The sequence below is a fragment of the Microplitis demolitor genome, chromosome 7 (assembly GCF_026212275.2).
Source record: "Microplitis demolitor isolate Queensland-Clemson2020A chromosome 7, iyMicDemo2.1a, whole genome shotgun sequence".
NCBI classification, from domain to species: domain Eukaryota; kingdom Metazoa; phylum Arthropoda; class Insecta; order Hymenoptera; family Braconidae; genus Microplitis; species Microplitis demolitor.
In genome coordinates this window covers 16,226,096-16,370,274 of record NC_068551.1, presented here as the reverse complement: position 1 = coordinate 16,370,274, position 144,179 = coordinate 16,226,096, and the positions used below count along the sequence as shown (strand labels likewise).

Below are 144,179 nucleotides of genomic sequence, written 5' to 3'. Positions count from 1 at the left end.
TTTTTTAACGTCGGTAAAAAAATATTTATATCAATAGCGGTGTTATTTTAAGACCGCATTCGATGTTGAAATTTGACACCGAAAATTTTAACACCTATACTTCGCCTGGATTTACCCCGCTTTTTTACAGTATATAAAAAGTAATTCATTCTAATATGAAGGAGGATGATTACAAGGTGTTAAAAATATAAAATATCAAATATCTACTCATACCAGATCTATCCACAAAAATTGTCTAGCTGACGATGACACTCAATAATTTAGTGAGAATAAGTTGACTTTCCCATTTCCCTCAACAAATATTGTCCACTACTACTAGTTATGCCTCAGGATGAAGAAGAAATTTCAAGTGGTAGCTTGTTGTCGTTTATAACAATAGTTGCCCGTGCTACTTAATGTGTCACAATAGCCACCACTTAAAAAGACCGGAAGTCAAAGCTAATGTGTTTGATCAGGGGCACAAGGTAGACATGAGATCATCATCATAATCATCATATCAACGACTTTTAGATCTCGACAACTCAATATCCGTTTCAAGCAATGACTTTCATTTTATTCCCACTCAATATCCGTGACGAATTGCCTCTAAAATATAAAATTTTTCTTTACAGTGATAAAATCAATATAAAATTATTATTATAACCATAACGAATAATAAATAATTTTATCGATTTATTTTATGCAAATAATAATGAAGAACAATTCTCTAGTGCTTTAAATCTTATCGGCCTATTTTCTATACTATATCTTAGTCATCATAAAAGTACATATGTATGAGAGAAGTCGGTATATAAAAGTTAAACTAAAAGAGAGAAGAAAAGAAAGAGATAAAGGATAAAGAGTGAGTGAAGCCGCATGAGATGCCGAGAATTACGAGGAAATAAATGGATGGTATTACCAGAGCTGCATGCCGGCACTTTGGAAGGTGTTCAAAACGTCTGTGGCACTCGCGAGACTAGTCGTTGGTATGAGTTTAAAGAAAGAGCAAGACATCACACAGGCACGAGGAAACGCCAGAGAAGAAAAAAATTTAACAATAAAAACAAATAAACAAAAAAAATGTCTACCATTTCTCTCTTTACATTATCCGACCTTACATAACATCCTCCTTATCTTGCTCGTGGGAAAGTTGAGTACATGTTTCTCATGGAATTCTTACGATACACCGCGAAAACTCATGTCCTCCAACCCTCTCATCTCCAGTACACGATTACATCTCACATAAGCACGTGTACATACATACATACATGTGTATGAACACATCTATAAAAATATACGTATGTGTATATATATATAAATATACATGTACGTATACAATCTTAGCTGGATGGAGAGTTCACATTCAATGTCCTAGTCATATCTCAACCTTGGAAGACACTTTAATGAAAAATCATGCCGTGAATCCACGTACCGTCGGGGATGTAGCCCCGATATTTCACGCGAATAAGATTTTAGACGGAAATAAATAAGAAAATGGGATAGAAATATATAGGGAGGAAGAGGGGGAGGGTCGAAACGGATTTTTATTTTACGGGGAAATTGAACGAGTCGCGTCTCTGGCGCTCTTGGGAATTTACGCGTGTGCCCACGAGGATAAAAACTCTCGACAATGCCAGCTCGAATGAATTAATAATAATATTTAAAAAAAAAAATATAAAAACAAATAAAAGTTATCCAACATATAATTTACGATCATAAAGAATAAAAAAAAAAGTTTGTAAAATTTAAAGCAATTACAAATGACAAAAATAAGATCGTCTTTTTTCAGTGATAAATTTTATTCCGATATCTCGAGACAATTTCACCCCCCTTTTTTTTTAGTCTTTTATCTAAATCCATGTAAAAGGGAGTGAGACGCATTACTCGCGATTCGTGGTGGAAAAAATTAGCTTATCGCGTATGATAATCCAGGTCCCTACGGAAAACAACCCCCCGAAGTGGGCGTGCGTCCATGGATTAGGGAACATATTTCGTAATCCGTACGACGAGAGATACCGTACTGGTACTTTTGCTGTACCGCAACCCCATCTGGTTCACTTGGTTGCGCCACACCGAGGAATTATTATCCCTAAAGCATCCCTGTATGTATATCTCGATGATACATCGCTTCGCACGGGACTTACGATTTAATGGACTCACGTTACTACTATATCTATTCATCTAAAAGTGTTGGCATAATAATCCTTGTCAATTTTTCGATGTTACACGAGACATCTTCACACGATCATTTGTCTTTAATGTTTAACAATAAATTTTATGCCTCTTTTAAATAAAAAAAGAGTCATCCAGCCTTACCCAGAATGGGAAAGTAGATTTCTTATTTGAATACAATAAGGCTACAATAGTGTAAATAATACTTATTTTATAGGCTACAATATGAATTTCGAGGAATTGAATTAGGCCTTAACATTCAAAAGTTATTACAGGACCAAGCCGCAAAAATAAACTTTTTTAACATTTTGTGAAATTTTTGAGATCTCCAAATTATTAGAAAAGATCATTAAAAAAACAAGTAAAAGTCATACATGAAAATTGAAGCTAATCGTACGAACTTAAGATATTTTTACATAACTAAGTTGTCACTTTTGATTCAAAAGTTATATAAGAATAAAGCCGGAAAATTCATTTTCATGAAATTCAAAAAAATTTCAAACTCCCGTAACGTCCAAACTAATCGACCGATTGGGCTCATCTTCGGCCTTAATCGAGGTAATCATCCAATGAATAAGTGTATAAAATTTCATTAAGATCCGCTAAGAATTACAGATGATATCGTGATGACAAGGCGCGCTATATCATATATATATAAACTTTTGAGTGGTTGGTATTTTTGACTATACTAGGTAAAATAAGATATATAGTGGCAAAATTCTTTGATAATTTGATCATGAGACCCATTGCAATTGTCTGATTTCTAAAGAAATCTATCTAAAAATATCATCCACTCAAAAGTTTATATATATACAATATAGCGCCTTGTCATCACGATAGCGCCCGCAATTCTTAACGGATCTTCATGAAATTTTATACACTTATTCATTGGATGATTACCTCGATCAAGATCAAAGATGGGCCCAATCAATCGATTAGTTTGGAAGTTGTGGGTGTTTGAAATTTTTTTGATTTTCATAAAAATCAATTTTCCGGCTTTATTTCAAATAACCCTTGAACCGTAAGTGATAACTGAGTTATGTAAAATGTATCCTAAAATTTATACGATTAGCTTCAATTTTCATATCGTACTTGTTTTTTTAAAGGTCTTTTCTAACAATTTGAAAATTTAGAAAATTTCACAAAAAGTTAAAAAAGCTTATTTTTGCAGCTTAGTCCTGTAATAACTTCTGAATAATAAGGCATAATGCATTTCCTTGAAATTTATGCTTAAGCTTACAAAATAAGTATTAAATACACTATTGTAGCTTTATTCTATTTGCATTAGAAATCTACCTTTCCATTCCGGATAAGGCCGGATGGCTCTTTTTTTGACTTTACTATGGGTAAAAAAAGACATATTTTTCGCAAAATTCTTTGATAATTCCATCATGAGACCCATTGCAATAGTCCGATTTCTAAAGAAATCTACCTAAAAAATTCGTTGAGCATTAATATAAAAAGCTATTGAAAAAAAAAAAAAAACTAGATCGATATTAATTATAATGAATAAGTGTTTAAAAGAAGAATATATATTTTCAATCACATTGGAAAATGTTTAAGTTGAAGTGGCACGAAATGCGGTAATTCTATTAGACACAATGAAGCCACCTCGCAATGGGTTTTGAGATAATGGTAGATGAAGAGCTTACGATAGAAAGAGGTAAAATGATAGTAGAGTAAAACGTGGACGAAGTGAAAGAGCAGCGGGAGTGTACGACCCCCTGGAGCACCCTCACGCTAACTGGCTGCGACTGTGGTACGACCCCTTTACGATTTTAACTTAATTTATGTATCATCCGAGAGTTAAGTAATTTCTACCGGTGAGTCTAACCTTCACGTCACCGGGGACATACTCTTCTTCATTTTCATTATCAACTTTATATATATAATACATACTTTTCTTCTTCTTCTCGTTATTCTTGTTCGTTAGAGCATATACAACACTCACAACCTTTACTTATTTTAACATTAGTCAACTTGGCTTTTATTCACATATTTTATTTACCACATCTCCGTGATTCAAAATGATGACTTAAATAAATATAGTGTGATTGTGACTAATTCAAATGTCTGCTCATAATTAATCTTTGAAAACGAAAGCCTTACATTAACGATGTGAATAATTTCATTTTGACTTTTTTACATTGTATTATATTGTAATGTTTTTTTTTTTATAGGCTTTAATAGTTTCAAATTTAATGATAATTTTTTTTTTTTTTTTGAGGTTTTATTTTTCAGCGAGAAAGAAAGATGATGAAGATATACGCGGTGAGAAATAAAGACGAAAAAAAGTATACATCTATATATATTTTGAATGGTGTTGGAACACGATGCAAAAGCCAACGGCAGTCCTCGTGCCTGGTAACTAATTAAAAGGCGGCGAACTTCCTCTCCGGAGCCCTGAGGAAACGAGTTTAAATCTGTTTCAGGCCAGTTTCCAACAGCAGTGTCTTAGTGGCTCCCTCGTGGACCGTTTCCACTGTGACTATACCCCCAGCACTTTATTACGAGTCTAATCTGTCTCACGCGCGCACCAATCCGATGAACTTTTGGCTAGGTAAGTATTTAACCTCGCATCTAATTGCTGGCTCTTGACAATTTGCTTTTATTGTCATTTAATTCTTTCTCTTTTATTTATTTTAATAAAAGATTATTTACTGCTAAGTATATATATGTGTGTATATATTATTAAAACAAAGTATACTTATAGCGATGCCATAACGGTGCCATAGTAATGCCGGACCATGTTGGCCACCTAACGGAAATTAAAATAACTTCATGCAAAAATTATTATGACCATAATAAAATTGACAACGATTATGTCACAAATTACTGTAACTATTGTCAATTTTACCATAGTCATAATAATTTTTGCATGAGTTTATTTCAATTTCCGGTAGGTGGCCAACATGGTCCTGCATTTCTATAGGGCCGTTTATAAAATACGTCACATAAAATTTTACCTTTTTAGACCCCTCCCCCTTAGTCTCGCTATGACACATTTCTGTGATCCTCCTATCAATGTTGCGTCACAATATATTTACAAATATGAAATAAATGACTTTCTATCATAAAGAAACCAAGAGACAAATTTGCAAAATTGTTTGATGAGCAGCGAACGTCACAATTCCTTAGACCTCCTGACCCCTTGTCACAGTAAGCAACACCCTCTTCTCCTCCATGAATGCGAATGTATTTTATGAACAGCATCTATGACACCATAGCATTTTGAACAAGAATAATTTCTCCATGAACGATTAAAATAATTTTGTAGATATTTATATAAAAAAGTAAATAAAAATACAACACCTGCAAAAAGAGCTAGCTGAGAAGTAAATAAAAAAGTTTATAAAAATTGGCAGAGCGAAAATAGTTTGGATCTGAATTGTAGCGAGACATGTGGCAGATATGGCTAGAATTGACTCGAGGGTCGATTCATAATTACGTCTTACATCAATACGTAACGAATTACCAGGTAATATATTACCCCAAATTATAGGTGATAGTCAACGGGACATTATGATCGCCACTTTGACCAGATGGGACGATGGGTCGATTCACGGTGGCAGAGCTTACCCCTCTAGCTCGCGGGACTACATAAATATCATCTAAAGTTATGTGATATATGTATACATAGGGCTTTATATGTGAAATTATGTGGATATTCCATTAATGCCTTAGCTACTACCTAATACTATTATCTACTAATTTATTTTAAGAATTATTTTATTAATGATTTAATTATTCATTACATTAAATCATATTCAGTTTATAAAAATTTTCTTTGTAAATGTCCTTTATAGGGTCCCACTAGGATTCTACAAGGATGTCCTACTATAAAATTTTAGTAAACCGAAATTATAAAATCATTTTATGATATTTTCGTATGAATCAATCAAATAATAAATAAATGAATCTTAACTAAAAAAAAAATCATCAAATTTTTTATCATTTTTATTCATAACTCAAAAATGTGTGTGCCGTTTTTAGCTCAAAACTTTATCTGTCGACATCACAGAGAGAAAAGTACGACGGACCCAGATTTGGCCCAGGAATGACCCAAGTATGTATAACCTTGGCCCAAGCTTGTAAGTCAGCCTTGGTCCAGCTTTTGGAGGACATTGAAATGAAAACACGGGGCCAGACTCGGTTGCTAGACTTGGCCCATGCTTGATTGCCAGACCTGGCCCATGCATCGAGGAAACGGATAAATTTTATTTTAAAAAATTTTATTATTATTAACCTCGTAGAATTTATGATCATTAACGTTTAAACTATTTAAAGGAGGTAAGTGATGACCTTCCGATTGCTGAGTCCGAACGATAGCTACTGGACGAACCTACTAATGTTGAACTGATACATTTATATGATCTACTTATTAAACCATAAGTATAATGAAACTTGGGTGATCCTACCTTGGCCCAAGTCTGGCTTGCCATTGGATGGCCAAGACAGGGGAATCCAATCATGAGCCAAGCATGGGCCAATATAGGTGTGTCAAAACTAGGTTCCCCAGTGCTGGGCCAAGTAGGGCCCCGTCGTTCAACTCTGACAGCTCCTGCATGGGATAACATATTCCTTAACAAACTTTAATGATATTATTACAATTAAAAATAATTGTATGATCGTTAATGACTTATCAGTCTAATAGAAACAATATTCATATTTATATTTATATGAGCAACCGTTTATTTCAGATCAATTAACAAGTGTGAATTCATTCTCAACAGCGATATGGGTTTCGTAGGGATCACGTAATGTGTTTTCCGGTCCATAGTATAAAACGTATATGCAAACACTTGCACAACCACGAGCGGTACAACGAAGTCGCTAACTTCGTTAATGTATAATCCGGGGTGGCTCCCTAGGGCAGCGTTGCTCGTGATATAAAATCAGTAAGCTTTACTAAATTTCGTTTAAACAATCCAGTAAACAATTTTCCGGCCTGTGCACGGCAAAGTAACGATACCCAAGTGGGATCTATGCTGTACCGTCGCTTATTTCGTTCATTTCATTTTCGTTCTATTTTCTATTTTCTTCTCACTCTGATTCTCATTGACTATTTACTCCCTATCATTTATACAAAAACTATTCTTTCTTAACCCTTGAAAAAAATTATTTAATTTATGATACGCTAATTAAATAGTACGATAATTCATTTAAAAATGAAAAAAAAACAAAATAAATAAAAATTAGTTACATAAATATTGAGAGGTAAAAATTAAGCAATATTTTATACGATTAATCATCCATCTTTTAACGGGTTTGGTAGTGATGCTATAAATCGCAAATTAAAATATGTCAAACATGGTAAAGCACGCTTCTCAAATTAAAAGTGACGGTTTCATACAGAGCACACTCACTCTAACCCCACAATTTCATGGACCCTCACTCGTTATAAATAATTGTGAGTTACCGCGATCATGTTTATTTATTTATTTTAACGTTATTCACCACTAGAACGCATCAACGGTCACCGGGGCAATATAAACGCATTGCAGGACTTCGATTTATGTAACAACATGAGTTGCTATCTCCATATTTCATCTGTAAATTTAGCTTCGTATTTTCACTATTAAATTGCAAATCTAAATGATTTATGATTAAAATAAAAATTATTATCTTTTAAACTAAATTATTTTGTACGAAACTTTATATATTAATTAGTAAATTTATGAGCAACTATGGGACAACTTTAATAAATATTTTTAAAATATGTTAGAAATTTTTTAGTATCGAAATTTTTTGTATTGAATATAGAAGAGTTTGCATCGAAAACGATTCTAGCTGTGTTATTCAAATGGTGTGACTTTGATCATTTTTGGTTCTGTTCTGTAAAAAAATTATTGTCTTGAAATTTATACTTCTAAGGGAAAAAAATCGAAAAACGAGCCAGCCTCAGAATTTCTCGATCTTAAAACTCAATAAGCTTGAAAAGATAATTGCATTGACGTTTGACTTCTTCAAGCCAGAATAGAAAAAATTATTTTTTACCAAAGTTGACATCCTTCAATTTTTTTTTTTTAGTTTTTTTCAAATTTAATCAGAATCTAAATTTACTTATGAAGTTTCTAAGTCGCATCTTTCCCACTAGAAATTTCAGTTCGTTTTTTATTAGTTCCGAATTCCGAGTTCGCGCCAAATAAGGCAACCACATACCCTTGAGGCAATATTGATCAATTTTGGAGCAAATCTTGAGCAAGTCAAGGAGAATACAGCGAAATATTAAATATATATATATATATATATATATATATATATATATATATATATATACTGTGATTTCAAGATTTTGACTAAGATAGCTATTAGGGTACGGTTCGTATCACAAAAATAACGCATGTCCGAAACTTTGCATAATTAGGAAAGCCAAATTCAGCACAAATTCGAAAACTGAACTAACAACGAAGAACTGTATAATCTATCCGTGAAAAATGATTATACATAGAAATTGGCAATATATGGTCAATAATTACTTTGTACTAACGATTCTTGATATTTTTTTCAATTATCAATGATTTTAGAAATGAAAAAAAAAAAAAAAAATTAAATCATTAATAAAAAATATAACACTGCTTAAATTTTTCATAAGCAGGAACTTTTATAAAATTGCCTCAAAAAAATCAACAAGCCCCATTTAATAAAAAAGAAATTGATTGTTCAAATTTTTCACTTTCAACCAAAAAGATTGTCCTCATTTTTATCTAAACCATTTTTCATCAAAACATTTCAACCTGAAAATTTTTTAGACCTTCTATACGAAATATTTTCAACTCGTGAATGTTTTCGGATATCTAACTGAAATTTCGCGTAAAACTAATTTGCACCGTTTATCCATTGTCTTTATATCCATATTCTAAAACTATTCAATGAACAAAAGTAAATCATAAGTGATATTCACTAAAGAAATTATCCTTCTTTTCTTCAATAATTTATAAAATAAACAATAAATTAATTAAATTGCTGGTCAAAAGTTCGATAATCGGCTATGACTATAGTTTATATTTTATATCATTTTCAAAAGTGTCCAATATGGTGTTAACATCTAATTTTTCATAGTCAAGCATATGCTCCTCATAAACTATTACACTTATTATTATCCAATTTCACAAAGAATAATAATTTTAAAAATTGAATTGTCCAGCAATAGCAATTTATAATGAATGAAAAAATTTCAAATTTAACGCTCGATTATGTTTATACATAACGCCATTTGGTACATTAAATTTATAATACCTTATCTCGTGAGGCATTTATGAACGAATGTCGAATTCATACCGCAATTCATATACAATTCTTAGATAGAATATATGCTAGGGTGATGTGTATGTTGCGACACGATGCATCTATAACAACAATAGAAAAAAGGGTGGGCGGTGAAAATACATGTCGAGACAGAGGAAAACAGAATTCGAAACGGGTGTACGCATCAACGAGTTCAAGTCGACGCAACTAAACGACACGAATGCCAAGTGGCATATGAATTTATCTTCTGACGATCTCTAACGCATTGAGAGAGAACAAAAGTGAGATAGAGATAAAATGGACAGATGGTCGGTAAACTCACCGACGGATCGAGCTATAGCGACAGGTTGGTCCAGTAGGGCACTACCAGTATTTCGTGGTTCATTTGCGGTACCCAAGGGTCCCATTTATTATTAGAAGAGTAAAAGACAAAGCACCAAGTATATAGAAAAAGATCGACAATCCATGTTACGAGGGTTGGCACAGAGACTTGGAAAAGACCATCATCGCATTTTATATATAATATACTAACAGACTTTAGGGGTTGTTTACACAACCAAGTGTCTCGATTTAATTCGGTGATTATTTTTTAACGAGTTCATCTTTCAATTTTAACTACAATATTATATTCATCAATAAATCCTTGTAGAGAGAATAAAATCAAAATAAAACGCAAGATAAAAATAACTATGGAAATTATTTTAAATATGGGGAAGACTGGGGGTAAAATGAGCCAACATATTTTTGGTAGGGGTCTGGAGTAAAATGAGGCTTCATTTTTATGCTTAAAAATGCTCAGTTATTTTTCGCAGAAAGGGGTGGGGCAAGTTGGGGAGCACGGACAGTGCGGCCAAAAGTTTCTGTGAAATCAAAATTTTTTTTTTTTTCAAGTGTTTGAAAAACAAACAAACTATCTGATGTATTTTATTGGAACCTAAAAAAATTTTAATCTTATGTAAAATGGGCGACAATTGCAAAATAGGTAAAAGTTTTTTGCATGAATTTTTCGTACTTGACCTTAAGTAATTAGAGTACATTTCAGTAATTAAGTTAATGAATCAAAGAAATTTCAATAGTGGTCCATTTTATTCCAGATTTAACCTTTTTCATGTCTCAATGAAAAAATTCAGATAAGCACTTAAAAAAAATGCAATAAAAATTTTTGTCACCGCATAACCCGCTAATTAATTTCCCCCTTCTTTTCTGCAAACTATATCAGAATTTTGAACCAAAAAAATCATTTTTGATTCAAAAATAGTATCCCATTTTTCCCCGGTCCTCTATGTGGATAAACTATTACGAAAAATAATTAAACAGATTGATTAAAACATATCATTATTTTCTGTTTCTTGTTGAGAGTAAAAGATTGCAAATGTATAATTAAATATTAGTAAATTAGGTTGATAATCTGTCAAGATTTTGACATCCCGCAGCGTTGATGACGATCATAATTCATTGCACGAACCCGATGCACCTCTGAGTTTAACTTTTTTATTTTAAATTCTGGACTGGCGTATCTATTTAATTTTTCTTACTCATCAAATATATACATCTTATTATTCTTTTTCATCTCTTTTATTACACACCTCTCACCTCCTGAAACTCGCGCGACCACCAATTCACCTTCTTCTCATATGTTCCCCACATCACACGCGGTCCCTTTCTTATAGTTGTGTTATTTGCCCGCGGTCATTTCATTAATCTCAACCTTCTTATATATAGTTATTTTCTTTTTAAGCATTTATTTTTACGTCTCGTTATAAGGTTTACTCATCGTCGCAACATCTTAACTTGTATGATGATCAACGAATATCTCAACAGACAAATCTATCAGTATATAAAACAACAATAAAAACTTATTATTTTTAATAAATAAAAATAGTAAATAAATTGTTATTCTACAATACTTATTACAGTAATTTATCATTAACCCATTCTTAATTTAAAAATAGTAATGGGATAATGCGATAGTTATTATAACCATATAATTAAAAAACAAAATCATCGTGTATTATGTGAAGAAGAAAGTCTTAACGTGAGTTGGCAAACGATCAAAAACACTCACTTTATCAGGACCATCGATCTTTCTGTCTTGGTGATCTTTTGCTCTTTCTAGGGTATAGTAGTTGAGTATCCTGATGCGTAACTCTCAAGGGATCTGTCGAGGGATGTTCCAATGTGGCTAGTGAGGACATAGACTGCTGACGTGTCTTTTGAACATCCCACAAATGTAAAAGTGAGACAGAGTTAAGTACAAACGACACAAAACTATATATAGCCACATATAACGAAAACGATGAACCAACCCCTTGTCTCGTCTGTATTGGAAAATCGCCCTGGGCTTTGAAGAAAAAAAAAGAACAACCCTTAACGATTACTCGTGTTCAACCTTGACACGTGTTATTTTGGTGGTTACGCATGCATTTAGGGTGTGAATAAAATGATCGAAAAGACTCTCCAGGGAGTGAGTTTTCGATGAATCTAACGATTTACGATTGATGATCTTCACTATTGTAATAAATGATTTAATAAAATAATATATTATTAATTTTTATTAAAATATATCTACACGTAAATAAATTATTATTATTTTATTTATTTATCATGTTATATATTTCTTATCATTATTAAATTTATCAAAGTGTAAACAGCGGGATAACTTATTTGAGTAGATGGGAAAATTAATTCCCATGTGACAACGAATGTCTATTTTGATATTACAGTGATTTTGTTTCCGCTTCGTTGAATACATACTCAGTGATATAAATGCTAATTCGTATGTACAGAATGAAATTCCATCATATATGTAATAATTCTAGAGATGACTTAGATGAATATATATATATATATATATAAACATGGAAGCATCAATATAATCTCTGTCATTTATATTATATATAAGTACAAGCTATTTTTATTTTTCAAAATCTTCAATAAAAATAATGAAAAACATTATTTTTAAAAATTCTAATGTTTTTTGTTAAATGAAAAATATTTGATTTCATGATGAAAAAAGACGTTAAATGAAAAACATTATCAGTATTCCATTTAAAAATATCAGCGTTTTGAAGTCTCCGAAAATATTTCTGTTCATTCCTGAGTCGAAAAGTTTCAGCATTATTTCAAACTATGGTGGACTGGACTTTAAATGAACTGAATCTTACTTGAAACTGACTACGCTAAATTGAGCCTTAAATTAAGCTGTTCAGCCTACCAGGTGTCATAAATACAGACTGATCAGCCTCCTAGTGAAATTAAAGCTGTATTTAACATGAATATTTTAACACAGAAAAAAAGAATACCCTCTAAAAATGAATTAGTAAAATTCACTGCGAATCAGTGGATAGTCACTATTTTTACAGTTATAAGTATACCACTAATTTAACCAGTGGTATACTTATAGCTGGTTCCCAGTCAATATTCACTAAGTCAAAGTGAATTTCACTGATTCATTTTTAGAGAGTACTTTGGTTTAAGAATTATTTTCTTGGCCCAAGAATATTTTTTCAATCCATAAAGAAAGCCAAAATTTTGTTGGTTGAAAAAAAAATTTTTTTTAAACAAGATATTTCTTTCTTGAACTAAAAAAATTTTTGCTTATTCCTTCTGAATTGCAAAAAATGTTCTTGAGCCGATATCTTTTTTTCCTGTATATTTTTTAAGAGTGAATTAGTGAATATTCACTATATTTTCTAATGAATCACTAAAATTCACTTTTAGAGTGTGTACACATATGATAAAAATTGTTTTATTTTCACGCTGGGTTTTCCCACTTTGATCCCACACAGAACCCAATTAAAAAAAACGATAGTAATTTTTTATTTTCACTTTGGGTTTTCCCACTTAGGTCCCACACAGAAACCAATGGGAAAAAATGGCTATTATTTTTCATTTTTACGGTGGGTTCTTCCACTAAGATCCCCCATAAGCCCCAATAGAATAAAACTTACAATAATTTAATTTTTTTTCGATTCGGATTTCCGAATTGAGTTTTTATTGGGTCCTCATATGGATTTCCCTATTGGGCATGCCTTATCGGAACCCAATGAGGTCCACATGTATACTCTGGGCGATCCCACAGTACTTTCTAGTCAGGTAGAATATAATGACTCTATATTATGACGTGTATCTATTACTCCCATAAAAAGTCTTTTCGATTAGCGTTTTTAGAATCATCCAAACCGTTTTTTTTTTTTTTTTTTTTTTTTCAAAAAACATCGCCAGAAACTTACTTTAGGAACAACCGTTTTTTGTCAATTTTTTTTTTAATGCATAGTCTACTTATTCGAATACATTTAAAAATGTCAGTTTTTTATATTTTGATCTTTCTTTTGTTGGCCAAATAATTTTAATAATAAATATATTTTGATGAACTAGTCGATTTAATATATCAAAACCCTAAAACAGCTGAACATAAAATTTTTTATTCATAGTCTTTTTCAACTGCATATAATAGAATAGAACATAAGCATTATATTTTAAAACTTTAAAGCTTTTAATTAAATTGGTCGAGCTGATGAGAAATTTTTTTTTTTAGTCTTGAATTATTTTGTTTATGTCACCAGTCCATATCACAATAGAAATTAAATTTCTTCAGGATGTTTGAATTTTAGTATTAGAATAATACTTTAAATAATAATTTTTTATAAAATCAACATTATGCTGATTTACTAAATAATTCTTTTTTGACTCAATTTTCTCCGATTGTATTATTTAAAAATTCAGTATTAATAAAAAAATGTTAATTAAAGATTAATCAAATATTATATTAAAATGTAAAAATAAAAAATAAATTAAAATTAAACTATGAATGTAGAGGATTTTATTCGAGCGTAAAAATCGACCTGAAACAAAATTTATAACTTTAAAATAAATAGCCAATTAAACTCGGCGACTCAATTTAAACGAGATTCCAAGCACGGCGGTTCCAGCTCACGGGAGAGTCCGCTAAATACACTCGAGGAGTTATCGCGTGAGAGTTTCCCGGAGCTTGCATGCACCGAACTCGTTACCGGTTTTGTCCCCGCGTAAATTAATTACTCCACCCACCTCAATGTGTTAGAAACTGCGAGAAAGATAGAGAAGAGAGTTCAATAGTTTATATTATACATATATATATATATATATATATATATATATATATATATATATATATATATATACATAACTATCTATCTACATTTGCTATATTTTCCCTCACGTTCATTTATCGCCTATGAAACTACACCGAGTCTAATCGAGTTACTCGTTAATTACCATCACCTCGTAAATCCTTTAATAATAAAGAAATTATATATCTAATAATGCTCTAAATAAAAAAAACTTTAGAAGAAAACAAACCAAAATAAAGTAAAAGATATAAAATAATTAAAAATTTGAGATCTATAATTATTTAAATCACAAAATGAAATAAGTAATAAATCAATTTATCGATTTGACATGGACCAGTTTAAAAAGAGCTTATTGAGATACACGCGAATCACAAAACTGAAAAATCCAAGAGAGCAAGTGGAAAGATAATAACGTGAAATTAGCCGCTAATGTGGATCGATGGTCGGTCGTGGCTCGGTTGTTTTAAGAGCGATAATAAAAATGAAACGATTCACATCGGCGGCGTTGGCGCAAAAGAGAACGTAACTTGGATGTGTGAGAGGGTGGATGACAAGGATCGAAATAATGTATAAGAGTGATGAAGACAGAATGATAGAATGAGATGGGGGATGAAACAGGAAAAGGAGGCGGTCCGAGTTTACAACCCAGAGTATGACTTCTTCGTCGGGTTCAATATGAACCACGCCCACATGTTTCCCCACCACTTTTATCCTGTCCCTATGAGAGCACCAGCAACAAAATACCCCACTATTGCAACTTCGTACATGAAAACCCGCGGATTCTCGCGCGCCCAGTTTACTTGATTTTCCTTCTCTTTACTTCTCCACTACTACATACTACTACATACTACTACTACTATTACTTCTCTTCTCTTCTATGTAACTTCGCGGATGCAAAAGATGCGTTGCACGTAGTCATAGTAACAACCTACTCACACCACTCGTATAAAATCCCAAGCGCCCCGGGATTGTTCGAAACAATTAACCTACGCTCAATTCTGTTCGGACATGTCTATATTACACTTTTATACGGCGGTCGTGGTATATGATACCTTACACCCATAGAATTTATTTAAAAACTCTTTCCTTTTACATTATACCGTTTGTATGAAAATGATTTTTGCAAATAAAAATAATATTATACTAAATTACCTTATAAATAAAATTACAATTTAACTGTTTGTTATTTTGACATAAAAAATAATCCATGAGTAATTTATTTTATTAAATAAAAATGATAGAACATGATTTACTATTTTAATTTTTCCGAGTTTAAAAATAATATCTTCAAATAAAATTTAAACTCTTGCGGTTTCGCGCTTCAATTCAAGCAAACGTGTTTCACGGTTGGCTAAGCGACGGCTCTATTTGAAAATCGACAAGATATACACACCACTGTACAACGCTATGCCTGCAGAATATAAAGTATTTGCTGAAAACTGTCAAAAATATTTACATCCACGATTTAAAAAACTATTTTCCATTACACATTCAATATTTTTTTAAATTTATCTGCAAATTAAAACTTCTAAACATATCAATTTTTTCGTTCATAATTCAAATAAAATTTGAATTTTTGGCTACATCCGTAATAGTATTTTAATAAATCTAATAATATAAATCCATATATACTATATTTGTATCACGTTTTCATGTCACGTATACTACATTTGATACGCTTCACGTAGAAATAAATACATATGATATCCCTTTATCGGTTACCGTAGTCTTAAATTGTCCATAGTCACAATCGTTAGAATCTGTTGTAAACGGAGAGAAAAGAATAGTAATAATTACCATTCTGCATAGTAACCAGATTAATTTTTTGTAAAATTGTCAATAATGCTATGTAGAATAGAATTCATTACCATTCTTCTGGTAATGATTACTATGTTACATTGAAACAATTAAAATGGTAAAAATCGCCATCAAGCATGAAAATCAGGACTGTGTAGAATGCTACTGTCCCATGCTTGAATAGCTGTCATTACAGTTTAATAAATATATATAAGACAACGAAGTAAATAAATTGATTATTACTAAATATTATAATTTTTTAAATCATTCTCTACACGGATAAAAATAGTGAATATGCCTATGCAGCACAGTAATATTTACATTACTCTATAGTTTGTGCCCTGCCGCTCTTATACACAAACTATAGAGTAATGTAATTACTACTGTGCTGCATAGGCATATTTACTTGACATTTTTCTCCATGTATCTTTTATCAAAAACTGATATTTCATTATGAGCCATTATGAGTTATAACCTTATTTACTAAATATCAAATAAATAAAACATCGTAAATGTTGCCAGGTAACAGTGTAGTCATGTCCATTACATGGTTCTGTCGTCAATGTAGAATGGTAATCATTCCTATGCTAGCATGGCCAACGTTACCATGTAGAAAGGGGGTATTACTCTATCCTTTGACCACGAATCAAAAATCAAATTCGGATTTAAGTCTCAAAATTCTCAATGAGGTTTTTGTAGATCAATGTAGAATTTCAAGATTGACAACAGTGTACAAAGTTATTCTAATTTAGTCCTCAAAGTAGTAGTTACGACCAATTTTACCACTTAGAAGGCTAAACTGGAATAACATAATCTGGATTAGAGCCTCAAAATACTCAAAACATACAGGAATAATTTTATCCACATTTGAACCTCAAAAGTCTCATTCGACGAATTCTCTCCCCTCCTTTTTCTATCTAAAATTTTTCAAAGTCCAAAACATAACTTTTCATTCATTGAGAATTTTGGGTACTAAAATAGAGTTACTTTCTGGGCAGCTAATAAAACATTAAAGGAATTGAGGCTTTTAAGGACTAAAGAAGAATTTGTTTTTTGACTCTGATCTCGACATTAAAAAATCCTCGTTACTATGTAACATAGTAATAGTTATCATTCTACATGGAAATTAGAACTATTCTTTTCTCTCCGTATAGTTATTTTCTTTCGAAGTTATTGATTTGCCGACGATTTTTCGATGAGATCTCGACTTTTTCAACTTAAATTAAATTTGTTTCAACTTTTTTCATCTTAGTTTCAAGTTATTTCAACTTATTTATATTTTTTGGTCTTAGTTTGAACTTATTCGTCTTTACTTCGAGTACGATACTCATTCACCTTACTTTTGACTTGCTAAATCAAGTCGAAAAAAAGTTATTTATTCACCTTACTTATTTCGCCTTAATATATAAAAATTATTTCACTTTAGATTAGATTTATACTTTTTCGCCTTACATTTTAAGTCGAATAAGTCTAAACCAAGTCAATTTCGACTTGATTTAGACTTTTTTTGTCTTAAATCGTAACTAAGTAAGCCAGTTAAGTCTGAACTAAGTCTAAACTAAGGCGAAAACTCATTGTATTTCATATCTCCATAAAAAAAAGTTGAGTTTGTCTTGTGAAAAACGGCTCCAAATTTCGACTTGATAAACCAAGTCTAAATCAAGTTTTATTTTTGACCCGGGAATGCAATAAATTAAAGAAATTCCGCGGAATTTCGAAAAAGAGAATTCTCAATTGCACGTGTTTAAATGAGAAGATTAATGTTTGCCACAAGAGACTAGTTTATTCAGGCTATATATATATATATATATATATATATATATATATATATATATATATATATATGGCTGTATAGCGTAGATATATGACAGAATATAGAGCTAGAAACTGAAGAGAAGAGAAAATAATCATATATGGGGTAGATTCCCCAGGACAGTGGACTGGCGTTTCAGAAACGGACGGACGCAATAATTCTCTTTTAACCGCTCGCTGGAAATAACGGTGGAATAACGATGAAACAACGACGGAGCTTCCGCGAATCCTTTTTTTTTTTTTTTTTTTCATTTTATCTAGTCACGATAAATATTCGCTTGACTCGCCTATGAACTCATATAACGTGTTTGATATGTTTATGTATCTATAAAACGTAATATTTGTCATAAAAATAAACCATAAACCGAGAGGTCTCATCAATTTAATGGAATTATTTTGTCGGAAATGGACGGTGTATTTTAAATTGTTCGGATAATCGTGGCTTAGCAGATTAATTATAACTGCATTGTGTGACTACACCAATTTTACTAATCAATTCGATTAGTGATTGTAACGAAATAATTACCATATATATTTATATAGATAGATATAGATAAATAGTAAATTAATCATTTGTAATTCTCTTGTACTATAATTTCACAATCTCAATAAACCTATTTCCGATGCCTCCGTAAATTATGTTATCGTTACTGTTGATCTATACCCTCATTCGAAACTCAAATGGCGTGATGAATCATCAAGAGTAACGATATCGTATATAATTTTATGTTTTAAATCTAGATTCTTTAGCTTTAAATTCTATGCGAAATAAGAATAAAATTAAAGGGGGTCAATTGAGTTATTAGAACATAACTGCGAGACAGGTGTCGATCATAGTTACCGTAGCACTTTATTAATAAATAACTGAAAGTGTTTTGTACCTGATATTTTTGAATTAATTATTGTTTATGAAATATATATGATGAAATTTATTTTTTACAAAGTTTAGGTGAATAAAAAACATTTTTGACGGAAAGATAAAGTAAAAAGACGAGTTAACGAAGATGGTTAGTGGAAGGCGAAAGTTTCTGCGGGTCGTTCTTTATTCAAAGTTGTAATAACGTTTGGCAGATGTTTCTGATAATATATAGTGCACGTGGTAACTCGCGCGAGTTACTGTTACTCGACGCCGCTTTTGTTCCACGAACTTTTATCGAGCCAATTTAAGTTGCGGCATAGAAATATCCCAGAGTTATCCACCCTCTCTTTTTTTCATCCACGATTTTTCTCTCATAGCTTAAGAATGAAGAAAAAGTTAAATAATATAAAGAAAAGATGAAAAAAAATTTTTAAATATCTTTTATAACAAAATAGTACAAGCTTTACACTTTTTTATCGAAACGATATCTATACTTATTTTTATTGGTTTCTCCGCTGGCATCATACCGATTCTAATATGATCTTACTCAGTTCAGCCATATCATTTTTTTATCTCTCAAAAATGGATACCAAATTTGTAAATAACACATTGTAAAAAATCGGAAGTGAATTCGGAGTGGTCTGGATTTTATTTCAACCCGCATTCGCTTCGATTCGGATTTTTGATATTGAAATAAACTCCCTTTTGGAGTAAATTTCACTCCGAGGGAATTGAATAAATAAACAGTCATCTGCTCCACATTCCCTCCGGATTTAATACCCGTTCACTCCGCAAATTTCTTACAATGTCTAAAAAATGTTTTAAAAACAAATATATTTATGTACCTGATGATCGAATCGTTTTTCGCGCAACGAAAATAATTAATGTAATTTGACTGCTTAAAGGTTACTTAAGGGATAATTGGGGGTGGCTGCAATTTTCGGCTGGCATAATAGTACTTATGCGAAACATTTCAGAAATCTAGATTCAGTAGATTTTTTACTTTTCATTTTGTTTTTTTTTATTTTCGTTATGTTCATTTTATTTTATTTTTGAATAGCGAATTCATCATGGACACTGATTAGTCTTAAATGAAACGACAATTTTATTGTAATATAAACATCCATTTTTATTTGTTGGTATAATTTAATCATTTAGGTTAAAGATGAGCCACCTGCTGATCATATTTTGTCGTTGGTCCACACGGACTCTTAACCACCAATTATTTCACATTGTATTGTTTATATTAGATACTTTATTCGTTGTTTGTTGAAAGGCATCATAAATTTCATCCCGAGTATACTGTAAAAAATTTTGGTGTAAAAATGACCTTCGAGAACTATACACGACTGTGTAGTGTAAAATAACGGTATAAAAAACCCTTGGTGTAAAGTATCCATTCGTGTAATTTTAACACGGTGTAATCTAATTTTTTCACACCATTTCGTGTTACTCGTTATAATTTTTATCAACGAGCAACAAATCATCATTGAACATTTTTAATCACTTAATAAATTACATATTTACACGCTAGACAGTGTAAAAATTTTTAAATGATACCGCCTAAATTCAACACGATGTTTGGTGTAGTTTTCACACCAAAATTTTTAATGTGAAAATGGTTCTCGAGGACTTTATTACGGTATCCACTGTGTGAATCATCAAGAGATGTACTTTTAACTCCATATCAGTGTTGTCTTTCACACCCTCGGGAGTTATTAGCTCAAAAGTCATACATTGTCCAATCATAAGATATGTAGTTGAAAATTAGCCAATAACTATTTTTATTATTAAAATGAATACACATATATTATTGATTCGAAGTTGATAAATTAATGATTCTATTAACATAAGTATTTAACATTTACACTGTTGGTGGTGTGGTGGTTATAATTCGTAGGGCCAAAAATTTAACACTTTGCGTCGTGTAACTGTCACACCAACGGTGTTGAAAATTTTCACACAAAATTATTCACACCACACCATGGACTCAAAACTTTTTACAGTGTATTGTAATAAACACTGTGCTCATATAAAGAATGCTATAAAAACTAATATATTTTATATAGTTATTTTCATTTTATTTTATTTTAGAATTGTGAATTCATCATGGGCACCGTGTTACGTTGATTTGAACGAGCGAAAAACTTACGGCATTTACTTTATTTCAGCTCACGTACAAAATCCAATCCAAGAATGATTTTCCATTTGAAATTGAGCGTACATCAAAATTCGAGCGTCTCATCCATATCAATTGGAGAAATAGCTTCTTCTTCCGCTATTGGTAATGTACACTTTATAATAATACTCATGTACATGATACATCCAATACACGAATTTCATATTTTTATATATATTATAGACTGTTTCTATCGATTCTACTTGTGTAGTATACGTATCATATATATTATACTGTATACTATATATATGATGTAAATTCAAAAGAAGGTGATCTATTGTTATTTTTCTCATATCATTCTTCTATTCACAGTCGAAGCTAATTACATTTTTATTATTACAATAATATGCATTAATAAACTTGTCATAGTTGATCTTGATAACGAGAAATAATTTATTATATTGAAGCGAAAGTTAATGATTTACATGAGGATTCAATTTTAACCGGCGGCGCTACATAGCTATGTCAGACGTCGCATCGTTATGTTAATATCGCGTGTAATTACGAAGATTAATTACATCGTTGAGGTCATTAACTCGATAGAAAATCGCGCTCTGATGTTCAAACAATATACTGGTCAGTGCATTTGTAATAATAATATATTTATATTTGAATTTATAATAATAATAAAAAGTTACTTTATATACATTACGTATATAGTTGAGCTAATGATGAATCAGCAAATCAACATTTTATTGTCGGATATAATAATTAAATTCATTAATCATTATTGCTAATTTGCAAGCATAAATTTAAATATTAATTAGAAGACAATTAATAAATAACAGTCCCGAGTTGCTATTTGTTACAGAAATTATCTTTGAGTTGTGATTATTTTCATACTTTGAAAAATAACCGATGCACTGGCGCCATCTATTATTAAGTAGTGTTTCATTTTATTCATCTATAGTCGATCCTAATTATTTTTATGATAAATGTAAAGAAAACTGATGGTAATTTATCATCAAACCAAAAGGTAATTACCCGGTTACCGATACAGAAATTTTCACGGCAAAGTTCAACCCTGATAATCGAACTGACGTCAAGTTAGCTTCCCCTGATAACCAGAGTTTCTGATCAGAAAGTTGGTGTACATTAGTTGCAAAAAATTGTCGACAACTTTCAGCTTTTGCAACTGTTGACTGCAAATTGTTACCAACTTTCCCAGAAAGTTGGCGACGATCTACTGCCGCAACCTGTCGCTAACTTTCTGAGAAAATTTAAGGCAACTTCCCGTCAACTAGTAGAATGCCAACTTTTACCACCAAATTTCTCAGAAGGTTGGCGACTAGTTGCCGTCAACTTATGGAAATGTCAATTTTTGCGGCCAACTTGACAACAAATTGTAGCAGTAAAGTTGTCGCTACCTTGCTAGCCTAGCTGGCAACAACCTACTGAAAAAGTTGATGGCAAATTTAGCATTCCATTAGTGGACGGAAAGTTGCCTTCAATTTTCTCAGAAAATTGGCAACGACTTGTAGTCAACAGTTACAGAAGCTGATGTTGTCGTCAACTTGATTGCAACTGATTGACTGACTTTCTGATACGAAAGTCTCGCTATCAGGGATTACTTTAGAATATTTACTTTATCCTGATGGCCACTTTGACTACAAGTTTACCAAAATCTATGATTCAAAATTGACATCAAGTTGACTGCAAAAATTTGAATTAACAAATAATTGAAGGTAACTTGTTGTCAATTTCGAAGTTAACTTCTACTCTTAAAATTTTTTAATCGTTAAAATAATTTGGTAAAAATATGCATGAAACAATTATTAAAAAATTCTTCAGATGCATTCCAATAATTTATTTGTATAAGTATTTAACTTTTTCATTTAATATAAAACAAAATGACTTTGTTAATTCAAAAATTTAAAAAATCGTCAGTTCTGGGCCATTTTTATAATTTGGTTCTTATACAAAATATAATAAAAAATTATTTTTAAAATATTTTGTAAAATTGACTTACCCACAAGAAGTCAATCTGCTGTAAAAATCTTCATGAAAATCACTGTCACAAACAAATATTCTGTTTGACATCCGTATCAAGTTACACATTTTTATTCGGTGCACACAGTAGTATTTATTAATTAAAATATATCATTTAAAAAACACATTCACTTAAATATTTATTGTAACTCAGAAACTCATAATTATTTATATTTATATTTAAATAATGAAAATTATTTTTTTTGTTGCATTGCCACTACGGACATTAATTATAAGTGTGAATAGAGCAGAGATAAAACAATTTATGAATTTTAAATAAATAAATAAATTAATTAATTAAATAAAATTTTTAAAAATGCGCATACTGATTTTTGAATTATCGAAATACGCATTTTTTAATTTTTGTTCTACTTACATTTTATTTCTTTAGTCTATAATTGAAAAAAATTACCAAGTGTCAGCTACATTCAAGCACATAAAAAAAGCATGATACCGAAATTAGCCGACGTCAAATAATTTTTGGATTTTTTTAAAAACAATAAATTAAAAAAAAATTTTTTTTACATGTGCATATTTTTAGTTTTTTTAAATTAAACTGCTGAAAACAAATATTCAAAAAATTGTTAATTGTATGCTATATTTACACTCATTAAAAAATTATACTGAATTTAGCAGACGTCAAATGATTTTTGGATTTTTTTAGAAACGAAAAATTATTGAAAAAAAAATATTTAAAAAAATTCCACCAAAAGTTTTTTCAATTTTCTACACATGCATTTTTTTTTATTGATTTGTTAAAAAAAAGATCCGAAAATTTTTAACTGCCTGCTAACTTCAAGATCATATTAAAAATCACTCTATTATTTTTATTAATACTGAATTTTTTAAATTGATTAGTCCAAAATTATAAACACTTGATAGTTCACTTCACTTTTAACTGCACTGTCACTTGACAAGGGTCTTTCTAATTTTTAAGTCACATATTTTTTATATAAGAATTATATTTACTCCTCTAAGTGATTAATTACCCGATCGCCCGATGATAAAAAACAAGTGATTCTCACTTGAAGACTTGAAGTTGTTTATTATGATTACTTTACATGTAATTCCATAGATCCACATGATTGGAGAAACAATTTTGAAGTTAACCAACCACAACTCCAGACACATAAAAAATTTTTAACCAACTTCAGCGCGATAACTAGCGCGCATTTGTCGCCAGGTTTTATTTGTCATTCAGATTCAAAAATTTTTAGAGGCAAAGAGAACAAAGAAAAGTATCATGGCGGCTACTTTATCTCTAACCTACAAACCCTACAAGTAATGTAACCTATTCTTAATTTTGTTTTTTACTTTTCGTAATAATTTATATTAACAAAGATTATTTTAATTATTTTAAATATTTTCCGACTTATTTACACTCACGACCATTGTCGTGAGTGTAAGTGTAACTGACGAGTGGGAATTTTTTATGAGAACATTTGATGAGTGTGAATGTAGCAGGCATCAGACGAATTTAAAATTATAAATGAATTGAGTAAATAATTAAAAAAATAATATTTATAAAAAATGCACTTATTAGTTTTAAAATGTTTGGAATGCGCATTTTCTTTTAGTTTAATTTTATTAATTATTTACTCTATTTATTTATAATTTAAAATTTGTGTGATGTCCGCTACATTCACAATCATAAAATTTGGCTGATAATTGGCAACTTTTTAAATTTTTGAATAAATAAATAAAATGTAGAAAGAACGAAAATTAAAACATGCCTTATATAATTCAAAAATTAGTTGGCGCATTTTTTTAAATTTCATTATTTTAATTAATTTATTTATTTATTCAAAATTTATAAATTGTCTCATCTCTGCTACAATCACACTAATAATTTTTCAGGTTTTTTAATAAACAAATAAAATGTAAGTAAAATAAAAATTAAATCGCGTAGTTAGATCAATGAAAAATCAGTACACGCATCTTTTTTCAATTTCATTATTGAAATTTATTTATTTATTTGAAATTTATAAATTGTCTCATGTTTGCTATATTCACATTTATACAATTGTCATCTACTAATGAAGCTGACAATTGTCACAAGAAAAATTTTGAAAATTCTTTACATGCATTTTGTTTAAATTATTGCCTGTCAGTATTTACTTTATTTGTTTTAAATAAATAAATTTTTAGAATGACTGCTACTTTTTGCATCATTATATTTAGACATTAATATGGCAGACCAGTTTATCCATAAAATCAACCATCAGCTAGTTTTAAAAAAAGTCTAAAAATCTGCGTGCAATTTGTCAAGATGTTAAAGGTTAAAATCAGTGAATGTTTTTAATATGAGTGTAAATGTTGCTGACAATTAGCGATTTTTTTACGAGTGTAAATGTATCAGACATCAGACAAATTTAAAATTATAAATAAATAGAGGAAATAATTTAAAAAATAATGTTTGTAAAAAATGCACTTATGAATTTCAAAATTTTTTAAATGCGCATTTTTTTTTAATTTAATTTTATTAATTATTTACTCTATTTATTAATAACTTTAAAATTTATCTGAGGTCTGATGCATTCACACTCATGATTTTTTAAATTTTAGAATAAAATAAAATATAAAAATTAAAAAATATAAGTGTGAATGTAACTTACAAGCGGCAATTTTCAAAATTTTTAAATAAATATATAAAATGTAAATAGAATAAAAATTAAAAAATTCGTATTTAGACCATTTAAAAATCGACGCGCGCAATTTTTTAAATTTCATTCCTTTAATTATTTAATTAATTTATTTATGTCAAATTTATAAATTGTCTGATAAAAAATACTTAATTATTATTAAAATATCTCTAATAATAAATTCTGGTCAGCTAGGATATACTTATCAGTCATTTGATAATTGCTTGATGACATTGAAATCAATTTTAATATTTTTAATCAGATAAATTTAGTATATAGTTAGACTTTTAAAATTATCACTGCTAATTTGGTCATTGATTTTTTCTAATGTGTAATTTGTTAACAAAAATTTAAAAAACTACGTTTGCTACGAGTATAATTTTCTTGGCGGGAGAAATGATAGAATAATTTTTGTTAGCAGTTGGTAATTTAGACTTTTTCACATCTATTAACAATATAATGAAACTTATCAACCTTAAATGGTAACACATATTTGATATTTCCTGTTAACAGTTATAAAATTATTTATTTTTAAATTTAGAATCTAATTAATTAAAACAGAAAAAATATCAATTTACTATAGGAAATCTCCAAGAATAAATTATAAAGAGAAATTTATCACAGTTAATATTCAGGTTATTTCTACACTCAATAAAAATTAAAATTAAAGATGTAATTATTTTCTTAGCACTCATATACATTAAGACTAATAATTATATATTATTATTCTTAATATGAATGCAAAGTTGTCATATTAACGGTGAATGGAAATCTACGAGTGCATTGTTTGCATATCTATAATAAGCCTACTATGGTATGAGGTCAAATTTTGTCCCCATTAATTCAATGGCGAATTTTTTAAATTTTTTTCAAAATCATATCTATTGAAATAATTATTTTTACACACAATAATATGATTTCAAATTGAATAAGAATTTTTCTATCAATATATAAATTATAAAATATTATTTCCTTAGTCCGTAATGGTGAAAGTTTTACTCAACTCTTTTATTTCCGTTCGTATATTTTAAACTTACCATTTTATTTCACCCGTTCATTTACGATTATTATCATTAATAACAGGGTAATAATTTCCTTAATGTCAGTTCACTCATTTTACTGACATTGCGATACATAACATACTCCTAAGATATATATCTATATATATCTTAACAATTAATTATTTAATATCATTAATTAATCACACATAATACACTGATTAAGTAGACTTTAATTATCATCATAAAATAATTATTTATTTAGTAAAAATGTTTTTTTTATTTCTTTTTCAGAATTCCATGGCTTTAATAGCACATCCAAAATATGTGCGTACACTTTATTTGAACACAAGTCAAAGGTCTCATAATATCTGAGGAATTTATATATGATCGTCATTAGAAACTTTATCTGCATGAATATCTGAGGAGGACAACGGCCTTAATGATTAGACATGACCCCATTGAGAGCTCGTCAACCCAAACTTTACAAGCTTGTTAACCGGCGCAAAGTTATTTTCATATTGATTTATAATAATATGTTAAAATAAAAAGGTATGTAAAAAAAAATTTTAAATTTACGAGATGAATAAACAGCTTGAGGTATAGTAGTAAATTGTAAAGATAAGTAGTAATGATCAAAAAATCTAAAAAACGCTTGACTCTGCGGGCCAGCCCGAAAACTTCCCACTACTTTCGAGTTTTTGAGCTCGAAAATACTACTGTTAATACATTTTTGAGCTCTTCAAGTTCAAAAATAGTAATGTCACACTTTCCATTGCGAAATTCATGAGTGTGAATGTAGCAGACATCAGACAAATTTAAAATTATAAATAAATAGAGTAAATAATTTAAAAAATAATATTCATAAAAAATGCACTTATTAGTTTCAAAATTTTTTAAATGCGCATTTTTTAAAAATTTTATTTTATTAATTATTTACTCTATTAATTTATGATTTTAAATTTATCTGATATCTGCTACATTAATACTCATGAAAATTCAAGTAATTTACATCAACAATATCTTTGGAGATAATGAACCGATTTTTACGTTCAAACATGCATTTGATGCAGTTTTTTTACCTCTAGCATTCAAAAAAATTTCGGAACATTCGAGAAACAATATTATGAGTTATTCGGGAAAAATGAAGTAAATTGTTATTGTTTTTATTTTTCCCACCGATATCTTTCGAAATAATAAACCGATTTTGACATTCAAGGTCATATTCGACGCAGTTTTTTAACTACTGACGTTAAAAAAAAATTGTCTTCAATTAGTTCAACGATTTAGAGTTTATTAGAAAAAAACACTTTTTCGTAATTCTTTCGACAAAGATTTTTTTTAAGCAAATGAACCGATTTTGACAGTTGAGGCAGCATTCGACGCGGGTTATAAAGCTTTAAAGCTGATTAGATTTTGGAACCAATCCATCGCGTACATTACAAGTTATCCGAAAAAAACATTTTTGAAAGAATTATATTTTTTGAATATCTATGAATATACTCTACCGATTATCCTCAATTTCTCACAAATTTTTGAAATTAATTATGATTCAAATACTAACTCAAAAAGCCAAATCGTTCATTCGTTCAAAAGTTACAGAATATTTACATACATGCGTACGTACATACACTCGGACATCATCTCGAAATTAGAGTAGGTTTCTAAGACCTCAAAACGTCATCTATTGAAAATTCGGGTTTCAAAAATCGGACCGAAGCCAATACCTTCCCTTTTCATGAAAATTTTAAATTTTCTTAGCGGGAAGTTTAAAAATGTTTGTGATTTAAATGCTTAAATAAATTTGATTAATCAGTAGTAGACTGATACACGAGTACAGATTATTATTTATAAAGTTATTGACAATTTCTGCTGATCGCACAGCACGTCAACAACCAAAGGTCCTAGAGTAAGAGTAAATTTACTGATGATCGTACAGGTATACCAGATACCAGCCACCTGTAATATACTTTTATAACGGTACCAACGCGGACAGTGGCGCCTTGTGGTGGTAAACGAAACTATCTACGAGGCGAGGTCGACTGCATACCTCAAAGTGATCCGTATCCAAGAGGTAGACAGTCGTCGCAAGTCTTTCGATAATTAAAATCGTTACTCGCTGTGCTTAAGTCGCGCTGTAAACTTTTTAAAACTTACAAGTTTTTTATATTTGTTCTTGTTCTTTTTTATTTATTTAATTTTTATTTAACAATTAGTTCAGTGAAGGTATAAAGTTTATTGAAAAAAAAAAAATAAATAAAAAAGTAAAGTGATTTAAAGTGACAGTCCTGTGGTCTTACGGTCAAATTTTAAAAAACTTTCATTTAAAAATAATATTCTACTGTTCTCATATATTTTTATTTCTCTGTCGGTTCTCAAACTGAGTTTGCTTAGTCAGTTGTTACCAGTGGGCAAATTATAAAACGTGCTGGGTAAATCAGCAAGGTAAATAAGATAATAATATATTGCAATAAATTAATTATATATTATTTATTATTTTATGCAAGTGTGTAATTTAAAAAAAAAAATATTTAAATTAGTTTGATACTTTGAAGTGAAGTTTTATATGATAATTATTATATATATTTATATTGATAAGTGATTATAAGGGTGAGTGAAAAATTCACAAGAGACTAAGGTTGGAGACTTCGATGCCACAGTGCTCCCACGAACAAGATCGTCCCACGGAAACTGAATAACTTCCAACGGGAATACCGGTTCTCTCATATTCTTAGTTGATTTCATCGTAAACGATATCGGAATTTCGTTGAGAATTACTTTTACCACCTATCCACTCATTATTATTATTTTTATTACTCTCGATTTTTTAAAATATTTGTATATTTATATTAATCTATATATTTTTTAAACAAAATATTTATAAATATTTAATTCGACCGATTTTACTTTCAACTCAGATCGTTTGTAAAATGGCGTGTTACACGCAAACAGGTCTAGACTATTATATATATATATATATATATATATATATATATATATATATATATATATATATATATATATATATATATTGTTTAATTTATTTTCTAATATATCACAGATGATTACAATGCATTGTAAAAAATTGGGAGTGAATTTGGAGAGATTATGGATTTTATTTAAATCCGAATTCACTCGGAGTTCTGGAGTATAAAAAGAAACCACTCCGTTTACGGAGTAAATAGAGAGTTTGTTTTTCCAGCGGAGTGATTTGAATTTTATTTATATCCGCATTCATTCCACTTAATAGTTTTAATATTTAAATAAATTCCCTTTCGGAGTTAATTTTACTCCAAGGGAATTAAATAAATACACAGTTATCCACTTCGCATTCACTCCGGATTTAATCTGAGTTCACTCCGCAAATTTTTTACGTTGTACTCAATGATGTACTAATTAAATGGAGTTATTGGTTTATTTAAATTGAAAATGTGATAATCAATCACACAAAAAAGAAGGATTTTTTAGAGCAAAACATTTTTACTCTCCCCAAGAAAATTTTTTGCGTTATGAATTGAAAACGAAAATTCTTTTGGGGCGAAAAAAAATTACTTGCGCCAATAAATTTTTTTTTGTAGATCTAAAACTCTTCAGTTGTTTATAAACTCTGAGTTAGATAATATAAAAAGTACCCCTGATTAAAAACTCCGATTAAATCCGATTGGCTCCGATTGAAAGCCGATAGACTTTCAATCAGAATTCATTGGTATCAATCGGAGTAAAAACTCAGGGACATATATTTAAATTTTTGAAGATATTTTATTTTTAATGTGAAATTTAATATAAAATTTATTAAGTCTAAATAAATCAAAAAAATATTTCCTTTTTCTTTGTAATTTCTCTTAAATAAATTAATCTTTTAAATCAAAAAGTTAATTGATCGTTGAAAGTGGTTAGATTTAACATCATTCAGTCAAGTAGTCAATGAATTAATGACGATAGAAATTTCAAAAATTTTTTTCATTTAATTCAAAACGATAATCGATTGGTCTTAAAATATTTTAAACAATCATTCAAATTTATTTAAAAATTCTTTGACTCATATGATCTCTCAACATGCAAATTTATTGAGAAAGTGATTTTGATAAATTGGGTTGATAACAATATTAATTTTCTCGATAATTTTGACCGGGAAATTTAAATATTTTACAATAATTTGTTAGTAGGATATTAAATTTGCAAATTGCGGCTTAACATTTTCATCACTATCATAATATAAAATAATTTCCAATATAGTTAAGAAGTTGTTGCGCCTGATGATGAGATGATCGCCTTGAATGCCTTTCTCCATCGACCGCGAGTCTGTCCTTATGACTCTTCTTCTCTTACCGTCATCGTCATTTTGGAATTCTCATAGTCACGTTGTCATTAACTTACAACTATTTTAAAACACTTAGTGTTGTGTAATAAAACATCATAAATCATAACATGCAGTAAAAAAACATCCGCATTTTTTTTATTTTTATTTATTTATTAAACTTCAATAATATCTTGTAACTTTAAATTGTCTTGATAAATAATTAATTCAAACAATTAAAATTTATAAGTTTTTTTAATTGACTTTAATATACAAAATACCAAGACAGCAAATTAAATTAATAGTTGGATTTAAAAGTCATAATACAAATAATTTAACTGTAGAAAAATTCTCACAGAAAAATTAACGTGACTTTAAATCTTTTATTAACAATGAGAAAATGATAAAATAAAAAAAAATACCGTTATTAAAATTATATATTTTTCTACGTACAATGCACTTGTAGTTTAACGTAACATCAATAACATTTATTATTATTTTAGTAAATAATTTTTTTTAATAAAATAATAAATGAAAAAAACAATTCCCGGGTCAAAAAAATAACTTGATTTTGGTGCAATTTTAAAAATTGAAAATAGAGCAAGTCTAGAAAGATAAAAGCAAGTCAAGTTTAAATTCTTTCCCATGTAACACACAGACAACTTTAAGATGTCTTTTAAATAGATGATAAATTTTTTTTTAGTCTCAGCCACTTTTTTTGGTATAAATAAGACATGCAAATGTTGGTTCCGAAGACATAGAAAATTTGTGTTATTTTTCCTGTCTTATGTCAATTAAAAAGTCGTTAAGATGACTCATTTTACCAATATTTTTAATGTCATTTTTGTCGTTACTTGTGTCAAGTCTTTTAAATAGATATTTTTTCGGTGACATAAATTTCTGATCGGTTTGTCAACATATCGATGCCTTATCGATATATGAAAAATAGCTTAAAAACTGATATGATAATGAAAAACAAATTTTAAGATATGAAAACATTAGATTTTGAATAAGTTGTCTTACTTAATACCGATTTACACCAACTAAGTCAAATTCAAATCAAGTTTGACTTATTTGACTTAAATTTAAATAATTGAAGTCAAGTCCAAGTGAACGTAACTTTAATTTGACTTAGTTGATTTAAATTTTTAAATAAAATAAGTCAAATTTGACTTGAATTTGTCTTAGTTGGTTTTAAATTTCTAAGTTAAAGAATTCATATTGACGTTAATAAAAGGAGGTGTAGCCAAAATTGAGTTAATTAAGTCAAAAACAAGTCGAAATAAAGTTATTTTTTTAACCCGGGCTTAGTCAACATTTTCTATTCCACGGAAATTAAATATACGTGCGGTTCATTAGTTTTCCGGTATTTGTGTACTCGATATATATTTAAATTTTAATATATTAATATAAGAAGGCAATTATGAATTACGTAATGGGTCTTGTATCACCGCAACTGAATTGCTGCTTTCTCTGTCTGACCTCAATTTCTGCTCGAGGAAACCCTGATTCTCGTGTTGGACTGCTGCTGCTGCAGCAGCTCCTGCAACGACCACAAACTGTCTAGATTCATCAGGATACCTCGAAGGCGAGTTCTGTCATACACTACTATCGGCCATTCACTAACATAAATTCTCACGTGAGAATTGTGTGCTCATACAAGGCCACTTAAATGTACATAATATTAAATATTTTAACAATAACTATATCTATGAATCACACACACGATTGTTTTTTATAATATAAATATAAAATAAATAATTACTTATATAATTATAATTAAAATTAAATTGTTACCATAATTATATTTTATCTTTAATTAATCGCGAGGCTATTAAGAATAATTGTAAAACTATTAGATTATATAAATATTAATTTTTCATATACATACATATTTATATATAAGTAAAAATAGAAAAAATATTAATTACTTAATTTGTCAGAGTAAAATAAATCAATTTTACTTTATTTTTATTTTTTACTTTCCAATTGATTTGCTATCATGACTTTAAACTTTTCTCCATAAAGTACAATTTAGTGTAAATTCATTGACATAAACTTTCCCTAGATATACTAGACAACAATGAAAAGAAAAAATAAACGGTTTTTAAGTTAAGATAGCAGAGAAAATAAATTTAAAAAAGGTATTTCTCTATTTGGTTGTTTTAACGTGTCGAAGAAATAGTTTCTATATATATATATATATATATATATATATATATATATATATATATATATACCTGAAAGAATCTTCACTTTCAAAGGTACAATGCACAATCGTGTTGTCGTGACGAAACGATCGCCGATCCAGTGGGGTCTTTTATATATATTTTTATATACTATATAGGTACTTATACATAAGGTATCTTAAACCCACTTCAAGACCCATTGTTCTCTGCGTTGATTTTTCAATCTCCGCACTCGTTATATTAACTAAGGCTGCACCTACGTGCCGATCAAGGGTGACCAACCCGAATCACCATAATGTTGTGAAATACATATTCACTCACTCACTCGCTTGCCTGCTTGCTTGTTGTTGCAATATAAGATTGAGAATGACATTATATTAGTTTATTATATTCTCTCGCTTAGTACTACTTTATATAGTAATTAATCATAAGAAAAAAAATGAAAAGAAATTATTTAAAACGAATTTTTTTTATCATAATATTTTTTATTTACAATTAATTGATTTTACACTATCACTTATTATAAAATTCAGTATTTTTTACCTTCTCTAAATAAAATTATAAAAACTATTTATAAAAATTTAAACACTTTTTCCATTAATTTTTTCACACTTAACAATTGATTTAATAATGCGAAATAATTATACTTCATGAAAAATTTCCTTTTACAATATCATTGAAGTTTTTTTTTTTTTTTACTAATAACCGATTTCTATTGTGTCTATAATTATCAAGTACTGGAAAATAATTTCCATCTATTTTATAAACCATAAAATTTATATTCATAATTAAAATTAACTAATTAATTTTTGTTTTAGGCTTCAAAAAAATCGGAAGACTTTTAAACAAAATGAAATTTGACCAACTGGATTTATAATTATCTCCAAAGATGTACAACGAGTGGCAAGTGGTAAGGATATTCTTTATATAGATTTTAATAGACGCTTAAGAACCCTACGTACGTTCCGCAATTAAATAGTTTCCGGCAAATGATTCACAATTGTGTATATAATAGATTGATGAAAGATCTTTAAGAGTTTGTGGACATAAAAAGACTGCATCAATGATTACGCGTGGTATAATAACACTTACCGGTGTCAGGAGTCAATGATCTGTGTAAGGAATTGCACGTCGTTCGCACGTGCCTACTACTTTCCAATGACATTCAGCAATTCTCTTTTTTTTTTCACCGTAGGCGATTATTTTATTTTAATCGATAAAAAAAATATGTATATAATACACGGAGAAAATTTTATTATATTATCTACGATACTAAATTTTTAATTTTAACTATTTGACAATTAATGGTGATGACGATTACTATCGAAGATGCTAATTGTAACTATAAAGGGAGACCACTAGTATGACTGCCTGAAAAAAAAATGATTTTTGGGAATTTTTTTGAAGAAAACTACGGCATGAAATGTTTTAATGTTTTAAGGACATATTTGTGGATATATAATGGAATACAAGATAAAACTTTTGGACTAAAAAATTCAAAATTCAACGAGTTATTCGCAATCTCCCAAGGCTTCAAAAAAAAAATCCTCCCACTGCTGCAGTGATAGCGATTTTTACAGAGCATGAAATCGAAAAACCAAAAAGTTTATTAAACTAGAAGGTATTACCCGTACCATGACCCTCGGGTTAAGAAAAAAATTTTAATTTAACATAATGGCGAGGTTTTTAAAAAAAAATCAAATTTCGCGCGAAAATTTGATGATTTTTGGCCTGCCAAAATTACATTTTTGATTCGATCGGAAAACTGGAGGTTCATGGTACATAGAAACATATATAAAAGAAGCTGCAGTTCGAATCAAATAGATCAGATGATTTATCTTCGAGTTATAACTGTGACAATTTTTAAAAATGTATTTTTGAGAACCGATAAGCGGCTGCTCTTCAGATGGCTGTAACTCAAAAAAACTATTCGATACATGTACTCTAAATTTTAGTATGTTAATTTTGAAACTATAGACTATCGAAATATAAAAAATCAAATTTTGCAAAATTTCACACTAGTGGTCCCCCTTAAAGATGATAATTGCTACAATCGAAGATGGTAACTGTTATTCAAGGTTGTAAAAATTTTGATACAAAAAATAGGATAAATATATATTAATTTAAATCCTTCATTTATATCCATCTTTTAGCTATTAACAATTTGTCCTTTAAATAATTAAAATAAATAACAATACAATCGTTCAATTCCGAATATAATAGAACTTTCCAAATATTGGAGATGTTATCTAAATATTGAGTGATAACAAAAACTTAATCATCATCAATAATCAGTATTTTTTTACAACATAAAATAATGGACCGTCATTTGATCTGTAACGCCGATATTTAAATTCTTCATTAGTTTACATAGTAATTATTACTAGGGTTGATAGTAACTTACCATCAGGTTACTAAGACTTATCATGGTAATAATAGTTATAATTAGTTGAGATAATAAAAGTTATAAGTTCTGATTATCATCAAGAATTGTAGATTTTACCATACAGCTAATACAGTTGGTAGATACTAATTTAAATGATATTCTCTACTATCGAATTCAGTTTAAAAATTTTACTGTAACTGATAACTTTTACTATAAAATTCTCTCCGTGTATGTAAATAAAAAAAATAGTAATAATCAAAGAATTTTTAAACATTTTTATTATTTTTTCTTACACGAGTAGAGAAATTGGTATATTCTTCAGTTCACTCACTATCATAGGTTTGCATTATAAAATTTCCCGTTCTAATGCACTTGCTGCCCATATGCGTGGTTATTTAGCGCATAATTTATATAAGAGAACAAGTACGCTTGGTTTCACCCCAAAGCACTTCGATCCATTGGCGCCAACAATTATTTTCTTATTTATTTATAATAACATAAATATATGAAAAATATATATATACATATAAGGAAATTATACGTAGTGACATAAGTTTTAATTTATATAGAATTTAACTTTTATAACCTTTTTAGAAAATATAAAAGCATAACGTTCAGTGCGTTAAACTAGCGAATGAGCTTATGTAGGTGGTCATAACTTCTTACGAAGATCCAACGCCTCGATGAACGGCCAATTAACTTTAAGAATTAATTAAAACCATCTACGCCACTGTACAACAGGAGCAATCGTTGTAAGAAAGACTTCGGGCCTCCAGTTGCGTATTGAACATCCTCAAGACTGGATCTTTTAATTTATTTTAATCCATCGATATTTAAAAACCATACTTTCTTTTTTTATTCCTTTGCTTCACAGTTTTTATTTCTTAAAAAAAGTTATTGTTCATCGATCAAATAGGATAAGATTTAATTGAGATATAAATTTGAATTAAAGTTCAAAATTTAAATGTGACCGTTATCAAACAGTACGTGATTAGTGTCGAGACCGTGAATTTTTCGAACTAGTGACCCATTGAACCCGATAATCTTTAGTAGTTCATGGTCTCCTAACTCTCATTGTAAACTGAATTTGTTGGAGACAGAAAGTATAATATTCCGAATGCGTTATGCGGTTGACAGAACTCACGGCCCAAATCGGTTTGCTCGTGTCTCGTTTATCAAGTGAGTCTAGCTGGTAGCCAAGTTTGTCCATAGACGACGACTCTTTTGCTTGCGGGTTTCCGGGGTGCGATGACCCTGATAAAGTGTCATGAGCAGTGCATCGTCCTATTGATGTATTATTATCACTCAACATTTTCAAACCGCAATTATTGCTGGTTATTCCATTGTTAACATATATAACTCTGTAAGAATAATCTTCGTTATTATGATTACCTCAAATGATATATGCATGAATCATGTAACCGATAGAGTTAAATTGTCAGTGGAAAATAACAAACGATGAATTAGTATAAAAAAATAAATAAATAAATGAAAGAACAACAAGTTAGTGGAGAGTTGTCGGATTAACTAGTGGAAAACGCGAAAGAGAACTTCTCTACAAAGAGGCCACTGGTACGGCAATCCCGGTACCAGCTCGTGCAATGACCTCAAAGTGAGCGGAAGTGAGTTGGCTCTCGAGAGTCGTAGCTCGTTTCGATCAAGAAAACATCTCGGCTGCGCCTAGATGTGGAATTTACGCATGTGATACGCAAGTTTACTCACAATGTACTAAATGTCAATTTTGGTGAAAGGCCACTTGGTCATTTAACTTTCGCAAGGATTTTTTTTTATTTCGTTACCAAGAAACTGAGCAATGATCTTCATCACTGTTAAATATTTTTATTTACATTATCATTATGGAATCAACATTAAAGAGAACAAAAATAGAACGTGGAACCAGCAAAAGTTTATCAACAAGAGCAAGAATTCCTCCGCATCTTAAATCCGGTGAATTGAATACTCAGTACGCGGCAACTGCAGGCGGAAAGCCGTTACCGTACATACGTGGATTGCATAATTCTCCTGGCCCAGACCTAGATACAGACGCTCTTAATCTACCACTGGTGAGTTTAAGAGTGACATCAGGTTCCTTGAAGAAACATGATGAGGTCGCCAGGGCTTGTGCTGGTCGTCAAGTTGTTAAACGTTTCAGTAACCCGGAAGCGTTTCGGTCGAATGCCCGAGTTACTTCTGCCGCTGCTACTAATGCTAGCATATCTCGCCGGGAGATCATTGAAAGACGGTTTGAAAATGTAGATGGAAGACTTGCTCAAACTCTCCAGCATCATTGGAAACCATCAGCCGCTATTGAAAATGAACGAATGCGTAACTCTTATCTTGACTCGCGGCCGCAAACTCTGCCGTCAATTGGTAGGAAATCGAAGAACTTTGCTGTTGATAATTCTTCCGGTTTTCCACCTCTTGAAAATCGTAGAATTTCTCGACAAGATATTTTAAACCGTCGAACTAGTTTCGAAGCACCAAAAACACCCGTACAAGTTGCGATAAGAAAAAAAAGCAACAGTTTACTCGAACCGCCGAGTAGAATAATTATTAATGCAGAGAGAAAGGATGATACAAGACGGATAGAAGGATTTACCAAATCATCCTCCGCGTATCTGAAGAATGCTACTACAAGTACTTGCAATACCGGAAAGAGGAGAGAGGGTTCACTTGATAGAAGAGAAGGTGCCAGATCGGTTGCTGATTTTCTTACAGTTTCCAATCGACTTCGAGACATCACACGTGGTATAGTACCCAGGCCATCGACTTTACCCAAAATAATTCATACTAGTAAAAATTTAACCTCTGAGTCTCATTATAATATTGGATTTAAACAACCGAGAGAGTCAGCAAGCAGAGAAGCTCCTATTTATGGTAAAATTCGTCGGAGAAAATTATCATTACCAGCCATTTCAAGAGAATCTATTTTACGAAAATCAACTGGCAGTCTTCAGTACTATCGTGAATTTGATACTGATTCAGTGGATGAAGAAATACCGATAAGAAGTTATCCACGAAATTTGACACCTAGAGGCAGTGAAATGAAACTTGACTGCAAAAAAATATCCGGGACAATTTTAAGAAAATCTTCTTCATCAAAATTATCACCGACAGTTTGTCAAGATGTTAAGTCTGATAAAAGTTTAATTAATTTGTCTGGTGATAAAAAAAATAAAGATGTGATTAGGGATTTACGCGCTGTTTCAAGAAGACGAATTATAAGCAGCGTTGAAGAATCCAAGGAAAAGAAAAATGTCGTTCATCATAAATTAAAAAGAACTAAAGACAAGGATTACGCGATGACGGAATTCGCTTCGGGAGTTAGACAAACTCATAGTCCTCAGGAATCGGCCGTGACTAAGCGAAGTGTCAATGATAGTGAAAACAAAGTTGTCGGTGGTATTAAAAATCCTAAAAATTCAAACTTAAAAGTGTCTACTTGGCATAATGTTAAGTCAAGAACTAATGACAGCGTTAGTCAACAGCGAAATAAAACAGAACAGAAAACAAATCCCAGTTCAAAACAACAAACTCATGTTTCTACGACTTTGCCACTTTATATGAAAAGTGTTCGGAAAACTTCGAGCTGCACGAGCTCAAGTATTCCTTTAAAAATAGCCTCAAGATCAACAGAAAATCGACAGTCTGATACTAAAACTTCGCGACTGTCATCTAAATTAATAAAAGAACATGCTAATGCTGCTAATAAATCTGTCAATACTCATTCGAGATCACTAAGTGACATAAATAGTACAAGATCAATATCACCAGCAACTACGTCATCAATATTTGGTTTCTGTACTGGAAGAAGAAAAGTTCCGGTTGCAGTAAAGAAAAAAAATGACTCGATAGCGGATAAATCATCTGTGGAATGTGTTGCAACTTTATCAGGAAATTTAAAATTAACAAAAGTGCGAATCATATAATAAAAGTCTTATTAATTATAAGTATATACGATAACTAAAAGATATAATTATTTTTATTATTTTTATGATTGAATTTAAATTAAGTGTTGATATATAATTATTTGATGATTTTTAATTAAATTATGAAAATAATTTTTATAGGGTGAACTAGTGTGGTTTGACCCAGGTGTCGGTCATGTGCTACCAGGTGAGGTGTTGGAATATCATCGAGCTGCTAATGTACTCTCAGTTCAGGCTGTCATCACTGGAAAGGTACAATTATTATTTTAATTTATTAAGTACAGTCGACTATTCGTCATAAGCCTGGTCATTAATATTGTTGCCTTTATTTAGACCCAACAGCAAAATATTCCTATAATAAGGTTACTTTATCCTGATACATTTAAAATATAAAGATGACTTGAAAAAAGAATGATATACAATAACTGGCAAATTATAATTATCATCAACTAATAAACATAAGAAAGTAGATTTAAATTGTAAATCATTAAGTTTGAATTAACTAACTTAGTTTGAATGATATTAGGTGTAGTAAATTTATCGTAGCGAGGTTAAAATGGATGCAATTGTGCTGGCTGATAGAGGTTGATTATAGCCTAAAATATCAAGTAGACAATAAGAATTACTCAAAATGAAATTGCATAGAGATGTTAGCCTATAAAGCGGTGAAGACTGCGCAAAAGCCGATCTAGCTGTCGGAACATAATACAAGTTCGCAAACCTAGTATTTATGGAGGTACATGAAATGGTAATAGAGCCAGAAAACGCATACAATTAACTAGGGAAAATAGGGGACATTTTTATTGGAATTTCAGTCTCTCCACTTCCGTGCGTTTAGTTTTATTCTGGACTATCCGTCATAAGCCTGTTCTATTTTATACCGCGTCACTTCCAAAATGACATATTTTTATGAGCCCTTTTGACTTCAGTTACTAAGTTGAAAACCAAAAGGGCGTACAATTTTTTTTTTAATCCCTAATCATACGCGGAGAAAAATGGACTTAAGAAATTTACGAATTTTTACTATGCTATCTATGATATTTGAAACAGGAAGTTGAGTCGCCAAAAAATTATTATTCTACACTACAAAAAATATTATACGCTTAAAACTTATTGATAAATTGTAATGAATATTATTTGTCTAAATTAGGGATTATAAGAAAATAAAAACTTTCTAGAGAATCACAATAATAATTGTTTGGTGACTCAACTTCCTGTTTCAAGTTTTGTCGACAAATTTGTACATTTTTTGTCTCCATTTTCTCTGTGTATTGTAGACTTATTCTAAAGCCGAAAATTGGAAAGAAAATTTTTTTGGACTCAGTAACTGCCGATTGAGGGAAAGAGGCTTATTATGGGCTTATTTACTAACTCGGATAGTTAGTCTACGGAGAAACGGAAATTTCCTGGATATTCCGACTTATCGAATGCTCCTTCTCTTTTAAAGAGTAAACTACACGCATGCGTTTCACATCTATCTAAATGATGTAAATATAAATATACACAAACACATACAAATGTATAGCATCGGATGGGAGACAGCTTAGCTAGTGGGGGTGAAAATTGAGGAGAAGTTCCAGTTAATGGACTCTAAAATGTTTTATAGTCACTACTCTAATATTCTCACATTCTTTATAAGATTTATATCTTATAGACTTCGATTAGTTAGCAACAATTCAGTTAATCTCTGATCTTAAATTCCTAGTGATCATATCCCAGAACAATCGAAAAAATATCTGCAATTAAATTTTAAAGATTAATTTAATTTATTCAAAAAATTGAGATAAAAAAAATGAAATGATTAATTAATAAATGCAATATATTACACAATACTTAGAAATTGATAATAATTAATTTTTATTAATGAATTTTTAGCTATACAACAGACAGTAAATTTGAATAATAACTTTAATTTTAAATACTTCGTATATTTATTTACTTAAAAAAAAAGAGAAACTGCAATTTTTGTAAGGACACAACTATCGTATTTATTACACTAAATTAAAATACCTAGAGAAGATGTAATACATACATATATAGAAAGTCGAATTTACGGATAAATTATTGAGATACTTTGCGTGCCTCATTAAATATACTTGGACACTTCCGCGAAAGTGATCACTCAGTCATTACTGCAATAAAAAAAAAGTGTATATTTTAATTACAGCCAATAATTTTAAATATCCATTTAAATTTATCGATTTCTATTGTTACAATTACCGTAGTATTATATCAAGTAAATAAATACGACGCAATAATTATAGGAAATAAAACTGCAATACAATGAAGAATAAGAACTACATAATACAAGTTTGATTAAATATTTTTAATTAAATTATACAGCGTCGTAAATTTATACTCAGCATTTTATTAGTGTCCTATTGTAGATGACGATGCATGTCAGGATAAAATATAATAGTCGCGTGACAGATAAGAATACTTGTTTAATTGCATGTTGGTACAAAGTTGCATAGTATGAACATAACTTGTAGTACTTTGAATTTTTTTTAATTATACAAGCACAAAAAAAAAGTGATTTCTTGGCGAAAGAAATATTTTGCATTTGAAAATGAAAACAAAAATTTTCTTATGACTGAAAAAAAATTTCTCGATACAAGAAATTTTTTCTTGCTTTAAGAAAACTTTTTATTGCTCGAAAAAAATTTTGGTATTTAATTTTTTTAAATATACAGGCATAGAAAAAAAAATTCTTGGCACAAGAAATATTTTGCATTAAAAAATGAAAACAAAAATTTTCTTCTGACTGAAAAAAAATTTCTCAATACAAGAAATTTTTTCTAGCATTTAGTAAATTTTTCATCGCTCCAAAAAAATTTTTGTTTTCAATTTACAATGCAAAAAATTTCTTGAGACAAGTAAACAATTTTTGTGCCAAAAAATTATTTTTTTCAGAGAAATTAAAAGTTGAAAAACATATTAATAATAATAAAAACAAGTAAAATAAACTATAAAAGTGTTTCTACACATGAGTGGCTGCGCCTATGTGTCTGTCGTTGCAAAGTCAGGTAAGCCGGTGCATCCGGTTAAGTTTCACGAGAACGACTCTCGAGTAAGTCTTGTGAATTTAAAAGAACCGTTAATTTTTTTTTACTATAATTTATATCTTTTTATATTTATTTTATGTACGGAATGAGATGCAAGGATAAAAAATTATGTGTTGAAATAATTGATAAAAAAAGAGCAGCTTGACACGCATGTGTGCATATAAATAAGATTGATTATTCCAAAAAAGTACACGCGATATGAAAATTCGTGTTTCTGGTAATTTATTTACAGTATGCAACTTACACACTTGTAATAATAGTACTTGATTTCGGTCTATACAAAAGAAAATAATAATAATTTAAATAAACATTAAAGTTGTTATTATTATACAATAAGAAAGTGCGTGAAAGAGTGACACGTAAGGAAAAAAAAGTAGATCAAATCGTGTAAAGCGATGAGGACATTGAGATTGAGAAATATTTGATTACTAGTTTGTTTGGATAATAACTGATAAAAATACTACACGTCGATTGAATAAAAAATACCATACGTTTAATTGTAAATAATAAAAAATACAGATGTGATAGAGTTTAAACTGTAAGACGTAAAAATTTACCATTGTTCTCCATGTGCTCGACCTTGGACAACGACAACAACTCGCGTGTTTCGTTAAAAGAATTTAAAGTCTCAAATTTTTTAACATAAATGTAATTTAATTTTGTCGGACTTTTTATTTTTTGTGAAAGCAAAACACGTTTTAAAAATAAATAAATCTAACTTACGGACATTTAAAATCCATGTCAATGAAAAAACATTTAAGTCATATCGTTTATCTTATTTGTTTGTTGTTGTCTTTGTTATCGTGATAAATGTGATCCGATACAATAAAGCTTTGAGCGAAATCCTTTTAAATTTTATTATAAAGATCTTTAAAGACAACTTTTTCTTTACAGCCGCAAACTTTTACGCTTACAAACCTGACTGGAGTACGGCCTAGACAAGATCTTGGACAGAATGGAGTTGAGGATATGATTCAATTGAAGTAATAATCATAATAATTATACTGTAAATAATATTTATTATTATTTACATGATGAATTTTATTATTAATTTTTTTTTTAGTGATTTAAATGAAGCATCATTACTTTGGAATCTTAAAATACGATATGATAAAGAGCTTATCTATGTAAGTTATTAATATCTTTATTTTTAAATAATATTTCACGTTGCAGGTGTCATAAAAGCGTATAGATAATTTACGCCCTTATCGTCTCTTTTTTGGGTGAACCTCGTAACTGCAAAATTCTCATTTTTTCAGAAATCTGTTAAAATATATATTCTGTTACACGTGCGTGAATGGAAATATAAAAATTCAAAAGTCTCTCGAACATTCTGTTAAAATTATTAAAATTTGAAGCTTTTTTTTACGCAATAGCAATACTAAAGAATGTTTTTCACTCATAATTTCAATTATGAACAAAAAGTAGTTAAGAGGTTTATCTAGAAAGGGGACACTATGGTACCAGAAAATCTTAAGGATGTGTAAAACAAATTTGAATAATATATGTACATATTTTTCGTATATAAGTATAAAAATAATATAATACAATTTTTAGTTTTTTTATGCGCGCTTATAGTTCTTGAGATAAGGGCCAGAATCCATAATGGTCTAAAAAGTTTTTTTATTTTCATACTTATAGATAAAAAAACATACATCGATTAAAGAAAAATTTTGTGTGCGCCCTTTTGGTTTCCGGTATCTATTAAGAGCCTGAAACCATAAGAGCGTATAAAAAATTTAAAAAATAAGTAAAATTTATATTTTTAGATTAAAAATACAAGGATTCAAAAAAAATCAGTCCGAAAAAATTCCAAAAAAGTTGGGCATGTGAAACTTCTAAACTTGAGACAGATTAGAACTTTTCTTGAATTTCTGTAATTTTGATAGTAAAAAAAAAAGTATTTATGACTTTATATGAGTGAATTTTGAGTAAAAAAAGAACCTTTTTACCCTCGTTTCAAAAAAGTTCAAAAACCCCAAATTTGGAACTTTTTTTTTATTCCATGGGGCTATTAATTTTTAATAGGAACTTTTTCGGAACGAGGGTACAATAAAGTAAAAATAAGTTTTTAGTAATATCTTTTAAAAACGTTCTATCTTACTCAAAATTCGTTTATATAAAGTCCTAAACACTTTTTTTGTACCGTCAAAATTACAAAACTTCCACTCAAAGCTCTCACCTGTCTCAATTTAGAAGTTCTACATATCGAGCTTTTTTGGAACGAATTTTTTTTACACGGGTACATTGCAAAAAATTTCGGAGTAGAGCGGATCAAATTCGGAGTGAATGTAAAGTGAAGAGTTTTCTATTCATATCATCCCCTCGCTCCTCGGAATGAAATTCACTCCGAGGAGTTTATTTTAGCCCTTTAAATGCCACATATCTATGAAATGTCGTATGTTTCACCCAGTGACATTTTGACCAAACCGTGAAAAAACGATCAAAAAGTAAAAAAATTTCTCTTTGAATAAATTTTGTAACAAATTTATTATCTTTACAAAGAAGCTTTAACCTAAAGTATCTATTAGTTTTATTAAAAAAAAAAAAAAAAATGAAAATGATCTAGGGTCAAAATGACACGTGGTGTCATTTAAAGGTCAACATTAAAACTTCAGATCGGAGTGGATGCGCATTGAAATAAAATTCACGTCACTCCGAAATCAGTTCGCTGAAAAAAAATCTTATTTACTCCATACATGGAGTGATTTTTTTTTAAACTTTGTAGCTACGAGTGATGGAGCGAATTTCAATTAAAATAGTAGGACTTTTTGCTAGGATACGCCCTTACGTCATCTGTAACGATACATATTTTTAAATACTCGGTTATTTAACGTTGCTGCTTTTAATTACAGACATATACCGGCAGTATTCTCGTGGCCGTTAACCCGTATAAAATGTTTGACATTTATGGGTTGGACCAAGTTAAATTATATGAAGGAAGAATCCTCGGTACTTTACCACCGTGAGTTTGAATTAAAAATACAAAATAAAATTTATTCTGACATCGCAATAAAAATATTTAAATATTTATTTCAAATAGACATCTTTTTGCCATGGGTTCATCAGCTTACAGTCAAGTTTCAGCCGCGAATAATTCGACCGCAAATCAAGTCGTAGTAATTTCCGGTGAATCGGGATCTGGTAAAACAGAATCAACAAAATTGGTAATGCAATATCTAGCTGCTGTAAATCGAGCACCGAGTAATCTTGTTACCGAACAAATTTTGGAAGCTGCACCACTTTTAGAAAGTTTCGGTAACGCCAAGACACCGCGTAATAATAATAGTAGTCGATTTGGAAAATATCTTGAAGTCCATTTCAGAGAGTGAGTGATTTATTTTTAAAATTGTCGCTTAATTTTTTTTAATCAGAACAATTAGTGACGATCGATATTTAATTATTTCCTCATGTATTTATAGCGGAGTGATAGTTGGTGGTCGAGTAACGCAATATTTATTAGAAAAGAGTAGAATAGTAACACAGGCATCAGACGAGAGAAACTATCATGTATTTTACGAACTTCTCGCTGGCCTTGATCAACAACTAAGAGACAAATACGGTCTTCTTACTCCTGACAAGTATTTTTACCTTAACCAGGTACACTCTTATAATAAAAAATATTAATAAGTAACTTGTTAATAATTAATTCCAACAAATAACAAAAAAATTACAGGGCGGGAGCTGTCAAATTGACGGAAAAAATGACACACAAGATTTCAAAGCTCTGCTATCAGCAATGCAAGTTCTTGGATTTACTTCTGAAGAACAAGATACTATCTTTAGAATTTTAGCTAGTGTTCTTCATCTTGGTAATGTGTATTTTCATAGAAAGCAAATGAGACACGGGCAAGAAGGAGTTGAAGTTGGTTCGGATGCTGAAATACGTTGGGCTGCTCATCTTCTTCAGATAAATGTCGACGGCATAATTCGGGCGCTTACGACGAAAACTACCGTACGTTTTATACATTTTTTTATTTGGCAAGTGTTAAAATTTATGTTAGTGGATAAAAATATAATTTTATGTATTTAGGAAGCGAGAAATGAAAGAGTGTTAACAGCTTTAAATATTGACCAAGCCTTAGACGCGCGAGATGCCTTTGCAAAGGCTCTTTACAGTTCGCTCTTTTCTTGGCTTGTCGCTCGTGTTAATCACATTGTCTATAAAGGAACGAAACAGACATCAGCGATATCGATTCTTGATATATTTGGCTTTGAAAATTTTACTGAGAATAGTTTTGAACAATTGTGTATTAATTACGCTAATGAAAATCTTCATTTTTATTTCAATAAACACATATTCAAATTGGAACAGCAGGAGTATGCAAAAGAAAAAATTGATTGGACGACTATTAATTATACCGTGAGTTATTTAATTAACCATTAAAAAATTACTCTAGAGTATGCGCTCCAAACACGAGGATTTTGAAAAAAAAGGAATTACCAGAAATTATTTTTTTTTTTTTTATTTGTTAATTGGAAATTTTTTTTTAACCCTTAACGGCCACACTTCACCCAGGCCACATAACGGCCACACAGGGTAACTCCCTTTTTTTTAAAGTTTTTTGACCAATTTATTTGAAAGATATAAGACCTCTAATTCCAATTTTTAACTAGTCGCCCCATGTGGCCATTAAAAGTTAATTACAAAATTTTTTTTTTTTTTTTTTTAAATATGGTAAATTTGGATGATCCTGAAGTTAGCAGACAGTAAATGATTATTGCACGATTCATGATACGAAGCATCAGAGTATGCTTTACGATCGAAATTTTTTTTTTCGACTAATTAATTACAAAAAAAATAAAATAAAAATATGCACATGTAGAAAATTAAAAAAACTATAGGTGCAATTATTTGAAGTATTTTTTTTTTTTTTATAATTTATCGTTCTGAAAAGAATTCAAAAATTATTAAATATCGGCCAAATTGTACTATAAATTTTGGGTGACTGGTAATTGGCATAAATTTTTCAAAATTCATATGAAGTAAAAAAATTTTAAAAACTCGTAAACTGTATGTCCGACGAAACACAAGAATTTATTGTATTTTTTTTTTTTTTTTTTTTTTTTTGAAATACAAAGCGGTGGAGGTTTAAATCCAAAGTATTTTTTAGCAAAAAAAACCGACTCTATATTTTCATTTGAAAATTAAAAATAACAAAAAAACCCCGCGATATTTTAAATATATGCCTGAAAAATATCTCGAAAAAATTTTAAATCAATTGAAAAATTAAAACGTGAAATATACGAGCTGCCAATACCCGAAAAAGCTTTTAAAAAAATTATTTGTATCATTAAATTACTGATTTCCAAAACCCTCGTTTTTGACGCGCGCATTAGTGATTTGGATTTAATTATTAATAACATTTATTTTAATTAACTAAATAATTTAACTACAGGATAATCTGCCGGTAATTCATTTGATTGCTAAAAAACCAGTAGGAATTCTCCATCTTCTCGATGACGAGAGTAATTTTCCAAAAGCTACCGATCTATCATTCCTCGAAAAATGTCACTACAATCACGCTCTGAGTGAATTATACTCGCGACCGCGAATGAATTCAGCTGAATTTGCAATAAAACATTACGCCGGTCAAGTCTGGTACAACGTCGACGGTTTTCTTGATAAAAATCGTGACACATTGAGATCAGATGTAGTGGAACTTCTTATCGGTAGTAAAATTCAAATGGTCAGTAAAATGTTTCAACACGTAAGATCTGCGCACGAGGCAAATAAAACAGTTAATAAACCAAATGGAAGATTTGTCACAATGAAACCAAGAACGCCTACTGTATCAGCTCGTTTTCACGACAGTCTTCAGCAGCTATTGGAGTCAATGTCTCAATGTAATCCGTGGTTTGTACGTTGCATTAAACCGAACAACGATAAATCCCCAATGAAATTCGACATGCCTTGTGTTCTTGAACAACTTCGTTACACGGGAATGTTGGAGACGATACGAATCAGAAAGACCGGTTACCCGGTACGTCTTCTCTTTGGTCAGTTTGTAGATAGATATCGATACTTGATATCAACGCGCTTACCTAGAGGCGCACCCAATAAGGAACTTTGTCGCATAATCTTAGACAAAGCTGCTCCAGCAGACGCTCATGATCAATATCAATTAGGTTTGACCCGCGTATTTTTACGTGAATCACTTGAAAGGAACTTGGAGTATAATCGGGCATTAATTCTCGAGCGTGCAGCCATAACTGTTCAACGGTAAGTTTATTTAATAATCTATTCTCCAATGAAGAAAAACTTTTTTTTTTACCCTTTTTATCATTTCGCGTTAACTTTATAACTGTTATTATATATTATTAATATTTATTTTGTTAGATATACACGAGGTTTTCTTGCACGGCGAAGATTCTTAAACATATCCCGCAGTACAGTATTTCTTCAAGCTGTTTATCGAGGGTATCGTGAAAGAAAAAACTTCCGTGCTTTGAAAAAAGGTGCTATAATGGCACAAAAGTTATATCGCGGTAAAAAAGAACGAGAGAACTTTAAAATATTAAAAGAAGAAATGGCTAAACGAGCTGAAATTGAAAGGGCAAGTAGAGAGCGTGCTAAAGCTAAACAACAACGAGAAGAACAGGAAAGAACTTCTAGAGCTGTTGCCGGTGTTAATCATCTTGAAATTCCAGCGGAACTGGCATTTATTTACAGTAAACTTGATGGTAAAATATTTATTATTCTTTTTATATTTTATTTTCTTATAAAAATATGCGCATGCACAGTAAAAAAAGATTCGTCACAGTGTAAAAAAGCGAGTGTTAATAATTCAAGTGTTGAATTTTTAACACTTTTGAGAGTTAATTCAACACACTGTTATTATCTTGTTTGACCAGCTTTAATCAATTGATTTTTTTAACACACAAAATTGTTATTTTAGTTTAACGTAACACCTTTTAAATGCTACTCTCAAATCAACACACATTTGTTAAAAATATTCTTGACCATTACAAAATAACTTTTAAAAAATTTTTACGTTTAACATATATGCACAGAAAAAAAAGTTGAGTCGAAAATCTTAAGTCGAGAAAATATTTCGGAAGACAAACGTTTTTGGGAACCAAGTCAATATTTTCTTGAGCCAACAGAATTTGTTTTGGTCAGAGCAGATCTCTACTGTATCCAAGAAGGTTGAGGTTTTCAAAATAAAATTTTTTGAATCAAGAATATTTATTTTCAGTCGAGAATTTTTTTTTCTGTGCGAGTGTAATTTTTTACACAAAATATGTGAAGATTTGGACGGATCTTTTTTTTACTGTTTGGCACAACTTTTACAAAATTTTTCCACAATATATCACTTCATTGGCAGGTCGAAATTTACCATCCACACGAAACTTTATATGTGTTTGCAATATAACGCTTCTTGTCATGACGATAATGTTCACGATTTTTGACAGATCGTATTTAAATTTCATACACTTATTTTTTAAGTGAATACCTTGATCAAATTCAAAGATGAACAAAAAATAAAAGAAAATTTTTGTTACACGCATCTCAAAGCTCGTGCGACTAACTTTAATTTCTATTATTCAGTTATTTTTCAAAATTTTTTAAACGTTCTATGGACCCAGAAAAAAAGAATTTCTTAACGCAAGAAATTTTTTGCATCATGAATTGACAATAAAAAATTTTTTAAGGCAAGAAAAAATTTTTAAATAAGGAGCCTTAAAAATTTTATAAAATATCGAAAAAAAAAAGTGACTTTATCTTCTAATAACTTTGAAATATCGCACCATACTATATACTACTGTATTTTTTTTAAAAACTTTTCTTTTATATTTAATGATCTAAATTATGCCCAAATGATAGTTCTCATAATTTTACAATTAAATTTTTATGATAAAATAAGAAATCATTCTATTCTGGATAAAAAGTAAAATAAAATAATAAAAAATTATTGTAGATTGGCAACCCGTACATACCGAGAGGAATTTACTAAAAGTAGTTGGTTCAGTTACTCCACTTCCTATAACTTACAGTCTGCCATCAGATATTGATCAACATCAATTTTCAAAATTCACAAACATATACTTTAAGAGTCATATTTTTGGTATGAAACGTGAGCCAATAAAAACACCTTTCTTGGCAAAAGCACGTGATCAAGATTACACAGACTCGTTGATGATATTTAAGTTGATTTTACGATTTATGAATGAAAATAATCTCAGTGGTAAACGAGAACACGCCTTAGGAGATTATATTGTCAACAAAGGAATCGTAAACGAAAAATTACGTGATGAAATACTTTGTCAGCTAGCAAATCAAACATGGAAAAATGATAATGATCCTAATAAAGAACGTGGATGGTTACTCTTAGCCAATTGCTTATCAGCATTTCAGCCTAGTCCAACACTATTCAAATACTTTTTAAAGTAAGTTAAGTCATTAAAATATTTATTTTATTATAAGATTATAAACAAATAATAATATAATTTTTTATTTTTTTATTATTATTACAAAAGATATGTCTCGGATCATGCATATAATGGTTACAAGGCTTATTGTCAACGCAAACTCTTGCAAGGTGAACGTACAGTGATAAGAATAATGAACAATAATCAATTGACAGCTCATCATGTCCCTAGAAGTTATCCGCCGTGTGTTCTTGAATGGAGGGCTAATAGAAATCGAGTTAACATGGCTCTCAATGTTGGATTTTATGATGGTAATTCATTTTATTTTATTTCATTTAATTAATTTGCTAAGTAGGCCGCTTAACAGCTCTACTAAATTTTCAAGTTTAAAAATATTTGTTACTACCTATTAAAAAAGTCCATATGGGAATCCATTCTAGACTCCTATGTGGATTCCCATATAGATTCCTATAGGAATATTAATCTGTTTTGTATTCATATACGCGTATCAACAGACGATAGAAATTAGGGTGTCCGTTATTTACCAACTTGATTTTTTTTTGCAACGCACCCTAAATTTTTCGTTTATAACCTAAAAAAAATTATCAGATCCATATAAGCCCTTCCCAGGTAGCACACTTGCCTTTGTGACATCTATAAGATATCAGTTTGTAGGCTACTTTTTGACTTGTCGATAAGGCATCGATATGTTGACAAAACGATCAAAAATTTATGTCACCGAAAAAATGTCTATTTAAAAGACTTAACATAACTGACGACAAAAAGTAAATTACAAATAGTGGTAAAATAAGTCATTCAAACAACTTTTAAATTGACATGAGACAGGAAAAACAACACAAATTTTCTCTGTCTCCGGAACCAACATTTGCATGTCGTATTTATACCAAAAAAGGTGGCTGAGACTAAAAAAAATTTTGTCATCCTTTTAAAAGACATCTTAAAGTTGAATCTGTGCTACTTGGGTTAATATTCACATTAAACTGTGCCACATAAGTAATACATTTGAACAACATGGAGTTTTGGCGCGTTTTACATTTAGTTGTTTTTTCTCCTAAGCTAGTTAATATACAGACATGAGAGGTACATATCTTGATAGGAAATTGAAAGCTCTACAAAAAAAGGCCGCTTATGATTTTTTGATGAATTTACTGGTTTAAAAGTTAGTCAAAGTGAAACTTATAGTAATATTTTTGATTTTTGTACTTTAACCTCAAGAGTATCATTATTTCTATAAAATTTCTATTCAATTTTAACTGTGTTATTAAAAAAATTACTGCAAAAAAATTCAGATAACTGAAAAATAATGTAACTGACGAGTTAAGTTTGAAATTTTGCAATTTATCAGAAAAATATGATAGATTAAATAAATTTTTTAGCATACTGATTAAAACTTTATTTTATTAAACATTCTCTGCTAGTATTGGGAAATTTTTTTTTATACTCACAATTTGAATAACATATCGTTTTTAATCTTCGTTCTTTAATTAGAGTATTAATATATTCTTCAGTCAGTTTCACAGTTATTTCTGTAGTATCAATGACTACTTGTATGTGTTTTCATATTTTTAGTATCGACTCAACGGCTAAAGTAGTCCGTTTACCTCATCATTGACAGATTAATTAAAAACAGTTTTTTGTATAAAGATTATAAGCGGTGACTGTGTTTTATATTATTATCGATTGGATAATAGTCAAATGATAAAATATTGTCAAAATTTTTTAACAAAAAAAAATATTATATAATTTATGTGATCGTCCAATGTCGCATCTCAGGTTACCCTAGCGAACGCCGTCAAGGCCCGGGTCTCATGTCCCGTCATGAATTTAAACTGCAGGCTACGACAGCGTTCGCGGAAATCACTTATCTGCTTTAGTTACTCTGTTGAATAATTTTTCTTCATCAGCCTTACTGATTTATATTCTCAACTAGTAATTCATTTATTGTACTTAAAGTATTTAAAATGCTAATTTTTATATCATTAAACAAGATGACGTATGTCTCAAAAACATCTAGCAAACGATAGAATTCAAATGATCACGTTGTTGAAGAAGTCCCAATAAAGGGACGAAACGTCCAATTTATAGTCAAAATTGAATTATAATTTTTGAATTACTGTCCATCTTCCTATGATTTCATCATTTTATTAACTTGATCTGGACACGATTTTAAATTGATATATTTTAAAAAGTGTGGATAATAATATGGAAATTAACAATAAATTTATGCTTCAAAAATAACTACAAAAAAATATGTATTTATTATTGATAAAAGCAAATTTTACAATAAGTCCGCTGCTACGCTTGCTAATGTAATTCATCCAAAAGCAATACGTAAAAAATTGAATAATTGCTTGTTAAAAATAAGTGGAGCCGCACTTGTGAATAATTGATTGTAAATTTGACTAATAGGTGAAACAACAACCTGCGCCATTGATTCTTGGACAACTTGTGAAGAATTAGCAAATCTCGCAATCCAAAACCATGGAGTCGATAATTCCGGTTGGACGATTACTCTGTGGAATCAATTCGGAAGTCCAGATACGATGGTCACCGAGACAAATGGTTTTGATTATGTACTTGATTTAATATCAGAAATGGAATTAGCCCCGGCATTCCCAGCAGCAAAGCATATGTTCCTTGAACAGCGAAAGAACAACTTCCCGCCAATTAAAAAGAGAGAGGTAAAGTGGGGGATATTTAATATATATAATATGTGTTTTAACCGTTACTGGTGAGAGTCAGCAATGGATCAGCATTGTTTATTATCAGCGAAAATGAGAATGCGAGCGTGAGAATTTATACGTCATAATTTGTTTGATTCCTTAGCACACACAAGTCATTCGTGAACTGGAACAAGACTTGGATATACCAGTGCCTGTGCTAAAGACCTTCCAGCCGTTGGAAAGAAAACCGGTGTCGAAGGTGGTGGATAAGCCTGTTGAACCGGAACTTCAAACACCTAGACGACCAGCAGTACCTCCACCTCAGCCACCTGTAGTAAAATCGCCTGTTAGTATAATATTTTATTTTTAATTTATTCTAATATTAAGCCTGATGTTTTAAATCAATTAAATATATTATTAATTATTATTATTTCTTTTTTTGTTATTAATTACAGTCAAGAAAGCAGTCCCACGAACCAGTTTTAGAGTCTTCAGGAGAAATGGGACTATCTAGACAATCGGCCTTGAATGATCGTTACTTTGAGAAAGAAAAACAACGGAGTAGAAGTCTAGACAATTTACTTCAATCAGAAATTGTTTCGCCGCCAAGTAAACTCACTAACTTGGGACTTTCTTCATCAAAACTAAATGAAAGATATCACAGTCTTGAAAGAATTGGTGAAGTATCAGCAGTATCTAATTCTGAGTACATGACCCGTTCTGAAGTATCCCAGGAAAGAAAATACAGCAGAATTGGAAGAACTACTGAGCCAAATATTGTTGAAGAAGAAGACTTGACAATAGACTTTGAGTATCCTGATATACAATCAGTCAGTCAAACTGGAAGATCTGAAGATGATAAGAGCAGTTACATAAGATCTCAAACGAGATTTATTAAGTCTCAGTATCCAAGTAAACGAGCGTTACCTGGTAGTCAGTCTAGTCGAGCATACATTGAAAAAAGTGAATATGGCGTTAAATCATCAGCTATGTCCGACACCAGCGAAGCGCCATCTCTGGCTTCACATGTAAGGAGAGTCAGGGTTCCAAGTCAAGCCTCAGATGTTGATCAATTTTTGGATGAATTATTCATGCCAGTGTTGGATGGTAATTTAGATGAACTATCAGACGCAAGAAGTTTGGCCGCAAGCATTAAGGGGACATACAAAAATGACAATAATTCGCAAAATCCTGAAACACTTGATGACTTCTTGGATGCCATTACTGATGATCTTGTCATACAAGAATTATCATCAGCTGATTTATCAGCCAAAATTCGTGGAGGAGGAAATATGGATATCCCAAATCAAAATACGGCATTTAATTTTAGTCCTTTGTCACCAGGAATGATGTCACCTCCAATGATGATGCCGATGTTTTCACCACCACCCAGTGCATCACAACAATTACCAACAGGACAAAATTCAAATTTAAATATGGGATCAGGATTTCTTCCAATTCCAATTTACAACATGCAGGGACTTAATTTACCTCAATATCCAAATTCACCACCAAATCAAAGTGCTGATATGGTGGCATATCAACAAAATCTTCAACGAGCATTTTTACAAAGTGCTATGGCACAAAATCTTCAAATTCAACAGCAACTATTGGCTCAGAATCAAGCATTTCAACAGTTACTTGTACAAAATGGTGTCCAACAACAGCCATTAGGATTTACTGATAGTGAACAAACAAATCGTGCCATTTCTTCTCAACCAACGCCAATAAGCCAACGTTTAGAAACAGTAACAGTTAAAGCTCAAGTTCATCGTTCTCAAAGTCCACCTAAAAAAAGTGGCCTTGATTTAAATAGAAAAACAAGCGTTGAATATTCAACCCGTAAAATAAGCGTTGAAAGAAAAATATCATCAACACCAGAGTTGAAGAGAACAAGTTCGGGTCGAGGTAACATTCAAAGTAACTTTACAAATGTGCTGAGTGAATTGAAAAATCGTAAAAGCAGTACGGAGTGTAGTCCTGGAATAAACAAAGGAGTGCCACCACCACCTCCAATGCCACCACCACTTGACGCTCATGATCCCTCGGAGTCCAGGCCATTTTTGGACCCTTATGGACGCGCCAAAACTGTCCGTATTGGAAAATGGAGATGGCCACCGCCTAGTGATTCAAATGAACAACAAAACCAGGATAGTTTTACTGAATTTAAAATGCGGCAGCATCAACAGCAGCGTAAAATAACTCCCCAGTATCAGGAGTACAATAATACCAATGGGAATATGAATGGCGAGGGTTCGGTTGATTGGGAAGAATTTGAAATAGAAAATGTTATTGCGGAAACTAAAATTGAAAATCATGCGACTATTCAGACGTCTATTGTTACGAAACATGAAAATCATAAAGAAGAAGGGGAAAAAAAGAAGAAAAAATCAAAGTAAGTTATTTTAGTAAATAAATTTAATGTTAAGGAGCATTACTAGTGTGACCGTCAGAGAAAAAAGTGACTTTTGGAAATTTTTTTAAAGAAAATAACTGCATGGAATGTTTCAATGTTTTAAAAATATACAAGAAATACATGGTAAAATTATTAGACTAAAAAATTTCAGTGCATGAAATCGAAAAAACCAAAAAGTTGATTAAACTAGAAGATATTTTCTGTACCATGACCCTCGGGCTAAGAAAAAAATTGAAATTTAAAAAAATGTATGATCCTAAAGTTAACCGACAATTAAAAATTTCCGGATTTTTTTCCAACAATTCAATTACAGAAGAAAATAAAACTAAAAAATGCACACATAGAAAATCAAAAAAACTACCTGTGCAATTTTTAAAAATATTTTTTTTTTTTATAATTAACTGTCTAAAAAAAATCCAAAAATTATTAGACCTCGGCTAACTTCAGGATCATAAAAATGGCGGGGTTTTTAAAAAAAATTTCAAATTTCACGCGAAAATTTGATGATTTTTGGCCTACCAAAATTATATTTTTCATTCGATCGGAAAACTGGAGGTTCATGGTACGTAGAAACATGTATATAAAAGAAGTTGCAATTCGAATCAAATATATCGGATGACTTGTCTTCGAGTTTACTGCAGCAATTTTTAAAAATGTATTTTCAAGTAACTCAAAAAAACTGTTCGAGACATGCACTTGAAATTTTAGTATGTCGTTTTTGAAGCTATAGATGATTGTAATACGTAAAAAAAAATTGATTTTTTCAAAATTTCACATTAGTGGTCCCTCTTAATTAAAACGGATAAATAAATACATAAATAATTATTTAAAAATATCCAGAGCCGGTTACGAAGTCGGAGCTCAAAGACCATCACCAGGTAGTATAGGCAAGTTAAAACTCAGCTCAGAGATGCGCCAACGTTTAGAGAAAGTAACCGCAAATCACAGTGTTCGTTCAACCAAGACCACTGAGAAGCCTGCATTGCCTCGTGAAGATGTAAAGGTCAATCGGCTAGAGGACAATCGAAAGCTCCTGCTCCAGCAACAGTTAGGTAATCATTATTCATTCACTTAATAAATCAACCAACTAACAAACTAATTAACTTTTTCCTTTTTTTTTTTATTTATTTCTTCATTAAATTATTAACTGTCTTGCGTTAATTAAATTTGATTTAATGATCTGTTATGATGATGTCAGGCGGAAGATGGGATGATTATGCTTCCACAGCGGACGATACTCAAAGCGTGACCTCTAAAGGTACAACTGAAATGATGACGCAGGTCCATGTTGTGAGAACACAAATTGAGAGAATGGAAAATCGGCCCGTACCTCCGCCTCCCCCTATCTCACCTCCGCAGCCACCAAGTCCACGAGGTGGAAGTATTTACAGTAACAGGTGTGTTTTTATTTTATTTTTTTATTTTTTACCTGAACTTGTCCTACAGGTTTTATTTAATCGCTGATCCAAACAACAAAAAAATTATTATCGGTACAACTAAGTAAGATAATTTATAAATGTTACTCGTGTCACTTATTTATATATTTTTTTTATAGTCAATCTGGTGTACCGCAACCACGTTCTCCACCGGCGCCTGTAGAACCTAAAAATCGAGATAACTTCCGCAATTCACCTGACTCCGATACTCACGATCATTTCTCTAAGAACCAGAACATGTTCAGCCAAAGCAGAGATATTTTTGCTTCTCAAAAACATTTACGTGAAGGTCAAGATCACAGAGAGCAAAACTCAAAAGATTATTACGGGAAAGACAGTACTGATATCGCAAGTACGACACGAGGAGATCGAAGTATTGATTTTGATTCTCGTCGTGACATCAATTCAGATATTTTTGATCCTAAATACGCACGTGATTTATATGACAATTCTAAAAGAGATTCTTTTGGTATGATGAGAGATTTATCACCGAAATCACGTGATAGTTTTGGAATACCGTCGACACGTGAATTTGGAGTCGTTCCTAATACGAGAGAATCATTTGTTGTTGCGAGACAAAGCTTCAAAAAATTAGACCATGATATGGAAAGACGTTCTAGTATAGCTTCGACTCATCAAACTGACAAATTAGAGAGAATTGAAATAGAAGAGTGGCCGGAATTTCTTAAACCTGTTTTACCGCCACCGGAAAAACCGGAAATTGAAAAAGCGCAAGAAATTGTTGATACTAAATTACACCCGCCGACTTCAAATACGCACTTTACTTATAATCGGGTGTCATGGACTCTGAGAGTTAAAAAAGAAGTCTTTGCACCCAATGAAACACTTTCAAGTCCATTGGCACTTCATCTGGTATTTTGTCAAATCGCTTATGATGTACTGGCAACTTCCAGCATCAGAATCACTAAAGAAGAACGACACAACATGATTAAACTACTTGATAACTACGGAATTACTCTAGATAATCTTCAAAGTACTCAACATAAAATTACAATGAAGAAAAATATCGTCGATATGGCAAAACAATGGCCTCTGTACTTTGCACGAATATTTCCTGTATCTGTAAGTTATTTATTTTTAACACAAAAAAGTGCGCACCTCAAACGCTAATTTAATAATTTAAATTTATAAATTAAGATCGTGAGAATTATTATTTTTTTCATTAATTATTTTTTATACTGAAAATAGTAGACATGAAATTTTTTTTCAATAAACAAATCAAATATTTACGGAAAGAATTAAAAAAAATTAATCTCAAGAATGTAAAAAAATTTTCTTGTGAATATTTTTAGTATATTACACACCTAGAGAGGAAAGTAAGACATTCCAACCCGGGTTGGAATGTCCTAAAAACACACGTCTTTACACGATTTTTCACCGTACCTGCACCGAAAGTTTAAATTTTTGTCCTGTTTAAAGGGAATAAAGTCGATCTTTTCGTTTATAAGAAAAGAAATGATAAAAATTAGCGCATGCGTGATTTTTTCCACAAACAGAGGCAGAAATTTGAACTTTTAGATACAGTTCTGGTAAACAATTTTATATGCACCACGGAGGACAGTAGGATGTTCCAATACGTATGTTTGCCATCCACCCCTTCGGCTCGAGTAGAGAATTATATACGTGGGCTGGAATGTCCTACTTCCTTCCCTTAGTGTGTAATATACTAATTTTTTAATGACCTTAAAAATACTGAAACTGCTGTTTGATGAAAATTATGATTGATTTCGAAATGGAAGTTATGAAAACTCTTACTGTCCAAGTAGCGCACTTAACTCAAAGATAATTAAATGATAACTATCCGAAAGCTATATTTTATTCAAATTTCACAGTTATCTTAACAGTTAATTTAAAAATTATATATCAAAAGACATCTTTCAATTAACATAAATATTATCTGAATCCTGTTCTCTAAATGAGTCATTTACTTAAATGCAAAATCTTGCTTTTATATATTTGTGATATTTAATTGCACACCTCGAAAGCGAAGCTCTATTTTGCTCTCTCTGATATTGCTGTCATGCCGATAGTGCTGCCAGTATCCATTAGAAAGCAAAATAAAAAAAATGGCCGCTGAATTTTCGATGCTATCGCATTTAAATTTGTTTTTTTATTAATTAAATTTAAACAAAAAGGATTCGATTAACAATTTTCACTAGGATTTTATTCCGCAAAAATCCATAGCTTATAAAAAAATTATTAGATCAATTAGCTTTTTTTTTCTACAGTTATCGAGTCCGTGAATGTTCATACAAACTAATTGACATTTATGATTTTTTAAGTGAAATCAATTTTTTTTTTTTTAAGCAGTACATTAATAAATGAACTTGAAATTGTATCAGAATTAATCAATATACTTTATTTTATAATGGTATAAATTTTAACCGACTTAACTCGGGCAAAAAAATTCGTTTTTAAAAGATTCTAAAAAAGTTCGACATGTAGAATTTCTAAACTTAAGAGATTCTAATTTTGATAGTAAAAAAAAAAAAAAGTTTATCTAGGACTGCATGAGCAAATTTTGAGTAAAAAAAAATGTTTTTCAATTATATTTCTAAAAACGTATTTTTACCCTCGTTCTGAAAAAGTTCAAAAATCTCAGATTTTGAACTTTTTAGAACCGTTTTTTTATTTTTCTAGGGATATTGGTATCTAATAAGAATTTTTTCGGAACGATGGTGAAATGTAGTGAAAAGACATTTTAAGAAATATGTTTTAAAAACATTATTTTTTTACTAAAAATTAGCTCATATAGTCCTAAATAAACTTTTTTTTTACTATCAAAATTACAAAAATTCCATAAAAGTTCTAATCTGTCTCAAGTTTAGAAGTTCCTAATATTGAACTTTTTAATAACCAATTTTTTTCACACAAGAAGAATATACTACACAGAAAAAAATGATTTCTTGGCGCAAAAAATTTTTGCCTCAAGAAAATTTCTACTTGTCCTAAAAAATTTTTTGCATTATGAATTGAAAATAAAAATTTTCTCAGAGCAAGAAAAAATTTAAATTCAATTCATAATTCAAAATATTTTTTGCTTCAAGAAATCCTTTTTTTCTGTATACAAAACTGTAAAAATGATTAAGCATGAGTGAAGTAGCCGAAAATTTAAACTTACTCGTAAAATATATTCAACACATTAACATTTGAGGCGCGCAAAAAATAAATTTAAACGAATTTCTTATTAATTATCATGATAAATTAAAATATTTTGTAGATCGGACCACAGCATCCAGAAGCTCAGCATGTAGCAGTGTCTCATCACGGTCTCAGATTAATTAAACGAACATCAAACGGTGAATTGGTTATTCTTGAAACTCTACCTCTTGAAGACATCGTTTCAGTTGGTTCTGCCAGATCTGGAGTTTGTACTTTAACGATCTCATCAGGAGTCCGACTTCCTCTTCATACAACTCGTGCTCCACAGCTTGCTGAAATGATCAGCAATTTTATTCGTGTGGTAAGCTATCAATTTCATCAACAATTATATAAATCTATAATTAAATTTAAAAAAAAGAAAAATATTATTTTCTCTTAGTACATAGCTGTTGAAACGTATACAAGAAAATAATTTAAGTACGTTACTCAATTGTTTATGATCTCGCGGTATTTGTGTAATATTTATCGGTTGCTAAAATATAAAAAAACGTCAACAGTTTTACTAGGCAGTAAAAATTTTTAAATTATACTAATAAACGATTACACAATAATGAATTATTGCGCGAGACATTTATACATATATGAGAGACGCATGTCACTTAGAGCGTAGATATTTGTGTCGTGTAAAGTGCTAGTATAAACCTATAACTTCTGGGGAAAATTAACACTGCGTGCCTTCGGTCGCTATTTAGGTGCGCCCGACCTCAAGATGCCTTCTTACGATCAACTGAAGACATTCCCATACTATATATATATTACTGTATCGTAATTATTATAAAATCTAATTACCATTCATTAGAATGCTATTTAAAATAAAAAAGTACTAGTCAGAAATATTTACAGTACAGTTACACTGAGCATAAAAAATACAAATAAATATTATTGGGAATAAATAATTAGTTTTGAATAATTTATTATGAAAATTTATATTTTACATAAAACATAGATTTTTTTGTTTAAAGAAAGTTGGTAATTATTATTACGAACTCAAATAAATGAAGAAATGATGATTTTAAATTTAAAAGGATACAATTATTTTCAATTTGGAAAAAATTTTTGAATTGTGATAATTTACAACAAATAAGAATTTAAAAATAGTATATTACATACCTAGGCCAGTAAAATAAGAAAAGTCTAGAGCACATGTAATTGTTGGCCGAGGCGAAGCGGAGACTGACAAACATGAGGTCTGAGGCTTTCCTTTATACTGGCCAATGTGCGTATACTATTTTTCTGCTCGACGAAGCCGGAAAGTTGCAACTTCGTTCAGGGCAGCGGCCCGAAAGTTGCCACTTTCCGGCCGGAGGGCAGAAAAAATATTTTATTGATCATCAATAAAAAAATTGTATAAAGAAGAAACTCTAGGATAGAGGTATCAGTTTTGGATACTTAATAAATTGTAATGAAATAATTTGTTAAAGACGCAATGACATAATTAATTTTAAAAATTTTTTTAGATACTTTTATCCTACTATCAAAATGGAAATTTTATTTATTATTGAAAATAAAGTATCAAATGTCCAAAAATGAGCAGTTGCCACAAATAGTACTTCTGTCTGATTGTTAAAAATATTTTGTTCCTTGACGGCACACAGAGAAAATTGGCTTAAGAAATTTATGAATTTTGATTATGCTGTCTATTAAACTTAAAACAGGAAATGGAGTCGCGTAAAAAAAAAATCGTTCCAAAAACGTTCTTTAGAGTGAATTTCCAAAATGAACACAATTCTGAACTTTGAGTTGAACAATTTTGGAATTTTAAAATAAATAGAAATATGAAAAATTTTTAAGTAGTGTGGACTTTTCTTGTAACGATGATTTGAACTGACAATTTTGGAGTTTAAAATTAATTCCAATCATTCATTTTTTGGACTATTTTTGTATGAGTACGAAAAGTTAAAAAAAAATTCGTCTTCCCAAAAAGTTTTGATAAAAGTCAAAAAACGTACGTAAATATTTTCAAATCATTTTTATTTTTGTCTCATATCCGAATAATTCTGGTTAGAGTCATAAATGTTCATAATTCCTAATTCATTCTTTTTTTTTAATGTTCTTCAAACCCAAAAAACTTTCAAACCAAATTATTTTTGCTCAAAAAAATAAAACGCGGAAGAAAACCTTCACAAGTTGAAAATTGTCCACTTTACAATTTTTTCAAAGTTCCAAAAATATTCAACTTAAAGTTCAGAATTATCTCAATTTTGGAAATTCATAAATTGATAAATTGTAAATATTATTTGTCTAAATTATGAATTATAGTAGAAAATAAATATTTTCTAGAGGCTCACAATAATTATAGTGCAGCATAATACTTTTCTGGCGATTCAATTTCCTGTTTAAAATTCGGTCGACAGCGTAATAAAAATTCGTACATTTTTGTCTCCATTTTTCTCCGTGCATAATTAACATTTTTTAATTGTTATTTAATATCCGTAATGCATACATACTGTCGATTGTCAATGACGAAACCTTCTAACAACAAGATAAGAGCGTTGGCAATTGTTCATCCGTGAAAGTTTATTCGCATATAATGTGCGATTCCGTTGATACTAACGGTCAGGTCGCTCGTGCGTACTTAAAGAATCACCGTAATCAACCCTGACGAGCGCCACCGATGTCTCAACCCCCTCAATTAAAGTTCATTCAATTGAAAAAATATTTAAAATATAATATACATATAAAATACATATATAAAAATAAATGGAAAATGAAAAAAAATAATAATAATAAAATAAAAGCAAGTCGGGCGGGGTTTTACGGACACGATAGTCTATCTCGTCAACAGTCCGTGACCGATAGTCAGGTTGAAGTCAAAGTAACAGATATACAAGTGTACATATTGCCCCGTCGATTTATTTAACCGTTACATTCCCATCGAAATCTTTCCGACCTCCCGACCTCGTTATTCGAAACGCCCGAAAATCATGCTAATTCACATCTCACACGCTTTATTATCTACCTCATAAACGATGTATATATATATATATATATATATATATATATATATATATATATATATGTATATGTATGTATGTATGTATGTATGTATGTATAAATTACTTGTGGTTGTAATATATCGTCGATGATGTGTGAGGAGAAATCGAAAAGTTACGTCTATACTTGTGTATATATATATGTAACATATATATAAAATATTGGACAAATGAACACAGTGATTAGAAGAGGATATAATAAAACGATAACTAAGTTTCTTATCTGGGACTTGGACTCGTGTCCGTTCAAGTGCGCTAAATGCACAAGGACTTTTATAATATATAATAAACATATATACACATGTATTATATATATGTAAGAAGGAAGTAAAGCGAGTGGAAGTAACGCAAAGATGAAGTCCATCAATACAAGTAGTGGGAAAAGGAAAATAACCGATCAACATATATAACCACTCATTGGAAAGCCAATTTACACCCGGAGTTACCTTGGCTTCTTGTATTATATATGTCCCAATTATAGATCATTAATGTATATCACAACTTTTCATCATTACCTGGATCCTCGATATCTCGGGATAACGTACTCGATCATGACAAATTAGAAAATTAAATAGAAAAAAAAATTTAATTTATAAATAGATATATGTATACATATATAATGATAATGTTTTTTTTCTATCTACGTGCTTGGGATATTTTCTACGCGGCTATACGATTTCATATAAAATAATTTCCGGTCTCGTGCACGAAATTCTTTATAAGCGCACGAGACAACGCACAACACAACACAACAAAGTTGATGAGGCATAATTAAGTTCATTAAAGGGCGTTGATGAGAAATAGACATTTTAATTGCTAACTCCTGCACCTGTGTCGTGTCTTAGAGAATAATGTCTTGTGGCTTTTATCATGATTATTATCATCATCATATTATGCATTATTTCTTTTTTTAATGATAATCCAACAATTTAACGTCTTTAATTTTAAAAAAATGACTTTCTTTTATATTATAATAGTTTAAACTTTGAAAAATTGTTGTTATTAGTTGTCTATTTATGTCTCTGGTTCTCATTTTGAATATGCACTTAACACACTCCGATTTATCATTAATAAATCTGTGTAGCGGTTAGAGCTGTAGAGAGCCAAACTTTCCGGTTTCTCCCGTTAAAAGATGAGAAAATTTTTAAATTACTATACAGACAAATGACAAGATGCCGCAACAATTTTACTAACATTCAATAAAATATGATAATTCAAATCGTTTAAGTGAAAAAACTCAAGACTTTAAATTTTTATTTTTCGCTTCCTTGTCATGCGTTTCTTTAAATTTATCAATAATAAATTTTATTTTTATCACCTATGGTATTTAGGTTCAGGTAACTCGTGTCTACTTGAACTAGTACATCTTCTGTTTATACGGTAATGCGTGAAAAATAAATAAATTGAGAATTTACAGACCGGATATACCACATTTGAATTGGTAATTATTCGTTTCTTGGTCTCTCTGCATCACCTGGCCCAAATTTTATTATTATTTATTTTTTATCAAACACTATTTTAATTTATTTATTCACAAAAAAATAGTCATTGGAATTTAATGAAATTTATTTCTGTTACATGGATATCAATTTTTCACATATGAAAATTAAAGCGTAACCTTTGATTACAATATTAGATCACTAATTAAAAATTTATGTCTTGGGAAATTAATTAAGTATTTAAATAATAATTATAAATGACAAAAAAAAGTTAATAGTTTTTCAAATAAATATCACATAAAATTTTTATTATTGAAAATTACTTGACTAGTATAGACGGAAAAAAAAAATTGAAATGAAAGATTATAAAATACGATGATTGACATTTTTATTTTATTCATTAATCTTAGGTTTGAAGTGATGCAATAATCAAGTATAAAAAAAGTAAATTCATATTTTATATTTCTAACTGATGTTAATTGATTAATGAATTTAAAAAATTGTCTTTAAATTAAAAACAAAAATTTCAAAAGTGTAGAATATTAATCCTTCAATTTCCAAATTTCTATAATTATTTTTTCGAATTTTAAACTCAAAATATCTCAATAACTATAAAGTTTTTAAAAAATATATAGGATACCTTTTTTGTAGGGAATTTAAAACTCTACAAAAGAGGTTTCTTACTATTTTTCAGATAATTCAATATTTACGTAGATATTTCCAAAAAATCAATCACACTTTTTTTGATAACTTTAAAATTTCCAATGGAAAAATTTTTTCGCTTTTTTTAGACAGAAAAAATTGATTTATTGGCGCAAGAAATATTTTGCATTATGAATTTAAATTTAAGATTTTCTTGGGACTATTAGAGAAAATTTCTTGTCACCAAAAATTTTTTCTCGTCTCAAGAAAATTTTTGCTTTCAATTCATATTACAGAAAATTTCTCAGAAAGTCCTTATTTTTTGTGTACACTGTAAAAAATTTGAAGACTCAGTGTAGTGTAAATGACTGTGTAAAAATTTTTGTGTGAAAATTACACCAAATATCGTGTTCAATTAAGGTGGTATGAATTAAAAATTCTTACACCGTCAAGTCTTCAAAATACTGCTTAATATCTAATCAAAATTAATATATTTATTGATTAAGTAGTCAAAAGTTTTGAATGATCATTTGTTGCTCATTAATCAAAATTATAACAAGTAACACGGAATGGTGTAAAAAAAGTAGATTACACCGTGTTTAAATTACACGGATAGATAATTTACACCAAGAATTTTTTACACCGTTATGTCACACTACTCGGCCGTGTAAAGTTCTCGGGGGCATTTTTACACCAAAATTTTTTACAATGCATTAAAATAAACTTTTTTTTTTTTTTTAATTTCTTGTAATCGTGCTAGAGTGTAACGATCCAGAATTGAGTTGAATAAAATTTAAAAAATGTCATATTTACAACTTAAACTATTAACAAATTCAACACCTGTTATTTATTGCATAAATCACAATATAGTATTATATATCTCGTGAAAACAGAGAGACACTTTCGTATTTTTTTCTTCCTTATAAATTCACCATGTGCTTACAATTTAAATTCAATGCATAAAAGATAAATTTTTTTTATTATTTTTTATCTCTCTATTCAAAATCTATTGAGTAGTCGACTATTGACTTTACTATCACGTGCCAAGATTTATATACATTAAATAAAAAGGCAATTGTACACATATTACACATATAGGAAGAAATAAAAAAGGCAATACTTGAAGGCAAGGCCTTCAAGTATTCAATGCATGCTCAGCGAGAGTTTTCTAAGATCGATCAAGGCAGATCGACCGGTCTTACTGGTATGTGCACGATTCACTTACAAACCTTTTATAGACTTTTATTTTATTTAAGTCGACATCATTTAACATGTAACATACCTTTTTCATTAAATTTTATTACACTTCTCTTAACTATTTTTACTTTCAAACTCCTAAAAATATTTTAATGATTTAAATTTAAAAAAAAAAAAAATCTTTCAATTATTAGCAGAATTTTTTTTTCTTCTCAGTAAAACAAATAGTTACGTGTATTTTGTAAAAAAAATAAAAAAATTTAACGGAATTCATTTTTACACATGGTAAGCACGCACCTGCCGTAAAACCGGAAATGAGTAGTTGTCGCATAACAAACTTTAAATAAGGGTCTTCCAAATATTACCGTATGCCAGAAAACAATGAAATGTAACTTCTTAAGAACGTTCTTGCGTGCATGCAGATTATTTTTTAGTAAAAATTACCCACAAAATTTGGTACTGTAGGGATATTTATCCTGTAACTAAATTTTTACAATGTTGTTAGTAGAAATTGCACTTAATTTACATGCTATCGAGTAGTATATTTTACAATGTGCGTGGGAAAAATTCATATATGTTTCCACATGTCCTCACTATCATATTTTTCGGGTAATTTTTACTAAAAATTTATCTGCGTGAGGACTACTATTAGATAAAAATTCAAATTTTATATTTTTGGCAAAAAAGTATCAATAATTATCGTTCATTAAAATTTCAAAATATGTTATCGATAATTTGAAAAAGTTGTTAACGATTGCAAATCGAAGATTTAACACAGCTTTACGAGAAGAAATAACTTTTTATGTTTCAACTTTGTAAAAAAATATTATTGGAATTGACACAGGGATAAATAAAGTTTCAAAATACACAGTTGAAAAATTTGTGTTAAATTTAATAAAAATCACATGTCCCAAACTGTCCAGTCAATTTTCTGTGTCAATTTAACACATTATACTTGTTTCAAACAATAATATAGGTTTAAAACTTGTTGAGATCAAATAACACATTCAACTTTAGTCAAATTTACACTTGATGGTGTCAAATAATTGACACAAAATATTTGACCATTTAATTTTATACACAAGAACACAAAGTTTTCGACTGTGTATTCTTTAATTTATGCTAATGATATAGTTGTAAAAAAATAGTGTTATCAATAATTTGAATTATTTATCAATAATTATAGTTTGTAAAACTGAGTTATGACGTCACGTTATTGGCCATTTTAAAAACCAGCAACAGCGCATGATAATAAAAAAAAAAAAAAACGTTTGTAAAAATAGACAAAAAAAATCACAAAATTATTAGATGTCATTTTGAAACTGTCAAAATATTTAAGTAATTTCTTCAGTCACAAGTAATTACGTAGACAATCACTTTTATTATTATTATCCATGATGTGTTTGAATCATACATTGATATATATATATATGTATGTGGTGATTAAAAATTTTTTATAATAACTTAGCCCTCATTTGACTCGAGTCACACAAGAACCTTTTTGGGTGATAAAAAAAAAATTAATTTTATTTAACTAACAAACATATGTGTTAATTTTTTTAGTCATATTTGTCTTAACATTTAAGATCAAGGACTTAATTTTTCTTAATGACATTAAAATTTTAAAAAGTTATGTTCCCACATATTTTAAGCATACAAATGACCTCTCACCTTTTTTTTATTTCCGTCTCTCTTATATATTAAAGTTAAAGTATCTCTTGCATTGTCGATCTCGTCAGCGGCTATCTGAACGCAACAACAAGACAGCCAATGAAATCATTGCCTTAGCGATTTAGAAATTACTGCGCAAGAATGCCGCAGGATAATGTGTTATTACGAGAACGCGCGAAAGAAGAAACAGAAAAAAAAAATAGTAATAATAGTAAAGACTTTGGCAGTGTTATAACTAAACTGTCCATCGACAGAATATATCTTGTAGAAATATCAGACTTTACTCCTTACACCGGAAGTAAATAAAAAAAAATAGTAATAATAAGTAATCATAAGATTGTTGTACGACTTTCTATTAGCAACTGTGCGGCTATTAACATACACTATTTGCTACGTTAATCTTAAGTTATCGCGTAATTAATAACAACTAAATATTTCAGATTTTCATATTTTCTTATTTATAGGATAAAATTATATCTGCTTATATTTACTTTTAATATTATTTATACATTAATAATTATGTTGGTTTTATATATACGAGGAAAGATATTAATATTTATATTACTAACTAATGAATAATTATTTAAACGTAAAAATATTTATGAATGAAATATCTTAATAGTATTTTAAAAGCAATTATATTTTAAATATTTATCGTAAGTAAAGTACACAAGTTGTTTAAGTGATGTAATTTTTCTTAATGTTTGAGAAAATAATAAATTGATTAATTTTATAATTTGTAGGATTATAAGGGGAGGAGAGGGGGTAAAGCAGGTCATTGAAAAAAAATTTCAATAGTTTTTTTTCACTAGTTCTAATTTTTTTTTGTCCACAAATAAATATTCGGTATTAATATGGCTGGGCGATAAAAAAATCTGGGGTGAAACGAACCATATAAAAAATCAAACTTTTACACAGGAAAAAGGATATCTTGGTGCAAGAAATATTTTGCATTATGAAATAAAGACAAAAATTTTCATACTGAAATATGTCAACATCTAATAATTTTTGGCTTTTTTTTAAAGAAGATGTGTTTAAAAAAAAAATATTATTGAAAATTGCACCTATAGTTTTTGAAATTTTCTACATGTGCATATTTTTAGTTTTTGTCTTTTTTTTTTTTTAATTAAATTGGTGAAAAAAAAAATTCGAAAATTGTTAATTGTCTGCTAACTTCAGGATCATTAAGTTTTCTCACACTGAAAAATTTTTTCTTGCCTGAAGAAAGTTTTTGTTTTCAGTTTATATTGCAAAAAGTTTTTAGGGACAAGTAAAAATTATTTTGAGGAGAGTAACAATTTGTTGTATCAAAAAAACCTTTTTTTTTGTGTATGAAACTGAAGTTAGGTGATGTCTAATAATTTTTTAATTTTTTTCGAAACGATAAACTAAAAAAAAAAAAAACATATTTCAAAAAATTGCATCTTTAGTTTTTTAATTTTCTTAAATTTTCCGAAAATTGTTAATTGTCTACAGACTTCAGGATCATAAGTTTTTTCCTAAAATTAAACTAAAGTTTTTCCCTCTAGATAAAAATAATTATCACAAAATTTTGTTTTGAAAAATGGATTTTAAAAGTAAATTATATCTATAATTTGGCTCCATATTTTCAATAATTTTTTTTTTTAATCCTGAATTGTAAAAACTGACTAAATTATTTTAATAAAAATTTTTCAGGCTGACTCAGATTTTAAAAATTTTCCTGAGTAATTTTGTGTCCTAAATTGTCCCATGACATACGTAAAATTTTGTAAAAAAATTCTAGAGGCCCATGTCATTTGTAATTTAAATTTATAAAAAATTTTGTCGGGTCCAATTACCTCCTCCCCCTCTTCCTCTAAGTATATATTTTATAAACTAATTATTTATTTCGTAATTTAATTATTTTATTTCAACATCGAAATTCCTCGTATCTATTATGACGCACACCACTAAATTTTCTTAACTAATTTTAAAAAAATACCCATTTAAAATTAATGTTTTAATATTAGAATATATAAAAAAAATAAATAGATATTAACATATATATTTTGCTTAAGCATCTATAATTATAAATAATAATAACAACTGTTAAATATCCAAGTTTCAAGTTAAATATATACATTATAACTTTTTGTAGCACACATATATTTAAAAAAATTTTATTTCAATGACTATTATTATAAATACTGTTCTAATTTTCTATAAACATCGCAAATTATACGAAAGGAAAAAAAGAAAAAACATAATATTTATTTTGTTCTTACACTTTTAAATCAAACGTTTTTGCTTCCGGTTCTGATTTCTATTTCGTTACAAGTATGACGGCAAAGTAGTGATAATAGTGATGATTTCAATGATAATGAGCTCTATCACGCACATTATCTTTATTGATGAGAAATTTAATACACAACCGTTTATTTATTAAATTTATTATTATAATATGGAATTTTAAATTTTATTTTTTAAATTCACGTTCTCAATCAACAAACGATTTGCAAACTTTCACAATATCTACGAGAATTTTTTTTTTTCAATGTCTTGATGATGAACTGATGAGTTATTAAAAAATTCTCATGACTTACACGGTATTTTATATATAAATATATATATATATATATATTTATTTATTTATTTATTAAAATAAGTAAAAGAATATATACTGTTAAAACAGCAATGTTAAAAATAAACTCAATTTAACACCGTGTGGTGTTAAAATGAAATAATATCGGTGTAGGCGGTGTTAAATCGGTGTACATACGGAGTAAATTAACTTCGATCGAAGTATACACTGAGAAAAGAGCGGTGTTAAAAATGAACTGAATTCAACACCGCGCGTTGTTAAAATGAAATAACACCGGTGTAGGTGGTGTAATTTGGCGGTGTTAAAATATTGGTATTAAATCGGCTTACACACGGAGTAAATTAACTCTTATCAGAGTAACTGTAAAAAGATAGGTGTTAAAAATGAAAGCTTAACACCGCACGGTAGTAAAATGAAATAACACTGGTGTAGGCAGTGTACATTAGCGGTGTCAAAATACTGGTATTAAATCGGTATACAGACGGAGTCAATTAACTCCGATCGGGGTAACTGTAAAAAGATCAGTGTCAGAAATAAAAACTTAGCACCGCGAGGTTAAAATGAAAGAATACTGGTGTAGGTGCTGTAATTCGGCGGTGTTAAATCGGTGTAAAAAAAATTCTCCGTATAGAAATTATAAAAAAAATGTATTACATAAAAAAAAAATATAAAAATTTAATTAATATTATCTGGAGGAAATTTAAATTTTGCTGTGTACTTATTTAAATAATTATTTATATTATACGTAATTTATTTAAAATTTACACAATTTTACACCAACCATTTCAATCACCAACAATTTGATTAATTAATAAAAATACAAAGTAAAATATTTTAACATCGGGAAATATTTGTAACACTGCTCTCGATGTTATTTTGACACCAAAAATTTTAATACTTGCACCACCTGGACTTATTCCGGTTTTTTTACAATGTAATTATAAATAATTTTTATTAAAAGACTTAATTATATTAACAATTAGAACAATCAGAGAAAGAGAGAGCAAAAGATAAAGATTAATATGTAGGAGAATGGGTTAATTTAACCCATGATCATCTACAATAATTATTCGTTCCTTTCTCTTGTTGATTAACGTCCCGTCGTATTAATTCAATTGATTAAAATCAATTCCTACAATTTATATAAATATATAAACAACATATTTATTTAAATAAAACATAAATTCAATGTCATTCATTATTTTAAAAACCACTTAGTCAAGGTCAATAGTCAAATGATAAATTACTACTGAAATTTTTCATTTTTAAATTATTATTTACATAAACAATATTTTTTAACAAAAACAAAAACAATAATAATAATAATATATACACATTCTCCTTGATTTTACGTACATATGGCATACCAAAGAAACCACCTGGTGGGGTACGACCCAGATAACAGTCATTCGAAGGCTCTACTACTGAACAGCCTCACGATTCGAGCTCACCAGGGTACCGCGGGATCAACAATCGTGAATCCCCACTAGTTTATCGGCTACCGCCGTGCCGACAACACGTATCTTTTAAATTTCTTTATCATTTTCATCAAACCCACTAGTTTTATTTTCATTTATCTAATCATTAATTAATAACTTCATTAATTAACTAACTAATTATTTAAAAATTTTTTTTTAATTCAAGTGTCAGTGGTTCCGTTATTTTATTCAAATAATTATTACTTATAATAATAATAATAATTAAAATAATTAATCATGTGATTCGGTGAATATCTCATTAATTATTAATTAAAATATTATGATACTGAAGCTAACTGACGTCTAATTTTTGAATTTTTTCTAAATGAATTACAAAAAAAAAATATTCAAAAAATTGCACTTATAAATTTTTTAATTTTCTACATGTGCATTTTTTTTTTTTTTTTTTTTTTTCGTAATTAATTTGTTTAAAAAAAATCCGAAAGTTTTAAATTGTCTGTTAACTGCAGGATTATAAAATAAGACGTCTAATAATTTTTGGATTTTTTTTTAAACAAATTAATTACGAAAAAAAAAAAAAAAAAAAAAATGCACATGTAGAAAATTAAAAAATTTATAAGTGCAATTTTTTGAATATTTTTTTTTTTTTCTGATTAGTGGAAAAAAAATCCAAAAATTTTTCGTCTACTAACTTGAAGAATAAAATAATATAACATTCTAACGCATCTTGGGATTAATTATTAAAAAAAAAATTATACGATTGAATAGTTGATTTGTCAACGCACAGTATGTAATAATAATTTCACTTCACGCAAATTCATTCATCCGCGTGGAAATAATTATTACCGTATTATTGTAATAATTATAATTTTAGTGAAACGTCAACGTGAAAACTGGCACGCAAAAAGCGTAAGCGACTATTCTTTGTTGATAAAAAATAATATCCACATATATACATGTGCATATAAATAAATATACGGGTTATTATATTGATGTACACGTGTTTCATTGTATACATTTATATTTTATATATATAATATATAGGGGAGTGCAGTAAAGACCGGAATTTTACAAGAAAGTTTATGCCTTTCTCATTGCCGGTGACGAGTTTTAAGAGAGTTTATTAGCGCTAGGTAATTATAATTAAATTCAACCAACCAGTCATTGTGTCTAGTCTCAAAAGTCGCTCCCACGACGTCTACTACGACGCGCAGTTTCCTTACTATACTTTTTTCTCACGATGAATGAAGTGCAGTATGTACACGGCTACAATTTAAACTTAAATTGTTAAAGAAAACTACTACTATAGACACTAGGTACAAGGAAGAGGAAGCTGATAGTCGTTTTGCGCGTGGCCGGAAGATACAAAATTTACCTTCATTTTATTTATTTTTTTTTCTTTTATTTTATTACATTTCATTATTTAAATATTTTCTCAATAAAAAGTAGAAATTTTTTTTTTTATTGACTAGTAGAATTACCGATTAAGGTCATGATTTACGACATGATTACATATCTTCAATTTGTTAAAAAAAAAAAAAAACTAAACACCGTCGCGCTCTGTCATTTTCATTAAATAAATATAAATCTCATGGCTTTCTATTGCCATAGAAAATAACTTGCGTGAGAATGTTATATTATATATTATTATTGTTATTGATCATTGACATCAAATAAAAATTATTCAATATATAAATAGTTATTATATTTTATATATAATATATTTATTTATAAAATTAAATAAAAATGCTAATAGGCAATGTCTTGAAGGTGAAGTGAATAATTAACGCAAAATAAAAGTGTAAATACATAAAAAATAAAATAAAAAAATGGAGCGTGAAGTGTCCGATGTGGAAGGAGTATTTTCGCGACGTATGTCAAGTAATTGGGCAGAATTACCTCAGACATTACGTCGTAAACAAAAACATCGTCCAGAAATTTTAAATCAATTTACGGATAATTTTGAATCAGAATTTGAATTTCGTAAAATTGATCCCCATCAAACGTCAATGAATGTCCGACGAATAGTAAAAAGATCTGAGTTATTGCGTAAATTTGAAATGGATGAGTACAAAAAAGATTCGTCGGGTTACGGTTGGGATAAATCACGAGCTGAAAAAAAAATAATGTACAGTAATAATAATAATGATGATTATAAAAAAAATACAGACAATTATGTATCAAAATTATTTAGCTCACGTGTTAATCCAAATTTTCCGAGCATGATAATTAAAAATGAGTACCGCAGTCTGTCAGATGAGGAACGCAAGACAAATTCACCAGACAGTTTACTAGTAAAGTCATCAGACTCCGACTCTAGTAGTGACGAGTACGGGCACACTGACGACTCTGGTGCTTTTCTTGAGAGCCAAATATCTAAGTACGATAGTGAAAAAGTTGTTGGTCAAGTCGGTCAGAGAGGCCGAATAGCAAAATTGTTTTCACGAGATGTTAATAATAAAAAGAACAAGTGCAATAGCAGCCAGCAGCAACAACAGAACCGAAAGTCTTCCGGGTGCGAGTCGCGAGTGGACGTGACGCGGAAGACCACCAAAGATGTGCAACCGGTCACGAATAAGAGTTCCGATCATCTTGAACGCGTCGAGGAATCTCGCAGAAGTACTTCCTCGATTCCAATGCCCTACGAGTACGAGAACATTCCTCGGATTGATGTATCAAAGGTCTTAGGAGCTGGTGCTGACCAACAACAACAGCATCAGCTAAAGTTAACGCGTAATGTAAATGATCGCACTAATAGACAACCGACTATTGAAGAATTGAGAATGGAGGTCGGATGTCAATTGAGAAATGGCCGACATTCTTCAGCATCTTCAAATGAAACTCGTGAAGACACGCGGAAAATTAGTGTACAGAGTTCAACATCACCAGTCTCTCCTTCATCTCTCCATGCTAATAACAATAATAATAATAATATTATCAATAATAATAATCGATCCTCGATGGAGGATTTGAGGCTTGAAGGTTTTATCCAGGATATGTGTAAGACAGACCAGACAAATGGGAATCGTGTGAATGCTGGTGAGAAAAAAAAATCAAAAATGGAAACAATAACTGAGGAGAAGCAAGACGGAAGTAAACTCAGTGTTAGGGAAATTCTCAAGAGATTTGAGGAACTGAGAATGCAAAATGAAGCTCAGCAACAACAGCAGCAGCAGCAGGTTGAAGAGAAGAGTAACGATAAAACATTGACGACCATTCAAGAAACGCTACAAAAATTGGACGAAAAGGTCAAGCGATCGAGTAACCAGGTTGAGACGAGTTTTACAGTAATATTTTAAATATATATGTATATATTTATATATAAATTATTATATCATGTATATGAGGTTTAAAAAAAGTTAGATATGTAATATTTATAACAGCAGTATCAGTCGAGTAGTCATTCGGGCCGGTATTAAATAAATCATAAAAAATTCATACGAATCCGAGCGTTAATTATTTACTGGCGCAAAATTTACTGACTGTAACGAATAGTATGAGAATATATAACGTATAAATGGTAATCCTGTAGGATAACTGTATGTTTGCGCACATCGAACTTCACAAGTTACACTCTCTTTCATCCGTCAATGTCTTATTATGGAAAAAAATTTTTGTAAATACATTAAAATTTTTATTTACTGTAAGATTAATTTGTCTTTTTTTTTTTTTTTTTTTTTTTTTTTTTTTTTTTTTTTTTTTTTGGCTAATAAAATATTTATAGACTTGACTTTTATATATATTTTTTGCTCAGCTTAATGTATTTAAGAGAGTAATTTAAGAATTCTATAGAATTTCGATCGATGCATTAATTCCGTGCTCGCGCGCCTTCGAGATTCGCATTCCGCTCTAAATGACTAAGGGAGCTCTGATGCTCGTACACATTTGATTGCGTGGATAACTTGTTTTCTCGTGTGCGACGAGAGATCGAACCTGGTACATAAGCATCAATGTAAGAGAGTTCCTCATAAATTTTTTAAATAAATAAATAATAAAAAAAAAATTAAAATTAAAAAGTCGAAAGTTTAAGAAATTTAAAAATTTTTTTAAATATATAATTAAGAGACAATTAATAATATAATTAATTTAGGCCACTAACTTTTAATCAGATGTATTTATTTTTATTTTATTTAATTAGCTTTATAATTAATTGCACTTTTTTTTCTGGGAATTTCATTTAATAAAAAAAAATTTTTTTTTTAATGCTTCAGAATGGACAGAAACCACAACACAAATCAACTCATCATGAGAATCACGTGTCACAGATAACAAAATCAATCCAATCACAATCAAATTACGGAAATACTCATGTAAATCATAATAATCAAAGTCACAATCAATCAAATCACGTTAATCGTGAAACAAATCACTCACCAGTTAATCGAGTTACGGGTGGTCATACATCACCGATAATTCAAACAAATGGCGGTAATAATCACCAAAAAAATCAACGTAATACTCAACATCACAGTAACAGTCAAAATCAAGAATGGCGGCAACCACCCGAAGAGACAAACAATAAATCACCTGAAGAAGGTTTTTATGAGTGCGGGCAAGTTGTTAATGATGGGAAGCATTCATTACTTCAATATGCCATGTTAAATTTCCGACAGAGCACTGAAAAGTAGGTTTTTAATTAATATATAGATATAGATAGGGAGGGGGCAAATGGGGTACTTGAGAAATTACAGTTTTCGGGGACTCAAATACGTCAATTTTTTTTTTTTTGGGCGCACACTTTAAGGGGTAACGGTAACTGATTTTCAATTCAATTCACGGACCAACACTGGAAACCTAAAATAGAGTCTTTAGCGTTTTTTAAAACCTTAACAGAGGGCTAGAAATTTCGTATTTTCAAAAATTCTAATTTATCTCCGACAAAAATTGTTTTAAAATTATCATTTACTATTCGAGTGCAACAAAGATAGTCTCATTTATTTTTCTGAGTGTAAGAAAGAGGTCCGGTAGCGTATCCTCTTAAAATAGGTGAAAACAAAAACAAAATTTCTGAAAATTAAATAAAGTTGAAGGAATTAAATTTTCTTATGTTATTTAGATAAAGAAAAATTACATTTCACACAATTATTAGTTGCAAAGAAAGATAAAAAATTTAACAGTTTATATCATCCATAAAACAAAAGTCATTAACATTTTTCGACATTTTCGATTTTTAAACAAAAAAAAATTCAAAATATTGCTAAATTATTTTATTAAAACAAACTTTTATAAAATTTTGGGGGTACTCCATTTTCTCCCCACTCTTTCCTCTACTAGTGACGTGAAATGACTAATTTTTATGTTCATTAAGATCACGATAAATTTACTGGCAAATTGCTCGTCAATTGACGTCAAAAATGATTTCGTCAACTTTTCAGACAATTTTTTATAAAATAATTTCCTGAAAATATTAAATGTACAATCGCTTGTAATTGTAAGTAAACTGCAATTCAAATCATTCAACATAACGATCGATTTGTTCATTCAAAAAAATTCGTGAATAATTTCTCTACACTTCTATTTAGATGTGAAATGACGTTAAAAATTTTTTGGTAAAATTTTCACTAAATAATTTCCTGGATAAAATTAAACCAGCGCGGGAATTGTCATTAAATTCAAAAAATGACTCGTCAATTTTTCAATTGATGTCAATTGTCAGACAATTTCTCTATCGTACATCAACAATATATATATATATATATATATATATATATATATATATATATATATATATATATATATATATATATATATATATATATATATATGTTTTTAATTTGTTGATAAATAAATTAATTAATTCATTGTTATTACACGCGCTAATTGTATCAAATTAGTCGCATTAAATATATCAGGATGGAAAATCTTAAACATGAAAAATAACTACCACTCTCGACTACTAACAACTTTCACAAGAAAAATGTCAATGACTTGTGCCATGTGGCCACACGCCAACTAAAGCCCCGTAGCACTAAAAAGTAAACGCGGAAATACAGTGAGAAGTCAATTGCTCTGCGAATATCAATAAATTAAAAAAAAAATTTTGACGTGTTAATTTATATGTTTCTTAATACTTAAGCATTTAAAATAAAAAAAGTAGCATAAGTAGTAATTACTCTATTATTATGCATATTTATCAAGACGAGTTATCATGAAAAATGATGAGGGGTTTTGATCTCTTGCGAACCCTGTCCCAAATACATTCAACCGGTCGTTCGACTTTCACGCGAAAAATGTCGTCAATTGATGATGATGATGATCGTGTAGTAGTAGTAAAGAGAAAGATGAAAACGAAAAAGAAGATGAAGATGAATATGAATATGAAAAAATGCCACCTGGCAACTAGAATAGAAGGTAGATTTTTCTAAAGACGTTCTGAAAATTTAGAGTTCTTATAAAAGCAGGAAAATTATCAGTCATTAAAACCATATTTAGTAATTTTCTTGATTTTGTTCAAATTTTCAAGGGTGTCAAATAATTGGAAGAAAAGTCAAAACGTTCAGTTTAAGGATAAAAATTGAAGCTTATTAAACAAACTTCAAGAAACTTTTCCCAGAAATTGTTTATAAATTTTATTTTTAAAGTTATATGAACTTTTATAGTAAAAAAATGATTTTTTTGAAAAATAGTAAAAATTTCAAATAACCATAACTTCTAAAGTAGTCAAGCGATTTATCCCATCTTCTATTTTGATCAAGATAATTACTCATAGAATGAGTGTAGAAAATTTCATTCAGATCCAATAAGAATTTTAGGCGCTATCGTGGCGATAAGGTTATATTACATAAATATGTATATATTTATATGTTAGACTAATTAAAAAAAATCTACAATTTTTTTTTCAAATCCCGCATTGAAATATCTTCAGAGTACCGAAAAAAGACACCTGTGAAAACCAGAATTCTTAATTTTAACATTTAGAGGCCGCGCATCGCAGATTTCTATTTTTCATTTAAATAACACGGGAAAAATCTTTTTTTTTAGAATTTTCTAACTCACAAACCAATCAACGGATTTTTATATTCGATAAATATTTTGCTAGAAAATTGAACGCTCTACAAAAAAAGTCTCTTATAATTTTTTGATAAATCCATCTGTTCAAAACTTATTTGAATTTGAAATCAAACTTATAGTAAATTTTGAGATCTTTTTACTTTTCCCACCAAACCATCAGACTTATTACAAAACGTCATAAGAACTTTTTTGTAGACAATTTTATTTCCTACAAATTATTACAAACAAAGTTTTTCGAAATTCCGCATAACTTTCTAGGTATTTTCATTTTAATGCTGCTCTTAAAAAAAAATAGTTTTCTAATTAGAAAAATCTGCCTCATAAAAATAAAAATATAAAGAACGTTTTTAGATAAATTTAAAAATGAATGTCATTGACTCTCCCATGTTAGTGTTTCGCAATGACAATAATTTGCGTAACTACAATGTTATTCATCTTTTTATTTAAATTTTTTTATAAGTAGTGTAACGCATGATTGAGAAAATTTATGTGACGGAATGCGCATCTTTTAACATCAGTACGGTCGGGAATTATGTAACGTTCGTGCGTCGACAGCAAAAATAAACCGTGTTGAGAAAGCATAACACAGCTATAGGTAGATATCATCACTGCCGGCTTTTCATAATGCAACCGATCGTTTTCCCCATACGCTCCTCATAATTTCAAAGCTAGACCATGTACTCGCTCGTCTGTTGTCTACAGTCTAGACATCAGCACAAGACTATTATCAATAAAATAATTCTAGTAATAATAAAAACATATATATCATTATTTAGACAATTTTATAAAAAAAAAAAACCAAATAAATAAGCAACAAAAGTTTTTTAAAAATCAAAATAAAAAACCCGTAACATCGATGGCGCCATGGGATCGTTTGTAAGAAAAACTAACGTTACATTGTTGATAAGTTGTTGAGAAAATTACGAAATAACTGGTATTGTGCTGAGGTTTATATTGTTGTTTTATTGTTGTTGTTGTTGTTGTTGCAGATTCGAGATGATGAAGACTGCTGATGGATCGATAAGTGGCTCATTGAAGGTTATCGAGTCCTTAAAAAATAAAAAGAAGAGTAAAAAGAACAAGGGACAGCAGGATGGCGCTGAATGGACATGGAAAGAACAGGTTGATCTTGTTAAATTTTCACCGGTACCTATCGAGCAGAGTCTCTTGCGATTGGATACTGAGTTAAGTTCACTTGCTGTCGAGTGTTTCTTGTGTCTTATGAGGTACATGGGTGATCAACCGTTACCTCCGGATATGAGTGAAGTTAAATGTGTATATACGATACTGATGGTGAGTGAAACCTTAAACTTTCTACTTATATTTTTTATTATTATTATTTCATTTATAATAAATTAACTGGTCCCATTAATCATCAATTATCTATTCTATATTATTAACGGAATAAGGAAAACTTTGTTCCCGGCATATCTATATGATAGAATGGGTTGGTGTTATTAAATTTGGTATCGTTAGAAAGGTCTTGACTTGAATTTGTCCCTCTTCATGGTTTCAATTTTATTTTATTGCCAAGTATCGAGATAAATCTATTTATTTATATCATTCAAATAACATTTAAATTACGCGGGAAAAAAGACGATTGTATTTATTTTCTTTGAGGAGGACCACTAGTATGAAATTTGGAAAACGGCTTTTTGTATATTTCGATAGTGTATAGTTTCAAAATTAACATACTAAAATTTAAAGTACATGTCTCGAATAGTTTTTTTGAGTCACAGCCATCTGAAGAGCAGCTGCTTATCGGTTCTCAAAAATACATTTTTCAAAATTGCTGCAGTTATAAATCAAAGACAAATCATCCGATATATTTGATTCGCATTGCAGCTTCTTTTATATATGTTTCTACGTACCATGAACCTCCAGTTTTCCGATCGAATCAAAAATGTAATTTTGGCAGGCCAAAAATCATCAAATTTTCGCGCGAAATTTGAATTTTTTTTAAAAACTCCGCAATTTTGTTAAATTTTAATTTTTTTCTTAGCCCGAGGGTCATGGTACGGAAAATACCTTCTAGTTTAATAAACTTTTTGGGTTTTTTGATTTTCTCCACTGAAGGTCGCTATCACTGCAGTGGGGAGTTTTTTTTTAACTTTGGAAGATTGCAAATAATTCACTGAATTTTCAATTTTTTAAAAACCATTTTTTCTGCAGGTGGTCCCCCTTGAATAAATTAGTATTTTTATTATTCTGTCACTAAATATGACTGAATATATATGTGACTGTAGGTTGCCTATTCATAGTTAATTAATTTCCATTATTTATTATTCTACACCAGCATTGCCACAAGTTTGAGCCACTGAGAGATGAAGTCTTCTGTCAATTAATGAAACAAACGACCAACAATAAAAGTCCAAATCCCGATAGCTGTCAACGTGGTTGGAGATTGTTCAGTATCGTCGCTGCTTACTTCACTTGCAGCGAAGGACTAAGACCATATTTGATTAAATATTTAGAAACGGCGGCTTATGATAAGAGACGAGCATATCATGGGACTGCAACAGTTTGCCTGCAAAATTTAAGAAAAACAGTTAAATATGGCGGTAGAAAAAATGTACCGAGTGTTGAAGAAATAATGGCTATAAGTGCGGGAAGAAATGCTAAGAGACAAATATATAGATTACCTGGTGGTACTGAAAGAGTAATAAATACCAAGTGTACTACTGTTGTTCAAGTAAGTCCATGTCATTTATTTTATTTTTAGAAAAAAAAACAATATCTTTGTATTTAATAAACTTTTTTTTTTCTTAATGATTAGGATGTCATTGAAGAAATGTGCAGCGTCATATCCGTGAGAAATCCACACGAAATGGATGAGTTCTCATTGTATTGTATTGTCGATGGTGACGCTTTCACGATGCCACTTGCTAGAGATGAGTATGTCCTTGATGTCACCACGGAATTGCAAAAAAATCATCAAGTATTTTATTTGATCTTCTGCAGGTATTGTTTATTTATCATATTTATTATAAATTAGAGGTGTGCGAATCGTTTTCGGCCCGAATTGAATTAAATAATTCCATAAAATAGAATAATTCGAAACTTTTTTAATTATTCGTCAACTTTAATCATTTGTAAGTTTTTAAATTACTCATTACATAAATAAGATGTACAGATGTTGGTTCTAGGAGCCATGGAAAATTTGTGTTATTTTTCATGATCCTGAAGTTAGAAAACAATTACAAATTTTAGAATTTTTTTAAGCAAATAAATTATAAAAAAAAATTAAAAATATACACATATCGAAAATAAAAAAAACTACAAGTGCAATTTTTTGAAATATTGTTTTTATAATTTATCATTTCTAAAAAAAATTCAAAAATTATTAAACGTCGGCTAACTTCAGGATCATTATTTTTCCTATTTTAATAAAAAACATTTAAATTTAAAATGGAAATTTTATTTTATACTTTTTCATTATTGAAAATAAAGTATTAAATATCCAAAATTCGAGCAGTGGCCACAAATGGTATTTGTACATTGCTTTTTGTCGTCACGAGTCAAGTCTTATAAATAGATATTTCTTCGGAGACATAAATTTCTGATCATTTTGTCAACATTTTGGTGTCTTATCGATCTGTCTACAAACAGCCTAAAAACTTTTATCTTATAGATGTCACAAAGTCAAGTCGGTTACTTGGGAGTAAAAAAAAAAAATTTTTTCATAAATTCGTATCTGAGTTTTATTTAAAATTATTAAGTTCGAATTATTCGCACATCTCTATTATAAATATTGAATTAACAATTTGACAATAAAAAAAATTTTTTTAATATTTTATAGATCGGTCTGGTATTATCCCCTTCGACTAGACGCAGCTTTGTACATAGAAGTAGTTTTTAATCAAATAGCACCAGATTACTTGGAAGGACTATTGCTAGTTATTCCTGATGATCATTTACCCCAGGAAGTTATCGTAAGTTTTAATATACTTTAGTATTTTATTAATTAACATTCATTTGGCTGACAAAAATAATTTTATTTGCAGTACGATATGGCTCAAATAGCAGCTTTGCTACACCGGGCAGCTGATATGGCACACGATCCATCGACTAAAGAAATAAAATATTTATTACCAAAACCAGCGCTCAGTTTACGAGAACCTAAACCACAACAGTGGGGTAGTATGGTTCAGCAGGCATGGAATAATATTCAGCACAATACTTCTGCTGTTTGTAAAGCTCAAGTACTAGGTAATTAAATAAAAAATGTTATTTTATTTTTAAACTATTAATTAATCAAAAAATAATTATTAATTTTTTTTTTTATTGCAGAAATATTATCAAAGTGGCCGTTATTTGGATCAAGTTTCTTTGCTGTAAAAAGAATACCTGAGAATGGTAAAGAGAAAGGTGGAGATCATATTCTAGCCCTCAATAGACACGGTGTTCACTTCATTGATTTAATGACACATGTAAGTTATTATTATTATTCTTTTACATTAAATATAGTCGACTATCCGTGATAAGCCTCTTCCCCCTATCAGCAATCACTGAGTCCAAAAAACTTATAAGAAATTGTAAGAAATTTAATTTGAAAAAAAAAAAAAAAAAAAAAAAAATCTCTCTTATGATAGCCATTTTATCCGAACGTTGATGGCAACTTTCCCGAAAAATTCAATTTACCCGAAATCAGCTGCCAAAGTTGAAAATAAAAATTATCAGTTGATTTTTCGACAATTTGAACAGTATTTATTTTACCTTTATATAGTAGTCAAAAAACAGATTTATAAAAATTTACGAATACTTGCTGTCAATTTGAATGGCAATTTAGAATTCAATTTACTTGAAACTTACTTCCGTAATTTTACAGAAAATTGAAAAGTTAATTTTTGCTAATCAACCCTGAATATTAGAGATGATGAAAAATTTCCGATTTTTTTTTAAACAAATAAATGACAAAAAAAAACTAGAAATATTCATATGTAGAAAATTAAAAAAACAATTGGCGCGATTTTTAAAAATATCTTTTTTTATAATTCATTGTTTTTATAAGACATCCAAAAATTATCAGACCTCGGCTAACTTCAGTATCATGAATTTTTTTGTGTCAAAAATTTCTCTTTTTCTATGCCACCAAAATATTAAAATAATCACACATTTATTGTTATTAATAACATGTTGTTTAATTAAAGGTAACACTCTATCATTATCCTTACTCTGAAGTAATATCGACCCGCAAAGTTAAATCCGAAGAAGGCGCTCTCTACTTAGATATGAAATGCGGTAACTTAATGCAGCAACGAATAACAAGATTACAAACGGAACAAGCGCATGAAATTTCACGCCTAATCCGGCAGTATATCACAATGGAACAACGAACAACTAGCAATCAAACAACCGGTATGACATACGGATGGAAATAATTTATATTTATTTGAATATTTCGTTAGTGTTATTTTTATTTTTTTATCAAACGATTTTTAAAAATTAAGAAAGAAGAAAAAATTTTAAATTTTAAATAAATGCTCAATTATATCGGTTCTGTAAATAATAATAATAATAATAATAATAATAATAATAATAATAATAATAATAATAATAACAAGTAGATAAAAAGTGGCAATAAAAAAAGAGATAATTACATAAATAAAAATACTCTGCATTTAATAGTAAGTGTTACTTTTAGCTAAACTTTTAAATTTAATTGTTGTTATGCCCAATTGTTGATAACATTCGGGCATAAGTAACTCGATAATTATAATTTTATATGACACTAGATAATAAGAGTCACTTTTTAAAATAATAAAACAATAATATACATAAAAAATACTATACATTTACTTGCTAAGTCCATCTTAAAAGTCATAAGTAAATAAATAATTGTTGTTATTATTAAAAATATAATTTTTATTCACAAATTATATTATTATTGTTAACATGAGTTATTTTTTTTTTACAACTCGTCGATTTTAAAAGCGTTTATTTATTAAGTGTATAATAATAATAATAATTAACACCCAGTAATAAAATAAAATGGTGAAAAAAAATAAAAACTTAAGTACTAATAACACGATATATAAATAAAAGGTATTAATGTTGACTAACAAATAATATTTTGTTATGAACACATTTATAATGAAAAGACTCAAATTTTTGTATTAAAGAAATTATACATATTATAAATATATTTTAAAAATTAAGAGATGATTTTATTTTATTAAAAAAAAATTAAGTTTAATTCCCATAATTTAAATAAAATTTTTAATAATTAATGATGAACCTCGCGATTGGGACTTGATCCTGGTGTCTTAAATTTAATTTCTCGAGGCCAATTGCTGGCAGTGTGTCTTACATATCCTGGGTCATTAGGAGATGACGGCAACGAGGTTGGTATTGTTGTCTGTGTTCCAGTTGTTGATTTCCTCAGCACTCCAACCCACTCATCAAGTATTTCGATCTCATCTTTATTTCTATCATTGCTACGATAACTTCTTCCAGAAGAAGCGTGATAAGCATCTCGTCCTCGCTTTAATATTCCAGGCGCTAATCTTGTCGACATCGTATCGAAATGACTGGAGTCTAAGTATCTGATAAGTGACAATAAATAAATTATATTGTATTAGTTATTGCTGTTATATTTAAAGCCGTAAGATGGATGGTGGAGTATAAGATCCACCAAAATAAACTGTTCGCGTGGTCTTCTGATATCACTTGGAAGTAATTTTGAAAGGAAACCTTTTAAGGATATACTGCTAAGTGATTTACTTTTAGAATTTAGTGTATTACACTACAACCTGGTTATAAGTTACTGTTAGGGTCTGTAGAATAAAAATTTTTTGGAAATGGTTTTCCCCGACTATCTTGTACTCGGTGATCGCTCGGTTTTCTGCATATGTGTGCGTTGTGCTTGTGTTTGTTTAAGCAGTATTTTTAAAAGTTAGTTGACGTTTGACATTTATTTATACATATAGTTGATTAACTTATAAGAGGACTGAAGAAACAATCTCTTACACGACAACTAAAAAAACTTCGTTACTGGGGTTACCATTTGAAGACGAGCAAAAAAATAGAGAGGAAGTAACTTATAGCCGAGAAACTTATAACTAGGTTGTACTATAGATTTTTCAAAAATCTAACTATTGTATTTGTGCTCAGGGTCGATTTTTCAAGGAATTTGCCATAACCTAAATCTGTGATGCGCGACCTCTAAATATTACAATTAAGCCCTGATTAAACAAAACGATTTGTAACGATTAAAAACGATTAAAAATTAAATCACCATTAATCGTCTTTAATCGTTATAATCGTCGTGGATTTTCAGATTTAACCGTCCCAAATCATCAAAAGACGATTTATTATTTTACGATTAAAAACGATTAATGACGATTAAAATTTCAAATCGTCATGAATCGTCTTTAATCTTCATTCGAAAAATTTAATCGTTTTTAATCATCAATTGACGATTTATGACGATTTAAAACGACTAAAACAGTTATAATCGTCACACATCGTTTTGTTTAATCAAGGAGAGCGCTGGTTATCACAGGTGTCTTTTTTTGGTACTCTGAAGATATTTCAATGCGGGATTTAAAAAAAAAATTGTAGATTTTTTTTAATTAGTCTAACATATAAATATATACATATTTATGTAATATAACCTTATCGCCACGATAGCGCCTAAAATTCTTATTGGATCTGAATGAAATTTTCTACACTCATTCTATGAGTAATTATCTTGATCAAAATAGAAGATGGGATAAATCGATTGACTACTTTAGAAGTTATGGCTATTTGAAATTTTCACTATTTTTCAAAAAAATCATTTTTTTTCTATAAAAGTTCATATAACTTTAAAAATAAAATTTATAAACAATTTCTGGGAAAAGTTTCTTGAAGTTTGTTTAATAAGCTTCAATTTTTATCCTTAAACTGAACGTTTTGACTTTTCTTCCAATTATTTGACACCCTTGAAAATTTGAACAAAATCAAGAAAATTACCAAATATGGTTCTAATGACTGATAATTTTACTGCTTTTATGAGACCTCAACATTTTTAGAACGTTTTTTGAAAAATCTTTTTCATTTTTTTGCATTTTAAAACAGATTTAGTTTATATACGACCTTTAAAAAAATACATTTCAAAAAAATATAAAATTCATCAGAAAAAATTAGGGGAGTACGAGTTCTCGAAACTTCGAATTATTCGAGGCGAATCTAATGGAACAATTCAATTCGAGATTCGCCTTGAAGATTCGAAATATTCGAATAATTCGAAAGGTTCGAATAGTTCGAACCTTTTTAAATTTTACGTTTATTGAGTTTATGATCATATGGACTATTTTCAGGTACAAATATTAATAATATAATAGTTTTTCAATTTGATAAAGTCATAAATACTAAATTTTTCAGATGCAATAATATTATTTACTGAAGATTCGGAAAAATTTCGAACTATTCGAATCTTTCAAATCCTTCAATATTCGACTCGAATATCAAATCGAATCTAACTATTCGATTCGAACGAGATTCGCACACCCCTAAAAAAATATAAAATAAGACATCAAAAATTTAATGAATAAAATGTCATCTATGTCAAAAATATAAAAACTACATTATGACCATGCGCAATATAAAACATAATAAAAAAAGTTACTATTATAATTAAATAATAATATTTTACCTTCCATGGTTATCAAAATTATCTTGATCATCATGAGCGAGCCTCGAACTTTTCACAGTCGAATTAACAACTTTAGGAAACCTTGCTTCACTTAAATTGTCTCTAATAGAAGAAAATCGAGGCGTGTCGACTTCGTCCGAAGGACGAATGTTCATTTCATGGCTGTGGTGATAAAAAGCCCTTCCGTCATCTCTCTCGTCCCTGAACCTATCCCTGGTTGTTGTCTCGACATCTCTATATCCATTGGGTTTTCTAAACTGATTACGAAGACTTGAAAACTCTTTAGTCAGTCGGTCATCGTCAATAAATTTAATATCATCGTCACCATAATCCATATTGGGTTCTGCTAAAATTCCAACGTCCGTTACGCGAGGACGTTGTGCATTAATTTGACTCTGACCATCTTGGTCTCGTGAATCAGCTGTAGGTTCTTGATGATGCTGCTGTTGATTATTGTCCTTAGTTTCATTGACACTTTCATTTAAATTCGTATCTACAGTTTTTGTATTTCCATTGGACTTTGAAGGCTTTGACTCCTTCTCAATCATCAAAGTTGCCATTGGTTTCACTAAATTACGATAACATATTCATCCTGATTTATTAATTACTAAAATAATTGTAACATTGTATTGATGATTTTAATTAATATATTTATTACTATAACTAATTTTAAATATTTTAAATATATTTGTAAATACAATAGCATTTAATTGATAATTTTATTAAGCTGATGTTTCAATACGAATTTGTGAATTAGTCAAATCGCCAGATGACTTGCCTGTATTTTTATTTATCAAAATTTGTGTCCCGTCATTTTTATTTTGTTCGGGTGTTGTCATCAAAATATCGGCAATAAAAACCAAAGCTGTGATAAGACAAAGAGCGCCAAGTACTGCAGCATTATCAATTAAATCATTTGGTACATTTTCAATTGAAGCTAATGATAGTGCGCCGACAATCCCGAAGAGAATAATTCCAAGTCCAAGTAGAAATATTTCCTATTAATAGAAAAAAAAAACTTGCTAAGAAAAATTATTAATTCATTATTCAGAAATAAAGAATTGGCGCAAAAATTTCTTTCTTGTGCCAAAAAAATTTTTATTTGTCCCAAAAATTTTTTGCATTATAAATTAAAAACTAAAATTTTTTTAAGGCGAGAAAATATTCTTGAGACGAGAAAAAAATTATTGAGACAAGAAAATCTTTCTAGCCCTAAGAAAATTGTTATATTAAAATTAAAAACAAAAATTTTCTTGAGGTGAGAAAAAACTTTTTGAAACGAGAAAAAATTTCTTAAAGCGAAAAATTTTTTTTACTCCTAAGAAAATTGTTGTATTAAAATTGAAAACACAAATTTTCTTGAAGTAAGAAAAAATTTTTTGAGACGAGAAAAAAATTCTTGAGACGAGAGAAAATTTCTTGAGGTGAGAAATTTTTTCTAGTCCTCAGAAAATTTTTGTCTTTAATTCATAATGCAAAATATTTCATGCGCCAAGAAATTTTTTTTTCTGTGTACGCAACATAAACAAAATAAATAAATAAATATTAAAAATAATAACTAAGATATTAATCTAACGTCGGGTAAAACGGGTTATGAGTATACCGGAAGCTAGTACTTATGTTTAAAAAATTATTTTTTCAACATGTAATTAAGATATATCCTTTTTTTTTTAATTAGCAGTAAGTAATTACATTTTGAGTCATTGAATCTTCTAAAGATCAATTAGTCGATGTATTAAATCCCGAGCCTATCCCAAGTAATAAAAAAAAAACTTTAATTACATTACAGGCTCCAGTAATTATATTTAAATTGTCTTTATGTTAAATACTTGAATAATTAGTCAATTAATCTAAGCCTTGTAATCGATATAATATATATGAACAATATACCGTTCGTTCGGATGAACAAGAGAGTTCATCATATTAAATATTTTCCCACGTATTACATTTTGTCTTCAAGTATTAAAAAAAAAAAAAAAAATATTTATGACCGCGATTCCTCGATCTCTTCAGGATCAAGGATTGGGCGAGGATTTTACACTAGCATTTAGTATTACGGTTTACTGACGATCTAGTTATATGACTCATTACAAAGTCATTGTGAAAAAAAAAAAAAAAAAAAAATAACACATTACGTGTTTTTCTATTATGCTCAAGTTGTGATTACGCGTTTCTGCACCAGCGCCTATATGTATATAAAGAAATATATAAACATATATATGTACATAAAATAATAATATTATTTCTTTATATTTAAATGATTTACTATACAGCCTTGTCTCTCAATGTCAACATCATAAGACATTTTTATTTATTTATTATTATTTATATTTATATTTATACGTTCTCACGATTTTAAATTGAATCTACTTTATTATTATTATTATATAATATATGTCGTATATTAAATATAAATACAAACTGGCAAATTAAATGAAATAATTAATGAGTTTAAGTATTAAAATTTCTAAATACTCTGTGCGTTATGTATAATTTAAATAATAAAATAAGGACAATGATCCTTACTGTCTTTCTACCGCGCAATTCTCCAGTTGCTACTGCAAGAAGAAGACCTGCAGTGATTATCACGTAACCACCGCACGTTGCTGTCGCCAGAGCTGCACCTGTAACAAAAAAATAGGTCGAGGATTTAAATAAAAAAGAAAAAAAAGTTATGGAAAATACATTTCATTTTATTTTCGTAAACTTTTTCTTTTAAAATTATGACTTTTTTACAGTACCTATAGTTCCCCAGGTTACATTGTTTAGGAGAGCCCACTCTCTACTACGATATCTGAGAAAATTGAAGACTCTTCTACTCTCGTCATCAGTCACACGAAGTGCCACCGTGCATGCAATGCATAGAAGCTAAAAAATATATATATACATATATGTATAAGTAAAGAGAAACTATTACAAATATGAATAATATTGTGATGAATAATAAAGGCGTTTTTTTTCTATTCAATGGATAAATCTTAAAGATAAATTACTTAGAAGCGTCATTATTAATTTTTAAAAATATAAATGAATAAAGAAATTTATTTACTTATTTCATCACAAAAAAAAAAGATTTCTTGGCGCAAAAAATATTTTGAATTAGAAATTGAAGACGAAAACTTTCTGAAGATGAGAAAAATTTTTTCTCGTCAAGAAAATTTTTGTTTTCAGTTTATGATGCAAAAATTTCTTGAGATAAGTAAAAATTTTTCGCGCCAAGAAATATTTTTTTTTCTGTGTTCCCAGACTATTTTTGAATATTAAGGGGAAGGTTGGAGAGTGAAACAATAGTCATTTTTTCGAGTATAAATGTAAGATATAATTTATAAATTTTAAATAAATTAATTCAAATAATGGAAAAAAATGCGCATACTGATTTTTAAATTATCTGAATACGCATTTTTCAATTTTTATTAACTTGCAGTATTTATTTATTCTAAAATTTAAAAAATTGCCCGTTGTCAGTTACTTTCATACTCATTTCATCATTCAATTAATTTAAATATTAGATAAAAAAAAAAAAAAAATAGGGTAGAGGTGCAGTTTTGGCCACTTAAAAAATTTCAATAAAATAATTTATACGCAATGACATAATTAATTTTTTTAATTTGTTCAAAGACAATTTAATTACTGTATACTTTTTGATTAATTAAAATAAAATATTAAATGTCAAAAAATCCTACAGTGACCACAAATGGTACTTCGACCCTATTATGATTTTCCATAATAAATAAAAAATTAAAAAACTCACCACTTCAATGATTTTAATAAAAACTTTTTTATTCCACATTATGCCCGGATAAATTTCTCTGTTTTCAAATAATTTAGTACTTAATTTACGCGATGAATTATTAGCATTTGCCTTTAATTTTTTCCACCACGTACTCTTGTCTACAAGTAATCACATATTTAATAATTTAAAAAATTTATAAACCAAAATCAAAATATAAATTGACTATTTTTTTTTTAAATTAAAATTTTTAGCAAAATCAATTTTCTTTAAGATTTAAATTATTTATGTAAAAAATAAATATCAGTCGTCAATAAATTATAGGATTTATAGAAAAGTGTAAGAGACAAAAGTCTAAATTTATTATTAAGACGACAAGACACTGATAGATCACAGCGACGAGCGCAGACTGAAAGAGATAGTAAAGTTTATGCTCAAGCTGATGCAGGTGGGCTGATGTCACGTAATGAGACTTGCGTATGTATGCCCAGAACTGGAAAAAAACAATGTAATGTAATTCTATTATCACACAACGCAGTGGCGTGGGATAACACAATACTTTTCATGGGTCACCATAATAAAAAAATTATACAAGTCGCTTGTTGTGTCTAGTTTTGGATTCTTTTGACAACCGCTTCTGATAATCACTTAATTAAGTGATAACATAAGCAATTTGTTACATTTTATTTATAGTACTAAATATATACACTACATAATACATAAATATATCAATTACAAATCCTGATGATCGATGAGTGTGAATGTACCAGATGAGACAATTTATAAAATTTAAATTAATTAATTGATTAGAATAATGAAATAGAAAAAATGCGCGTACTTATTTTACAATTATTTAAATATGCATTTTTTAATTTTTATTCTTCTTACAATTTATTCAATTATTTAAAAATTTTTAAAATTGCGAATTGTCGGTTACATTTAGACTCAAAATTTGTGACAATGGATTTTATTTATTTATTAAATTTTCTAATAATTTAGTCATAGTAAATTTAAATTTAGAAAATGTAGTATATTTAAAAAAAAAATTTTAAATAAGTAAATTTGAATCTAGAAAAAAAATCGAGAACTAGTAAATTTGAATCTGTCAAAAAAACCTAGAATAAATGAATTTAAATCTAGAATAAGTGAATTTAAATCTAGAAAAAAATCCAAAATTCTAAATATTTTTTATAAACGTCTATTTTTTTTTTTTTTGTAAAAAATTTGACAGAAAAAAATGTAATTCCATAATTTCTTTGAGAAGAGAACACAAACTTGGATTTTATAGAAATTATGTGACATATTGATAATTAATACATTTAAGTTTTTAATTATCATATAAAATGCTAGTTAATTATATAAAAAAATGTAATGGATTAATTTAAAAAAATAATTTATTAAATTAGGAAAAGAGTGAAATAAAAGAATGCGATTAAAAAAAAGAAGTATTGTTGATAATAAATATAATAAATAAATAAATAAATATGGCTAACGTACTTTTCAAAGTGTTAATAATTGAGGCTTTTATTTATTTGTTTATTTTTCCTTTATCTGTATTATTAATTTAAATTTATGTAATGTAATGTAATAAAATATGAATATTAAATAGTCGCAAGTATAACTCTGTATTATTTGTTTTATTTTTCTCTTGAAATGAAAACTCAGAGACAATAATGTCAACACCACCCGGAATTTCTTCGAATAATCAGAGTAAGTGTTTGTTGTATGAGGTATAATATAACAATCACGACTCTCTCTCTCAATATTCAAAGAATCGAATACGCGTTATACGCAAATAAAGTGACAATCGATGTCATTCATGTCAAATAAAAGAGGTATACTTATTTTTTACTTTTTCAAAACAACAATAATAATAATCATTCATTGTATTTATTAATTTAAAAAAAATTTGTGATAGTAAAAATAGCTAAAGTACAATTTTTTAATTTTTAAATAAATTAATTCATTAATAATTAAAAAAAAATTTTTGAATAAATGAAAGTAATTTAAAAAATTTTTTTCAAATAATATTTGAATTGTTTATAAATATAATTAAAATAGTAAAAAGTTAAAAAACGATACAAAAAAATTTGATCAAAATTACAATAATGACAATAACAATAGAACTATATTTATCTATTCAAATTTCATTATAATTCAAAATTATTAAATTAAAAATTTTTTGTTACATAAAAAGTAATTTTTTTATTTCTTTTTAAATTAAATTTTTTTTTTTTCAAATAATATTTCAATTGTCTATAAAAATTAAAAAATTTTAAGGCTGATACATTAAGCAATATATTACATATATACATATACATATGTATACTTTTTTCAATTTATAAAATGCTTAATTAAAAAACCAATATTTATTACATTTTTAAAATTAATGAAAAAATTAAATTGACAGATAATTAAAATAACGAACAATTGATACAAAAAAAAAATTGATTACAATTACAACACCAACAATAACAATAGACCTACATATTTATTTAAAATTTTTGATAATTCAAAATTTTAAAAAAATAACTTGATCATTTTTAATTTTTAAATAAATGAAAAGTAATTTTTTAAAAATTATATTTTAATTATTTATAAAAATTTAAAATTCCGAAGGCTGCCATTTTCAGTATCAAATTTTAAATATATTTTTTTAATATAATCCAGAAGTTAACAGACAATTAAAAATTTTTGGATTTTTTTTTTCAATAAATGAATTACAATAAAGTAAAAACTAAAAAACTGCACATGTAGAAAATTAAAAAAACTATAAGCGCAATGTTTTCAAATATTTTTTTTTATGATTTGCTGCTTAAAAAAAAATTCAAAAATTTTCAGATGTCCGCTAACTTTACTGTCATTTTTTAAATTCATAAAATACTTACATAAAAAAAAAAAAAAAACTAAAATTTATTACTGTTATTAATTTAATGAACAAATTAAAAAATATTTTCAAAATAATTTTTAAATGCAGATAATCAAAATAAAAACAATTTAATCCCAATTACATACTGACAATAACAATAGTCCTGTTTATTTATTTAAAATTTTTTGTAATTCAAAATTAAAAAATAAATAATTCAAAATTTTATTAATAATTTACTCGACAAAATTTTTGTTCTTAATAATTTTATTTTATTATTTGACAAAAAAAACTTTTCATTTGTGTTTAAAAAAAAAACAAAAACAAAGTAAGAAAGGAATTAAAGAAGACAAAGATTTACGTTTACGTTAAAATTCTCCGGATTTCCCACCACTACTTATACTGATCCAATTTACTGGACAAAATGAGCGGGAACACGAGCATCGGTAGTTTATGGGGTACGGGACACTACTGGAATATATTGGCTGGCAACCTAAAGAAAGATACACCACATACTCTTTGTCTCATATATATCCATATATCTATATATATACATCACACTGTATCACGTTTCGAGACCGAGTTGTCATCACTCTGCATCAGTTTATTTCGGCAGTCGCATCAGTCCATTTGCACCGTGCAGTTCTCAGTCGTCTCTTCGTCTCATTGTCAGTTTCTTTTATTTATTTTACCCGCCACATTCTTTTATTATTGTCAATAATTAATTTTCTTAAACAATCAAGTGAATCAATAATTAAAACTATTAGTTAAAATAATGCATAATAATTTGAAAAAAAGTAACTTGTGGAAAAATGAAAACAGTGATAACGCAAAACGGTCTTCAAAAAATTATCGTCATGTCTATCATATAAATAATATGTCAAGTAAATATATTTTCAATTAAACAATTAGAATTTTAGTAACAAATAAAAAATAATAATAATTTCCGGTTTTTTTTTTAGATCGCCGATGGGATCGTTCGAAAAATAACTCGTACGACAGTCAGGATCCAGTTAAAAATGAAATAAAAAAAGAAACTATTGAAGAGTCAATAGAAACTAACAAAAAAGTACTAGAACTTCAAACGACTTCTGGCCTCGACATCACACAAATTAACGGGCAGCGAAAATTAGGACCGCCAAGAGACTGGGTTGGGGAACCACCCAGTCCTGAGTGCGAAGTCTTTGTAGGACATCTTCCTAGGAACGTTTACGAGGACGTGCTGTTTCCTATTTTTCAAACGGTCGGTGAAATTTATGAAATTCGACTGATGATGGATTTCTCGGGTACGAATCGTGGGTACTGTTTTGTTATGTACACAAAACCTGAATATGCTACCAAAGCAATTAAAGAACTCAATGAATGGCCGATACAACACAAAACAAAAATAGGCGTCGTTGCAAGTGTTAATAATTGTCGTCTTTGTATTGGACATTTACCTATTGAATTAGATACCGAAAATTTTACTAAGGTAATTTATTTATGATACTGAAGTTAGCTGAGGTTTAATAATTTTTGAATTTTTTTTTTTTTTTTCAAGACAAATTATAAAAAAAAAATATTTGAAAAAATTGCACGTATAGATTTTTTAATTTACTACATGTGCATATTTTTAGTTTTTTTTTTTTTTTGTAATTGATTTATTGAAAAAAAATCCGAAAATTGTTAATAGTCAATTATGATACTGATGTTAGACGTCTATCAATTTTTAGATTTTTTTTTAAACGATAAATTATAAAAAAAAAATATTTGAAAAATTTGCACGTATAGATTTTTGAATTTTCTACATGTAATTGACGGGAAACAAAATCAAAAAATTATTAATTGTCTGTTATCTTCAGGATCACTGTCAATTTCAGAATCATAATTTATTAAATTATTATTTCTATCCCCTCTCCCGCTTTTTTTTTCTAAGCGACAACATTCATACAATATAGATATAATGCATGATAAGAAATCATATTTAACTTTCTCTTTTAAAAACTAATATGACTATTAAATTTAATTGTTTACAGAAAATTTACGACACTACTGAATACGTCAGTAAAGTTTCTGTGTATCGTTCTGTTAACAAGCAACAAAAAACAGCGCTAATTTCTTTCAAAACTCATATTGCTGCAGCGATGGCAAGGCGCAAGCTTGTTCCTAAACGAACAGATTTATTTCCAGGTATTGAACTCACTATTGATTGGGCTCATCCCAATGCATCAATGTACAATGTTGTAAGTAATTATCATTATTATTATTAAATTAAAAATATAGTAAAGAATTTGTTGTGTTTGCAACAAACGAGGGATAAAAAATACATAAATATAAAATAAAAAAGGACTAGACAGTCAGCATTAAATACTCGACATGACATCTTTTGTCTTGGCCATGAAGAGTAAACAATAAGACTGTATGGTCACTACGACAACGAGTCTCACGCGAAAAATGGAACGTGGTAACTTTCCCTTCTGAGGATTTTTATTTGATGTAATGATATTTACTTTTTTTTTTTTTATTTTAATTGTTTGTTATTTTTGTTTTATTTATCGTAAAAAGATAAATTATTATTTAGTTTTTTTTGGTAATCTCGTGTAAAAAAAATCGTTTAAAAAATGGGGACTATTCTATACTTCAAAACATGACAAAGAAGAAAACAGACTTATTATTATAAAAATTCTGCATACTGTTTTTGACTTTACATTAAAATTCCTAAATTTAATAATTTTAAACCTTTTTTCAACAATTGTTTTTACGCGGGATACTAATTTATTATTTAAAATTTTTTCACATCACCTTTCATATTTATGCACTTTATTAAATCAACGGTGAAAGACTGGCGAGTTAAATTTTCACCTTCTTGTACTAGTCGGTCTTATCACCCTTTGAATATTACATTCGCGTTTATCTTCAATACGCCTGTACGTAATATACTTTTTATGTTATGAGCTACTTTTTTATCTTTATGAAGAATTATTTTTATTGAGACTTCAGAGGTTCGCATGTTTTTAAATATTAAATATAAATATTCTATATTTTAAGTTTATAAACAATTGAGTGAAAACTTAAAATATTTAACTTAAAGTTTAATTTAAGATTTATTCATTATACATTAATTATTCTTAACAATAATATACTTGGACAAGAGTAATTAGTTAATTATCTAGGATTAATTTTTCTTTTCTTTATAAATTAAAGGCTGATGATTTTTTAAAAAATTTATAGTAAAAAAAATCAGTCATATATTTATTTTATTATTCAAAGCTTTAATTGCATGCGTTATTTTTTAATTAATAATAATTGATTATTTTTAATAAATTTTTGGGTAAAAATAATCATTAATTTACATGAAAAAAAAAAATATTTAATTAAATACTGCATGCTTTTAGTAAATAATAATAAAAATTAATTATTTAAATTAAAATTCTAAGCATATCTCTGGTAAAAGTCCTAATTATTGACACAATTTATTAATTACATTTAATATTAATTATTAAAATTTAATAAATGATTTTACTTATTTAACCAATTACTTTTTATATTAATTATAAAATACAGCTTCCGCATCAATTTTAATCGAGTTTTAAATAAACAGTTTAAAAATTATATTAAAATATTTATAACTTTTGAAAATAGTAGAGAAAGTTTAGTGAATAACTGAAGAAAACAAATGGTCAATAATTCGGATTTTCATTTGAATAAATACACAATTTTTTTTTTTTTTTTTTTTTTTAACTATTCTGGTATTTAGTCTTTGATACTGAATTTAAATAAAAGTTCTAAGTTAATTATACATTTAATAAACATAAAATAATTCAATTATTAAAAAAAGAATTCCCGCGTTTTTTAATGTCGTTAAAGTAGGAAATAAAGATGACAGTGTCCTGCTTTATTGACAATTAAATAAAATTGTTACCGCGTACTAAGATAGAGAGCACTTGAGTCGTTTTAATGTACTGTAAATAAAAAGAGCAAAAATTGAATTGCTACAGTTAGTCAGCTGATTACATTCGTTAAATTTAGTCATTGTTTTTGAGTGCAGTGTTTTATTTTTATTTTAAAAATAAACGATCAATAATGTCGAACGTAATTGAATATTCGTCTTGGAGAAGTCCATTGTCAACTCGCTATGCGTCAAAAGAAATGCTTTTTAATTTTAGCGATCAAAATAAATTTAGCACATGGCGCCGGCTCTGGATTTACCTCGCGAAAGCACAAAAGGTTTGTTTATTTTTATTTATTATTAATTAATTAATTAATTAATTAATTTTTTACTTTAAGTCGCAGTGAAAGCAGCAGACGATAAAAATTTTTCATTTTTAAATACATAAATATATTATCAATTTAAAATAAATTTAAAAGGCATGCAAAATATTTTTTTAATTTTTTGTGTCGAAAATTTGAAAGTAATTTTTTCCTAATCACCCTGAAGTTAGCTGACGCCTAGTAATTTTTGTTTTTTTTTTTTAAACTATTAACTATAAGAACAAATTTTTTTAAAAACTGTATCTGTAGTTTTTTTAATTTCCTACATGTGCATATTTCTATTTTATTTTATTTTTTTTTTATTCATTTATTCCAAAAAAAAAAAATATGATCCTCAAGTTAGTTGACAATTAACAAGTTTCATAATTTTTTTTTGAATAAGTCAATTAGGTAAAACAAAAAAACTAAAAATAACGCATGTAGAAAATTGAAAAAATTACGGGTGCAATTTTTCAATTATTTTCTTTCTCATAATTTATCGTTTTTAAAAAAAAGTGAAAAAAATTATTAGACGTCGGTTAACTTCAGTATCATAAAAATTCGAAAATAACAATCGTTTGCTAACTTTAGAATCAGTAATTTTTTGATTTTTTAAAAATAATAAATTGTAAAAAAAAATTTACTTCAATTTTGTTTTTATTTTCTACATGTGCATAATCTTAGTAATTTTTTTTTAGAATTAATTTGTTGAAAAAGGAAATCCAAAAATTGTTAATTGTCTACTAACTTCATTATCATTTTTTCTAATCAATAATTTTTTAATAAAAGTAAAAAAAAAGAAAGTCTGCCGTTTTCACTACCACGAATTTTAAATTTATTAAAAAAATTATTTTTCATTAATATTAAGAAATTTATTTATTTTACTATAAATTCAATCTTACGAAACAAAAGGTTGAAATGTTATCATACTCAAAATATTTACGAAATAATATTTTATCTCTGAAGTCTTAATAAATAATTAATTCATAAACAATCGATAAATAAAACCAAAGTAACAAACAACAAAATCCTCCCGATTGTTAGCAAACATCAAGTTCTTTATTTTTTTTTTTTTTTTCGAAAAAACAAAATTCTAATTTCCTTAATAAATTTCAAGATGGAAGAATCCGGTACCATGAATGAGGATGGTGAGATTCAAATAACAAAGAAATATATCCCCCCAGGAAAAAATTATAGTAGATTGAATAATGATCACGCATCTAAAAATTCAAAATTTTCCAATGAAAATTCCGGTGAAAAAATAAATGAATGGATTTCCGATAAAATCGATGCATCCAATAATTTAATTGGACATAAAGCAAAACAAATTGTGAAATCAAATTATGATTATCATCAACGCGTGACTAGTGATTATAAAAAAAAAATAATGCCGCTTAATCCCATTTCTAAAAGACCTTTTTCGATGCACAATGAAAATAATCATAATAACAATATTGGAATAATTGGAGACGTCAATAATAATTTTGATAGATTTTTTTCATCAAATCCAGGAAATAGTATAAATACAGTAGCTTGTAATTCACAGTCACAATTTATTAGGCCACCATTTGTAATCTGTAGTGATAACAAAGAAAATATTCCCAACTCGTATCTTATTCCATATTTTGAAAGTTTAAATTTAAAAACAGAAATGACAAATAATATTGGTAATGGACTACCACAACATTTTACATTGAACGGAATAAATTATAATCAAAATCAAAGTCAAAATTTTCAAATGTGTAATCAAAAAAATTTAATCATGACATCAAATATTCTGCCAAGTACACAAAATTATTCCGATGTTAATTTTAATGTTTATCAGAAAAATTTTGGTGTTGAACGTAACCAAACAATCCTTGGTTTTAATGTTATCAAAACAAATTCAAATTTTTATAATCAACAATTCTGTCCCATGAGATTAGACAATTTAACCTGCGCAGAAATGAGACTTCCGTCTCCACTGGGTATTCAATATAGTCAACGTTTCCCAATGCCCTTGAATATTAAAAATGATAATTTGAATAAATTTGGTAATCGGAGTCAAGAATCATTGGTTAAAAATTCAACGATTTGTTACCGACCCCAGTATGACACAAAAGCATTTGGGTTTGGTAAAGTTAATTCTATTCCAGTAAATTATTCAGATAATCAAGTGCCCCGTCCTATTTTTAAATCACAATATTAAATATTTTTATTGTATTTAAATCATTTTTTTATTATTAATTATTTTTTTTTACTGTCATCAAAAAGTTTTTTAAATGTTTAATCATTCATAATTTTAATTGGGAATTTAAAGTTCATTACTTTTTAAAAATTTTAATATTCAAAGCTCCTGTAAGAAAAAATGTTTTGCATGTTTTTTTTTTTATTTTTTTATTTTAAAGTAAATTGATGTAAAAATATAAAACTAATTTTTCGAAAAATTTATGAGTGTGAATGTCGCAGAAAAAATTGAAATTATAAGTAAATAGAGTAAATAATTTAAAAAATGATAATTATAAAAAATGCACTTGTTAATTTCAAAATTTTTTGAGTGCGCATTTTTTAAAATTTTATTTTATTAATTATTTACTCTATTTATTTATAATTTAAAATTTTTCTGATGTCTGCTGCATTCACACGTATAAATTTTATTTTATCAAAATTTAAGGATTTTTTTTTGCTTTTAAAAATTGTTTCTATCAATTTTTTTTAAATAATTTGAAGTACAAATTAAACATTTTTTCAGTAGAGCTTTTTTTTTTCTTTAATAATTGTGTTTTGAAAAAAGAAAAAAAATATTGAATAATTATTTCTATAAATCTGACTATGATAGAGTAATTAAATCATTTTCATTTGTAAGTAACTCATAAATTTTTATTTAAAAAAAAAATAATTATGTATTTAATTAAATATTTTTTATGCATGCGAGTTAAATTGATTTTATCGAGAAATTGATGACAAAATAATGATTTTTTAATTCAATGAATATATTTATATAATTTTTTTCTTAACTATCATTATAATTATCTCCCATTAAAAATATATCAACATCACAAATTATTGAAAATATATAATGAGTGTGAATGTAGCAGACAAATTTAAAATTATTAATAGTGTAAATAATTAATAAAATGAAATTTGAAAAAAATGCGCATTTAAAAAATTAAAAAATTAATAAGTGCATTTTTTATAAATATCATTTTTTAAATTATTTACTCTATTTATTTATAATTTTAAATTTTTCTGTCTGCTACATTCACACTCGTATTATATCGACTATTTAAGTGTTTGTAATTACTCATGTGTCAAACAATTATTGTTTTACTAATAACCAATTTATTGTCATCTTCATTAGAATAATTACATTCAATGTATAATAATTTCTGTTATTAATTTAAATCTTTGTTTCTTAATTTTTGTTTTATAAATTATAAAAAACAACAAAAAAATATATAACTTATTATTTTTCTTAAATAAACGTACAAAAAGAATTCATTTTTTGTTTTATATTTATTATAATTAATTTATAATTATAATTAAAAAAAAAGCAAATAATAATTAAAAAAAAAACGTCCTTATAAGTTTACAGTCTTAAAATAAATATAAATAAATCTTAATAAATATACGTATTATATATTTTAGTTATCTTAAGAATTTTTATCATCGAATAGACTATCGACTTTTTCCTCAATAGTTTCAAATAATTTATTGGCTATGAGTTCTTTGTTACGTAACGACGACCTATTGCTTTGAGTTCCTGATAAAGGATTATTATTATCATGAGTTGTGTCATCTTCATTTCTTTTTATCTGTTGATTAGACGAAGTTGGTGTCATTACTGGACTTATTGTATTTCTAAATCTCTTAAGTGATTCATCACTTATGTCTTCTTGGTTTGATTGTGAATTTCTCCTACTTGTATTTAAATCGTCATTTTTATTACTAATATCATCATTCGCTGTCGCATCATTTTTTTCAGAAGATTCTCTGTACAAAGGTTTAGTTCTTTTTCGACTATTCGATATCGATTTGTCATCTTTGTCTGTTTCAATTTTAATTTCATGTTCTTTCTTCTCCTGTGTCGGTTTTGTCGTATCATTATTGTCTTCAAAAGTTTCTAGTATTGAATTTATTTTATTTATATCCGTAGACTCACTATTTTTTGATTTACGTCTAGATTTACTATATCTTTTTCTGAAATAAAAAGAAAAAAAAATCATTTTAGTTTAAATCTATTTTTAAATAAATAATTATTTTATTTATCAACTTTTCATTTTCATCACTGCTTCCTTCAGATACAGATCTATATACTTGTGATTTGGTTTGTGTCCTCTTATTTTTTTGAACATGAAACGATGATGATGAACCGTCACTCAATGATTTTGGTATTGACCCCACTGTGGTTGATAACTCAGCTGCTTGCATCATTTGTGGACCTTCAATATCAATTTTAAATTATTATTTTTTTTTAATAACTAGTAGATATATCGCGTCACTAATTTCAAAAAGATTTATTTACCCGCCCTTCTGACTTTAGTCATTGTTTAAAATCAAAAGGGCGTGCAATTTTTTATTTTCTAATCTTACTGTAGACTTATTCCAAAGTTAAAATTTTTTTTAAATTTTTTACATGAAAAAAAGAATAGGAAAATTACAGTTTCAAAAATCAGCAAATCTCCTCTACATTGAAATTGTAAAAAATTACATTATTTTTGAGACGTTGCAATTAGTTAGCAATTATTTCAGTTTCATATAAGACTTTTTCGATTCTTAGATAGGGTTTCTTTCATAATAAAGTTTTATTCAACTAAAAATACATTAGCACTTGTAGCATTTGGTATCTATAATTGTAATTATTTTATTACGATAAGTAGTCTCAAGTATTACAGTAAAAGTTATAATACTTGAAATTTTTTATATGAGGGCTCTGTTTTTACACTAAAAACTGTAATTTTTACGCTCTTTTGGCATTAGAGTTTCCTAAAGCCAAAAATTTGAATGAAAATATGGCTTTTTAGAATTAGTGACGTGACATATTAGACATATTTAGTTAATTATATAAATGTGTTATAATTTAAATAATAAATAAATATAGAGATAAAGAGAGAGACTAATTTAAATTTTAAAATAACTTTTAATTAATTTTTTATTGAAACAAAAAAAAAAAAGTTATGATTTTATCAAATTTTTAATTTATTTTTAAATCAATTTCTTTTTTTAATTGAAGATTTTTTAAATAATTTTGGTAACTAATTTTTCAAAATATTTTTTAAAAACGTATTTTGTGAATTTTTAGTGACAGACATGTAGTATTAATTTTTTGAAAAATTATTTTAGTAAAAAAATTTTTTTTTTAAAATTTATTTTATAAATTTTGAGTGGCGGGCATGTGGTATTAATTTTTTGAAAAATTGGAATAAAAAAATTTTAAAAATTCTTAATCGGTATGAGCATTAATTATTTTTTTTAAAATCCAAAATGGCGGACGTTTAAAGTTAAAGTATTTAGTAAAAAAAAAATTTTTTCAAAATTTTAAATTCATTGAATAATTAAAACTTTAAATATGCGTACTACGCCGTCAGACAGAGATTAAAAAAAAATTAATGATTATAAAATAAAAAAAACAATTTAATCCGCCGTGATTTTATTTTTTAAAAATGCTAATTTTTGGCGCGCCACAGACTTGTTCTCTCAAAAAACATTCAAACAATTTTACTTTTTACACATTTATTCAAAATAATAAAAAAAAACTTTTAATCATTAACTTTTTTTAATAATCATTATTTATTTAAATAATGAAATCTTACGAGTATTGTAGGCCGCGTTAAAACCCATGGTCGCTTTCTCACTTGATTTTAAAACAGTATCTGTAAAACGAATGTTTTAAATATGCTACGACAGTATTAAATTTTAAATATTCATATTATAATTTTTAATTTGCTGAAACCCGACCACATCCAAATTGTTTTCCAGTGGCATCAAAAATGGCCGTTTCTGCTCCTGGAGCCGTTGTAAAACATGCCCAATGTAATTGATTAACTTGTGACGGTTGAGATTGTTGTTGTACTTGTTCTTGTGATTTATTGTGTTGTAGTTTATGCACTTTACCGCAGATCGTCGAGGCACAATTACAACTACAATTAAATAATAATAATACATTAACCCTCGAAATTGAGTAATAAGTAAGTAGGCGATGAATATTATTTTACAATTCACAACAGGGACCAGCTCGTGATGTAGGTTGAGTAGGAGCAGGAGTAGGTGAAGTAGTAGTTGTTGTTATTGCAACAGTTGGTGCAGGTGGAGGAGTAGGTGCTGGTTTTACAACAATTGCATTAGGAATAGTTGTATTGTAGGTATGCAACCCAGGACGGTGATCTCTAGTATACTGCAGGCTGGATTGAATACTTTGTCGTACTGGAGACGAGATATGAGAACTTTGCGGGGGTGTTGATATCGCTCGCGGGGAACTTGTACGACGAGTATATTTTGGTGAACTTGATGCTAATGGAATTTGCGATGTATCTGCTTGACCAAAAGTTGTCTCAAATGCTCGCGCTATTTCTGGTATTGGACGTTGGCAAATATCACAGGTTTGATTTCCCGTTTGATCTAGATCTTCTCTGTACTTAACACTCTGAAATTAAAGAACGTTTAGAAAATCATAATAGTTAATAATCATGTGAGAGTTTATTTTTTTTTTTACCTGTGTCGTATCATCGGGTCGACTCCCAGTCCTAGATTTATGTGCTACTTCAACTTGGGTTTCTGTTTGCTTTTGCAATGATAAGTCTGGTACACTGTGGTGTTGCTCAGTGTATTGAGGTCTTTGAAATACTTGATAATTTTTAGATTCATATGGTTCAATTATTTCAGCTGTTATATTTTCCATAGCACAGCTACAATTCTGATTATGAATAAATATATTTTTAATTTAAAGACATTCTCAGACAATACCCGCCACTTTTTTTTAAATATTTAATGACTTACTACTGTCATAAAAATATTAAAATTTTAAAAATTAATTAGAAAAATAAATTAAAGCACTAATTGAAAAAAAAAAAAAAAACTAGTTATCATTGTTATTAAGTAGAAGATTAGTGCTAATAATTAAAACTTATGAATTATTCATATCGAATTAAATGGATTTATTCGATTCAAACTTCGAATAATACGAATTTTTCGAATTGTTTGTAATTGTTTGAATTACTCGTCAATTTTTGAATTATTAAAAAATTTAGGAACTATTCCAGAATTTTCTTTAGAAGAACTTAAAATTGTAAGAATTTTTCCGTAAATTAGAATTTTTGTCAGGGGTAAATAGAGCGTGTACCTGAAGATCGGAACGTTTTTTCCGGAACGGAAATAAAAAGACGAAATGCAAAGTAAAAAATCTACTAGATCTCGATTTCTAAAAAGTTTCGCGTGCCAGCCGAAAATTGCAGGCCGCCCCCAACTACCCCTTAAGTCACCTTTAAACTCAAATTACATAAATTTTTTTTATTTTCGTTGCGCGAGAAACGTTTTGATCTTCAGGTACATAATAGAGCTTAGGCATGAATCTACGAAACAATTATTTTTGGGTACTTAAAAAACTAAACTCTCCATTAAATATAAATTGTATATTTGAAAGCTGACCAAAGTATTTTTGATGTAAATCGAGTAATTTAAAAAGTTACAAATAATTCAAAAACTTTCAGATGATTCTAATATTGATGAATAATTTTAAGTTTCGAAATATTCGAAAAGTTTCAAATTATTTAATTCAAAATTAAGATCGAATATATATGTCCCCTATTAATTAGAAATTAAGTGAAATATTTAATAAATTTCAGTAAAATTTTATGTCAATATTGTAATTTAAATTTTCAAATTTTATGTCAATATTGTAATTTAAATTTTCAAATTTTTTAAGCTAAAATTTATTTACCAAATTTCATTTAACTTCTAATCGATAACTGTAACTAATTTTTTTATTTCGCGGGGAAATTTTCCTTTTTTCATTCAAAGCAACAGTTTTTTTTTTTAATTTATTAAAAAAATTTTAATATGGCTTTGACAGCTCAAGGTCATTGAATATTTTTAAAAAGTGGGGGCATTGTCTAAAAATGCTTTTAATATATTTGAATTTTTTTTTTTAAATATGCATTTAATTATTTGTAGAATAATAAGAAATTTACACCGGGAAAAAAAGGACCACCGTCATTTTTAAAAAATATTTGACCTGATTGACCGTACGACAATGGGTGGCATTTTTTCATTGAACAAAATCTATGACGCCATATCCTAAAATAATAAAATTAATAATAAACATATAATTTAGTGGTTGTTAATTAATTTACAGTAACTCACAGTAATACTATAAGAAATCCAATAGTGTGAACAACACTTATCATAAAACATAACATAAAAGATGTTAAACGTCCCCAAGTTTGTACAGGCGCAGTATAAAGAAGTGCACATCCCGCAGCCAGATAAAAAATTACACCCAGAAAATTAATAAATACCATCTGTTGAAAAATAATTTGTGTTAAATTGATTAGTCAGTTTTGTATATATATTTTTTTTAAATAACTTGAGTTTAGATAAGATAGTTTGATTATATTCAATGCGAGAGTTATTTTTAGAGAGTTTTAAAAAAATACATTATCTCATGTATGATTATTTTAACGATAATTTAATAATTTTAATGTTGTAAATGATAAAATTTACTGGACTTAAGTAACGGAAGTGTATAATTAAATTTTACCTTTGAATTTAAAAGTAAAAAATGAGTTATAGGAAAATAATTAATAATTTATGTTTATAGAAAAATAACGAAAATTTGGTCTGTGACATGTTTCTCTAATGAAGCCAATTAAATTTATTTGGTCTTCAACTTTTCATATTTTTTACTGTTAAGATTTTTGAGAAAAAAAATACAAGATAGAATTCGAGTATGTGATGATTTTTTTCAAGTATTCCATGATGACAATTATCAAAATCAAGAAAATTGAGAACAGAGGAGAATGTCTGTCATATTAATTAATTAATTAATTTATTTATTTTATCATTAGAAGACTCAATAGTCAAAGACCAATGACAGGGTCTCCATAGATTATAATATTATATGACATAGACTTTAAAATTCTTTAAAATAGACTTATTATCATCAATCAACTCATTAAACTTGTCAATATAAATTACAATCTAGTAATTAGTGAGTAGTGACTAGCCGAGCAAAAATTTATAAACTCCAAGGAGGAAAAATAATAAACAAAAATCAATAGTAAAACATTAATACGACGCAAGTTATCTGAGATCAACTTTCCTGGATATTAGAGTCCCAGCAGTGGGTTGATAATCAGCAAAAAAATGACTTAATTAATTTTTAATGATAATAATAATAATTTAAAAAATAAAATTCGATCGCCGGAAGAGAGGGCGAATTTCTTAAAATAAATTATATTTCTCAAAAACTAACTATTTACTTTAAAAAATATTTATTGGTTACTATTTTCGAAAATGTTGTCTAAATAATTTGGTTTATTGTAATTTAAATTATTTTTAATCCTCATCGTGAAATTTACGAAATCGTTATAGAATTTTATTAAACAAAAAAAATGATTAAAGTTTGCCGTCGTACTTTAAATATAAATTTTTTAAAATTCGGCTTTTAATTTTCACCAAAAAGTATGTAATTTATTTGTACATATATGTACATATGTAAATAGCAAAAAAATAACAAATATTTAAAATTTACCATAATTATAACAGATTTTTTTTTAATTTATCGTTAACAATCAATGAGTAAGTGATTCAATGGCAATTTAATTTAAATAAAATTAGTAATCATACTCGAGTAATTACGTAGTAATTAGATTGCTAGCATAACTTATTATATTAAATATATCATGTAAAATAATTACCGGATATTCTGGGAGATCAGATCCAGCAAAATGTGCGATGATTTGAACAGAATCAAAAAATAAGAAAGCAATTGAAGTACCGATTACAAAAATACTTGTAGTTTGACGAAGTCCTGGGTCTGGTAATGTAATTAAATAAACGACTATACCAAATAAACATAATGTTAATATCTGAAAATAAATAATTCAATCATTTAAAATATATCCATTAATTAATATCAATTATCTATATCATACTTTATCTTCATCTCAAACTTACAAACTCAGTTATTTTTATCGGATTTGTTAACATTAGAAACCAGGGCTCGTTTGATGAATCTACACATCCTAATTGTACGGTACTTTTTTCAATAAACTTTCTGTACTTACCATTTTGTTTGTCATTATCAGAAGAACTTTTATCTATTTAAAATAATAATGTTTTGCTAATAAATCCATCAATTGATTATTACACTAGAGTCATTAAGATTTGTAGTAATTAATAATATTTATAAATTACCTCTCGATGTCATAGTTTATTTAAATATATAAATAAAATATTATAAATAATAGTACATTTATTTTTTTTTAAACTTATACATTGGCAAAAAAGCTTCAGTTTATTTCTTTTGACGTTTTAAGGTTTTGACAGTTAATCAGACTTCATTTATTTTTTTTATTTAATTCAAATAACTTAAAAATAGAACTAGATTTTGAATTTCACGCTCGATTAAATTACAATCTCATATAATTCAAAGGCCCGTCGTAGCATAGAATTTTTATTTTTCATAATTTGACCCTTAGCAGTCGCCCGGGATAAAAAAAATTCGGGCGATTTTCTCGATTCTCTTAATCCGGTGGTAAATTTTGCTATTCTTTTACAAATATCTCATCAGCTATTCAGTTTTTGAAAAAAGTACACGATACCTTTTTTGTAGAAAATTTAAAGCTCTACAAAAAAGGTCTCTTACCATTTTTCGTATAACTCAATACTTACAGAAATATTTACAAAAAACCAATAACGCTTTTTTGTTTTCTTAACTTAAAAATTTTCAATGCAAAATTTTTTACTTTATTTATTAAATTAAAAATATTTTTTGAAAATTTAAACTTTTTAATCAATTTTATGTTAAAGTCTACTCATTTCTGAAAAATTTCCCGCCATATTTAATTAAAAATATTAAAAATTACCAAAGTTATATTTATTTTTTTAAAAAAAAGTCATTTTCCATTCTTTGTCATAAAAATTTTTAAAAAATTTACGATTTAAATAAATTCAAACACTTACTCACTTTAGCCGCAATCTTATAGATCCCTTGTAACAGTTCGATTAATTCCGGAAGTGTAACCTTGAGAGTCATGTAATAAAGTAAGCTTTGAGTTATTTGTTGCAATGTAATTTTTTATTGATATAAATTTTTGATAAATATAAACTATTGATTAGGAGATAAAAATATAATATACTTAGACGGTGTAAATACATACATATATAATATACTATAGTAATACATGGATTAATTGATCCTTAGACTTAATAAAGTTTTTAAATACATGTCAAACATTTTTTAATATTAAACTATTCTATAATATCATAACGCTCGATAAATGGACGGAGTAATTACGGGCTTGAAATAATTTATTGTTAATGATTAATCTCTATAAATAAATAATAACTACAGTCATAGTGCATAGTAGTAAAATTTTTTTTTTCTATTCTATTTTACTGAAAAATATATTTTTAATAAATATGTATACATATATCGAATAAAATTTTTTTTTTTTTTTTTTTTTTTGTAAAAATCTATATACAATTTTTAGATTAAAAACTCTTACATCTCATACAAGCTATTAAAAATCAGTATTAAGGTGAGTGTTCCGTGATACTCCAATTCAAAAATATTTTAGGCAAAAATTTTATCTGAGCTTTCCCGTGTGAAGAGAATTCCTTGAAAAAAATTCCAGAAAAGTTTGACATTTATAAGTGCTAAATTTAAGACAGATTTGAACTTCAAGTTAAACTTTTTTTCAAATGGAGGAATTTAATAGTCGAAAATTTGGTTGATTTAGAACTTTACGGGAATTAATTTTCAACCAAATGTTCTCAAAACTCGCACGGAGAAAAATTTCAAATAAATAATAATTTAATTTAATTGTTGCAATCTTAACTGTATAACTTCCGTTTTTTACAGTTTTTATTCTTTACATATTTACATTACATAGTCTTTAGGTTACGTTGCAAGCAATTTTTAAATCCCTATTTTTCTTGGGTAAATATTTTTCATATATTTTTAACAAACTACTCTAAACTTTTTCGGACTATATTCCTGGCCATCTTTTTCCTTTTTCTATTCCATATATCTCATTATTAGCTGTCTATTTTCATTTTTTTTCATACTTCTTTGCAATCACGGAGTGCTTCTTAGTGCGGATGATTGCAGACAGGTGGCAGTCTGGCGGCTATATATATGGAACGAATCCCACAGATCAATGCATTATATCAACTTGTGAAAAATAATTCATTTGCACTCTGTGGGATTCGAACCTGAGCCTGGCCAGTACTTGTGTTCGGAGACAAGAGTGTTATCCACTCGACCCCAAGTACTGGTTAATTTCAAATAAATATTTTTATGTGATTTAGAAAGTAAAGTCTACATTACTTTACGAGCATAGTTAAGATTATATTATATTACAAAGTAACTATTACTATGCAGCTGTGCAACATCAGAATAAATATGTTCACAGCTGCATAATAATATTTACATTGCAATGTATTGTAATCATTACTAAGCTTGAAAAATAATGTCCACTATGTTTATTAAATCACATGGGAATATTTATTTGAAATTTTTCTTCCTGTAAGTTTTGAGAATTTGAAAAAAAAAATTCTAATCTGGCTAAAGATTCATCCCCGTAAAGTTCTAAATCAACCAAATTTTCTACTATTAAATTCCTCAATGTTCGAAAAAAGTTTAACGAAGTTTTAAACTGTCTTAAATTTGACAGTTCTACATGTCAAATTTTTTTTGAATCTTTTTAGAAGCATTTTTTTTTACATGGATTTACCAATAGATATGTTACACAGAAAACTTTACATACGAATGCACAATACAAAAAAACAATATTCACTGCGCCTGCGCGAATATTTTTCTATGGATAGTGAACTATTTTTCAAAAACGAGTTAGTAAAAAATTTTTAACTTTTTTTTTACGGTTTTTTATTTTGGTTTCTGATATATATTTAATATTTATCAAATTCCTCCGATACGATTCTATTTTATTAAAATATCAGAACCGAGGTGGTCAATTTTAATAGAAAATAAACTTTTATACGGAAAGACAATTATGGTGACCGCGTTCCTAGTACGTTTATGAAATATCAACTTACAACGTCATGGTAATAATTACTAGGAATCATAGGCACGCCCATAATTTCTAGGAAAAGTTTCCTTAACTATGAGAACAATTTCCATAATTATGGTAATAGTTCCCATATCATATGGTAACTAAATTATAATAATGATTACTATACTCATGAGAATAGCTTCCATACCTTCATAGAAATAGATTCGATATTCACATTGTCACGGTTACCAAGTTCGTATAGGAATAAACTCTATAAATAATGATAACCACTCCTATAATATATGTAATTGTTACCACAATAATACGGTAAACTTTATCATATATTATGGTAATTATTACTATAAAATTTGGACGTTACTACTACTCATATTATGGGAACCATTCCTATAATATATTGTAATTATTACCATACATTTCGGTAAACGTTAGCATATATTATGGTAATCATTACCGTAACATTTGGAAATTCTTTATATTATGAAAACCATTCCCATAATATATTGTAATCATTACCATACCATTATGGTAAACGTTACTATTCATTACAGTAATTATTACCATAAATTTCTCTCCGTGTATTATTTGTAATTAATTAAAAAACAATTAATCACGAAAAAAAATACGTTCACTAAAAAATATTGATCAATCGAAAAATAATTTTATCGACATGATTAAAAAAAATTTTTATTTAATTTCAGTTAAATTTAATTATTTAGATCCTTTAAAATAAATAATTTTTTTTTTTTTTTTTTTTTTTTTTTTTTTTTTTATGTAAAATAATTAATATAGTTAATTTTAAAAAAAGTAATTATCATTGTAAGAGATCCTGTATTATATAATTGAATCAATAAATTCTTAATTAATGGACGGATTTAAATATTAACGAGATAAAACTTTGAACTTTGGGTTACAGCGTTGTACATTTAAGCTTTTTAATGTTTTATAAAGCCCGTTAATATTATTACGAGCATTTTAGTTTTATAATTATTTAAATTTTAATATAATTTACTTTTATAAATTATGACACTTAGTATATTAGTAATTAAAATATACTTAAAGTTTCGTAATAATAACCGAGTCGTGCGATCAGTACCGGCCTAATTCATCCATAGAGACCTCGTACTGTCGCGAAATAACGGGCTACGAATATTTTATCGTGACAAAAACTTCACCGGCGAATACAGCAGCATTGATAAATGTAAATACTGATGCTGATATCATCATGTCATTGTACATTTTACTTGAATATATGTTATTATTTTGTATGTCATAATAAGAGCCGACGGCTTTTCTCCAGCCGTGAACCATCAGACTGGCAGCAACGATATGCAAAATAGCCCCAACTGACGAAAACATAACAATCTGAAATAAATATAATATTTATTATTAATTAATTTCATTTCTTTTTTAATTTCATATTTATAAAATATAGTAACAATATTGTCATAAATCTCATTGTATAACTTATACATGTTTTTTTAATACGTCAACTTTGTCATTCATAAAAACGCGTTACGACGTTAATGTCTTGTGTGTTTACCGTGACATTATTTTATAAAGTACAATAATTTTTTTTTTTTTTTTTTATAATTTTTTTCAACTAAAATTTACAAAAATAATTTTTTTTTATTTTCAAATTCACTAGAAATAAGTTTTTTTTAATTATTTTTTTTGTATGGATTTTTTTTTTTTAAATTTACTAGAAATGAATTTTTTTTCTTATTTTAACTAAAATTTACAATTTTTTTTTTTTTAGATAAAATTTTCTTTTCTTAAATTTACAAAAAAAAAAAAAAAAAACAAGTTTTTTTTTTTGAATAGTTTTTTTTTTCTTATGAAATTTTACTAAAAATAAATTTTTTTCTTTTCCATAAAAAATTAAAAAATAAATTTTTTATTAAATATGATAAACTAATTAGCAAATATCATCGAGGCTTTGATGCGACTGATAGTTAATTACACACGCGAATGCCAACCTAAACTGATGACTCAGCTGTGCAAATGGGAGTCAAGGCGTAGTCTGGAACGGTATAAAAAAACTATTTTATATAAATCCACTATCTATTTACATTTAAAATCATACTTTTGTTCACAATACAATCCATAATTACAAATATTACTTATAGCCTTCGTAAAATAAAACGTATTTAATTTCAAATAATACCGGAAGTTAATGACAATTTTTTTTATTTTCTATAAAATAAGGTTTACTTTGCCTATATTTTATCTAGATTACACCGTGAACGTACGGAAATGACATATATAACTATTGCCAACATCAATGCGGTTATGCAATAATTAGCACATTTCTAGAGGCTTTATTAATTATTACAAAGCCATGATAAATAATAATTAACGGAAAAAAAGGTAATAATTACCATTCGCTTTGGAATTTTGTCTCCCAGTGCATATCCAATAATAAAAAGTATATTGATAAGTAAATATCCAGCGACGGTGGTGTAAATAAGAGCGACATCGTCTAATTTCGAACGGGGTCGATTGTACATTCGTTGATGATATGAATTCAAAGGATCAACAATCAAACCAATAGTGAATACTGCAAGGACCTTAAATTAAAAACAACAATATTTATATATGTATACATAAAAAAAAGATTTCTTAACTCAAAAAATTTTTATTTACTCTAAGAAATTTTTTGCATTATGAATTGAAAACAAAAATTTTCGAAATACTGAAGTTAGCCGACGTTTAATAATTTTATGATTTTTTTAAGAAGGATAAATTATAAAAAAAAAATATTTAAAAAAATTGCACATATAGATTTTTGAATTTTTTACACGTGCATATTTTTAGTTTTTTTTTTTTTTAGTTTTTTGTAATTGATTTTTTGAAAAAAAAATCTAAAAATTGTTGATTGTCAATTATGATACTGAAGTTAGACGACGTTTAATAATTTTATGATTTTTTTAAGAAGGATAAATTATAAAAAAAAAAAATATCTAAAAAATTGCATGTATAGATTTTTTAATTTAGTACATGTGCATATTTTTTTAATTGATTAATTGGAAAAAAAAGTATGAAAATTTTTAATTGTCCGTTAACTTCAGGATCATAAATGTTCTATAAGTATGAATATAGCTGACAATTGTGAATTTAAAAAATTTTTAATAAGTGAATTAAATGTAAATCGAATAAAATCTAAAAAATGCGCATTTATAGAATTTGAAAATCAATATGAGCATTTATTTTTATTTTTATATTTTTAATTGGTCAATGAGTTTATTTGTAATTTAAAATTTGCCACATTAATACTCATAAATTTTCTTGAGGTGAGAAAAAATTCCATTTTTTATTTCGTAATGAAAAATTTTTCTTGCACCAAGAAAATATTTTTTTTTATATATATTTACATTTATATATATTTATTACATGAGTTAAGTAAATAATAATTCTACTATAAAAATTAGTGAAAGTAACGAGTTGTTTACAAGGTTAAATTACGTCGCATTAAAAATATTATGTTACAAGGAAAAGATGATATGTAATATATCGTATATATTTATGATATATCTTGTAAAAAATAAAATTAATACAAACCACTTCGGCAATTTTAGCAATAAGAGTTGTCACATGTAAAGATTTCCTTTCTTTTGCCGCAGGAGCCGCGGGTAAATTTTCGTCAGCCATCCTGACTCTTTTAGGTCTACCTCTTCCGTCTCCCAGCTTGATAGATTTATTATCAAACTCAATCCAAAAATTATTTTTATTTACTCTCTACAGAGTCTGGGCAGGTTTTAATTTCTATGCAAACAATTTTAAAATATTAAAACACCTGGATATTTATTTCGCAATTGAGTTCAATGGCCTTGAGCCAATAGAAAAAAAAACGCAATAAAAATAAATTATACGTACTTTACTCCAAACCCTAAATTACAGATAATCTTGATGACAATCCAACCACGGAATTTGATTCTATCGTTTATTCACTTCGAGATAAACAACAAATTTTAAAAAAATTAATAATTAACACACAAGATATTTCGATTTAAAAACCAAAACTCGATTTTCAAAGACGATACCACAATACTCGCGACTTATCCACCAACAAAAGACTAAACGTAGTGAGCACGTAACCGTGTCGCGGTCGGAACTTAAACTGGAACGCGGAGCGTGACACGATAGGCGTCTCGACGTCGACAGGGTACGGCAACTTCTGAAAGGCATAGGCTAGTCCCGGTGTATGGTGTACATCGTGCGTACGCTAAAAAATAGTGGAGGGAAAATTTTACTCGTGTAGGAGTACATAAACACAATATACATGCATGCAACACGTCATTGAATTTAACTAGTGTAAGTGGTAAACATGCCACTGATATATACGTCGATGCAAGTTTAAGTAGGAAAGAATGATGCTTAGGTCTGGGTGCGGTCATTCATTCACTTTTTAATCCTTGATATCTTTTACGGATTATTAATTTTATTTTTTACCAAACTCATGTATGATAAATTTAAATTATTATACGATACAGAGAAATCTTTAGGTGATAACGGACCGAGAAATTCCTCAGTGCGAAAGTTGAGTCTGATTGTAAATATAGAGACCGATAGATGTTGTGCTGCAGTGCAGATTATGATGTTTAGCTTCAGCTTCAGCTTTAGCTTTAACGATAAATAGTAACAGCTTACATTATTTTTATGTTTACTTTTATAGGCTGTGTGGTTGCTGAAGTCTATCGATCCATTTAAAAAAAACTACAATACGATACAGAAGCTAGCATATTTAATAATATTATTTTTTACATCCAAGTGTTGTAAAGATTGTTGAGGATTTTATAAAACAATAGTGCGGCTATTGGGCTGTGCATGGCCTAGAAAATAGGGTCGCCTGTATATAGAAGTTTAACCGTTCTTATGTACATTAAACTGTACAACTTTACTCTATCTGGTATCAGTACTTACATATTACTTAGTTTTCTGTTGAGTATTACATAGTGTGTGTTAAAACTATAGGTAAATCCATGGAGTAACTGTATGAAGAGTACAGGTCGTAGTATAAAACTCCTCTTCAAGGTTCGCTGCGTTTCTATGCGCTTGGAGAAATCGATTTTTCATTGTAATGATTCACCAAATTTAGTAAAAAACAGACGATGTGATGTAAGAAATAGAATGGACACCTGTGTACTTTTTTATGGGTTTTTAGGTTTGGTTTAATTATAATTACACCTGAAAAAATTATCTATAGAGATCTGAATGCTGGATTTTACTTTAATTGTTAATATTTTTTTTTTGCGTAGATATAAAAAAATTTGGGTGGCTCGAAAATTTTTTTTTTGTTTCCGATTTTGTTTTTCAGAAAATTAGAATGAGGGAAGAGTTCAATTCTTATTGAATTTGAGCTCAATAATTTTTTATTTTTTTCTTAAGAATTTTGAAAATACTAAGAAATCAAATTTTTGTTTTTTAGAATTTTTTTTCCCGCTTTCGTCTTTCAGAAAATTAGAATGTAGCAAAAGTTGAACTCTTATTGAGTTTGGGCTCAATTTAAATTTTTTTTAAGAATTTTGAAAATATTAAAAAATCGAGTTTTTGTTTTTTCAAATTTTTTTTTCCACTTTCGTCTTTCAGAAAATTAGGATGTGGATAAAGTTAAATTTTCATTGATTTTGAGCTCAATAATTTGAATTTTTTTTTCTTAAGAATTTTGAAAATATTTAAAAATCGATTTTTTAAAAAATTTTCTTTCTGTCATACATAGAAAATGAATTAAAATTTTTATCTTGAAATTTTAATTTTATAAGGTCACGAGAATTTTGAATTTTTCGGATTTTTTATTTTTTTGAGCCACTTTTAAAAATTCATTCTGTAAAATAAAATTTTCAGAGATTGTTTATTTATAGCAGTTTGTCGTATTAAGAAAAAATGCTTTTTTTAATGAAAATTGGATTTTCCGTATTCTGAAGATTCAAAAAATTGATTGACTTTTTAAATTATAGAGGAAACGTCACCCATACTTTTTTTCGCACTCAGAGAAATGAACTGAAAGTGTGATTGTTTCACTCATACAGTAAATGAGAATTCCATAATAATTATTTTCCAAAAGTTAAAATTTTCTTGAAAATAAAAAAGTTTTACTTCGCTATTAAGTTTTGGGAAAATGCTGAAAACTCTTCATTAGAAGTTTTAAATTTATATCCATGAGTTAAATTGATTCAAAAATCGTTTGTTTCTACTTCGTAATTTTGAACTCAATCTAGATGTGAATTTCATTTTCACTAGATTCTGATTTTTTGAAAAATAATAAAAATAAAAAACTGAAATTTTTTGTCACCCTAATGTAGATCTTTAGTGATCTAATTCGTAAATACAACATCAAAAAAGCTAAAATATCGAACTGAAAATTCAAAATTTTGTCTTTATTGATATCAATGTAAATCTAAAATTAAAAAAAAATCTACGCAGATCTAATCAGATCTCATTAGATCAAAATTATTTTTTCTCGAGTATGATTAATATGGATACAGTCTTAATGATTAATACACTTTTCATTAAATAACAAAACGTGTTTGCTGAGACTTAAGAAGTTAATTAATTCTTAAGTTGGTGAGCAATCGCCTGGTTAAGTATCCGGTGAGCGTGGGTGAGGTTGCTCAGAGATAGAAAGAGAGAGAGTAAGAGCGAGTGTTGGTGGATGACGACGAAGATCATAAGGTCATATAGATCAATTGGTTCATATCTTCGTTACTCATATGGGATTATTTTTATCTCATATCATATGTATATATATATATATGTATATATATACATAATTTTTTTTTATGTTATATTCATATACGAGAATAATTGTTGGTGATATCAGATGCAAGTTTTAGGGCATATATATTTAAAATAATATAAGTACATTAATTGTCGTAACTAATTTCTATTTTCAATCTTAAATTGAAATAATTAAATAAAGAATGAGGCTTTAATGACGTTTATTTAATTACACTTAAGGCTATATTTCTTCTTCAAGAGTAGCATTGATATAAACTTCACGAATGCAGAATATTAATTGTGCTAATGAAACTATAAAATTTAACAGAGCTAATACTGCTAAGACAAAATATTCAAATCTGAAAATATATTAAATTATTTTATTTCATTTTATTTATTGATTGAATATGGAGAGAAAATTATGGTAACCGTTTTTAGTTTGTTTAGGAAATATCAACCCATAACGTTATGGTAATAATTACTTGAAATCATGGAATATAGGTCCATACTTTCTGAGAAAAGTTCCCATAAGTATGGGAACAATTCCTCGTATTATGGTAACAGTTCCGATATCGCATGTGAAAGAATTATGGTAATGATTACCATACTCATGGGAATAGTTCCCATAGTCACATAGTAATAAATACTATATCCACATTCGAACGGTTTCTAAGTACGTATGAAAATAAATTCTATACATTATAGTAACCGCTCCCATAATGTATGTGAAATATTCTCATAATATTATGGTAATGATTCTCATAATATGAAGGATTTCTAAGTTTTACGGTAATAGTTACCATAGTATTAGGGTAATTTTTACCATAGTATTATAAGAGTCATTATCATAATAAATGGTAACGGTTACCATAACAGTACGGTAATGATTATTATGATAGTATAGTAGCTATTATCACAATATTACATTAATGATTCCCATAATATGAAAAACTTCTAAATATTACGGCAATAGTTGCCAGAACATTATGGTAATTTTTACCATAAATTGTAGGAATCATAATCATAATATGTAATAACGGTTACCATAATAGAACGGTAATTATTACTATGATAGTATGATAATGATCATCATAATATATGGTAATGGTTACCATTATAGTACGGTATCGATTACTATGATAGTATAGTAACCATTACCATAATATTGTGGTATCTTTTGCCATAAATTATAGCGATCATTACCATAATACATGGTAGTAGTTACCATAGTACATGGTAACAGTTACTATAATAGGACGGTAATGATTATTATGATAGTATGATAACAATTACCATAACATTATGGTTTCTTTTACCATAGATTATAGAAATCATTATCATAACACATGGTAACAGTTACCATAACAGTACGGTAATGATTACTACGATAGTATGATAATGACTCCTATAATTTATGGTATCTTTTACCACTAATTATAGAAAACACTATTATAACACATGGTAACAGTTACCATAACAGTACGGTAATGATTACTACGATAGTATGATAATGATTCCTATAATTTATGGTATCTTTTACCACTTATTATAGGAAACACTATCATAACATATGGTAATAGCGACCCTAACAGTACGGTAATGATTACTATGATAGTATATTTACTATTACCACAATGACATACGAACAACTTCCATAATTTTATAAGAACTATTACGGTATCATACAGAAATGAAACCCATATAGATAAGAATAGTTACCATAATTTGCATGGGTGCATAATGTCTTGTAAATTTTACCGTAAATTTCTCTCCGTGTATGATATAAAAAAATTAATGGTTAAATCTTACCCATAGTGATGAGCATAATCTGTTTTCATAATTTTAATGTACAATTCACTCCAGTCTAACATTATATAAACTACGAAAAATAAATTCATACATACACCCAATGTTGAAAATAATATATCCTATTACAATATATTAGTATAAATTTCTTTGTAATTTTATATTGCTGAGAAAAAAAAAGACTTACGGTAATTAAATAAAATTCTTGACGAACATAATTCGATAAAAAACCAACGATATTAATAATTAAATAACCCGGTATAAATGTTGGAAATAAAATAGATGTCGCACAGCAAGAAAGAAATGTCGATGGTAATACTATTAAAGTTAACGTACCTGCAAGACAAAAAATCTAAAAGCAAAAAAAATGATTACATTAAAATTAGTATTTTTTTTTAAAAAACCTACTAATTAATTAATTATTATTTATATTAATTATTTTACTGCTCCACAAAGTTTGCTTGTTAGTATTAAAGAAATAGTGCGATCTTCCAATGGCTCATTAACGGTCGATTGTACAGTTGACACAAAGTCATACATTTTCGTTTTATATATTTACGAGTGTTATATATTTAAACATCTTGAAGTTGGGAAATTTTATTTCTATAAATATAAATATATGTCTATACATTATAAACAAATGAACTTTTAATTTTTTTCTATTAATTTTATTTGTCGATATATTAACTAATAATTAATTTAATTAATAAATTTATAAATTAATATTTTTTAATGCGTTATTTTTTCATCACCACTCATTTCTTTCAGCGTACATTATTAGGGATACATGTCCTATCATATATATTGCGATAGCTGCAATGTAAAAAAATTTTTTCAATTTCTAATTTCTACTTTTTTTTTTTTAAATAAATTCACTAACCGGAAAATATAGCAGATAAATATAATTGACTCGGTCCATTAGAAGCATCTGAAGGATCAAGTACAATTTCTTGGATTACACCTCCAATAGCTCCAATTAAATAAATCGGTACACCGATAGCCGTGAAATAAAGATCAAGGACATAACAATTATCTTGAAATACATATGATATTATAGTAACTATTATTATTATTGAATAGGTTGCAGAATCGATGCAGTAAACTATCCATAACCATGATGGTATCTCGTAACTATAATACTGGCTCATTAAACTAAAACTCACGCATACCAAAACCTGAATGTCGGATCATTTAACCTTGTTAATTTTTATTTTTATTTTTTCATTTTTTATTACGTATTTAATATATGGTCTTACCAATTGAATAATTTTTATTGTTATAGGATACTCTGTTCCTATTCTTATGAAAAAATCTTTCGCATCGTCTGTGCACATGTTTCTGTACTTGGTTTTATTTTTTTTATTTTTTTACTGTCACTCCTATTGAAGATAAATTGGAACCAAAACAAAAGAATTTGCTAATTTTATGTAAAATATTTTATTCGATTGTGAATAATTGCAACAAGTGATCTAATTACTACGTAATTACTCGAGTTGATTACTAAATTTATTTAAATAAATTGCCATTGAATCACTTACTCATTGATTGTTAACGATAAATTAAAAAAAAAATCTATGTTATAATTATGGTAAATTTTAAATATTTGTTATTTTTTTGCTATTTACATATGTACATATATGTACAAATAAATTACATACTTTTTGGTGAAAATTAAAAGCCGAATTTTAAAAAATTTATATTTAAAGTACGACGGCAAACTTTAATCATTTTTTTTGTTTAATAAAATTCTATGACGATTTCGTAAATTTCACGATGAGGATTAAAAATAATTTAAATTACAATAAACCAAATTATTTAGACAACATTTTCGAAAATAGTAACCAATAAATATTTCTTAAAGTAAATAGTTAGTTTTTGAGAAATATAATTTATTTTAAGAAATTCGCCCTCTCTTCCGGCGATCGAATTTTATTTTTTAAATTATTATTATTATCATTAAAAATTAATTAAGTCATTTTTTTGCTGATTATCAACCCACTGCTGGGACTCTAATATCCAGGAAAGTTGATCTCAGATAACTTGCGTCGTATTAATGTTTTACTATTGATTTTTATTTATTATTTTTCCTCCTTGGAGTTTATAAATTTTTGCTCGGCTAGTCACTACTCACTAATTATTAGATTGTAATTTATATTGATAAGTTTAATGAGTTGATTGATGATAATAAGTTTATTTTATAGAATTTTAAAGTCTATGTCATATAATATTATAATCTATGGAGACCCTGTCATTGGTCTTTGACTATTGAGTCTTCTAATGATAAAATAAATAAATTAATTAATTAATATGACAGACATTCTCCTCTGTTCTCAATTTTCTTGATTTTGATAATTGTCATCATGGAATACTTGAATAAAATCATCAGATGCTCGACTTTTTTACTGTCGAATTCTACCTCGGATTTTTTTTCAAAAATCTTAGCAGTAAAAAATATTAAAAAATTGATAACATTTTTGTTTTTCACTAAAAAAGTGCGTTTGTACTTAATAAAAATAAATTTAGACTTTACTCTCGAAATATTCCCAATTTTTAATGTCAGTAATTTCGGAATATCGTCAAAAAAAAATTGGACAAACATACAAATTATCATCTTTTTACAAAAACTATGAATATATTAATTTTTTATAAATACATAACAATATAATTAAAAATTTTTTGTTATTTAAAATCTTTATTAAAATAAAAAATTTTTATAAATGATTAAAAAAATTGTTTTGTGATAAATATTTGTTGACAATAATTATGAAATGAATGATATAATATTTTAATGACGCATCCGTACCATGAATATATATGACATAATTATAAATATAAAAGATAATGATTAATAATATTTAATTAATTAAAAAATAAAAAATATCAATTAATAATTTTAATTATATTCATTCTGAGCGAATTCATAGAAACTTAACAAAGTATCAAGTAAATATGCTGCGCCTTCTAAAACACACAGCGAGCCCACAGCTAAACCGATCTACGAAAAAAAAAATATTACGTGATAAATTAATTTACATACTTAAAGTTTAAATAAACAAATTTTAAAAATCAGTTACCTGTCGTTCAGTTGCAACATGAATATATTTATGTTCTGCTTGATAACCATGCCAGTAATGTAATGCCGTTCCTCCAACGGCAATGAACATAAACATTCCCACAAAGTTCATAATTATTTCCTTTAAAAAAGAGAAAAAAAGAAAATTTTAATTAATGAGGAAAATTTATGAGTGTGAATGTAGCAGACAGACAAATTGTAAATTATTAATAAATAGATAATAGCAGATAATTGATAAAATAAAATTAAAAAAAAAAATGCGCATTTAGAAAATTAAAAAATTAATAAGTGCATTTTTTATAAATATCATTTTTTAAATTATTTACTCTATTTATTTATAATTTTAAATTTGTCTGTCTGCTACATTGACATTCATGAAAATTTATCTAAAAATTTAAAATTTAAAAATTTATTTAAAACTTACAACAAGACTTTTTCTATTTCCCGTACCAGCAAAACAATAAGTCAATAATACAACACTAGTATAAATGAAAAAACCAACAAAGACACCGGAAGCAACGATCTCTGCGTCGGGATTCTTGTCCTCATTTAGGTTCCATGTTCCACCCACACCTAAAAATTCTCCTCCATACCCCGTTCGATACAGTATTAGAATAATTAAATTTATTATCTGTAACAATGAAATTTATTATCATAATAAATAAATAAATAAATAATTAAAATTTTAAACAATAATTAAAATAATATGAGAAAAAAGGTATCCATGCTCTATCTATACATGTGTCACCACAAAATTATCTCTTAACAAATAACACTCGTTATCTTACTCTGATACGCGGTGAATGATTCAGAAATTCTTTACATTATTGCTAAATTTTACTACACAATTATTGATTTTTAAAAAAATTTTTAGTAACGATAATCAAAAATCATCGGACGCAAAAATAATTGCTCATTATTCACTTAAATATTTAAAAAAATTTGCTGACTGCGATTGCAATAAAATGTTTTGCTGAATAAAATATTAATTGACAGAAAGTAAAAAAATTAATGAGGATAATTAAACTTTTTTGTTTTACCAATTTTAACACTTTTACGCTGAGACTACCAATTCCCACTACGGTAACCATGTTGATGATAATTGTAATTATTAACCTGCAGTGTCTTGGTCTTTTGTCACCGGTTAACTAAAATGAAATCAACTTTTGATGATAATTGTTTCCACGATGAACCAAGCCCTTACTTATCTTATCAGATAACACTGTAAAGTGAGAGAATGAATCCTAAAGCCAAGAAAAGTGGAGCACCTGCTTTAGTTTTTATAATTTAAATAATTATATTTTTTATTTATTTTAATTATCAACGATTACACTTCCGAGATTTATTATGATGGCCATAGAGGATCTATAGGACCAGTGATGTTACTTAAAAACTTTGATGGAATCTGAAGCCAATCTTTTTGATGAATTTTAGTTTTTACATAAAAAAGAAATAGTTATGACAAAAAAACGGAAGACTTTGGTGATTTTAAATATTTTTCAACAAATTTGGTGGCAAATTACTTGGGAATAAATGGACTTGGACACAAAATGTATGAAAAAGTGTAACTTGCCAAAAAATATATTTATTTTAGTAAATTAAGTGAAAAATTGTCCATTGAAAATTTAAAAGATCAAGAAAAAAAGTATAATTGGTTTTTTGGAAATATTTGAAAATATGAAAATATTGAGTTGTATATAGCGAATATATAATAAAGTGGATGAACAGTATGAAAAATGCGTGGACACTGGAAAATGCGTGTTTGCAAATAAATGACAGAACAAATTAATTAGATGTTGATAACTCAGTATATTCTTTATAACTGACTTACACTAAATACAGTAAATCTAATGAGTCACTATAGTGACATATAACAAGAATGTATGTGCTCATGGATTATCTTGATAAGTAGTTTTGCATTTGATATCCAACATCATATGAAAAATAGTAAGAGACATTTTTTGTGGCGTTTTAACTCTCGGAGTACACTGGGGATCATTTTGACCCCAGGCTTTTTTTCTATCATAAAACATTTTTCAAGTTAGGTTTGATTTTAATTAATTTTTTCACCGTTAAAAATTATGTCTTGAAGATCGGAACGTTTGTCGAGCAATGAAAATAAAAAAAATTAATGTTAATTAACTAATAAGGACAACTTAAGGGGGAAATTCTGGAGGTTGGGAGTGGTCTAAGATTTTCGGCTGACATACCAGCATCTATAAACAAAACATTTCAGAAATCGAGTCATCCAGTAGATCGTTTACTTTCAAATTTTTTTTTCTGTTGTACGAAAAACATTCTGATTTTCAGGAACATTAAAAATTAGTTAATTCGAAATAATGATAGTTGTATTTGAAAGAGCATTGTTTTACATACAAAAAACGTCATGGCCAACATTCAGATAAAATGCATAGTTTTTGAGATATTTAAAAAGTGAAGTAGGGTCAATTTGACACCGTGTGTACTCCAAGGGTTAAATTCTGAACAAAAAAGGTATCTTATACTTTTTCAAAAAACTTAATGGTTACTGAGAAATTTGGAGTCAAAAATTTCCCGCGGTTTTCTGGGCTGTTAAGGGTAAATTTAAAATAAATAAAGTATTTAAATTTATTTATTAAACTTTCTATTCCAGGAATTAGGTCTAGATATTAAACCGGAACAGATTGCAGAAATGGAAGCAAATGTAAATGATATAAATTTTGATGCAGCTGCGAAAGAAGAAAAGGCAACAAGACACGATGTTATGGCTCACGTGCACGTGTTCAGTGAGCAATGCCCTAAAGCTGCTGCGATTATTCATCTTGGAGCAACCAGTTGTTATGTTGGTGATAATACCGTATGTATTTTATAAATTTTAGTAATTTTCTTTATTCACTTTACATTAAAGTTATTAAACTAATTATTAAGTAACTATTAAGTATTAGAAGACAAAAGTTGTAGTGATAAGTGCCGAGGATGTGAAGGCCAGCTTAGGAGTCATGAATTTGATTTCTCTTAAAAGAAATGATTTCAAACGATTAGAAAAAAAAATTTTAATACTTTTTAATGCTTTTGAATGCTTTGAATACTTTTGAATCGCCCTTCTTATGGACATAACATTGCAAATCGTTTCGAATCGTTTCTTTTAATCAAGGCTATTCTTTAGACATTTAGTCAGAATCAAGTTAAATATTTGGGATCAGAATCTAAGAGAAAATAGAATTTTAAAAATTACATACTCCAATCAGCCATTGATACAAAACGATCCCAAAAAAGAAATTTTTAAATTAGTTAATGACTACGAACAATCGGTAAATTTATTTGATGGATCTCTAGATGGATTCAAGTCAATTCGAGTGGAAATGGAAAATAGAGTGAAAACTAAATCCAATGATAGAGAAGCATGTTTTGTAATTAACATTTTTTTTTAAATTTAGGAGAAAATATTATAATAATTTATTTCTCGGTTAATTTTTAAATTAAAAATGTAAATTCAAACGCTAGTGACATCATTGTATTAAGAGAATAACATGACTTTTTTTGGTTCACAGCTCTAATAGATACAATGACGTCATAATCAAGTCGTTTTTTTTTGCGCTAAAATTGATTCATTTTTTATAATTAATTTATAAAAAAAAAAAAATGATTAAAGTATATTTTTAAAAAATTATTTTATCTATAAGTACATGTGTGATGATAAGAAATTTATTCAACTCTATTTCGCTGTATGACTGTTAATATTCATTTCTTTTTTGAATCATTGTTATTTCTTTTTAGTTTGTTTGTTATTTGCACTGTGGTAACACGAATGTACATTGAAAAATTTTTTAAATGCAGAAAGCACTAAATAAATAAATGAATAAATTGTTTTTTATTAATAAATTATGGATTAATATTTCAGGATCTTATAGTACTGCGAGAAGCTTTTGATATCCTGCTACCAAAACTCGCGGGTGTTATTAAACGATTATCTAAATTTGCTGAAGAATATCATGATCTTCCGACTCTTGGTTTTACTCATCTCCAGCCGGCCCAACTTACGACAGTTGGTAAGAGAGCAACTCTGTGGTTACATGATTTGCTGATGGACGAACGAGCTCTTCGTCGCGCTCGTGATGATTTGAAATTTCGTGGAGTAAAAGGAACAACTGGGACTCAAGCTTCTTTTCTTCAACTATTTAACGGTAATTATTTAGTTTATGTTAATGAAAAAGTAAAAAAAAAATTACTGCAAAACAACACTTTCTATTATTAATTTACATGGTAATAAATAAATAAATTATCATAAATTAAACTCAGCTGCTGTTAACAATCATAATTTTCTTTAGTGTCACAAAAATACTTTTTTTTTTTTTTACCAATTTTGTGTCACTGAAAATCCATTAAAAATTTGTTTTTTTCTAATCTAATTTTTTAGTCCTCTGTATAAATAATCTGATAATAGATTCTAATAAAAAATTTTTTATTGGAATTTATAAAAAACATAAATTAAAAATTTGTAAATTTTTTACTGAAACTCCTGAGTCGAAATTGATATCGTAGATTGAATTTTTTAAAACATATTTTTATTAAAACGTATTTTAAACATTTTCGACGTATGAAAACGTTAATAAGACCCGCGTAATTGTAAAACGAAAATGGAATCTTTTAAAATTTGAAGCATAAAAAAAAGGAAATTATTTAAAGAGCATTTTATTGGTGCCAATAATTATCTAGGAGTTTCAAGACAAGAAATTCAAATTTTTAGCAGCTGTAGAAAAATTTCTGGGGCTTTCTCGTACTGTTTTGAGTCTTACAGACTATACATGCAGATCTAGAAAGTCTCATATTTTTTTACTGTGCCTGTAAAGTTTGTAAGACCAAGAAAAAAAAGACGAGAAGGTCCTAGACACTTTTATACAGCAGCTGAAAATTTTAATTTCTGGCCTTCTAACTTCTAGATAATTTTTATCAACAGTAAAATTCTCTCGAAATAATTTTTTTTTTATTTCGAATTTAAACAGGTCCTATCTACGTTTTAAAATTACCCACGTTTTTGTACGTCTACGTTTAGAATACGTTTTGATAATAATATACGTCTCCAAATTATAAATTATAATAATGAGTCTCATCAGAGCTTATAAAAATGAATACTAAAATATTCAATTTAAATTTGAAAAAATCCTCATGCATTCTGATAAATTCTTATATTAATAGTTCTATTAATTTTTTTTTTAAATTTATTATAAAATAATATTTTTAATACAATCCTGTCAGTTTTATCTTATAAGTTTTTATAAATTTTGTTGCTAAAAAGCAAAACAAAATTTCTTATAATTTAAATTTATTTAAATGCGAATTTTAAAAAAAGTTAGTAGTTTATTTAAATAATCATACATTCATTAAAATTGAATCATTAATCAATAATTAATCACTTGATTGATCAAAATTTTTATATTAAAAAAAATATTTTATAATTAATAAGAGGGAGCACATTAATAAGAATAATAATAAAATTCTATGTTTTATAAATTTTTTATTTAAAATAAATCCAGCATTAATTTATTTAAAAAATTATTGTAGGTAATTCAGAAAAAGTTAAGCAACTAGATGCATTAGTCACTGAAATGGCCGGTTTTAAGAAATATTATTCAGTCACTGGTCAAACATACAGCAGAAAAGTTGACATCGAATGTCTCAACACATTAGCATCTCTTGGAGCAACAGTTCACAAAGTAAAATACACTCTCATCAATATATTCAAACATCATATTTGTATATTTATATATTTATAACATTTGAAATTTTTTATTTAGATCTGCAGCGACATCAGAATATTAGCTAACATGAAAGAAATTGAAGAGCCGTTCGAAAGTACGCAAATAGGCTCCAGTGCAATGCCATACAAAAGGAATCCGATGCGTTCTGAGCGTTGCTGTAGTATTGCACGTCATTTAATGACCTTAGTAAACAATACCTTGCAAACGGCTGCGAATCAGTGGATGGAAAGAACGCTTGATGATTCCGCTAACCGTCGTATTACATTAGCAGAAGCTTTTCTGTCAGCTGATGTTATTTTAATGACGTTACAAAATATTACCGAAGGTCTTGTTGTCTATCCAAAAGTTATTGCGCGACATGTCGCTCAGGAGTTGCCATTTATGGCTACGGAAAATGTTATTATGGCGATGGTCAAAGCTGGTGGTGATCGTCAAGTCTGTCATGAGAAGATACGAGTCCTGTCACATGAAGCTGGTGCACAAGTTAAGCAGCATGGTTTAGACAATGATCTTGTTGACAGAATTAAAAGTGATTCTTATTTCAAGCCTATTTTTAATCAACTTGATAAACTTTTGGATGCTTCAACATTTATTGGACGGTGTCCAGAACAAGTTAAGGAGTTTATTGAAGATGAAGTCCAGCCAATCATGGAACTTTACTCAGGACTTGATCAAGGACGAGTTGAACTTAATATTTAAAATATTTTTATTATAAATTACGGGGATGATTTTATGAAAATAATTTTTTTTTTTACTGATTGTAAAATATTTTTTTTTGTATAATAAAAATATAATATTTTTCTTGTACAACAATTTTTTTAACAACTTTTTTTTGTTAAAGATAAAATATAAAAATTTTATTTAAATCTGTGATAGATCCAGAAAGGAAATGTAAGAACACATTGAAGTGGATTTTAAAAATAGATAAGAGATAAGAGTGATAGGATAGTAAAGAAGAAATAAAATGAGAAGGAAAAAGATTTATATATTTATTTTTTATTTATATTTGGAAATTAAAAAGAACAAGTGATAAAAATAGATAAATAAAGTTTGTTTTGTACATTTAGATGAAGATGAATTGATATATTTATGTAGGAAATAACAGTTAAGTAAATGATTGACAGTAATTGAAAGTAAAAGTAACAGTATTCAAATTAAAATAAAAAGATATCGACAGTATATATTTATATAACTAATTACAGTAAAGTGAAAATAGTAATTGTTGAAAGATTACTGATAGACTAGAGGAAACGGTGGTATAGATTCGGAAGAAGTGTAGAGATAAGTAAAGAAAAATATGAAAAGTATTTGGAAAGGTAGGAAAAGTTGCAGTGGATTTTTGGTAAAGAAAATTAGACAAGAAATTAAGAGAAGAAATAGAAAATAAAATTTTGCTAGGAATTTTTGAAAAAGAAAATAGGCTAGAAATTCAAAGAAGAAATAAAAAAGAAAATAGTGCAAGAAATTCTTGAGAAAGAAAATAGGCAAGAAATTATAAGAAGAAATAGAGAAGAAAATGTTGCTAGGAATTTCGAAACAGAAAATAAGACAAGAAATTAATAGACGAAATAAAGAAGAAAATGTTGCTGGAAATTTTTGTTAAAGAAAATTAGACATAAACTTAATAAAAGAAATAAAGAAGAAAATTTTACAGTGAATTTTTTATAAAGAAAATTAGGCAAAAAATAGTAGAAGAAACAAAAAATAAAATTTTGTTGGGAATTTTTGATAAAGAAAATTAGACAAGAAAATAGTAGAAGAAATAAAGAAAAAAACTTTGTAGTGAATTTTTTATAAAGAAAATTAGAAAAGAAATTAATAGAAGAAATAGAGAAGAAAATTTATGCTATGAATTTTGGTAAAGAAAAATAGACGAGAAATTAATGGAAGAAATAAAGAAGACAAAGTAAAGAAGATAAATTTATTCAGAGTTGAAATTTCATAGCTTATATTTTTTTTAAATTATCAAGAATTTTAAGAAAAAAGTTGAGAATTAAAAAAAGAAGAGAAGAAAAAGATGAAAGAAGTATAACAAGAAAAGATGAGAAGAAAGAAGACAAAAGAAAATAAAAATTAAAAGGAAATTTTTTTGTAGAAAAGAAAGACAGGAAAAAAAAAATAGCATTGTAAAGAAATAATAGAAAATATTTTTATTTTTAAAAAGAAATTTGAAAAAATGTACATAAGAAGTACAGAAAAAAAATGTAGATGTAGAACAAGTAGACTGTAAGTGTGAAAGTAAAATAAAAATAAGATTGAAAGAAGGCAATAGAAGTTGAAGAGTTGAGAGAGTGAAGCAAATAAAAGAAGAGTAGAGTAAGTAAAGAATGGAGAAGAGTAGAGAGAATAATAAGTTGAGTATACAGAATGTAATAGAAAGTCCAGTGTATTGTTTATTATTATTTTTTTTCTTCAAGTACGTGACGGCAAGAGACGGCGTACAATTTCGAGATCATAATACTGGTGGGTAGAGAAAGTTCTTAGAAGATAACTGAAGATAAAATATTATTCAAAAAGAAAAAAAGGCTTAGAATAGTTTTGTTAAGAATATTGAGAAATAGGAGACGTTTAGACGTTGAAAAAAAAGAATTTAAAATAAATTGAGCAATAGGCGAGGAGATAGTAGAAAAAAAATGTAGATAGATAAGATATAGATTTTAATTTAGAACAGATAAGAGAGGTCATGTAGAAAATAAAAAATACGTATGGAGAAAAGTGAAGAATAAGGAAAAGTATAGAAATTTAGAGTAAGAAAGGAAGAATATAAAACTTTAGAGTAAAGAAGACGAAGTATAAAAATATAGGAAAGATAAAAAGAGTAAAAGTACAGAAGAAGAAAGGAAAGGTATAACGTAGAAAGAGAAAGAAAAAGTATGAAGGTATAGGGGAAAGAAGATAGAAAATAAAAGTATAAGAACAGGAAGAAAAAGTATAGAAGAAAGGAAAGGTATAAAAATATATAAGAAGAAAGAAAAAGTATGAGGGTATAGGCAAAGAAGACAAAGTATCAAAGTAAAGAAGAAGGGAGAGAAAGTAGAAAAGAAAAAAGGAAAAGTATAAAAATATAGAAGAAGAAAAAAAAGATGAAGGTATAGAAGAAGGAAAAGAAAGTATGAAGGTATAGGAGAAGAAAGAAATAGTATCAAAGTATAGGAGAAGAAAGAAGAAATATAAAGGAAAATAATTGAAAAATATTGAAGAAATAGATGATAGGATAGAAGAACAAGTTTGTAGAAAGAAAACTATATAATAATGAAGTTTAAAAGTTAAATAAAATTCTATGAAGTATAATTGACGTGAATGCAAGATAAAGAGTAATAGAATTAAAGTTTAGGAACTATCACAGTGTGTTTTATCAATCGATAGGTCAGTAAAAATAAATTGTGTATTACAGAACTAAAAAAAAAAAAAAAAAAAAAAACCAAAATGTAAACTCTAATTTTTTAAAGCCATATAAAGGTACATCGGGAGTAGTAGTGTAACAAATCCGGAGTTTAGCATGACAAGTTCTACCCTACTTCATGCTTTGCGATTATCTATGAAGATTATCGCTGGGCTTGTCATTTTCCAACCCAAAAATATCATTACAGTTGTGTGTATAATTCCCGTAAAGAATATTTTTTTATTGGGTCGGTTTCGCTGGTGATGATGAGATGGTTCCCTCGCAGCATCAATGCGGTTAATTTAAAATCTCGTTAGAAATTTAAAATCTCTCCCTATTGATTTCTCAACAATTATTAAGAATTGTTTTTTTTTTTTTGTTATTTAATTTAAACGTTTCTTGGTGGGAATGTTCCGATCAGGCTTACGACGGCCTTATTTTAATCCAGTGACCATATAGATAATATTATTTTTTACCGAGTCGTATTTATATTTTTTATTTCTGTATAAAAAGTGTTCACTTTTTAGCGACTCGATAACCAGAGAAAGACGTTCCTTCATTTGATTTTCCCGCGTCAATGAAAACAGCAAACTGATCACCGATTTCCGAATCTATTAAAACTAGATTCGAACCACCGCCTGTTCCCGTGGACACAATGGGATTCCAACTGTCAGATTTATTTTCTTTACGTTTTAATGTAAGTTTTAAATCAGCGCTACCATATCCAGCTGCACTAAATTGATAAAGTCCTGGACAATGAGTTGTAAATATTCCTGTTTCAGTTACATATCCGACGCCTCTATTGACTAGCGTCTTTGAAAATTTAAGTTGATTATCCTGTTGATTAATTATAAAATTATAAATATTTATAATTCAAATAATATATTAAGTAAAATAAATAAATAATTAAATTCTTACGGTTTTAACTCCCGAAATAGCGGAAAACGCAACTACTCCCGCACAATCTTCGGCATTTGCTAGTTTTAGTGAGCCTACAGTCGTAATACCAGATGCTGGTGGATCTGGTCGTGCTCCATTAACCAAAAGACTCGTTGTTAGTCCCAGCAATAACGTCCACACCAACCTGAACATCAAATTGTAAATTAATTCATTTTTAAATTTAATCCTCGACAACTAATCTACTAGTTCGATATAATTTAAAAATTTTTTTTTAAATTAGTATCGATTTTCATCATAAATTTTAATTTTTTACAAGTCTTTATGTCAAAAAACCGAAAAATAACTTTTTGTAAAAAAATAAATATAACTGATAATTTTTGAAATTTTCAATTAAATCTCACGGGAAATTATTAGAAAATAAATAGACTTTGAAATATAGTCGATGAAAAAATATAAATTATTAATAAAATCTATTAATTTTAATAAATTAAGTGAAACTTTAAATGAAAATTTAAAAGTCAAAAAAAAAAGTGTGATTGGTTTTTTGAAAATATTTTTGTAAATATTGAGTTTTATGAAAATTAGTAAGAGACCTTTTTTGTAGCGCTTTAAATTCTCTACAAGAAAGGTATCTTGTACTTTTTTGAAAAACTCAAAAGTTACTGAGATATTTGCGGTCGAAACATTAAAAAAATTCCATAGAAATTTGGGCCTATAATACTTTCACGGAGCAATAAATTATATTAAGTACCGTAGTGTTGATGTTAGTAACTAAAGTTATGCGCAATAGTGTTGTTAAACTACTGGGAAAACTTAACATAAAATAAAATATAAAATACGGCAATAAAAATTTTACTGACTAAAGTAATTGAAGTTTTTAGATAAATAAGCAATTAGAAATTATTTTGTTCATGGAATTTTATTTTTATTTGTTATGACAATGAGTTACGAATTATGCAATTTTTTTTGTTTATTTTTATTGTCTTTTTTTTCTAAATTATTAGTCAGATCATTCCATGGACATAAGAAGAAAAAATTAAAAAATATTTAAATAAAAATTACGCAATATAAAAAATGGTATGTGATTTCGCGAAAAAATTTTATTTCTTAAAGTTTACGCATTTGGTCATATCTTAATTCATTATTCAAGTAATATAAGTAGGAGAATGTAAAAAGGAAGGCTCGTCTCCTTTCACTCGAGGTCAGACCCAGTCAGATAACCATCAGCATTTACTTGGTCATTCAAAAAATAATAAATAACATTTAATGATGAAAAAAAAATGGAAATTTTAATTTATTTCAAACACATACTTTCTAATAAATTTATTTTTTTTTTAATTCTAATTCAAATTACAAATAAAAATGACCATTTATGATAATTACTGGTTATTTTTTTTAAATTTAAAAAAAAAGGAAAATAAAAATAAAGGTACGATTTCTCCAAGAACCGGAATCTTTTAAAAATGAAAAGTGGAACTTGAGCTGGACGAATAGCAAATCAAACGAGAACATGAACTAATAAGGAAACGCGAGTTTGTGGTGAGTTCACGCACCATCGATTTTACCCCACTTTCTAATCGGAACTCAAGAAAAGAAAGTGATAATAACAGTAATTTATTTGACCTTGTTATACCATTTTCTATATTTTAAATAAATAAAACTAAAATAATATCAAAATATATATATTTAAATATTTTATATTAAATAAATGATTGCTTGCTTTAATATCATTTACAAAAGGTCACATTCTATTTGTGTTACTTGTACCTATTTATCAATTTTATTAGCATATGTGGGTGTTAAATGTTAAAAAAAATAATTGATAAATCCTTTCAGAGACAAACGGGTTGAAATCTAAGACCCTTTCACTTTTCTAAGGGGGTTACAAGGCAAAGTCGTGTCGTGGAATATATTAACAGCCTTGTCCACTTAAAACTAGATTACTCTAGACTCTAAACTCAACTATAAAACTATAGACTTTGATACGCAGTAATTTTTTTTATGGAAATTTAAATAAAAATATTTTATTTTTTACACCTTAGCAGTCAATAAATTTATTATTATTATTATTATTATTATTATTATTATTATTATTATTATTATTATTATTGTTATTATTATTATTATATATATGATAAAATTATTTAATGTTATTACATTTGGTATCGTTAAAAAAGTCTTGACTTGAATTTGTGCCTTTTCATGGTTTAAACTCTTTTTTATTGCCAAGTATTGAGATAAATCTACTTATCTATATCATTCAAATTATATTTGAATTACGCGGCAAAAAATGATCGTATTTGTTTTCTTTAAATAAATTCATATTTTAATCATTGTCACTAAATATGACTGAATATATATATACAATTAAGAGAGAATAAAAAAAATTTAGTCTATGCCATGTCTTCTATCATAATAAAAATTAAACAAATTTAATTTGGTATCAGTGAAAAAAAATATATAAGACATCTAATAAAGAAAAATTTGACCGTGTAAATTTCTTTTTTTTTAATTCCATGATTATAGAATCATCAAAGTCAATAAGTTTACGAGTTAATGGTGAAATTTGTCTTATTAATTTTCAATGATAATAAAAATAATCAAAAGATTCTAGAGTTAATTTTAGAGTATATATTCTATAGATTTTAAATAAACACAGTTAAATTCAAATCATATTTAATAAATTTGTCAGTGATACTTGGATAGTTATGTAGTGACTATAGGTTGCTCATTATTATTATTATTATTATTATTATTATTATTATTATTATTATTATTATTATTATTATTATTATTATTATTATTATTATTATTATTATTATTATTATTATTATTATTATTATTATTATTATTATTATTATTATTATAATTATTATTATTATTATTATTATTATTATTATTATTTAACAGGATATTTAATAGAATTAATAATAATTAATAATAATGATAGTAAGTAAAGATAATGATAATGACATAGTAATAGTAAAATTAATAGTTATTAATTAGTACCTAATGATTAATAATTAAATAATTATTAACTAACGTCAATTTGATACCTAATGTTTAATGTTTAATATTATCAATTAATATTATCAACTAACGATTAATTAGTTAAATAAAAAATATATTGATTGTAATTCTTGAAAGATTAATATGTGAATATATGTACAAATACTTTAATTTTCTTAATTAATGATCCTTAAGGAGCTACGGCTCTAGGATCAAATAAAAACTATTATCTATCTATCTATCTATCTATTATTGTTATTATTATTATTATTATAAAACAAAAAGTAAAACTATTTCCGTCTATAGTCACGTAATAACAATTAAAAAAAAACAGCTTGTCTAAATAAATTCAATTGATTAAATTATTGTTATTTATTGAGTATCCTAGTGATACTTTTTGTATTAACTAGTGTCAAGAATAACAGAGAACAATTAGAGGTCACATGAATAGATGAAATAAATTTAAATAAATTTTAAACAAACAAAAAAAATTGTAATAATTAATATAAATAAAAAAAAAAAGTTATAAAACACGTAGTACAACTAATCATCATAATGTTTCATAATCATGCAATACATTAGCGGCGATTTACGGATAAATTATTTTTACGTAACGTAGATTCCAGTCTACACTTTATATCAGAGAGAGTTTAATTTCAAAACATTATTGACCGTAATTATAAATAAATCTCGTCGAGTTTAAATCTTGTTATTAATTATATGTTTTTTTTTCTATCTGAGAAATTAGAATAATTATTACACCATAAAATATGCATACTTCAATATATTATTATATTAATTTAAAATAAGTAACTTAATTAATTATTTATTTCATATTTTAATGTCTCGGAATTTATGTAAATTTGTATAAAAACTATTTTAAAAATGTCATCTATAATACTAAGTCAGCAGTAAGTTAAAATAATTATGATTAATAAAAATTTTAATCAATTTATTAAAATATATATGAACTATCTTTTAATTTATGATTAGTTTAGTGTTATTGTGAATAAATATTTAAAATTTAATGCATATTGATAAAAAAAAAATGGATGTGAATGTAGCAAATGTGAGAAAGTTTATAAATTTTAAATTAATGCATTAATTAATAAAAAGAATGAAATTTAAAAAAATGCGCGAACTGATATTTAATATATTTGTTTAAAAATTTTTAAAATTGCCAACTGTCAGCTACATTGACACTCAAAAATAAATTTGAATTTTTTATTTATTTTTTTGGTAAATTCCTCACATCGCTTTTAGTAGATACGACGAAATTACTGTTTTAATTAATTAGTACACGTTGCAATAACTTTGTAATTAATTAAGTAGTAATTTATGTTTTTTTACTGTTCTGTTTATTTTTCTTTAAATCAAATTTAAATTTATATGTAAAATAAGAGACCCAGTACCCAATTAGGGAACTAGTACGCGATCACTCATATATTTGTATATCTATATTTACTAAATATAGACATGAAAATACATGAAGTGATCGGGTACTAGGTCTTTTACCTCAAAATGTTCATGTATACTTCCAATTAGCGTAAAATATATAAGTAATTAATTCAATAAATTGCTTACATGATGGTATAGCGTGGTGTGGCAGGAACAACACCCTGGCCGGGTTACCCGACAAACTACGATGAACTTGGTTGTTTCCTGTTCGTCGTCCAGGTGCGTTAAGCTCACTTGGTACCACGACACGCCTTTATATCACTTCCGAACTCAACTACCTGCTGATCCACACTCCATAGTCTCTATTTTCTCTTTCTCCGTTCTGTATATCAACCATCCCCTCTACTACAACTTACATTATTTTACACCGCGATTCAAATCTACCCCACTCTTTCTATCAACTCACGTTGCCCCACATGAATAGTGACAGTGGATTTTTTTTATTTTTTATATATTAATTTATTAGTTCTTTCATTCTTTCTCTACCTTTTTCATAGTATTTTAAAAATAGTATTTATGGAAATAAATTTTACGTAATTTTTATATTTTTATAATTATTCAAGTTCCTTATTTATTAAAATATATATTTTTATTACTCAACATCATAACTTTTTACTAAACAACTGAATTATTTGTGAAACTAGTAAATGCAATAGTAAAATATACTTTAAATATTTAAATTCTTACATAAAAAAAAAAAAAAAAAAAAAAAATATGCACATATAGAAAATTTAAAAAACTGTAGGTGCAATTTTAAAAAAATTTTTCACAATTTATCGTTTTTAAAAAAATAAATAAACTATTAGACTTCAGTATCATAGAAAAAAAAAATTTAATTTTCCACATTTGAATTTTTAAAATTTCAAGTGAATCACCTCAAGCTATACTAATATAATTTTGTACTCCTTATTACTAGCGTGTAGTTTTCAAAGCAGGAACTGTTCGAGATTTATTAATAGCATGGACCGTATGTCAAATTAATAAATCTACAAGGTTCTGTTCACTGCTACCGTTGTGTGTAACTTGTTCACACTTTCAGATCTATAACACTGTCATGTTGATCTGCATGACGTAACATACAACTCTATACATACATATATATATACATTGAATTTAATTAAAATAAAATAAAATGAAAATAATGTCTAAATTTTTAAAGAATTTTGTTCAGTAATTTTTTTAAACGGAATTAATTTAGATTTAAAAAACGCTTGATACTTTGAAAGTAATCAAGACAAAGTCGTGAGCAACCGAGTACTTGTTTCGCAATTAAATTTTTGTCTCTTTTATTTGGCCTCTCTCCTACTTTACAAAGCAACCAAAGACACTAACAAAATCTCAGATATGTATCACTGGGTCATACTGAGCGTTCGCTTTTTATGACATACTTTTAAAACCACAAGAGAACCCACAGTAATCTTCTTTCACCTTTACCTCTTCTTATATTTAATTTTATTTCATTTCTTTGTTGACATGAATTGCTGTATAGTAAAGTGACATAAAGTAAATTGTATAGAAGGGAGTAAGTAGTGCGAACCAGGAAGACGTTACTCACTCACTGGTGCCAAGTAAAATATATATGTTGCTACTTTACATGACAAAAATATATGAATTATTGCATATTATAAAGATAGAAGCGGATAAATCTTTAAATATGTGGATAAGAATATAGATTAGTAAACTACTAAACGGTAATTTAAACTTTTTATGATAATGAAGAGAGTTTGTCATCTTTTTAAATTAAATTTGTCCCATTTAATGTCCTAATAAATAACAATTTTGTCTAATTATTGTTATTTAACGATAGATAATTATGTGGAGATTTTTATAAGCAAATAAATAAATTTTTATTGCAAAATTGTCGGCAGATTCTTAATGATGCTTGACACCGGCCCGCCTGAGGCGATCGTTAACTTGAGACTTCAACCTTTGATTTTTTTTTTCAATAATATATTTACATTACGTTAATGTTAATAAGTATGTGAGGGTGATTGAAAAAAGTTTACTTTTTTCAATCATGCGTTTAATAATTGCAGTAAAGTTAAAAATACGAAATAATTTTTTTTATCGCAGAAAGTAATTGAAGTAAGAGACTGAAAATTGAAGTGGCTTTAATTTCTAATAGAACCTACTTATCGTTAACCATCAAGATTTACGTAAACCGCAGACTTAAATTAGATTTAATCAATTTATTTATTTTAAAAAAATAGAAATTTTTTTAAAAGTATTTTCAATGTTAGCATATTGTAAAAAATATATTTAATAATTGAGTAAATATTTTTTTAGATTATGATAATAAATAATAATTTAAAAGCAATCGTTTATTGAAATTTTTTTTTAAGATTTCAAGTATAGTAAATAATATACTTAATAATTCATAAACTTAATTGTTTAATAAATAAAGTATATTATTTACTTTGCTTTTCGAGTTATTCAAAAATTAAAATTTTTTAGAAAATGATTTTTTTTTGATAACTCATGTATTTAATGGGTTTCAAAATCTAATCAGCCCTAAATCTTGATTAAATAACTGAATTCGATCGAATTAAACAGAATTAAATTTTTAATTCTATTTAATTCAGATAAATTCTGTTAATTCGGTACGTAACTTAAAAATGAATTCTGTCTACTTTGGCAGGAAAACCAGAATTTGTCCAAATTAAAACAAATTTAAATAATTCTATTCGGTTAAATTCCGATTAATTAAAAAATAATTCTCCAATTTCTAGTACTGAATCTGATTTAAACTGAATTAAAACGAATTTGAAATTTTTAAATCGGTTTTATTCAGTTTAATTCAAATTCAAATTTTCAATTCAGTTGAAAACAGTTTTGCAGAATTCGACAGAATATAGCAGAATTAAAATTTCGAATTCAGTTGTTTAATCAGGGTAAGCTTTATAAGCCGCGTCGAATGCTGCCTCTTTAAATAAAGTCGGATTAATTCTTCAAGAGCTATCGTTGTCGGAAAAATTTCAAAAAAGCGTTTTTTTTTTTCTAATAAACTCAAAAATTACAAAACTGATTGATTTTCATAATGTTTTTGCGTTACAGGCTGAATAACTGCGTCGAATTCCTCACAAAACGGTTCGACCAAAAAAGTATATATTTCGCTGATAAAAGTAATTTTTGTCCAATGATATCTTTGGAAAAAATCGACCGATTTGCATGTGCTCTGCGGCAACCGAAAGAAAAAAATTCGATTAAACTTAGAAACAAATCGATCAAGCTATTTACGAGTTATACATATGGTAAAAAAATTTTAGTTGCTACAACAGCAGCTGTAGTTGAGGTTACTACAAGTTGGAGTAAAGAATTGCCCACTCCAACTTGGAATAACCTCAACCACACGTTTAGTAATGCTAACTACAATCATCTATGCTTACTACAATATTTAGTTGTCAGTACTATGTACGTACTATTTTTTACTACATATCGGAGTACTCGCTACTACAATATTTTACGACAGTATTGTGGTTGGAAGAACCACAATTTCTTTTTCCGGACCAAAAATACTCAGCATAGCTTTCTCGGATCTCAAAACATCGAGATCTGATAAAAACTCAATTTTCGATAATCGGACCAAAACCAATAACTTGCCTTTTTTTTTTAAGATTTTAAATTTTCATAGCAGGAAGTTCTATTTACACCAAATCTAACTTTTTTCAAACTCGAAAATTTCAAAAGTACTCAAAAGTATTGTCGAGTTAAAAAAACTCTAACATGTATTGACAATAATGTTTCCAAGCTCCTTGATCTCGAAAACAGAGGAAAGTTTCGAGGCTGGCCCGCAGGGTCAACCGTTTTCTAAATTAGTTTTTTTTTTTTGTAATATTTTAATCGACTTACTATTGACTACTGTTTAGTTTCTCGAGCTCAATACCTGTTGTATTAAATTAAGTAGTGTCGCAACCATGACTTTCCATCAATCGAGAGCAATGTTTTAGAAAATTTTTTTTTACTGCATATATATTGTTATTTAAATATATTGTAGTTGATTACTGTATTTATCTAACAGTTTTATTTATTTTGTTCGTTTACTTTCTTTTTTTTTTCTAATAACATTGGGAGTGTATTTTTATTTATTTAATTGTAAAATGAAAGGAAAAATATCAACATGTTTAATAATAAATGTCTTGTATTAATTGACCTGTTGTACATATACATATGAGGATTCATTTTTATTATCTGCTATCCGAGAATGGAATGATTTGCCATCATCTGTTGTGTCAATAGCAAATTATAAAGAATTAAGATCAGTGTTGTAATTATTTTCTGCAGAAAGACATCATTTAGGTTCACTTTTAGGATTATGCATGATTATTGATTACCATTGTATTATTAATGTAATATGTTTAATTATTATTGTATAATTTTAATGCTTTGGTATTAGAGTCTATCTTAACTTACCTAATTTACTAAAATTCTAGTATTTATTGTATGTCTATATTTAAATATTATTAATACATTATAAATTGTAAAACTTTTGTATATTACGGCCCGTAGGGAATCTCAATTCCAGGGTCGAAAATTATTAATAAATAAATAAATAAATGTTACTAATTATTATTATTATCATTCCCTATTAAGAAAAATGATTTGAAATGAGTAAAAACAATTTGAAATGATTTAAAACAATTTAAACCGACTAATATATAGATTAGGGTGGCCCAAAAAACCGACTATTTTTTTTTCGAGTCTCTTATGAAAATTTGTTGGCTTATGATGTTTTAAGTAGCCTCTCCAAAAATCAGCTCGATAAATAATTTTCAAGAGGTCGCTCACGAATTTTTAAAATATAAAAAATGATTGAAATTTGAATTTTTTACTTCTAAATTTTTTCTTTCTCGTGGCATCAATAGTTTATATTTGTAAAATCATGTCTATGCTGAAAATTTCAGCCCAAAATTTAAATATTTAAATCTCGCTCAAGAATTTTGAATATTAACTGATAATATGTGACTAATACTTTGAATTAATTTTTGTATTTTTTTATAACTCAATTATTGTCATTTCACTAAAATATAACTTTTGCATAAAAAAAAATATACAGCACAGTCTTAAACAATAAAATTTGGTAAGTTTTGAATAAGCGGAAAAACCTAAAAATTGAATTAAAAAATAAAAAAGTATGCAAATAATTTATTATTTCTATTTCTCGGGTTATAGTTTAATTCATTGTGATACAAATTGATGGTGAAATAACCGAGCAGTTTTATTATCAATATTCAAGGGTCGCTCGAAAACATTCAAAAGACAGCACTCGGAAACATTCAAAATTCTTGAGCGAGGTTTAAATATTTAAATTTTGGGCTTATATTTTCAGCGTAGTCATGATTTCACAAATATAAACTATTGCTGCCACGAGAAAAAAAAATTGAAATAAAAATTCAAATTTCAATCATTTTTAATATTTTCAAAATTCGTGTGACCTCTTGAAAATTTTTTGTCGAGCTGATTTTCGGAGAGGCTTCTTAAAGCATCGTAAGCCATCAAATTTTCATGCGAGATCGAAAAAAAAAATAGTCGGTTTTTTTGGGCCATCCTAATATAGATATACACTTAGCATGGGTGAATCAGAAATTTTTTATAATCATTAAACTGCTTAAAAAATGGCACTTATACGTAAATAAGTTAATTTGATAAAAGGTTTTGAAATAATTATAAATTAATGTGAAAAATTCAAGTGTAATATTTAAAA

General features: G+C 27.9%; 7 protein-coding genes across 9 annotated transcripts; 2 read left to right on the top strand and 5 right to left on the bottom strand.

The window, feature by feature from the left end:
- The first annotated feature begins 24,412 nt into the window (after window positions 1–24,412).
- On the top strand, window positions 24,413–85,753 carry LOC103571401 (uncharacterized). 2 transcript variants are annotated; one of them, XM_053740591.1, is made up of 30 exons: window positions 24,413–24,427; window positions 27,081–27,338; window positions 34,091–34,182; window positions 39,729–39,839; window positions 43,547–43,635; window positions 43,716–43,779; window positions 45,508–45,617; window positions 45,696–45,980; window positions 46,075–46,252; window positions 46,329–46,607; window positions 46,686–47,015; window positions 48,052–48,875; window positions 48,993–49,336; window positions 50,575–51,043; window positions 51,134–51,336; window positions 53,456–53,727; window positions 53,873–54,055; window positions 54,165–56,104; window positions 56,966–57,177; window positions 57,324–57,522; window positions 57,681–58,644; window positions 60,803–61,045; window positions 76,900–77,312; window positions 80,689–80,992; window positions 81,996–82,391; window positions 82,476–82,660; window positions 83,499–83,631; window positions 83,704–83,908; window positions 83,990–84,129; window positions 84,850–85,753. In XM_053740591.1, the coding sequence occupies exons 3-30, from the start codon at window positions 34,162–34,164 to the stop codon at window positions 85,078–85,080; spliced, it is 9,327 nt and encodes a 3,108-aa protein (XP_053596566.1). In that variant the 5' UTR covers window positions 24,413–24,427; window positions 27,081–27,338; window positions 34,091–34,161; the 3' UTR covers window positions 85,081–85,753. The 2 variants fall into 2 exon arrangements, with proteins under 2 accessions (XP_053596566.1, XP_008547781.1); XM_008549559.3 differs by lacking the exons at window positions 24,413–24,427; window positions 27,081–27,338 and adding an exon at window positions 28,861–29,231.
- Window positions 85,754–85,842: 89 nt separating this feature from the next.
- Window positions 85,843–97,774, bottom strand: LOC103571406 (uncharacterized). The gene is made up of 7 exons (XM_008549565.3): window positions 97,715–97,774; window positions 92,089–92,228; window positions 91,079–91,205; window positions 90,864–90,961; window positions 89,116–89,335; window positions 88,338–88,905; window positions 85,843–86,244 (listed from the first exon to the last, which is right to left on the bottom strand). Exons 1-7 carry the CDS (start codon window positions 97,719–97,721, stop codon window positions 85,926–85,928), a joined length of 1,479 nt encoding a protein of 492 aa, XP_008547787.1. The 5' UTR covers window positions 97,722–97,774; the 3' UTR covers window positions 85,843–85,925.
- Window positions 97,775–98,888: 1,114 nt separating this feature from the next.
- Window positions 98,889–130,542, top strand: LOC103571405 (adenylosuccinate lyase). The gene is made up of 5 exons (XM_008549564.3): window positions 98,889–99,139; window positions 126,624–126,827; window positions 127,872–128,154; window positions 129,533–129,684; window positions 129,766–130,542. Exons 1-5 carry the CDS (start codon window positions 98,996–98,998, stop codon window positions 130,426–130,428), a joined length of 1,446 nt encoding a protein of 481 aa, XP_008547786.1. The 5' UTR covers window positions 98,889–98,995; the 3' UTR covers window positions 130,429–130,542.
- On the bottom strand, window positions 102,745–105,066 carry LOC103571404 (uncharacterized). The gene is made up of 3 exons (XM_008549563.2): window positions 104,956–105,066; window positions 103,416–103,584; window positions 102,745–103,342 (listed from the first exon to the last, which is right to left on the bottom strand). The coding sequence occupies exons 1-3, from the start codon at window positions 104,981–104,983 to the stop codon at window positions 102,796–102,798; spliced, it is 744 nt and encodes a 247-aa protein (XP_008547785.1). The 5' UTR covers window positions 104,984–105,066; the 3' UTR covers window positions 102,745–102,795.
- On the bottom strand, window positions 113,167–116,568 carry LOC103571403 (uncharacterized). Its single transcript, XM_008549561.2, has 4 exons — window positions 116,272–116,568; window positions 115,957–116,160; window positions 114,777–114,965; window positions 113,167–113,760 (listed from the first exon to the last, which is right to left on the bottom strand). The coding sequence occupies exons 2-4, from the start codon at window positions 116,044–116,046 to the stop codon at window positions 113,539–113,541; spliced, it is 501 nt and encodes a 166-aa protein (XP_008547783.1). The 5' UTR covers window positions 116,047–116,160; window positions 116,272–116,568; the 3' UTR covers window positions 113,167–113,538.
- LOC103571402 (protein snakeskin) lies at window positions 123,651–126,038 on the bottom strand. 2 transcript variants are annotated; one of them, XM_053740593.1, is made up of 5 exons: window positions 125,196–126,038; window positions 125,032–125,139; window positions 124,416–124,622; window positions 123,993–124,112; window positions 123,651–123,913 (listed from the first exon to the last, which is right to left on the bottom strand). In XM_053740593.1, the coding sequence occupies exons 2-5, from the start codon at window positions 125,080–125,082 to the stop codon at window positions 123,812–123,814; spliced, it is 480 nt and encodes a 159-aa protein (XP_053596568.1). In that variant the 5' UTR covers window positions 125,083–125,139; window positions 125,196–126,038; the 3' UTR covers window positions 123,651–123,811. The 2 variants fall into 2 exon arrangements, with proteins under 2 accessions (XP_053596568.1, XP_008547782.1); XM_008549560.3 differs by having other exon boundaries at window positions 125,032–126,037.
- Window positions 130,496–138,732, bottom strand: LOC106693240 (uncharacterized). The gene is made up of 3 exons (XM_014439950.2): window positions 138,605–138,732; window positions 134,030–134,195; window positions 130,496–133,948 (listed from the first exon to the last, which is right to left on the bottom strand). Coding segments are annotated over exons 1-3 (489 nt in total). The 5' UTR covers window positions 138,607–138,732; the 3' UTR covers window positions 130,496–133,627.
- Window positions 138,733–144,179: the final 5,447 nt, after the last annotated feature.

Bases quoted from the DNA above. Each gene is read 5' to 3' on its own strand.
- LOC103571401 (XM_053740591.1), top strand. From the start codon at position 34,162: ATGTACAACGAGTGGCAAGTG. The intron at 51,044-51,133 runs GTAAGTTAAGTC...TTATTACAAAAG, and splicing joins CTATTCAAATACTTTTTAAA to ATATGTCTCGGATCATGCAT. The intron at 58,645-60,802 runs GTAAGTTATTTA...AATATTTTGTAG, and splicing joins CACGAATATTTCCTGTATCT to ATCGGACCACAGCATCCAGA.
- LOC106693240 (XM_014439950.2), bottom strand. The intron at 133,949-134,029 runs GTAAGAATTTAA...ATTAATCAACAG, and splicing joins CTATTTCGGGAGTTAAAACC to GATAATCAACTTAAATTTTC.
- LOC103571402 (XM_053740593.1), bottom strand. From the start codon at position 125,082: ATGGTTACCGTAGTGGGAATTGGTAGTCTCAGCGTAAAAGTGTTAAAA. The intron at 124,623-125,031 runs GTAAAACAAAAA...TCATTGTTACAG, and splicing joins GCGTAAAAGTGTTAAAATTG to ATAATAAATTTAATTATTCT. The intron at 123,914-123,992 runs GTAACTGATTTT...TTTTTTTCGTAG, and splicing joins ATGTTGCAACTGAACGACAG to ATCGGTTTAGCTGTGGGCTC.
- LOC103571406 (XM_008549565.3), bottom strand. The intron at 89,336-90,863 runs GTAAGGATCATT...TTCTATTAATAG, and splicing joins AATTGCGCGGTAGAAAGACA to GAAATATTTCTACTTGGACT. The intron at 88,906-89,115 runs GCAAGTCATCTG...ATCGTAATTTAG, and splicing joins TTTGATAAATAAAAATACAG to TGAAACCAATGGCAACTTTG.
- LOC103571405 (XM_008549564.3), top strand. From the start codon at position 98,996: ATGTCGAACGTAATTGAATATTCGTCTTGGAGAAGTCCATTGTCAACT. The intron at 99,140-126,623 runs GTTTGTTTATTT...TTTCTATTCCAG, and splicing joins ACCTCGCGAAAGCACAAAAG to GAATTAGGTCTAGATATTAA. The intron at 128,155-129,532 runs GTAATTATTTAG...AAATTATTGTAG, and splicing joins TTTTCTTCAACTATTTAACG to GTAATTCAGAAAAAGTTAAG.
- LOC103571403 (XM_008549561.2), bottom strand. From the start codon at position 116,046: ATGGCTGACGAAAATTTACCCGCGGCTCCTGCGGCAAAAGAAAGGAAA. The intron at 114,966-115,956 runs GTTTGTATTAAT...TTTTAATTTAAG, and splicing joins TTGCTAAAATTGCCGAAGTG to GTCCTTGCAGTATTCACTAT. The intron at 113,761-114,776 runs GTAATTATTACC...TATTTATTTCAG, and splicing joins ACAAAATTCCAAAGCGAATG to ATTGTTATGTTTTCGTCAGT.
- LOC103571404 (XM_008549563.2), bottom strand. From the start codon at position 104,983: ATGGGTTTTAACGCGGCCTACAATACTC. The intron at 103,585-104,955 runs GTAAGATTTCAT...TTGATATTGAAG, and splicing joins TAACGCGGCCTACAATACTC to GTCCACAAATGATGCAAGCA. The intron at 103,343-103,415 runs GTTGATAAATAA...TTTTTATTTCAG, and splicing joins AGCAGTGATGAAAATGAAAA to AAAAAGATATAGTAAATCTA.